A 144,179-nucleotide genomic window follows, 5' to 3' on the forward strand; every position below is an offset into this window, starting at 1 on the left:
GAAAACCAGGATTATTTAGGAGCAGTGGGAGTTATTAAAAGCTACTTTATATTTTTTTCATGTTAAGTTACTTTATAATGGTAAAAAATATATAACATGAAACTTACCATTGTAACCATTTTTAAGTGTCCAGTTTGGTGGCATGAAGTACATTCATACTGTTGTGCGTCCGCCACTACCACCCATACTTCTATCATCATTCCAAACCGAAACTCTGTCCCCATTAAATAGTAACTCCCTTCCCTTCTCCCCACAGCCTCTGATAACCAGTTTCTATTTTCTGTCTGTATGAACTTGACAGTCCTAGGTACCTCATAAGAATTGCTCCGTGTCTTTAAATTTCTGTTCTCACATGCTGTTTCTTTAAAGTACGTAGAAGCCTAATTCCTATTTTTGCTGTAGTATTGTATAAACTCAAGTTATTTGATGAATTTTCATCTCAATATTTAAAATTATTTTATCAAAAACTCATCTTAAGCTGTATGGTAACTAACTGGAATTTAAAAAAAAATTTAAAACCCCAAACCAAAAAAAATTGACAGTGGAACTAAATTTACAAGGTAATTAAAATTTTTCCAGGAGCAAACACTGCATCAATAGTAACTGTTCCCAGGACAGAAAGAATACCTGTAGGTGCACATGTAGGTGGGTACGTATAAAAAATAATTACTCTTATGCTAATTATCCAAAATGAAATAATACTAGTTGGCATTTTCATGTCATTGGATATAGTGTATTTGGACCTAGAAAAATTAGATCATAAAGTTAAAATTATAGAAAATAATTATATTGCTATTTTACTTTTTTTGTAAAAAGGTATTTGACTATGGATTTTTTGTTTTCATTTTACTATAAACAAGCATCTCTACATTCTTGCTTGTTTATTTAGTATGCATCAAAGTTTCTAGTGGCTCCTCAATCCCTTTTAAAATTACTCTTAAAATCAGTAGTAAGTACTAAATGGTGTTTTAAATGGCCGATAAATTCCATTTCAGAATTTCATCTATGTGCACTTCAGATTCACCTAATAAAGGCTTGACATTATCTCAATTATGCAACGTTGGGAAGAGAGATGATCACTTCCCTTTTACAGTTGAGGGCATGAAGATCCAGAGATCTTGATTAATTTGCCTGAGTCCTACATGGCTCCCTGATGGGTGTGGGGGTCAGACTCAGGTCTTCTATCTCTAAGTCTGGGCTTGCTCCTCTCAAGGCTGCCACACTGAGCAGCTGCAGCAGGCACTCTTCCATCTCTACAACTGTCCCTTTCTCTTTCCCGTGTTATCATTTGTTTACGGTACCCGGCATCTTCCTTACGTTTCTAGTAAGTACTGATTGTCTCAAGTTTAAAATGGTTCGACTTAGGATTTTTTTTTGACTCTAGGATGGTGAGAAGGTGATATTTATTCCATAGACACCGTATTTCCAACTGTGATCCTTTCCCGGCCTCTTGCGATATGTAGGAGGACCTGGCTCCCGTTGGTGGGCGGTGGCAGGGAGCTGCACCTGCCGGTCAGCCTCCTGAGCACAAGAGTAAACAACCGAGACACTGAGGGCCATTCTGGTTTTTACTTTCAGACAGTATCCAATAAATTTATAATCATGAGATATTCACATGATTATAAAATAGAATGTGAGAGGGTTTTGCCCGACTGCAGGTTAGTGTACATATTCTGAGCTATGCTAGGTTAGGCTAAGCTATTATGTTTGGTATTAGGTATATTAAATGCGTTTTCAACTTACAGTATTTTCAACTTATGATGGGCTTATTGGGAGTTCTCTATTCTAAACGGAGAAAGCTGTTTATTGCTTTACTACCTATACCAAACTTCCATCGACTTGAAGTCTGAAGTATTCTTAGTCACCTTGGTATCTTCCACGGGACCTCACATGTCATTAACTAAATGCTTTTTGAAATGGGGCAGTATTGGTGCAAGTTCAGAGTATGTCATGTGAGGCCATCTTCCTGGTGTCAAAATATTAGGACAAAAAAGTGAAAATTATAGTCAATTACCCAGATGCTTTTCTCATAAACCCCTATTTGGAAGCAAATAGGGCTGTAAAACATGAGACTGCCCCCTTTCATTTTTATTTTTATTTTAAATTTTTAGTGTTTGTTTATTTTCCAGAGAGAGACTCAGTGTGAGGGGGAGAGGGGCAGATAGAGAGGGAGCCACAGAATCTGAAGCAGGCTCCAGGCTCTGAACTGTCAGCACAGAGCCCTACACCTGGCTTGAACTCACAAACTGGGAGATCCTGAGAGGAGCCAAAGTCAGACACTTTTAACCAACTGAGCCATCGAGGTGCCTCGCCCCTTTCATTTTTAAACAGAAAGATGAATGATATGGAGCAACATCTTAACTGTTAGAGTCTTGTTATGATGTAGGTTATGTTGTGTTCATGATGTCCAATTAACCTTTAGACTCACTCTTTTATACTATTTCAGGTAGTCTACATAAACTTGGGAAAAATTGTTTTCTCATGATAGTGGAATTGATCCCCCTTTATAGATCCCGTTTTGATATAATGGTGCCAGATTTTTATTTCTATAACTTAGTAACAAGAGACAGCCATGAAACACGTTACCAGTAGGGTGCCCAAAGAGCAGGAATTTTCTGAACTTACATTACAGATTAAATCCTGGACATTTAAGGAACTTAGGTCTAAAAAATGTTTTATATTTAGGTCTCTCTTGATTATATAAATATATTGTTTATATAAATATATGCATATTCAGTTATATCTTACAACTGTTTCAGATTTTGTCTTTCCTATAGTATACAGAACAAATTGAGGGTATCAGCATAATGCGTTGCAAAGATAGCCCATCTGTCAAGAATTTCCCTTTCTCAAGAACAGAGAATCACTGGGGATCAATTGGAGTCCATATTTTGTATCTTCTATATATTATTTGAGGATATAAATTCATTTAATTAAAATCTCATAAAGCCTAAGATTATGCTCTTTCCCTAGACTATGAAAAACATGCCATCTCCTGAATTCACTGTCTCTATAATTGTATTACCTCTGCCAGCAACAATGCTTTCTATTCTTTGAATTTCAGACCAGCTTTAATGTAAAGTTTCTCTCCAGATATTTTATAGCACCATATAATGAAATTAATGAGCTAAATTTTATAAGCAGTCTTGGGAGAAAAAGAAGGTGAGGTGTTAGCCATGAGGGAAAGAGACGTTTCTAGATGAGATGGGAAGGAAGACCAGGAGTCAATGTGAGGCCTAGCTCTCCAATATCTACAGATGTCAGCACCAGCTCCAATTAGTATTTACCTGGTAGAGGTACAACCTCCTAAGTGCTTAAATGGCCTTTGGAGAGGAGAAGGTTGTTAGCAATTCTCCAATCAGCAGAAGTGGAATTGTAACAGCCTGAAACTAATTGAGGCTGAGGAACTAAGCATTTCTCTGGAGTACTTAGGCTGAAACAGGGCAGCTGGGAAGCTTCATACGTTTTGGTCATGTGTATGTAATCCCATAAGTCCAGTGCCTCCAATGACCATTGCTCCTTAAAGCCCTGGCCATATAATGCTGGCCACTTAAGGACTGTGGGTGAGGCAGTTTAATTTCCCTCTGGGCTCCTAGTGTTCTCTACTTCTCTTCTTTCCTTCCCCTCTTCCGCAAATTTTATTCTATATGGTGCCCTGAAGCCCAGAGTAACAGACAGGAGGGAAGTGTGCTTAGCATGGTGATGGTCAGGTTTAGTATGGGGAGAGGGGGAAAGACAACCATTTCATTTCTTTTGTACTTGAAGTCTAACCATGCAAATGTCCAACAGGGAATTCTGAACACAGCTTCACTTAGGCAGAAAACCTTCTCTGATAAGAGAGACGATGTATGAACATCTGACAATAATAAGCTGTAGGGAAGTAATGTTCACTTGACAATCTTGGGACTGTGTCAAGAAAGATAACACATATCAACCACTTACTAAGTATTGGGTACTATAGTGTGCACCTTGCTGTGGTATCTCATGTAATTCTCACACTTCACCTATAAAAGTAAGGTATTGTTACCATCCTCGTTTTACAATGAAGAAGAATAATTAGAAAGGTGATTATAATCCCATGTTTCCTTGAGTTTGGGCCCCAAGTGCTTACCTACCCTGTCATACTGACTGATTCTAGGTTCCCTTGACTTTGGTGTTTGTGACCATCCCCTTTGGTGTTTGGGGTGCTCATCCCCAGTTTCTCATATTGCTTAGCATTTAAAATAATTTTTTAAATGTTTTTTTATTTATTTTTGAGAGAGACAGCATGAGCAGGGGAGGGTCAGAGAGAGGGAGACACAGAATCCGAAGACAAGCTCCAGGCTCTGAGCTAACTGTCATCACAGAGCTCGAAGCGGGGCTTGAACCCACTAACCGTGAGACCATGACCTGAGCTGAAGCCAGACACTCAACCAACTGAGCCACCCAGGCGCCCCTCACTTAGCATTTTTAATAGTGACTTCACCCTACTTGATTTCATGCAGAACATAACATTAGGGATGCTGGGATTCTAGCACACTATGTTATCTACCATCCCTATACTATTCGGATCCAGCTCCATGGTAACCCTTTGGGCTAAGGGGTTATGTAGGGGTTTTCAGACTAAGAAGCTCATCTATTTTGCTTTGAGAACCACCTGTCCTCCAATGAATACGGGCTTGGTAGAATAATCAATCAAGAAGCTCTTTTTTCCTTAGCCATGTTGTGGGAAAAGACCCAGTGAGGCTCAACAGACCTCTCTCCATGGACTAGGCATGTAGAGCGGAAAACACAAACCCCACAAATAGTAGACTGCCTATGCAAATGACTCATCCCCACAATGTAGACCTCAAGAGGTCCTTTGTTCTTTTTAAAGACTGACTCTTCAGTTCCTCCAATTACACGACTTTCCCCATGTTATACAATTAGAATCTTTTAAAAAGATAGCCTGAAACAACTTTTGTTGTTTCAGGGAAATAACCTCCAATAAAATAGGCTCCGCAGTAGAAGCTCTGGAATCTGCAGTCCTACTATTTGAGTTTCAACAAGGTAAGCCAAGCCATTCATGTGCTCTTTTGTAGCATTCACACTGAGCCTGAACAAGGCAAGCTCAGTTCTCTCTGGGCAATGGGCAAACTAGAGGACGTCAGGTGTACAGGAAAGACATTCAAGAGACCCAGAGAAATGTGAAGAAAAAAAAAAACAGAGAAAATAAAGTTTGAGAAAAGTAATCAGAAATGAGAAACAGATATTTGGGTGCACAGGCCTTCAGAAAACAGCATCTCTGGTATATTCGTCACTGATATGTACGTCCTGTTCAGTTACACGACTAATGCTGTGCTGTGTGGCACTTATAATCTAATGCAATTTGACCGAGCTAATCTATCAGGAATGACACGTCACAAATGGGCCTGTCAGCTTGAGTAATTGAAAAGGAGCAGCTCTTTGAAATTTCATTTTTAAACGAACTTTGAGAATGTTAATAAACTTGATTATCAACATTAAAAGAAAATTTTTTTAAAAAAAATGCCTTTTCCTATATGCATTGAAACTCTGGTGCCCACCAAACCAATATGTGGAGTCTCTGATTAAGTCCCAGACAGACGAGATGCTTCTAGGCTCATCTCAGTGACTTAAGTATCTGGGAGTACACTCTCCCCCCAAATTCTCCTACTTTCATATTGAGAAATTTTCACATTCAACACATCAAGCCAGCTATTTTCTTCTCTTAGCCACTCTCCTTTTGAAGAAGAGAGTTACCAAGCAAAGGATAAGCATGAAGCAGTCTCCCCTAATAATTTTTCTTTCTTTTAAGTAGATTGTGCACTACCTGTGAGAGGCACAGTCCCTTCTTAGGGTCCTCCCCCACTTTTGATAAAATGAAACGCACGTTCTGTTTGAGCAGTAAAGTTATGCGAAATGCTTCTGTGTGGGCTTTGCCTGGCCAAGCCTGGCCCAGGGCACCTGCGGCCCTGCATGTGTAGCTCTGCACAGCATTTGAACCATTCCAGGGTAAGGCAGGTGGTGCTCTGGAAGCAGAGGGAAGCTGGCTTTAGTCCTGGCTGGCTGCCCTCTCTGAGATGAGTGTGGTGGGAGCCTCCGACACCTGCAAGCATAATGCGCCGTGGTCTTCCCTCAGCTCGGTCACGTGATTAGCTGAACTTCTGGCTCAGTTTCTTTCATTGGACCTCTAAGTTCCTGCCACAACCACAACCTTTCCTTGTAGTCTCAGCCCACTTGACTGAGACCTGGCCTTCTGCCTTGTTCTTGCTTGTTCTCCAGGGGTTAATTTTTAAATTCCTAACCACAGGATTAGGCAAAGGGGACTCTTTCTGCCCTAAATAGCCCTGTCTACTCCATGTTGTTGCACTCTCTGCTGCGTGATTTCATGGCTCTTACATTGTCTGCGTCTCTGGGGTTGTGCCCACCTACTGAATTGGACCTCTTGATGCTGACAGCAGAGGAACCACATTGGCCCAAACCTTCGGATGCTGATCCTCAGCTGCACCAGCACATCCATTTCTTTAGCTCCATTTCTTTAGCTACTAACTAACTGGCAGTTAGTTATTAACTAACAGGCCCCACATTTTCCAACAGGACAAACATTTTAATAATTCCAACATACCTTGTAGTCGGGTGCCCACCCCGAGTTGTGTCCGGGTCTGGTACATCAGATTATGAAGAGAGAATCTCACACTTCTGAAAGTAAGGATGCTCCAGCAAAGTTGTTCAGAGGTATCTGCAGGGAGCATTCCAGATGACAGTTAACAAGGAGCACATATTAAAAATAAAAAGTATGAATTATATCCTATGTGCAGGCATTTTATTTCTTAATCTACACAACAGTCCTATAGAATTACATTTTACTGGCAAGAAAAAGGCAGTTGTCATGGCTGTATTTTATGCACTGAGGATGTGAACACATGCCTTTTTCAGGCATGCCCCATGTTCTAGAATCTTCCTGCCACCAGTCTCAAACGTTTTAAAAAATCCATTACCTTTAAAAATGAGGAAGAAACCTTAGCACCCCTGTAGTTCAACCCTCTTGTTTTCCTGATGAAGATACTGAGTCTCTGAGACTTTGTCCAGAAAATGGGCTAAGTAGTGGCAGAATCTGAAGACAGTATCCTGATTCTAGTTCAGAGTTTTTCCTATTGATCCCCAACATTTCCCTGCCCATATATAAGGATTCCTTAAGAAAAGCTGTCAGATAGGGGTGCCTGGGTGGCTCAGTCCATTAAGTGTCTGACTTCTGCTCAGGTCATGATCTTATATTCCATGAGTTTGAACAGCATGTTAGGCTCTGTGCTGACAGCTCAGAGCCTGGAGCTCCTTTAGGTTCTGTGTCTCCCTCTCTCTCTCCACTCCTCCGCTGCTCATGCTCTCTCTCACTCTCAAAAATAAAGAAATATTTAAAAATTTTAAAGAAAAGCTGTCAGATTAGTGTAATAATTAGGTTAAAGAGAATTTCCAATAATTCCTGTTTGATAGAGACTCTGCATTTAAGACAAATCATGTGAAAAGCTTCAGGTTAGACAGGGAAGATCTGACTTAGAGCTTTCACTTTTTTCCCTACCTTGTTTTGCTAAAAAAAAAAAAAAAAAAAAAGTAAAAGGTTTTAGAAAGCATAAGTCCTGAGAGTAAAAAAGAATAGAAGAGGAACAGTGGGCATGAGACATTATTAAGTGTTTAGAAGGCAGAAAGGAGACAGCTGAGAGAATGGCAAAAACCTAAATACTTTCAGAGCAGGATGCCGATGATGAATTGGCATAGTAGTTTATCTGGAAAAATGTTGTAATGATTCAGGTATAGGAGCATTAGGGATCATGGAGGGTTAGACTGAGGTCTGAGCTGAATCCTAGCAATTTGATTGAAAGGTGCTTATAGGATAGTCAGACATCAGGTCCCCACCCCTGATCTATGAAGCCAGGTGAATACCCATGCCTGCTTCTTCAGGACCTAGTGGGGTTTATACTTTGGAGAAATCTGACCAGAGATCTCCTTAACTCAGAAAGGTCAGGTGGTGGTATGACCCCCAACCTGAAAACAGGGACTTAGGTGAAAGTCTGAAAAGTGAAATCTCAAGCACACTTCCCCTGATAGGCTTCCAGGAAATCTTTGAAAGTTCTTCACCTCACCAGTTCTTTAAGACAGAGACAGATTGTTTTCTGGGAAGACTGAACAGCTTCAGAGGAAAGGCCAGTTAAATAATGATATTTTGGGATTTTCCAAGGCAACATCAGTTTTCCATAGGATCTCACAGAAATCTACCATTTTGCAACTCCTATCTCTACACCCAGAACTTTGAGTTGGCTTTTAAATACTTACCTCTATTTATTTAAAAAATTTTTGATGTTTAGAGAAAAAGAAACGGAGTGTGTATAGGGAAGGGGCACAGAGAAAGGGAGACAGAATCTGAAGCCAGCCCCAGGCTCTGAGCTGTTAGCACAGAGCCCAATGCGGGATGCTAACCCATGAATCGTGTGACCATAACCTGAGCTGAAGTTGGACACTTAACCGACTGAACCACCCAGATGTTCCCTTAAAAATTTTTTTAATGTTCATTTGAGAGAGAGAGAGAGAGAGAGAGAAATTCTTCACTTTTTTTGAAATTTTATTTTTTTTACTTTATAAAGTTTCATATTTTTTAACATATGCAATTATTTTCCATCATTTACAATACAGTAGTTACAATGACACTCCAAACAGAAAAGCAAAGTAAAAAATCAAAACACCAACTTCTGTTTCATGTAATTAGATGTATACAGAAATTAGAAGGTTAAGTAACAACTAGTTAATCACCTAATTTCACAGCTATCTGAAGTGGCAATCGTTATATAGCAGCTTATCTATGATACATTCAAGATAAATGATACAATTTATTACTTGTTCATAAGCTACAATACAGCCTGCTTAATACCTTTCCTTAAATTCCACCTCTATACTACAATATGCTTGAGGTCCATGCAAAAAATAGCTACCTTTTATGTAGGAAATTCTTCACTTTTAAATAAAGATAGCCAAGGGTAAGTAGGCATTATTGAAAGTATCTGACATGGAAGACAGAAGAAAACAAATAAGAAAAAAACTTGCAAAAAACATATATGGAAGTCTAAGGGTAACTATCCCTACACAAAGGTCCTACAAATCAATATGAATAGATTTGTCTTTTGAAGCTCAGACTTATGGAAGAGCCAAGTAAATAATATGGATTGGCAATTTACAGGACAACTTAAAAAGAGCCCTACAAATGAAAGAATGATCAACCTCCAACAGTGATTAAAAAATGTTATTTAGCAATAGCCAAATCGTTGAAAGAGCCTAAATGTCCATCAACTGATGAATGGATAAAGAAGATGTGGTTTATCTATAAAATGGAGTACTACATGGCAATGAGAAATAATGAAATCTGGCCATTCATAGCAAAGTGGATGGACCTCGAGGGTATTATGCTAAGCGAAATAAGTCAGGAGAAGGACAGATACCATGTGTTTTCACTCATAGGTCTAACAGGAGAAACCTAACGGGACCATGAGAAGGGGAAGTAGGGGAAATTAGGGAGAGGGAGGGAGGCAAATCATGAGAGACTCTTGAATACTAAAAACAAACTGAAGGCTGAAGTGAGAGGGGGAAGGGGGAAGGGGAAGGGGGAGTGGTCAGGGAGGGGGACACTTGCGGGGAAGATCACTGGGCATTATATGGAAACCAACTTGACAATAAACTATAAATTAAAAAAAGAAAGTGTTATCTAGGACAACAAAATGCTTGTTAAGAAATAAATTTTTTAAAAGTTTTAGACTGCCAAATGTTTAAAAAAATGTCCAAATGGCTGTGACCAATTGGGCTGTCCCATATAATAGTGGTTAGAGTATAAATTGGTAAAGTATTTTAGGGGACTATTCAGTACTATTTGCATAACATTTAAAAATAACATAAAGTTATGCGTATATATGGTCTCAACAATTTCACTTCTAGAAGCCAGCCATTAGAGATACTTGCACAAATATACAGAATACAAATAAAAGGGTGTTCATGGATGGCTTATTGGTAACAGGCAAAAATTGGAACTAATCTAAATAGGTACTGATAGAGGAAATCATGGAATTTAATATGCTAAATGAGTTTAGTGTAACATATAGCTATTAATGATTTTAAAAAAAGAGATAAGTATATGTTAAAGACAAATGTCCATGATATATTACTAAATGAAAAAGCTATGTTAAAGAACTGTGTGTAAAGCATAACAATATTTTTTCCAAAGCAAAACATATTACTTAGCAATTGATATTTAAACACACACATAGGGTTTCTGGATGGATGAGTTGGTTAAATTTCTGACTCTCAAGTTGGTCTCAGGTCATGATCTCACGGTTCATGAGTTTGAGCCCTGCATTGGGCTCTGTGCTGTGAGTGTGTAGACTGCTTAGGATTCTCTCTCTCCTTTCTCTGCTCCTTCCCTGCTCACGCTCGCTCTCTCTTTCTCTCTCTCTCCCTGTCTCTCAAAACAAATAAACTTAAAAAAACAAATATGCACATTTCACACATAGAGAGAATTGACTAGAGAATTAAACAAGTTACTGACCGTGGGATGGGAGTGGTGGATGTATACTTTGCATTTTCTCAAGTATTTTGAACATATTTTTTACAAGCATGTACCAATTGTTTATTTTCAAAGCACTGTTAATTGATATAAATTTGATCCACATGCACAATGATCAAAGCTAGTTGGGTATATGTTAGAACAGTTTTTGGTTCAAAGTAGGACCCAATAGTTATTGTCTGAACAAATGATTTCTAATAATTATCACCAACTGTTTGTTAAACACACCTCTGCTTTAAAAAAAACCCATCTTTTAAAAAACCATTTCTTGAATAATTGTCTTATAAAACTCGCTAGCTTAATCTGAGTTCTTTGTGGCTTCTGGAGCATTTTTATTCTGAGTTTGGTCATTACACCTACCTTTGTTGGCAGTATCACTAAAACCAAGAGTAGGAGTAGGAGTAGGAATAGGACAATGGTGGAGAATGAAGCTTTTCTTACTACAGAACCAGTAGCAGGACAAGGGAATTGTGTTTCCACATCTCTATGAAGGCTTTCCAAAGGTCTTCAAGACTCAGGTCTATGTGGTCATATGACAAATGGGAGGCTGGGAGTACCAGGTAGGGTCTAAGCTCAGGGTGGGGTAAGAATTAAACAGTGCCTTCAGTGGTTCTCTGACACTCTTACTGGCAGTGAACAACTCCCAAAGGACCCATGCTCTGCCAGTGATTTTCCTTTTCTGTGCTGTCTATCCTACAGCACCTGGAGCAGCCGAACTAAGAGGCAGTAATTGATGGCTTTGATTTACTAAAGAAGAATAACGCGGGCAGTTATCTAGTTCAGGGACAAGCCCTTGTGGATATGAAAACAGTGCCCTCTCAGTAATAGGAGACTGTTGTAGATCTTTAAACTGTCGTTTCTGCTGTAAACCAAGCCTGACCAAGTATGGGCTTCTCTCCGTGTACTTCTGTACCTGTCCTACTCTGAGAACAGCTTGAAACTCACCTGCTCTACCTCAGCTGAACATTGCCCCACTGCACCCATTCACTTTTCATGGCTCTCTCATGGCATGTGATTCCATTTGGGCTATTATTTTGCAGTTTTGATGAGTTATATTATATTATTTTCAAGCAGTGTCAAATACGCACGTCTAGTCTCCCAAATTAGAAACAACTTGCCAGAGGAAGGGCAGAAAACTATACTGATGCTGTGTGCTCGGCAGAGTGTTTCCTGTCTAAATGGAAACAGAATGGCCATCACCACTTCTTAGGAGTGTGATTTTTGTTGTTGTTAGTAAAGAAAATATTTCTGAGGGCATGGACAAAAGAACTTATTATGACTTTCAAAATTTTGAAAATCTTCTAATTTATATTAAACATTCTTCTAAATTTTGCATCTGTACCCATTGTTTTTACATTTGTTTTAATATATAAATAATAAAATTACTTAATATAAACCACAAAAGATGCTTCAAAAAAAGGGAGCTTTCTCTCTTGTGGCTTCTAATTTTATGCCCAGGTGATAGAGCTCAGGATGAGCTCCATCTTGAAGATTTGGAGAGCCATCAAGCTACATTCCTATAGGGAAAGTGTGATTATACAAACTTCAGAAGAAAACAGCTGAACCTCGGGAGTATTAAATAATCCACCTAAATTCATGGGTTAATGTAAGGCAAATCTGGGATCCAAACACAAGCAGTCATTTCCACAAGACCATGCTATAGTGATTGTTCTCTATTAATTTTGTTTTTCCTTTTTTCTTCTCCTTTATCTTAGCACTAAATAGAAATTTCATTATATGAAGTATAATGCATTTAAAATGCACTTAAAAATTATTAAATAAGTTCTTTAATAACATTTTTTGTAGTATAGATGGAGCTGGGGAAAAGCAAAGCTTCATCGAAAGCCCTATGCAAGATTTTAGGAAGTGCCCAGTCACTGACCCTCTGCTGAGGCTGCATTCTTCTGAGCTTACATTTATGGCAGAGTGACTGAGTAGCAAATCACCAGATCTAAGTTCTAATTCCAGTGATGCCACTAAATAACTCCTATGTACAGGGGGTCATAAATCTCTCTTATGCCCTTCTATCATTTGTATTGAGAGAGTGGAGGCTCTTTGAAGTTCCTGTATTACTGTTTTCTCCTAATGGAAGAGTCAACAGACAATGGAGAGAATCCGCCCCCACCAGCCTTTTCATAATATTGTGTTAGCAGATTCAAGGCACAGTGTGTTTTTTCAACCAATGTTTTTCTCCATAGTAATGCTATGGTGCCTATTTCATATTGCAATTTCTTCTCTTGATTTGCCCTGGTGTCGAAGGTTTTACCAGAAGTGTGTGAATTGGACACCAAGGTTAGTTGTTTTGATGCAGCCCCCAAAGCCTGACAGACCCATGTTTGTTCTTTGGCTCCAGCTTGCCTTTGACTGTCAAGTGCTCTGGCCATTTTGCAAGCTTCATCCCAGCTGCAGCAAGAGGCCCAGTATAGTGTTGATTTGTCTTGGCTCGGATGCGATTCACAGGGTGATTTTCATAATGAGGCAGTTCCATGTAAAGAAAGAAATTCTTTCTTCATCAGCTACCAGCTCCTCCCTACTGTCCAAGAACCTTTGGTTCCTCAATGATTCAGGAGGCAAAAAAGTATAATCTTCTGACCTCCCTTTTCAGCATCCTTCACTGTAGGGAAGATAATTAGAAAGGATCAGCCTTTAATTAACTTCCAGGGCTTTCAGCTCTGTTTCACATTCCTCTTTCTCCTGATTTAGTGTTTGATTTAGTACTCTTTTGGAGGGCACAAAATGATTCACTGCCGCGATTTTCTGGGGATTGATATGGAATTGTTTTTTGAGATTGATTTCTCTTACAAGCAGGACGTAAAAAACCAATTGAGGTGTTTCTTGTTGTGTTTTTGTTTTTGTTTTGTTTTACAAATAAGACTTTGGGAGAGCACTATTAAACTATACTCTTCCATGTATCTTTCATGCATTTTAGATTTGGCTACCAACTATTGAAAGACAATTAACTGGAAGACATTGGAACAGCCACCTTTGATCAGACTTAGTAAATCATTCAGTTAAACCCTCTCAACCAGCATTCACCTAAGAGCTTTGGTATCATCCTCCATCCCCTTCCTTATGTCTCACTAGCAATGTCCAATTATACCAGGGAAAGGTACTTTTATTTTTCTAAATATTTCTAGTAACAGTTTATTTATAAATTCGTTAAATATTTGTTGAAAAGTAGTGGGCAAGTTATTTGAAGATCTTACTAGGAAATAGATATTAAAGGCAAATAAGAATATGAAAAGGTGTTGGACATCACTAGTCTATAGAGAAATACAAATTTAAACCACAGTGAGGTACCACTAGGTACATATTAGAATGGCTTAAAAAAATAAGAATGCCAAGTGTTCATGAACATATGAAGCCACTGGAACTCTCATACCCTGCTGGTGGGAATGTAGAATGGTACAAGACATTGGAAAATTGTTTTCTAGGTTCTTATTAAGCATACACTCCTAGATATTTACTCAAATGACATGAAAAATTATGTTCACACAAAAATATGGATGATTTATAATCTCCCCAACAGAAACAACCTCAGTGTTTTCACTTGAGGCATGGATAAGCTTTGGTACTGTGAAATGCCACTCAATAATAAAAAGAAATGAGCTACTCATACATACAACAACATGGCTGAATCTCCGACTGAAAAGGCTGTATACCATATGTATATGGTTGCCAGGGTTTGGAGTTTGAGCAATTGACTATAAATGGGCAGCATGAGGGCATCTGGAGAGTCATAAAACCATTCTATATCTTGATTGTGGTAGTGGTTACACTATAGTATCCATAGTCACAGTTTGGAAATGAGGCAAGTTTATTATATACAAATTTCTCCTTCATTTAAAGGAGAAAACAATTTATTGAGCATTTTCTATGTGGAAGGAATCATTATTGTTCCTGCAGTGGAAAAGACAGACCAAGTCCTTGCTCACCAAAATCTTATATCCTCATTCTGTGTTCACTCTGTTCTGTGTCCACAGTCCAGGCCCTTTTGTGTTTTGCCTGCTCTAACCTTCCCAATACTACTCCCTATCCCCCAATTTTTTTTCCTCTCCAATCCATTTCCTATAGTGTTGCCAAAGGAATATTTTCCTCATGTGAATTGATTACGTTTCTTCCCTGTGGTGGTAGAATTTCATGATTTGTGTGCCCTTGGTCCCTTTTCTTTGTTTGGGACGTCCTTACTGCCAAGGTAGAGGCTAAAAACTCGTATCTCCAGCCTCCCTTGCAGGTATGCTGCTGGCATGAGACTTTGGCTCTACCAATCAAAAGAACATATGTAAGACTTTGATTTGAAAGATAGTAATGTGAGGAAGGAATTCCTGTGTGGAAATCAGTTGTATCTGGAGTGACAGAAATGGCTTTCTTGGAAGGACTGGTGATGTTTTATCAACTAATGCCCAGGGTCGTCGGGGTGGCTCCTGGAGTCTATACTCTTGGAGGCTAGAGCCTACAAGCCTGGACTGTGTCCTTCCAGAGTATCTCTGAACTACTTAATATCCTATAATAAATTCTTTTTCCCCTTAAGCTAGAGTGTTTAGTTTTTCATTTCTTTAGTTGGCCTCTGAATTTCAATTGCTATACCTGCCGATGAACTTTTAATAACTTCTCATCATCTTAGGAAAAAATCCATACATTTAACTACAGCATGTAATGCCTTCAATATACATCTCCGATATCCCTTTCAGTCTCTGCTGTCCTCAATGTGCTCTACATTTCAGTCTCCCTGAGCCTTCAAACCCCGCATCCTCATTTATATCTTCCTGCCTTTGCAGATAATGTTCTCCTTGTTTGTACAAGTTTCCCTAATGCATTCTCTTCATTTTGCAGCCTTTTTCTCATGTTGTCCCTATTCACTCTTGACCTTTATTCATCCTTCAAAATTCATCTTAAATATCACCAACTCAGATGCCTTCTGTGAAGCTTCCTTTGACAGCCTTATCCTGGTCCCAGTGCCCCCAGAGATATTTGTTTCCACTTCTACTTGAGAACTTCTCATATGGTATTATAACGAATTCAGTAATACTTGTTGAGTGAATACCATGGGCCAGGCATAATGGTAAAATCTGAGTGATAAGTAGGAGTTAATTAGGTAAAGAATGGAGTAGAATAGGTCTGCAAAGACCAACTAGCATAGAATGGTAGGCACGCACATGGAGAGGATGAGCATCTAAATGTGGGCACCTGTGGCTAGGGCACGGAGAGCAGATGAGTGCCCTTCACGCCTCCATAAATTTCTTTCAGGCAGGAGCCAAGTCTTACTTGTCTGTGTGCTGCTAGTGCAACTGAATCAGACACAGAGTAAACAGTGAAGGTTTGCTAAATTAATAAATGAATTATTACGTGTCTCCCCAAGGCTTTTGTCTGATGCTTAAGTTGGAGGAAATAGCTTAGGCTTTATTTCCTGTTCATCAATTCAAAGCCATGATATAGGAACCATCTTTAATTATTAAGCAAAATTTCCTATATCCTCACACTAATAATCCCATGTTGCATTGATATGATTGTGGTGAATTAACTTCAAAAGTATTGTCTTGAATAATTATTCAGGAGCCATCAGTTTACACATCCTTAAAAGTCTATTAACACAGCAAATATTTGATCTTTTAAATCTGATCCTGTCATCATAGCAACCTCACAAATCAGCTCTTTGATGTGTTCTAACATTATAGCTTGGGCAAAAGGGGGCAAAATGTTTTTCTGTTTATGACACTGGAATCAGATGCATAATCAGGAATCATTCATTCCCCAAACCTCTCTTGTGCAGCCATGGGTCATCTTTTGGTAAGAGAGGTATCAAATGAAACAAGGGCTGCATATTTAAGTAAATCTGTGTAGGTAGTACAGACACATCAAGTAAACCCGTACTTCCAAGGTAAAGGAGAGAGGCTTTCTGGTGAGGGTATAACTGGAAGCAGAGAGCTTTACAGGGCTTGTAATTGAAATGCATACCGTTGCTGCTTTGGACAATTCTAAAAACCTCCTACCATCAGATAGCAATGACTTTCCTTTGATTTGGTACCAAAGTTATGCTGAATTTTAATCACCTCCTTAATGCTTAACTTCACAGAGAAACAGAGAGGATTAGGGATATCTTTCTTATGTTTTCAATGAACCAGAGTCACAGACTTGGCTGTCATCTTCATCCAAGGACAAATTGTAATTGGCTAGACTAGCAAATTGCTTTTTCTTATTGGAAACTGCCATTGGCGCATTAGATTGAAAATAAAATCCTTACTGTATGGATGTGATGTGGTTTTTCACCATGCAGCTGTAAGTGGAAAGTTGTTTTTCTAAACGAATGTTTATAGAGATAATTCAGTTTGTGATACTGAGAGATATAAATTTGGGAGATTACTGAGGATGATTCATCCTTCATTTTTTTTCTTGAACTCCTACAATTGCCTCTTTTCCCCCTCCCTAAGTGTAAAATGGTACATCCATCTTGTTATGAGCATCCTCAGAGGATATAAATGAGCAGTCTTCCTTAAGAAGAAAATGAGAATTGAAAGGAGGAATATGCCATCATCACAAACATTGTCCCCAGATGGCAGACGTGGGACTTCATATTGGCATCATTAATCATGGTGGGGCCCTGTGGCTGTCTGCCATGCAACTCTCAACTAGACACACTTCTGTGTGTCTCTGAGGCTCATTTGTGGATGTTAAGGATGGTGGGTTCTGTGCTATACTTTAGTGGAAACTCTGTCAGTGAGTGGGGGGCCCTCTACTAGCTTGAACATAAGGCACTGGAAACAATCTCCTTATTAATAAACAAGGTACCACAGGTTTCTGAAGCAGAATAAAAATGTTCCTCCAGTGCAACCAGCCATTCTACACCTAGCTGAGAACAATTGGCTTACTTTAATAAGCCAGTGATGGTGAAACTAGAACATCTATTTTTTAGAGTCGAATTTGATCCTCTCAGAACTCTTTCCTGTCTTCTATATCTATACTGCAGACAAGCTTTATAAACAAACATCATGGCACAGCAGACACAGCAGAATTTAGAAGCAGATTGTGCAAATCAGTCTTTACTAAGGTAGGGACAAAATTGTGTGGCTAATTGACATTTTGATATTTACCAAAATCTTGCCCTCCAGGAAAATAGAAATTGAGTTCAATATTCAGGTGTCACCCTAAGCTCTTGGGTTCCAGTTTATCTGTGTACTATTACACAGTGGGCTTTGGAGTTTTGATCCGGAGCCTCTCCATTTACTACTATGTGGTCTTGGGCAAGTTATTTGGCCTCATGTGGCTTCCCTCTAAAGTGAGGACAATAGCATTTCTGTGAGGATTAAATAATGCCTGCTAAATGCTTAACACAGTGTCTGCCACATGGTAATTACTCAAAAACATTTAATATTTTCTAGACCTTATAATATCTCTGCAAATAGAAGATTTATGCCTTTGAATCCCATTTGTATGGCTGGGGTTTGGTTTAACTACTGCCAGTCTTCCTGAATTCATCAGGCCTAGCTAATGTTTCTAAAGTGTATTAGGGTGATTGATTGGTAAATGGACTCATTGCCTGTTCTTGGCACGGTATCTGAAGGCTGAAGGAACCTAAAGTACTTGATATTTACTCATTAGGCAGGCTGTGAGACAAAGGCTGTGTGTGTGTGTGTGTGTGTGTGTGTGTGTGTGTGTGTGTTGTATATGCACATAGGGGCATTATATATTTCTATAAGATGTGAAATTGAATGGTTAATAACTTGGACTTGGGGTATGTTTATGGTAAGGAATTGATTATTTTAGTAAAAGGTTAGGAGCTACCAAAAGAATCATCTACAGTATGAGATCTTTGGGCTTTGAGAAAATATGCTGAGATGATAATGCCAATTCACTCAGTACAGAAAGGGTTAGAGGTTGATTTGGGCAGTCTGCTTATCAATTATGTAGGCATTTACTGTAGGCATAGATGTGAGGAGTATAATTATTTGTCCACTCATCTGATTGATGATTAGCTCCTTAAGAGAAGGGACATGGTTTGTCTTTGAATCTCCACTGTTGACCTCGTTAATACCTGGCATAGAGTAGGTGCTCACTAAAAGTTTGTTAAATGAATTAATGAAGCTTACTTGGGAAGCTGTCAACTTTGATTTTGTGGTCAGCAACAATCTTCTAATGTGGAGATAAGTCATAAAATAAATCTGTAAGTGGAATAAATCTGGAGATCATTATAAGTTACATGTTATCCAGGATGGGATTGTGTTTCATCTTGGTGGTAATTGATCCACAGAGTGAAAGTTTGGGATACTTGCTAGTTGGTGTTGCCAGACCTTTACGTTGTTCTTTACAGTCATCAACCCATTTTCATAGTAAATAGTTTTTCCTGGTAGGGGTGAGTTTAAGATTACGTGAGCACCTCAAAGTGTCTGAATTTCTGAATGAACAGAACTGTGTCAGGAGAAAAATAACAGGACACCAATACATTGTGAACAATAGTTTACAAAGTTTAAATCTACACTGTATATTGATAAGATAGTGCTGATCAATAAGTCAGTGGTTCTTCCATATACTACCTGGTCAAGGGGACAGTTAAGGAGCTATTGTGTACATAGCATCATTGATTCAACCTTAGGGAGATAGATTTGAGCAATTTCAGGTGTTTAATGGACCAATCTGAGATTGCACAGGACTTTTTGACTCTTGGAAAACTTTCATATCCTTTAGAAATAGGGGTGTTTTATAACTTTGTGTTAGGCGTTAGATGATAATGAGAGTCACTTCAAATGGAGTATACTGATATGGGTCACAGAAGTAAAATTAAGATTTATGAATGTATGATGGTAAAAAAAAGTCATGGATGATTAACTGGAAAATTTTCTGTTTTTATTCTTCTGAGATCATATAACTTTCTTTGTCTCTTCTGGGTTTAAGTTCAACTTATCAGCCACTTTGTTAATTGGAACTGGCCCAACAATTCAGTGATCAAGAGTAATGGATATTTCTTATTGATGACAATTACATTTAAAACCTATTATTTCCCACCTCTCTTTTTTTTCTGATAATGAAAATTCACATCCCTAAAACCCTGCTGGAGAGGTTAAGGCCTATCTGGATAAACCTGTGCTTTGTAGTTTGGACAGTTCTCTCATCTGTAAAATGAGAAAGCTGGAAAGATGATTACCCAGTGTCCTTAGCCCTGATATTCTAAGGGTCTAGGATTCTGTGTCCCGTGATGCTCCATTTTCAGGGATATCCAAAGAACACATGTTTTCAATAAGGAAGATCTGCATTGTCATGTTAGTGACACATTCACCTTTATAGGACCAGGAAATCTTTGGTTGGTTGACTTAAAATACAACTACAAGACTACATCCTTCCATTAATTAAGCGCCTCTGCTGCCTCTGGCACTCCTGACAGTATATTGACAATCTTGATGCTTGAGTAATGCTGACACAGTCATCTTGAAACATGTCATAGGAAAGTGCCTTGAAATTCTCCTTCTCTCTTGCCCCCACCCCCCCGCCCAAGCCCCTGCCATCATTATCTCCACTATGCAGATTCCTGACTGACTCTTCCAGAAACCAGAGGCTACTTGTCAAAAGATTGTAACATTTCAAGTCTATTCTTCATTACATGTACAGTGTGACTTTGGTAGTTTAGGTCTACTTAGTATAATATTTTTTTAACGTTTACTTATTTTTTGAGAGATAGAGAGTGGAGTGGAGAGGGGCAGAGAGATTAGGAGACAGAGGATCAGAAGCCAGATCCATGCTGACAGCAGAGAGCCCCATGCAGGGCTCGAACCTACAAACCAGGAAATCATGACCTTAGCCAAAGTCAGCCGCTTAACTGACTGAGCCATCCAGGTGCTTCTAGGTCCACTTAATTTAAATCACAGAGCCATAAAATCTGAAGGTTGGAAGTCAGTAGACAGACCTATTGTGATGCCTAATTCTCTGTTTCTGTTTAATCATGTGGTATATGGATTAGGGATGCAGATTCAGATGTCTCAACAGAAGCACATACTTAAGTTAAAGCCTCCTCACCTGAACTAACAAAAGCTCCCCCCCCTCAGATGCACCTTTGAACTGGGTACATGCAGCTAGCTAGGAGAACAGGCCTAGTAGTTGTTCAAGATAGGGGAGTCTTTCCCCAGGAGTCAGTAGGGACTGTGGATCTCAAAGGGACTTGTAACTCTCAGAGACTAGAGATTGGGCTGGAGTGCAGAGAATGAAGTCCACTGTGTGAGGATGTGAGGACATCAGTCAAATATTATCAACAATGTAGACTTGGGCCACACAGAAATCTGCATGGAAAATCATCTATGCTGGCTTTTCTGTGCAAATCAGGCATCCAGCTCATGACTAAGACATTTTGGATGAGGTGACAAAGGATGAAATATAGATATTACTTTTCCAAGGTATAGATTACACTTAAAATGACAAAGTCGAAAAATTTAGTAGAAGATGGTATCCTATGAAAAGGAAATATAACCTCAAGTATCTCTGTAGAAGATAGAAATAAAGCATACTATTTTTAGTTATAGACTCGTGGTTATTATTTCATGATTAGATAACATATAGCCAAAATGTCTTGGCAAGATTTCTTAAGTGAGACAATATGTACATATATTTCTAATGTGTTTGAACATAAATATGAGTGTACATAAGACAGAAAAAGAAAATAAATCAGGCATTCTTTTGGCCATGTTTTCCTTTTTCTTGTTGCAAAGATAAGTAATTATATTTTATAAGATGAAACAGAATATAATTATACATTGTGTTTCTATAAAGTAGTGAAAAGCAATATTTGCAATGATGATGAAGATATATGTGTCAAAGTGTAGTCAAACATGACAGCCATTAAATGCTTGGTTGGAGAAAGATCTTTAATTACACAGGACATTAGATACAGTTGGATTGAGAAGGATTATTGACCAAGTCAACAAAATTATTTTTGAGGCTAGGTTCATATTGTACCAGTGAATGAAATCAAGATGTACATTTTCAGCCACACTCAGATTTGAGGTACCATCTGGGTACACCTTCTTTACTGTTCCTCATGATCCTGGCTATGTCTCCTTGAAAGGGATGTTCTCAAACATAGTAACTGAGGCTTTTGGGAGTGTGAGCTCTCAGAATGCTTACTGATGGTTAAAAGCGAAGATATTCTCAAAGGTTTCTAAAGGAGCAAGGCTGATGCCATGGAAACAAGCAATATGGGAAAAGCGAGGGAACATAGAAGTCTAGAAGGACTCCATCTTGGGATTTGAGGTGGGATTTCTCTTTCAGGGAAGGGATTGGTAAAAACAAAGTTATCTTCCAGTCTTGGTTGCTCTAAAAGAATTATGGGCTGAGAGGGTCAAGAGTGATAATATTAGCTAAACTATCTTATATGTTTATCCTATGCTAAACACTGTGCACACACCTTGTAATGCCCAAGATTTCAATATCACCCCAAAACCAGAAACCGCCAGGGAGACCGAGGCACGCATGTAAAAGCAAAGGGCATTTATCATTACAGCTTAGGCTCGCCGGGCCTAAGTTTGGTCTCACAGCCTTCACCAATGCAGTGGATCCGTGCTGAGAGCCCCGAGCAAGGGCTGAGTAGGGTTTTTATGGGGTTTGGGAAGAGGGAGTTACAAGAAATTGTGACACAGGTACAGTGACCCAATCATAATGGTACAACAGTATTGGCAGCAGCTTTAACCATATACATTGTTTAGAGTGTTTGTTACTTTTGGCGGGATCCAATTACAACATTTAGGTTATCTTTCAAATTAATCAATTACAGAGTGAATTCAGGGTCTTGTTCGGTGACTATCGGGTTAACTTTAACATTAGGTAGCGGGGTCCTATCTAAAGTTCCTATCTGTAGACCTCACCTTTAGGAATGTGGGGAGAGGTAGCTGGTCTTCCCTGATTGGATACCGCAAAGTGGTCTCTTCTGCCCTGGGTAATGTATAACCGCCTAATGGTTTCGGAGAGACTGACCCTTAGACCTTCTAGTTTAGAGGGGAAACTTAAAGCCTGTCATGGCATCTTTTTGGTTCAGACTCGTGTTCTTACATCTCATTTACTCTTTAACATGATTTAATAGAGTAAATATTAAGATACTATGCATTTTATACATCAGGCATTGTTCATGGTTGCAGAGTTGGGAGGTGAATTTAGGGTGACTAACCATCTGAGTTTGCTCTCAACATGTGGATTTCCTGTGACTGTTGACTTTGAATGCTGAAACCAGAACAGTCCCAGGCAAACTAGGATGGATTGAGTACCCCAAAAGTGATGGTACCAGGAGTCAAGCTCAGAGCCTGATAGATTAATTCTCCTTCTTTTTCCTGCCTATCCAAGGTGGAAGTTCAAGTTCAGGGCAACAAGAGAATGAATCCAAGTGACAAGTGCCTGTGACAAAGAGAGGTTTTGTCTTGGGAATAAGGCTCAGCTACAATCCTGACCAGAACAGTCAGCAAGGTGAATGTAATGTTGAATCACCTAAATGGCTCTAAAGCTTAGACGGAAGGGAGCTGAGTTTGTAGGTCTGGTTAAGAAATTACAGGTACAGAGAGGTTCCTGACAACAGGAAGCCTTGCCAGTGATTTCCTAGTCAAGAACATCTGGTGTTAAGAAGGATCAATGGCCATTATTTATTCTGGACTTTACCTTTAACACTAATACTATATAACATAATCATAGATGGTGATCAAAACCAATAGAGTTTTATTGGGATGTCCCTCTGAGGACTTCAATATCCTTGGAGAGTCCTTAGTGGGTGTCCCTGTTGTTCTCACAATCTCAGGGCAGATGCTGAGTTGATGCTTATTGGACCTAGTGTGGCACTCTGGCCACCCTTAGCTGGCATAGAATAGAGCCTGGACAGGAGAGAACCTGGAATTTTTGTGTCTGTTTTTGAATTCTTTTGCCCATTTTTTTTTTGTTTGATGTGTTCAGAATGTATGGTGAAGTAGAAATTGCACAAAATTTGAGCTCAGATAGTTCTATCTTTGAATACTAACTCTGGCTCCTATTGGCTGCCTTGGGAAGTTGATGACTTAACTTCTTTGACTCTTGACTTTTTCGACTGTAAAATGGTAATTTAAATTTATAGAGGGTTATTCTAAGGATTACAAATAATGTATGTTAAATGTCTAGCACATATCAGGCATTCAACAAATGGGATCTGCTATATGACTATCCAGACCTATAGGTTTCAAATGGAGGCTTGGAATCTTTAATTTTTTTTTAATTAAAACTATCTCCCAGTGTTGGATTTATCATGTTAGCCCAAGGCTGACACCTTGTGGAATTCTCTGACAAGTAAGAACTTATTTGCTGGTTTGTATATATTATTAAATCTTTGCTGGAGGCTGAAGTAGTGGTACAGATTGAGGGATATATTACCAGTTATTTAAGTAATAAGAAGGGACAGAGCAAAATTAGAGCTATTTGGGAAGATTATTTCAGAATTTAATTTAAAATTTTTGGTATTTTTAGTTATTGTTTTTCAGAAAGTATATAAATGCAGAATTGTAAACCCCTACCTTTGCTTAAATTATCCAGCTCCTAAATATTATTCAAAGTCTGACATACATCTCTCTTTTTTATTTGCTTCCCCTGATTGTCCATCATTCAGTGACTACCCACCTGAGAAATTCTGTGCCACATACAGGCAAAAGCAGGCACATAATTTTCAGGGCCCAGTGTAAACAAATTGAACGTTTCATTAAAAAATCATTTAAGAATCTCAAAATGGCAAAATCAGGGCATTAACAAGAACAAGGCCCTTCTAAGCATGCGTTCTCTGTCTCTTATTAAGTACTTTAAAAAATAATTATCTATCTATGGTTAGAATATAATTATTGACTAATAGAAACAAAATATTTTTGTTCTTTTATCCTAATTTCTGAGACCATTTCCCCTTCCTCAAAGCTTTCCCATCAGAAATAAAGGATCCAGCAATTGCATTATTAGATATTTACCCAAATAAAGACTTAAAGGGGTACATGCACCCTTTAGCAGCATTATCATGATATAGCAGCATTATCAACATTAGCCAAGCTATGTCGACAGCACAAATGTCCATCAACTAATGAAGGGATGAAGAAGATTGGTCTATATATACAATGAATATTACTTAGCCATCAAAAAGAATGAAAGCTTGCCATTTGGAATAACATTGATGGAGCTAAAATGTATTATGCTAAGCTAAATAAGTCAATCAGAGGACAAATACCATATGATTTCACTCATATATGGAATTTAAGAGACAAAACAGATGAACATATGGGAATGATGGGGGAAAGAGAAGAGAGGGAAATAAACCACAAGAGACTCTTAACAATATAGAGCAAACAGAGGGTTGATGGAGGGAGGTGGGTGGGGAATGGGCTAGACGGGAGATGGGTATTAAGGAGAACACTGTGGTGAGCACTGGGTGTTGCATGTAAGTGATGAATCACTAGATTCTATTTCTGAAATCAGTATTGTACTGCATGTTAACTAGAATTTAAATTTAAAAAAATAGATGAAATAAAGAGAATAGATTATTTTATAATTCACTGCTCCTCAACCTCAAACTTACTTTGTTTTCCTTTTTTTTACTCCAACTTCCTCTTGCATGAGGTAGAGATATATGATAATACTAATAATGATATAAAAGATAATACTTTAAAAATTTCAAAAACAATAAAGGAAAATTTTAGGAAGAAATTCCTTTACATCATATTTCTACATAGATAAAGCTTAGAGAAGGCAATTTGGCTATGGGGGAAGTATTAAGTGGTAAGTGACCAGTCTTGAAGCTGCATTTGTATAACAATTTAATATTTGTATGATTGTTTGGGGAAGACCATCAAGGGGGATTACTGATGTAGATTATGGAGGGGATACATTATCTATAAACTGTGCTTTTTTTATATTTACATTCATCAGTGTAGTGACCAGGTTTTTCCTTAAACCACATTGAGCTAAATGCTAGGTGGATTCAGATATTCTGGAAGAGAATTGAAAACCAGTTCTTAGAACAAGCAGGTGGAGACTGTTCATTGATGCATTGATCATGGTTCATTATTTTGTTCAAGTTCAAATTACTTAGTTTTCTGACAGGATCACTTATCACTGTGCTTAGAGCATGACAAATGCCAAGTAACTGTTGACCCAATGGAGACAGGGATTCCCAGATGGTTGAGCATAATTGTTTGGTCAGGTGAGAGCCTGGATGTCATTGATAATGGCTGTTCTCCAGACCAAGCTAGCAGGCATGTGCAGTGAGAAGAGCTGGGCTGTGTGGGGAGAAGCAGATACTTTCAACCGGTGGGCGTTAGGGGCATTTACTTTTCTTCCCTCTGTTTTCCTTAATTTTCCTTGCCTTTTATGCCCCTATAATTCTAAACAGTCTAGAGGTCTCAGCATGCATTATTTTCTTTCTCACCTCTAGGCCTCTGCCTACATTGTCTCCTCTGCTTTAGTGCCCTTGCACTGTCCCATCCTTCTGAGTCCCCTCCTTCTGGCTAATGCCTGCCCATCCTTTAAGACAAAGCACAAACATCATCTTTTACTTCCCTCCTTGTCATCATCATTATTAAGAAAAAGAACATCTCACTTAAGTTTCTCCTTACACAGTACTGGGATAATATGCTTTTCCATTAGTTTGAAATTTTAGGACTATTCTTGTAACTTTTTTTTCTGGTGAGTTGTAGGAATAATATTAGAGAAAGGGAAAATGAAATTATTTTGATAGAGATGAAAATGAATTTATGTAATATTAATTTTTCTTGAATGAACTATAAGATGAAAGAGTTTTCTTAAAGGTCTTTAAGGACTGCTTCTAACTAGAAAGTATGATTCTAAGTTTCCCAAATGGTCTGATTTTATGTAGAATGGTTTTATGCTGTGGCCTTTATTTAATTTTCTTAATATTTATTTAAGCCAAGTCTTAGAGTTCTATATTTGCACACTGGGAATTATAACTAGTGCTAGAAGAGGTGCAGTGAGCTGCATACTGGCAGGGAAGTTACCTTTGTAGTGTTCACTCACATGCCCATCCACAGCACTTGTATAATCCAAACAATATAGTTAGAAGCAGAGCAAGACACATTTGTAACACGGTTCTACTGGAGCCATCCTGAGGGTACTGGAAATCAGGACAAAGATTTGACTTTATGGAGGCCTCTGTGCTAAGTCCAAGATGGCTGCAATGAGTTGGTAAGATGTGGAAGAGGTAATTTAATGTTTTTAGAGCTGTCTTCAATGTATATGTGTACAACGTGTGTTCCGTGTACATAGAAGAGAGCCTTGAATTATTTTTTGGAGCAAGGTGGCACATTCAAAAGAGTTTCACTGCAGTCTTCCTGAAGACTGTTTATAGAGATATGGAGAGGCTCAAAGAATCCAATAAGGGATGATGACATACTCAAGGTCCAGCAAGAGTGACATGCTCTTTTCCTCCCTGGGTCTGAGGGGCAGAGATGAGAGCCCAAGTGGCTGTGAAAGAAGGACTGTCAATAGAACCTGTTGCCACAAAGGCAGAGAAGGAGCAAGAGGAGTAAATACTCTGACTCTCTGTCTCCAACCTCCCCTAGCACTTCCCATTGTCCAATACTAGCCACAAAGTCAGACAAGAATGGCCAAAGGTGCAGTTGTTAGCAGTCTCATGCTGAGCCCCACTTCCAAGTGAGGGGAATGGACAGCGTGCAGGAGTGGGTGGTGCTGTCAAGCAGCCCCTAGGCAGCCATAAACAGCTGTAAGGTTGTCTCTTGATAATTGCATAGATTCATTTGGTAAGGATGCAACAAGCCCAGATAGATTTAGACAATTGATTGCTTGGTGCAACAGGCGGCATGATGTGCACGTCTACCTCAGCTCCCATGGCCCCCAGGGTCCGTGAGGGCCACGTGGAGGAGTCCAGGTAGATACTGTGCACACAGGGAGTTGTGCTACTACTGAGGGATATGGAGTTTCAGAAACCCCCTTAGAGTAGTGCTAGCAAACACACCCAACCTTTGTCCCTTGCGGACAAAGTCTACACTATCCTGGTCATGAAACAAATCTTTTCTCAACCCTGGAGGGGGAGACATTACCTCTATTTTCCAAAGCTGTTTGTTGTGCACACATCTTTGAAAAGATTGTTCTCAACAAGAGCTGTCACAAGACTCAGAAATGCCCTGGAGAATTCTCTTCCATCTGGTGCAAATGGAGATCACTGGTAAGATATGTTTAATATGTATATAATTTGTAGGTGAGCCTGGCTCTCTGAATTTGGCCCTGCTCCACATTCAGGCCTAAAGTTGTCCCTATGCCCCAGTCCTCTCTTTTGCCTTCCAAGTGTGCTTTTGTTATTTTTTTTTTCCATCACGTTTTACATGGAGTTGGGAAGTAGTGGATTTTAGTGAACCCCAAACTGGCTTCAGCTTAGACGAATCTGGGTTAGATATTCCTTACCATTCATTAGCTCATTTACCTTGGGTTATGTTTTCCTTTGAAAAATGGAGATCATCACACATATTTTATGTAATATTTGTAAGATAAAATAACAAAATGTTAAGTATCTAATCTGGAGCTCAGTGCAGAGTGGGATACTATTATGGTTAGTAACGTGGTAGAGGAAGGAGAGTCCGACGGTGTGACTGGCCCCTAGGTGCTCCCCTCCCCCTTCATGCTTCTTGGGATAGTGTTAAATTTTTCTACATCATGGTTGAGACACAGAGATTCTACTGATGTTAAAAGTCCAGGGGTACCTGGATGGCTCAGTCGGTTGAGCCTCTGACTCTTGATTTAGGCTCAGGTCATGGTCCCAAGATTGTGGGATCAAGCCCTGCATTGTGCTCCTCATTGAGCATGGAGCCTGCTTGGCATATTCTCATTCATTCATTCATATTCTCTCTCTCTCTCTCTGTCTCAGTAGAAGAAGAAGGAGAGAAGGAAAAGTCCAGGCAGAAATCCCCCATGACTCAGCATAAGCCATTGTCTGTTCATTCTAGTCACACCCACGTGCTGACTCACCCCACTCACAGGTGCCTCCCACTGCACAAAGAAAAGAGAGGTCCCTGAGGGGTTCTTATTCAAGTGCTTGAATTTAGATTAGTGTTTGGGGAATAAATACACATTTTAATAACTCTGTGTACTCAGTGAAATAATGTAACATGCATTTGTTCATTATCTAAAGTGTAGACTGTTCATAGAAATTTATGAAAAATAGCACCTGGAAATCTGAGACCAAATAAATCACTAAAACTCTTTTCATAATGTGAACCCTGTGGGCCAAATATGAAGAAAGGATGGTATATATTTGTTTAATATGATTAATGATTGAAAATCTCAGACTTCTTAAGTTAATATTTAATGAAGTACATTCTTCCAAGACAGGTATAAATTATCAATAAAATAACATTGTAGATAAATATTTATTACAGCATAAAGACTTTTGAGTAACATAAAACCAGACAGATGGAAATGTATTGTTTAATACATTTTGTTTAATTGTTAATGGACATGGATCAATGATGATAAGTTCTAGGCTACAGACTGCAGAGGTTTTTCTGATAGGATCTGATGGGATCTGCCTTTCTGGCCTCAAAGCAACCATTTCCATCCTTACGTGCACCCCCAGACTCTGTCTCTCCATTTCAAGGACCTGATCTAGACAGTTCTATCACTTATATTCTTTGGAGTCTTGCATATGGCTGGATTTCCCTGTCCTCTTTCCTAACGTATAAGCCCATCCCTCAAGCCTGGCACAAAGTAGGAAATAAAAACTTTGCTGAGTGAACCGATTCATATATTTATTTGAGCTATCATGATTTTTATGGGCACAGTAAGATGAGCAACTGGATGACATTCTTGTCTCAGCAAACTTGAGGCTGTCTCCCCCAAAAGGTCATCTGAAGTTTTACATAAAGGGATGTTATGACATCTCAAACAGATCATGAAGGAAGAAGGACTTATACTTCCCCCAGGTTAAACTGAATAAGTAAGTTCATGTGTCATGTGGAAAGTATTTTCTTCCCTCTGTGTCTCATATTTGGTGTTATGGCTAAAAAATGTATTCTTATTTGTAAATGCATAGTCTTGCTTCTGTTGTGAATATTCTGTCAGTGACTTGCATAAGGGATTTGAAATCCAATATTAAAGGTATTGTTGTGATACTTTACTAAAACTGCTCAATGTCATTCCTATCTTTAAAACCCTCAGAATTATTATTCTGTAAATTAAATATTTATTGATTTTTCAATATTTCTCTTTGGCTCATACAGACTTGTATCAGTATTTCAGGAGAGAGCAAAAAGCAAACAAAACCCCTGATAACCTGTCTCACATTATCTTCCCTCATAAAATCTTAGAGCCTCAGGCCTAGAAGGGGCTCTGAATGTGATCGCGACTTAAGACTGAAGTTCTTGTGGACACTAACTATTCTAGTCCATTGCTCTTCAGTAGTAGCGTTCATATAAACCTCCTGGGGATGGTGTTAAAATGAGCCTAAGTTCAGGTTTATTCTGAATGATGCTCAAGGAAGACCCCTTCACAGCCCCTTTTTCCTCAACTGATTAGAATGCACGTCGAAGGAAACTGGGATAGCATTGCCAGATGAAATACAGGACACACAGATGAATCAAATTTCCGATAAACAACAAGTTGTAGGTATAGGTATGTTTCAAATATTTCATGGTCGTACTTATACTAAAAAAAACCTAACACACCCTGTTGTTTAAGCAGACATTTGAATTTAACTAGACATCCTGTACTTTTATTAAATCTGACAACTCTAAATGGGAAATAAACCAGTTTATTCAGAACCTCTGTTTCTTTGTCTATCTTCAATAATAATAATAATAATGAGAGAGAGAGGGAGGGAGGGAGGGAAGAGCACTTGCAAGGAGAGGCTGTTGTGAAGTGTTTTTCACATTTTAGGATACACCACCATTACCTGGGTGACTTGTTAAAATACAGATTACTGGGCCCCACCCCCAGAGATTAAAATTCAGTTGCTCTTGGGTAGGTCCCCGGTATGCATTTCTGACACATTCCCAGGTGACCCTGATGCAGTTGTTCTAGAAACTGAGATTTGAGAGCCAATGATGCCTGTCACAAGCAACGTAGCCTTTTCAGGGTGCTCTTGCCTTGTATGCTTCAAGTGGTGCCACCTACTGGACATAATAGTATCTGCTTGGGTTAGCCTCAAAAAAGAGAACCCCACTAAAGAGAAAGCTCTGCTGTCTGACATCATCTAACCCTCCTGTTATATCAAAACTAACCTAAATGTTTTTGGGACTCCCAAGTACTTATGTGTTTTCTTTCCAGCCACAACTTCTACATTAGTAAGATGATGATGATCATGATCATGATGCCAAACTTCCCTTATAGAATGATTTTAAGGATTAAAAGAAGTGGAAATAGTGTTGTGTTAGTTTGCTACAGCCGCCATCAGTACCCCAGACCGGGTGGCTTAACAAGTGTTCTCAGGGTTGGTTCCTTCTAAGGCATCTCTTTTCAACAAATAGATGGCCACTTCTGTGTCTTCATATGATCTTTCCTCTCTGCGTCCAAGTTTCCTCTTCTTATAGGGACACCACTCATATAGGATTAGGGCTCAGCCTTATGGTTTCATTACAGCTTAAATACTTTTTAGAAGACCCTTGGTTCAAATGTAGTCATATTCTGAGATACTGGGAATTAGGGCTTGAATATATGAGTTTTGAGGAGAAACGATTTGGGCCATAACAGTTGTGCTTAAAGCACTGTACAAATACTGTTTTAAAACTATGTATTACCTTCTTGAGCTTCACATTCCACATTTGTAAAACAAACAAGATTTCCTCTGGGAGTTCTGAGAAGCTCCCAACTGTTGAGTTCTGTTGTGCTTGCCTTTCTCGACCCCCTCACAGTCTAGACTTAAGGAGAAGTTTCTCCAGCAGCCACTGTGTGCCAGGTGTAGAAGAGGAGATCATTCCCACTCAAGCAGCTTAGTGGAAATAACTCAGAGTTAGATGACTGGATTTGATTCCAACTCAGCAGTTTTCATACTGAGAAACCTAGGCTACAATCCCCAGTCCCTCTGGGTCTCTGTTTTGTCCTGTGTAAGATGGGGCTTTAGCATCTGCCTAGAGTTCTCTGAGTATAAGGGAGAGAACATGCATAGAGCACTGAGCACAAAGGTCACTGAACAGCAGGAGTGAACTAAACGGTAGTTTACACATTGTGCATTCAGCCTTGCTTTGCCTCTCCTGAGGGGGATGGATGACTCTTGCAGAAATGCCTTGATGGCATTGTGGAAACTGTGTCATATCCTTCTTTCAGTTGCAGTCGGTCTTCTCTTCTGAGTCACACTGCAGACATTGAGAGCCAAAAGCAACCCATCTCTGTCCCTATTACAGAGCCCAGCTCCTTTTATAGGGCCCATAAAGAGCAAAGTTTATCCCAGTTATTCTAGAAGCTGCCTATCATTACAGTGTCAGGTGATTTTGAGGCAAACCCCTCAATTCAAACACCAGCCAGCACCTTACTTTCGAGGTCCCACCAGGAAGGTAAGAAATGCTGTGTCAGCTCCCACAGCAACTCTGGAGGGAAATGCTAGGAAAATCAGGCTCTAAAGAATGGAGGAGGTAAATTTTTCTAAAGCCAGACCATCAACCAGAGCTTTGGGGAGTCTTAAGTCACTTTAACCCCCTTCCCCTATTTTAAAATTGCTCAAAACACAAGCTATGCAGTTGCTTTCCGGGTAAGGCTGTCGTACAAGGAGAAGTTATCATATCATACTTAGGCAATTACAGTACTTCTTAAAATGTGAAAAACAAGTAAAGGCATTAATAACTATAGTACCCCAAAACAAATATCTTCATTTTTTTGTGGAAAAACTTACAGTTTAATGTTCACATGTATATGCATTTATATATTTTACAGAGCAAAGCCTGTATTATGGAAATACGTTTTGTTAAACTATTTACACTAGATCTTAGCTAAGAAGCATTTTCCCACATCTATCACTTTGACAGTTGAATTATATCTGTAGATTGGACAGACAAAAATGTTTTTATTCTATCTATGAACATCAGGTTGCTTCTAATTTTATAAATCATGCTGCAATGTGCATCTTTATATATTTTACCTCCTCTTTCTCTTGAGCTCTTTCCTTAGGATAAATTTCTAGAACTGGACATGAACATTTTAATGTACATTGGACTTTAGAATTAAGTATTCCTGACTTTCCTGTAAAGTGCTGTATTCTTTAAAATCTTTGAGTCTCTGTAAAAGACAGTCTCTCCTATAATAGTCTCTCTCTTTTGTTGTGATGCATAGAAGAGAGTGCCATCTGCTGCCTTGAAAACATTACTTCCTGCAATTTCCTGCTTCTTTCCAGAGAACATGAACAGATAACAGCCCAAGTAGGACCTGCTCCCAGGTTGAGCATTAAATGATAAAAAAAAAGTGCTCATTAAGTGAAGTCACAGTGCCAAATTGCCAGGCCCAGCGTAGCCTGTATTTACAATGTTGAGTGCAGTCAAGCAGTATTTCCTGCCTCCTTTGGGAAACACTAAGTTCTAATAATTGGTTGATGGGAGCTTGTGATGCAAACTAGTGTAAACTGTGCCCTGTGCTCTGGGCTGCTGGTACCTCTGTCTAGCCTATCTTCCGCCTCTTGCCAACCCAGATATGACCATCTGCATCATTACATTGCTCTTTGGTCCAGCTCTGTGCTTTGGCCATATTGCTCTACTTGTGAAATGGCTTTTTCTCAGTAGCTATAGATTCCAGGTAGCTTTGAAGTCTCATCTTCGTGTTCCCTTTCTCCTCCCCAGGAGACTTCCTATTCCTTTTCTTATCCCTGCTTCTTCCTATCCCTGTGATGACCCTTAAAGTCACTACCACATCACCTTTCATGACTGCTCTTTGATTATTACATGGAGATTTTCTCAAGAGCAAGTTGAGAATATTTTCTGGGTCACAAAAGATTCTTTATGATTTGGCTCCTGATGGCTTATCCAGCCTCTCACAATTAAGTCTTTGTTTTCAATACTCTACAATGGCATTATCCAATAGAAGTATGTATTTTTAAATTTTCTGGTTGCCACAGTGAAATGGGAAAAACACATCAACCAACGAAACTAAATATCCTCAAACAACAAGAGGTGACTCAGTATATTATCATTTTAACATTTGGCACTATTTCAGGTGTTCAACAAACACCTGTATCTCTAGCTCTAGGAGTCCTAAGCTACATATAAGTTGCTCAAATACATGGATTTGGTTTCAACTTTCACGCCTTTGTACATGCTCATCTTTATTTTTGCCTGCAATGAACATTCTCCAATGTGGCAAACTTTTGCTCATGTTTAAACATCCAGCATAAATATCACTGAAGAGCCAAACTAACGCCATGACAGGCTTCAAATAAGCCTCAGAAACTAGAAGGCCCAAGTTACTGTTTTCCCAGAAGTGACTCAGCCACAGAGGAAAGAAAAAATGACCCACACCCACCTAGTGCCCGAGTGAGCACCACCCCTAGCCCGGGCCAATCATAAGAGCCTGATGTTCCCGCTGTATGGTGAGCCCGCTCAGTTTTAAATTAGCCAACCCGCACTGCACCAACTCCTGCCGATGTGCTGCCCAGTCATTTTGTAACCCCATCCCTTCACCCTGCCTTTCACACCATCCCTTGCCCCCAACTGTAATAAAAACCGTGCCCGACTGATGATCGAGGCTCTCAGCACAGATCCACTGCATTGGTGAGGTCTGAGAGAGCTTAAGCCCGAATAAACGCCCTTTGCTTTTGCATATGTGACTCGGACTCCTTGGTGGTCTTGGTCTTTGGGGACCCCGTAATCCGGGCATAACAATTCTCCCTTGACTCTGCAAATGTGACTAATCTCTCTCTTCTTTGTTCTACCACTCCGCTTTGCACATGCTTCTGCTTTATATTTAACACTCTCTATTGTAATATATTGATTTGCATTTATAAATGATTTCTTCATAGCTTTATACTAGAGTTAGGGATTCTAAAGGGCAGAGGTGTTCATTTATCATCTCTGTATCCTGAGAGTCAAAGTCAGAGCATGTTCTTACCATCCATGTATAATAAGTGGATGAATATCTATTAATTGAATTACTATCATTTGTCTATGTTGAATAGTCTTTTTTTTATGTTTATTAGTGTGGGGGGGGGTAGAAGGGGCAGAGGGAAAGGGGGACACTGAATCTGAAGCAGGCTGAGGTTCTGAACTGTCAGCACAGAGCCTGATGTGGGGCTGGAACTCATGAACTGTGAGATCATGACCTGAGCTGAAGTCAGATACTTAACTGACTGAGCCACCCAAGCGCCCTGAATACTTAGTCTTTATCCTTATGTCACCTTACAGGGCTTCTAGTATAAACCTGATGGAAATATTAACCCAGACAAGCCATCATTTTTTTTATTGTTCCATTTTTGCTCAGAGTTAGAAGCAAAATGAAATAACTGATAAGAGAAAAAAGGTTGATGGCTTGATTTTGATGCCTGTCTCCACACCGATTTCCTGGGAGTTTTATGAGAATTGGCTTTTCAGGTTAAACTGAAAACACTATTTTAAAGTATTCAAACTTGAATGTCTTCATACTTTAAATAAGGTGTTTCCTTGAGAAGGGCTCCTCCTTTACAAAAAACTGCTCAGATGTGTAACAAGGTGTGACCCAGCCTCATTTATAGTTAGATCAGATTCCCTTCTCATTAAAGTCTTCTTCCTATGCTTCTGAAAGAAAGCTATTAGAGAAGGCTGGAGGAAAGATTACTGGCATTGTATTTTGTGGAAAATATAAAACAGTTGCCATTCTTATTTTATTCTACTTCATTTCATCTTATTTAGTATTTTTTTTTAAAAGAGCACTTTAAAACCATTTAATTCCTGACAGTTTGTGTAGGAAAGAAGCAATGGGACAAGTCTCATAGTATGTTTCCTATTATCCCCATGTAGAGTTGTGTAGATGACAAAAGATCAAGTCTGTGTTTGAAAATGTTGCATACAAGAGGGAAAGACACTGCAGTGATATGGCTGGATCACATTTTTTCTTTCTTTTTAAAAAAAATTTTTTTAAATGTTTTATTTATTTTTGATACAGAGAGGGAGCATGAGAGGGGGAGAGGCAGAGAGAGGAGGAGACACAGAACCAGAAACAGGCTCCAGGCTCTGAGCTAGCTGTCAGCACAGAGCCCGATGTGGGGCTCGAACCCATGAACGTGAGATCTGACCTGAGCCGAAGTCGGAGACTTAACCGACTGAGCCACCCAGGTCCCCTGGATCACATTTTTTCTAAGATTAGAGATTTGTTACTGAGACCAGGTAAAGCATTAAAATGAAATATGAAAACTATAAATACAAAATATAATATAAACATAAATGTGTGTACCAGCCCCTGTAGCTTAGTCTTATTGTTTTAAATCTATATGCCATATATACATAGGTACCTACAGATAATATACCTTTTAAGTGGGTCCATTTTATACAGAAGTATGGATATATAGATAAAATGCCAGGCATCAATGGCTTTTTAGGATGTGCAAAAATGGTTGGGAGTTGAAAGATAAAATATGCTGGCCCCCAAATATGACAAATCATGATAAAATTAAACTTAAAAAATCTATGTGTCTCAAAACATAACATTATATCAACTTAATCCATAGTTAATTAATATTCATAAACATTTATTATGTTTGAATAATTTGTGGGTTAAATTTCTTCACAAGAATTCTTGAGGATGTGCCATGATTGTCAGATAATTAATGGTCATAATTAGGAGTTAGTCATGCTCAAGTAATTTAAAAAGCAAAATTATAGAAATATATAAATTACAAAATATTTTATAAAAATACCTTATAGTGAAAATAATATTTACTGTGGGATGTGGGGACATTTTAATAGATTTGATATAATGTGACATATAGCCTTGGGGCTTACAGCAACCTTTACATGTCCCTAATTTAAAATTTTTAATTAATAGACTCTATTTCTGAGAGCAGTTTTACATTAATAGAAAAATGAATGGAAATTACAGAGTTCTGTGCCCCTCCCCAACATTGGTTTCTCGAATTATTAACACCTTGAATTCACGTGGTACATTCACTACCATTGGTGACCCAATATTATTACGTTATTATTAACTAAAGTCTATAGTTTACATTGGGGTTCACTCCTGGTCTACATTCTGTGAGTTTTGACAAATGTATAATAACATGCATTGAACATTACAGTATCTTACAGAATAGTTTCACTGCCAAGTGGCTCTAATTTTAAGACCCAGACGTCTGTAACAAAAGCTCTCCTGGCAACTTGCACATGTGAGTTCCATTTTTCATGGTCAATTAGGACTATCCAGCTCACCTGCAGTTTTATGAAGCTATAGTCAATAACTAGTATGAATCTGTCCAAAATTACATTTCTTATTATTTTTGAAGAGGGAGTTCTAAAGTACCATTTTCCTCATTAGTCTTATTCTGCTTCCTGTGATTTTTGTTTTTAATCACTTAAGGGGAAGAGCACTGGGTGTTGTATGGAAAACAATTTGACAATAAAATATTATGGAAAAAAATAGTCATTTATCTGGCTTGGCTCTTTTTTGCCTTTAAAATTTTTTTCCCCTCTTAGTGCCATCATAATTGGTCTGTTTTCATGGTGACTAATTTAATCTTCTGGGGTGTGTTCCAACATTGGAGATTTAAAGTGCTTTTATTGCTGTCAGGGTCATTACTATGTTTATTCAGGACATTTAGGTGCTCGGTTTCCTTTCTTTTTCAGTTGGTCACCTTAGAGGCTTGGTCTTTATTTCTTGTTGTGTCTCAGAGGCATTTTCACAGATTATTACTTACATTTGGATTTCCTTCTTTATAGTGTAAGACTCCTTACATATTCCCTCTGAGATAAACAGAAAGGTATTATATTCCTTTTCTAGAAGAAAAGAGATCTGGTGACTGACTTTGGAATTCCTGGTCCAGAGCTCTCTTCTGCCTTTAAATCCTACTCACACCCATAGGATCCACTCTGTCTGCTTTTAGGTTGCCATTTATTCTTAGACAATTCCTCTCCTCTATTTCTATGACATTCCCACTCTCTCTGTATTGTGTCATCAGTCCCATCATGTCTTTTTTTAAAAATACAATTTGTTATAATGGCTTCCATACAACACTCAGTGCTCATCCCAACAAGTGCCCTCCTCAATGCCTATCACCCATTTTCCCCTCTCCCCACCCCCCATCAAACCTTAGATTGTTCCCTGTATTCGAGAGTCTCTTATGATTTTCCTACCCCCTCCAACCATTTGTTACTTTTGTCCCCCCATCCCTTACACCATGGTTTTCTCTTAAGTTTCTCAAGATCCACATATAAGTGAAAACATGGTATCTGTCTTTTTCTGACTGACTTATTTCACTTAGCGTAATACCCTCCAGTTCCATCCAGGTTGCTGCAAGTAGCAGGATTTCATTCTTTCTCATTGTCAAGTAGTATCCTACTGTATATATAAACGACATCTTCTGTATCCATTCATCAGTGGATGGACATTTGGGCTCTTTCCATAATTTGGCGATTGTTGAAAGCGATGCTATAAACTTTGGGGTATGTGTGCCCCCATGTATCAGCTTTCCTATCTCCCCTGGATAAATTCCTAGCAGTGTTATTGCTGGGTCATAGGGTAGTCTTATTTTCAATTTTTTGAGGAGCCTCCACAGTGTTGTCCAGAGCGGCTGCACCAGTTTGCACTCCCACCGACAGCGTAGGAGGGGGTGCCCGTCTCTCCACACCCTCGCCAGCATGTATGCTCTTCTGAGTTGTTCATTTTAGCCACTCTGACTGGCGTGAGGTCGTATTTCAGTGTAGCTTTGATATGTGTTTCCCTGATGATGAGTGATGCTGAGCATCATTTTGTTTGTCTGTTGGCCATCTGGATGTCTTTTTTTTTAATGTTTTATTTTTGAGACAGAGAGAGACAGAGCATGAGAGAGGGAGGGACAGAGAGAGAGGGAGACATAGAATCCAAAGCAGGCTCCAGGCTCTGAACTGTCAGCACAGAGCCCGATGCAGGGCTCAAACCCATGAACATGAGATCATGTCTTGAGCCATAGTTGGTGGCTTAACCGACTGAGCCCCCAGGTACCCCTGGGTGTCTTCTTTGGAAAAGTGTCTATTCGTGTGTTCTGCCAATTTCTTCACTGGATTTTTTGTTTTATGGGTGTGGACTTTTGTGAGTTCTTTTTTGCTTTTGTTTTTAATTCCCTTGACTTTGGAGATGTATTGAATAAGAAATTGCTGTGGCTGAGGTCAAAGAGGTTGTTGCCTGCTTTCTTCTCTAGGATTTTGTTGGTTTCCTGTCTAACAGGTCTTTCATCCATTTTGAATTTATGTTTGTGTATGGTGTAAGAAAGTGGTTTAGTTTCATTCTTCTGCATGTGCCTGTCAAGTCTCCCAGCACCATTTATTAAAGAAACTGTCTTTTTTTTCCATCTTTCCATTGGATATTCTTTCCTGCTTTCTCAAAGATTGGTTAGCCATATATTTGTGGGTCCAGTTATGGGTTCTCTATTCTATTCCATTGGTCTAGGTGCCTTTTTTTTTTTGTGCCAATACCATACTGTCTTGATGCTTTGTAGTAGAGGCTAAAGTCTGGGATTGTGATGCCTTCCATTTTGGTTTTCTTCTTCAGTATTACTTTAGCTATTTGGTGTCTTTTGTGGTTCCATGGAAATTTTAGGATAGTTTGTTCTAGTTTTGAGAAGAATGCTGGTGCAATTTTGATGGGGATTGCATTGAATGTGTAGATTGCTTTGGGTAGTAATGACATTTTCACAATATTTATTCTTCTAGTCCATGAGCAAGTCCCATCATGTCTTTTATGAAACAATTGTGTTTTCCTTATAACAAACCCATCAGTTTACTTCTTTCACCTGTGCAATTATACTTTCACAGAAATGTAGAGTCCCATTTAACCCTTCCCCTTCTGCCAATGTTTCCCTTCATAGCTTAAACACCAACTTCTTTTCATCATTTCTCCTCATGTCCTTTCCTTTTAACCTCCACTGCCACCTTTTTTCCAGAGTGGACTTTTGCAATAGTCTCTTAGTTTTTCAATTCACCTTGCACTGAGCTGGATCAACCTTTATAACATTCATTTTGCGTGTAGCACAGTGGCTCAGTATTGGGTAAAATGAAAACTATGTTGTGTAACACTGAAAGATCTCAAGTCTGAGGAGTGGTATCTCTTGATCACGGTAGGCCTGGCAATTATGGGCCTCACTGACCAAGAGAAACCAGGATTGTGAGTCTAGCCAAGAGAAGATAATGCCAGTCTAGACATATAAAGTCCTGTAGGTCTTCTCCCTAATCATTTAAACTGATCTTTTATTTGCCTCAACATAAATTCTTTTTTCTACACAGCTAGGTCTTTGAGTAAAACTTGGACACACTGTGCTTATCTCATTCTGCACCTTTGCTTATGTTGCTTTTTGATCACTTAAAAATGCATTCAATAAACATTTATTGAGAACTTGCAAGAAGAATATAAAAATGAAGAAGATCCTGCTTTGCCCTTAGTTGCTCAGAGGGAAGTAAGGAGGGGGGACAAATACGCGATTAATTACAGTGAATTGCACCAAGTGCCACTGCTTGTAAAGTGTTTAATGGGGACACATAAAATGTGTTCAAGGCAGGAAAGGCTAGAAACTGGAGGTGACATTTGAACTGATCTTCTGCTTCCCCTCGATCTTTCCAGATCATGTTCAGGCATCCATTCAATGGTGCCAGGCCTCTCAAATGCCCAAGGCCTCCATTGAGGTGTCAGTCTGTATTTATCATCTCCCATAACTCTCTTAGAAATTACTGTTGTTATCTCTTGTTTTGGCATTGATCATTGCCGGTTATTTCACTATTCTCTGTGTACTTCCCTCAGTTCCTCCAACTAAGTCACAAACTCTTAAACACCACAGATCATGTTTTATACTTTCTAGTATCCATCTCCAGACACAGAAACTAAATCCATGTATATTAGAGGATTTCTTCTGATCCTTTATGTACATATTAATTTCTGTGATTAATGTGCAGTCACACAATGGTGACTACAAGCTATAATGATAAAAATAATTTTTTCAGAGAGAAGCGTGCACTCTGAAAGCACAGTTGTAATCTCTAATGGAATGTATCATCAATTAATTCAGGTTATGCATAGAAAATCTTAAGCTGATGATTATGATAGTGATGACTCTGTTACTTAGTGCTCAGGGAGAAATGTACACATATTTAAAACAAGCACTGCAGGAAAGATAACATGATAGCATGTGGTCAAAAATATATGCAGGGTTATTGCAACAAACACACTGGGTAGAATGTATATTGATTTTTCCAGTCCTTAAGTAGGATTTCAGATCTATAAAGTATTTCACATTGCTTACCAGTATCAGGTTTCCTTAAGCAAATACAGCTGATGGCTCTTTTCTGATGATTTTTCATCAGTGATTGCCAGACTGCACCTTGATGTACCCTCTCTCATTCTTCCCTAAGTACTTGACAAAAACCTGAACAATGACTATTTTTGTTTCATTTATTTAAAACAAAAGATATAGATGAGGGGCGCCTGGGTGCCTTAGTCGATTAAGCACCCGACTTTGGCTCAGGTCATGATTTCATGGTCAGTGAGTTCAAGCCCTACATCCGGCTCTGCGCTGACAGCTCAGAGCCTGGACCCTGCTTCAAATTCTGTGTTTCCCTCTCTCTTTGCTCCTCCCCTGCTCATACTCTGTCTTTCTCTGTCTCTCAAAAAATGAATAAACGTAAAGAAAAAAAACTAAAGCAAAAGATATAGATGAAACTGGACAAAATTGGGGAACTTTATAGCAGAGGAAGTGTGCATGCCTGAAAATTAACTCTTCAAAATTGACTCAATTTGCAATTTAGGGAAAATTCAAGCTAAACAAAATTCAGTTTGTCTGGATGTGGATTTTCTGGATTAAATTCTCAGTTTAATAACCATCCTTTGATTAAAAAATGTGAATCTAGTATTATTTTTAAGTATTAGTATTGGGCAATTACTTGCTTTTTCAGGAAGAAACTCATAAGATAAGGCAAAGTTTGTGCAGTAGTTTAAAGGCATTTGATGCTGTATGAATTCGTCTCTACAAGCAGTTGTATCTCAAGATCCATGATGGATGAAACACTAGCAAAATTTAAACTAATAAAACTAGAATGGATTTATATTGGTTGCCCATTTGGGAATTTAAATTTATAAATAATGATTTCTTTAACAGACTTCTTAGTCAAGTTAAGAAACAGATTGAAAAGCTCATCTAGCACTTTTAAATTATTATAGAAAAACTATCAGTTTATATAAAACGTTTCTAGGTTATTAAAAAAAACAGCTCCAAGTTGCAGAAAAGTAAAGTGTTTGTAAAATTTCAGTAGATGATTACCTAGTTTTATTGCATATCATATTATAACATAATCCACATGTTAGGAAATTGCCTTATTATAACATTTGCTCCATTTTATGCACTAAACAACAGAAGACCCAAATTATACCATTATGCATAGTGAGGTCTAGAAGTGTGACCCATCACGTCACCTCATTTCACAAGAAAACTTCTGCAAATATTGTCAGCAGTGTATTGGCTATGAATAATCAGGAGACTACAGGCAACTCCTAAATATAACTTTTCATGTTCAATCTGCAGATACATTTCATCAATACCCACTTTAATGTAGCATTTGCTCTTCCACTATGGGCCATTCTGTCTGTTTACCTGCTGCCTGTTATGGTGAAGTTTATAACAAAGGTGTTCTCTCTGTTGCCCTGGGCCACTTGAAGAAAAGTGTTTTCATATGTTCTGAGCCAGGCTCTTACTTTTTAAAAAATTTTTAATGTTTTATTTTAAGAGGGAGAGAGAGTGACAGAGTGTGAGCAGAGGAGGGACAGAGAGCGAGACACAGAATCTGAAGCAGGCTCCAGGCTCTGAGCTGTCAGCACAGAGCCCGATGCAATTCAAACTCATAGGCTATGAGATCATGCCCTGAGTTGAAGTTGGAGGCTTAACTGACTGAGCCACCCAGGTCCCCTGCCAGGCTCTTTAAGTTCATTTTTTTTTTTTTTTTTTTTTGTGAGGCTTGAAAGTAAGACAGAATTTACCTAAATTTTCATGGTAAGTTCTAACCAGAATCATTTGTTTTATTAATGCCTCAATACTGTTTCAAATATTATTCAAGATAAATCAGAGGGCAATAATTTTAAAGCAAGATTGCTCAAGTAAACCTATTCTGAAATTTATTTGTCATATTTTAACATTTTTCACTAAAATACATAGCACTTCCTTAATAGCATGGGTTCGTTTTTTTTCTTTTTTGTTCTAGGACCTGATTATTCCTGATATTAATGGAATACCTTCTAATCAAGACCTTGGAATGAAAAGTCAACTTTTTTTCTTATTAAAAGCAATTTCTCCAGAGAGAACAGTAAGTAAAAGTTTAAATGGCTAACTTGTAAGTTTGGATGTACATAATTAACAGATTTGATTGCCTTTAAGTTGTCTTACACTTTTCACTTTTCTACATAAATCAAGGGGGAAAAACACTTTACTAAATGCTCATATACCATTATTTGTTTTGATACTACAGTGAAGTCATATTTTCCTTTTGGAAGTGGGAAGTTAAGCTGATATTCAATAGGTGTACTTGATAATACACTAACACTACTCCTTTTAAAAATTATTCTACTAATCATTTAAAAAAATTACTTACCTAACTGTATCTGTGTGAGGTTCAAAGTTAAAGTTCATTTTTTTTCAGTAGTAGGGAGGCTTCTGTGCTGAGCATTTTCTGACTGGTTCATAAAACTGTGTTAGGCAGAAGAACAAGAAAGCAGTGAGTAAAACAAACATACAAACCCAGGAGAAAAGATTTGCCCTGAAGACCTGTGCCAGTAGCAACGGAGAGAGAGAGCAGCGACCGAGCTCCTCCTGTGGCACTTTCTCCTGCTTTACAACTTGTGGTAGCATAAAGGGCTCACAGACAGACACACTTGTTGGATGTTGAACTGCTTGCTTACCTCCAAGACATCCTGAAGTCAGGTTTCTGCCCCTCCCTAATTAAGGCACATTGTACACTTGTGCTCCAACATGGCATGCAGTGTGCCAAGTTAAGAGCTGTTGACATCTCTGAATTACACAGAGTGATACAAGTAGCATGCCAATGTCCCCTGCCGCTTGTCTTAGTAACTGTTGGAAATGATTTCATTTGGTTTTCAACTCAAGTCGCAAAACAGATCTACTGTTTTAAAAGCCTGCTTTTATGGCAATTTCTGCCTGAAGACCTGGAAAAAAGATCATATAGACAAAGTGGTTGGTTCTGAAAATACGTTACCCAATGAGGAAAACATGAACTAGTTTTCCTGCTTTGAAAATATAGACATCTTTGATATCTACATCCATGTTTAATAAGATGAAAAGGCAATGTTTTAACTTCTAAAGAAGTAAAGGAGTTTTTTGTGGATTTATTCCTATTGCTAAAAAACAAAATTCAACTGAGTAAATCTGTAGCTCTAATGGGATTTAGTAAGCAATTCATGAATTGGGCAGCATCCCATCTAGCAAATGAGGGGTGCTCCAAAGAATCGTACAAAATGGAAGATTTTTATAGGAAGGTGATGAGGGCAAGCAGTTGTTAGTAAACAAAAAGAAAAGATGGTTTCAACAAGGTTGCCTCCTCAGGGGTTGGGGCAGAGGGTCTTGTTGGTAAATTACCTCATCTCCCTTCCGGTGTTGGGAGAGCCTGTGTGACAGATAACTTCGTTGGTGCAGATTAGGAAATTCCTCACTGACCAGTTGAGGCCCCATTTCTGCCACAGGTTAAAAGCTAATTAGATTAGGTATTAAGCCTTTGTTTGGTGACTTGGCTGAGGTGCTATCATTTTGAGCCTGAGCTTTTGTGGCGATTTTTTTTTTTTAACACTGTGCATGTCATTTTAAACAGAAAGACTCAAAATGTTTTGTTACACTGGAAATAAATGAAAAAATCAAAATATGTATTCATTCAAATGGTACCATGTGGATGTCTTGTTCTTCAAAACATTTTCTGATGATTTTGCAACCATAGAGGACTTTTGGCTGAAATACTTATTACAGTGGAGCTATCAATGGTGATCTTCTAATTCAATCACTCGCTTACTATGTTCTTGATCCAATAAATTATTATGTTAATTTACCCGTATATTTATGGTCTCTTTTGATCTCCATTCTTCATTCATTCAGATCTATATTTCTGAACTGATATCTGAATTCATTTCCTTCTGCCTGAAGAATGCTCATCTGATTTTCAGTGCTTTCATTAGCAATTCCATTTTGTTTATCTGATAGTGTTTCATTTTGCCTTCATTTTTTTCTGGGAATATTAGCAGTTACTTTCTTTCAGTACTTGTATGTTCTAGATTCCATAGTTCCTGGTGAGTAATAAGCTGCTAATATTGCTGTTGCGCCTTTGAGAGTAGCACATTACAGTTTTCTGTGTGCATTTCAACTTTTGTCTTTGTCTCTGGTTTTGTTCAATATTTTGTTTTTAATCCTTCTTGGAGGTTATAAGATACGTCAATTGATTTTTTATTTTTCATTGGTTTTGGGAAATTCTTGGCTGGTATTCTTGGCTTCCTTTTAATACTATCTGTCTCATTTGCTCTTTTTTCTGGGATTCCCATCACAATTATGCCAAACATTTTTTATTGTGACATGTATCTCTTAAACTCTTCTCTATAATTTTCATTTATAATGTTCTTTCTCCTGGGAGGATTTGTTTTGCTGTGGTAGGTAGCTTGGCAGGGGCATGCCACCTTATTCCACTCAGGAAATGAGGATCATTAGAAGCGGGGTTTTAGTTCTTGTGAGGACTATTTTAAGTTTCCATGTACTCCGAGAGTGCATTCTTTTGGTGTTTCCAGGAAAGCTGCAATGTATAATAGATCTCCTCACTTGGTAAGGCCTGATCCCTGTTTCCTCTCTAGCTCAGTGATTTTGCTGAAAGCTCTGCTCAATTTCTCAGACTTTCAGCCTTGGCTTTAGGAATCAGTAATCACCCCAAGGAGGAAACCATTGCTATTTTGTGGGCCTACCTCTTTTGCTTATTTCATCTTCCTGACCTTGGCTCTCAACTTCTTACTCTATTAATAATTATCCAATGTTTTCAAATTGATTATTATATTTTGTCCCATTTTTTCATTTATACTAGCCATATGGTTTGACCAAAACAGCCTAATCTCTCCCATTGTGAGTAGAACATCTATGTCTTATGAGCCTTTTCTCCCACTTCAACACAATACCCCAGGTTCACCTTGTACTTTGTGAACTCTGGATGTGGACTCAGTCATTTCTTTAAAGACATAGTTCCTTTTAGAAAGGATTAACGTTTTGAAATCAACCTCTGAGTATAGGTATGTTTGACTCTGCTAGTGTGCCATCGTTTCTCGGGCACTTCATTGGACAGAGTTAGAAAATGTATTATAAAAAATCTTAAGTTCACCTTGATATTTCTAATTCATGTTTAATATAGTTATTTTTATAACTTCTTCTATCTTATTTTTTATGTGGAAAACCTTGTTTCCTAGTAGCAGCATATTTATTTAAAGGCTTAATTCCTCCACATCCACAAATAGTTGCAAAGTATAGTCTCAGTATATTATTACTGAAAATAAAATATAATTATGGTTTTTTAAAATTTCTTTGCAGTTTCTATTTTGGCCTGAAGATAATTTCTTGTTAAAAATGAACATGTAGAGCACTGCACTCAAAAGCTATTTGGCATAATAGTTTTTTTCCTGTGTAGTTATGTTATCAATTTGATAGGTAGAGAGATTTATTTGTTTCTCTTTGTGATTAATTTTGGGGTGTGCTATTCTTTATTTCTCATTACGTAAAATATTTTCTTGATTTTAAATCAAAACTAAGTTAAGGGATATTTAAAGAAATATTGATTCCATCCCTCTTTGCCCTACCCCATTTCCATACTCCTACATTGATAACAAATTTCATTAGTTTCTGGTTTATCTTTCCTGTGTTTTTATAGATAAACTGGGAAAATATGCATATAGATAGATTTTTTTTCTTTAAGTTTATTTATTTTGAGAAAGAGAGAGTTGAGTGAACAAGTACACGAGCAGAGGAGAGGCAGAGAGACAGGGAGAGAGAGATTAATTCTGCTAGCAGTGCAGACATGGGGGCTCAAACTCACGAACCATGAGATCATGAACCTGAACCCAAACCAAGAGTCAGACATTTAGCCAACTAAGCCACCCAGGTGCACCATAGACAGATTAACTCTTATTTCACCTTTATTCTAATCAAAACTCAGTGTGCTACATAAAACTTAAGAGTATACTGAATCTTGTATAAGAATAAACCAATGTGTCTTGCCTTTTCCCCCACTCAATATGTCCTATAAATCACTCCATCTTAGGGCATAGAAGTTTTCCATGTTCTTTTTCATGACTCTATAGGTCTATTATTGTACCACTGTTTATTCAACGTATCTATTTTTAATATTCCTTATTAATAAGAATTAAATAAAAATTTCTTATTACAAATGGGACTTTATGCATATGTTAGTCTTTGTGGACTTAAATTTGCCATTGATGTATAAGAAGTCCTATTTCTCTATAGCCTCGCCAACAAAGTGTGCTTCTCACTCTTGGATTTCTGCCTATCTGTTCGTTAACTAATCATAGTTCTGTGTAATTTTGAGTTTCTGATAGTATGAGTGATGTTAATCATTTAAGGACCATTTGCCTCTTTCGTTTATTTTCTGTGCACAGATTATTAATCTTTCAACTCTAAGTACTTAAAATTATTTTTTATTTTTGTAAAACTATAGATATACAGAAGAGTTGTGAGGATAGTGTAGACAGCTTCCGTTCACCCTTCCCTTCCCTTCCCTTCCCACACATTAGCATTTTAAGTTACCATGTGCATTGACTGAAACTAAGAATTTAACCTTGCTATAATATATTCACTGAATTATAGACTTCACTTGGAGTTTGCCAGTTTTCCCACTAAAAGTATTATTTTCTGTTTCAAGATCTAAACAGGATACCACATTGCATCTAGTTGTCATGTCTTCTTAATCTCTTTTGATCTATAATTGTTTCTGAATTTTTTCTTTCATGATCTTGATGCTTTTGAAGAGTACTGGTTTGGTGTTTTGTAGGATGTCTCTTGATCTGGGTTTTTCTGATATTTTCTCATGATTAGAGTGGGTTGTAAACTTTTGGAAAAAATACTACAGAGCTGAAGTGCCTTCTCATTGCATCATATCTGAGGTATATGATATCAGTATACCTTATAACTGATGATGTTAACCTTGATCCCTTGGCTAAGGTAGTTTCTCCCAGATCTGCTTACAATAAAATCATTTCCCTCCCCTGCCATTTAAAAGTGAGTAACTGAGGGGCTCCTGGGTGGCTCAGTCGGTTAAGTGGCCAACTTTGGCTCAGGTCTGCATTGGGCTTTGGGCTGATAGCTTGGAGCCTGGAGCCTGCTTTGGATTCTGTGTTTCTTTCTCTCTTGCTCTCTCTGCCCTCCTCTGCTCATTCTCTGTTTCTCAAAATTAAATAAATGTTTAAAAAAAAAAAAGTGAGTGAGTTCAATCCACACCCAAGGGAAGGAGTGTTATGTTTCACATTTTGGAGGAAAAGCATAAAAAAGTTAGTGGATATATGTTAAGCACCACCACAGTAATGTAAAAAATATTTGTATGGGATTGCTGGGGTGGCTCCGTTGGTTAAGGATCAACTCTTGATTTCAGGTCAGGTCATGATCTCACTTCCTGGGATCAAGCCCATGTCAGGCTCCATGATGACAACACAGCCTGCTTGGTATTCTCTCTTCCTTTCTCTCTGCCCCTCCCCCATTTGCATACATCTATCTCTAACAAATAAATAAAAAAAGAAAAAACTTATAGAAATACTTTTGCCAATATGAAAATATTCTGTTTCTTCCTAAAATTTTGCCCACGAATTTTAGCCCTTGCCTGCAACATTTATCCCATGGTATTCCAATGGTGATTTTCTATTTCCCTGATTGCATCTACATTTATTATGTGGAATTTTTCTGTAAGGAAGATTTGTTTCTTAAACCCCATTTAGCTATTTATTCAGTCACTTCTTTATATTAGTTTGGACTCATAGATATTTACTTTAATATTCACCTTTAATTAATCATTATTGTTATTTATTGTATTGCTCAAATTGTTTCAGGCTGTTGGGAGTTCTTTCAGATAGTCTCCTGTATTTGTGTGTGTGTGTTTACTACCTTACTTTCTCATACTACAAAATAGTTCAGGTTCATCTTGTATTTTACCTGCCATGTTCTATAGACACATATAAGTTTTAAAAGCTTTTTTACTTTGAATTGTTTTTATGCTTAAAAAAGATTTGCAAAAATAATAGCATTCCTATAAAGCCTGCCTCCAGGTTTTCCTAATGTTTACATGTTATATAACCATAATGCAACATCAAAGAAAAATAGATATTTCTTCAAATTTTTCTTATCTTTCACGAATATGACACTTTTGAAAAGTACTAGTCAGGTACTATCCTCAGTGTGGTTTTATCTGATATATTCTGTGCTGAGACTGTCCATTTTGGGAAAAAAACTGCAAGGGTGATGAGATACATTTTTTAAACTTCTTTGAGCTCCAACCTCCTTGTCTGAAAAATGTAATGATACAAGGACTTTCCTCATAGGTCTGATGTGATAATTAGGGAGGCAATAAAATAGAGTGTTCAGCATAAGACTTGATGTTTATAAAGTTTTTGATGTGACATATATCATCATCATCATCATCATCATCATCAAAATTATGCTGGTAATTTTTTTAATTAAAATTTTTTCCTTCAACTGCTTCTTTTTAGCTTCTGAAGAAGCAAGCGAGAATCCATAACCTGAAACACACATACTTTAGAAAAAAAGGGTTTTTTAATACCTCAATAATGATGACATTGTAGAATGATATATTCAATCAATTTCTAAGTTTGTTGTTAGAAAAAGCAATCTTTTGAGGAATATAGAAAATAAGTTATGAACCCATTCCTCATGGCTTTTGTATTTTTTAATTCTGCAAAATTTGTTTTAAACTTGATACCTTGTAGTATACTTACACTAAATTGTAATCTTTATTTTAATATGAATATCCTAATTTGTTAGGGATTTCTTTTAATTTTGGGGTGAACACTTTTTAAAATATTTTCAGTACAGTTAACATACAGTGTTGTATTAGTTTCAGGTGTGCAGTATGGTGATTCGGCATTTCTATACATGAGTCAGTACTCACCAGGATATGCATACTCTTAACCCTCTTTATCTATTTCACTTACCCACCCCACCTCTCCTCTGATAAACACCAGTTTGTTCTCTGTATTTAAGTCTTTTTGCTTGTCTTTTTTTCTTTGTTCCTTTGTTTTGTTTTGCAAATTCCAAATACAAGTGATTTTTATGGTATTTGTCTTTTTCTGACTGACTTATTTATTATATACTCTAGATCCATCTATCTTGTTGTAAATGATAAGATTTCATTTAAAAAATTTTTTTTAAATGTTTTATTTTTGAGAGAGAGACAGCATGAGCAGGGGAGGGTCAGAGAGAGAAGGAGACACAGAATCAGAAGACAGGCTCCAGGCTCTGAGCTAGCTGTCAGTACAGAGCCCAACACAGGGCTTAAATCCACAAATGAGAGATTGTGACCTGATCCAAAGCTGGACACTCAACAGACTGAGCCACCCAGGCGCCCCAAGATTTCATTTTTTGATGGCTGAATAATATGCCATTGTATATGTACCACCTCTTCTCTATCCGTTCATCTAACAGTGGACACTTGAGCTGCTTCCATACTTTGGTTATTATAAATAATGATACAGAAAACATAGGTGCCCATATATCTTTTTGAATTAGTGTTTCTGTATTCTTTGGGTTAATGTCCAGTGATGGAATTACTGGATCATATGATAATTCTGGTTTAAGTTCTTTGAAGAACATTCATACTGTTTTCCACAGTGGCTGCACCTACCCATAGTGCATGAGAATTCCTTTTTCTTCATATTCTCACAGCACCTGTCATTTCCTATGTTTTTGATTTTAGGCATTCTGACATGTGTGAGGTGATATCTCATTATGGTTTTGATTTGCATTTACCTGATGATGAGTGATGTTGATCATGTTTTCATGTGCCTGTGACACATCTGGGTGTCCTCTTTGGAGAAATGTCTGCTCACATGTTCTGCCCATTTTTTAAATTGGATTATTGATTGATTGATTGATGTTGACTTGTTTTAAGTTCTTTATATCAGACTGGTAATTGTTAATATCACTATTGTCTCATTTCACTATCATTATTTCAACAAATCTTTATTGAGCATCTTTCCATACTCGTCTCATTCCCTCTTCTCAAATCCATCTAAGATATATCTACCAGAGTGATCCATAAAAAAACAAGCATTTATTTGATCAAGTTATTTCATTCCTTAAAATATTTCTACTGTAGGGGCTCCTGGGTGGGCTCCTGGGTGGCTCAGTTTGTTAAGCATCTGACTTCACCTCACATGATCTCATGGTTCCAGAGTTCGGGTCCCATATTGGGCTCTCTGCTGAGAGCTTAGAGCCTGGAGCCTGCTTCACATTCTCTGTTTCCCTCTCTCTCTGCACTCTGTCTCTCATTTGCACTCTGTCTCTGTTTCTCTGTCTCTCTCTCTCTCAAAAATAAACATTATTTTTAAAAAATATTTCTACTATGTTAAGTGACTAATCATTACCTAGAGGGTGAAGTTTAAACTTCTTAATCATGGTCTGGGTCCTGCATTCTTCTTCAGGTTTATCTCCAACTCATGCTTTGAAAAATTGCTTGTGGTTCTTCACAATAAAGATGCTCTTTTTTCTCTTTCTTTTTTAATGCATAGCATATTTAATGCTTTTTAATGTTCTCTCTCCTTGGCTATTTTCTCATAGTGTTCTACATGTCCCCAATAAACTTTCATTCATCCTTAAGACTCTTATTTACTTTCCAAAGCTCTTCTTTACCTTTACAGCTTGTATTAAATACCTGTTGCTTGGGTTCCATAACACCCAATTACTGATTTATAGAGTCAATAGACACTTATCAAAAACTGTGTTCTGGTTGGGTGTTAACCAGAATCCCTGATAGGAGCAACTGAACAAGAAATAGGATTGCAGGTGACCAGCAATAAAGCTATGGCAAGAATTATGACCAAGCAAATACATTTTGGTTTGTCCTACATTTAGGTTGCTGGCGGAGGTAGACAAACAAACAAAAGCCTGTTTTGAGTAAGTTGAAGTTTTTAAAAGCAAGCCCATTTTAGAAGTTTCTGAACTCTGGAACTCACTCTTAATATTTATTTGAGAAGAGTCAGAAACTTAGGCGGTAAGTTTCCTTTTGAAACATTTATCCCCCCTAGGATTAAAAGAATAGAAGTTCCAAATTTAGGGTGCACAGTATTAACTGCATTCTTTCCCACAAAAAGGGATATTTTGGGAACTCAAAGGTCATATTCAGAGGGAATAAGATTAAAGTTAGACTGCAAAATTGTTATCTGTTAATTCAATCCTCAACTTTTCTTATGCTTTTTATAAGTTAAAGTAAATTATTTCTCTGCTAAAGTTTCTATTTTTGTCCTATGTAAGCACTAATATTCTCATATTTCCCAACAATATATCATTGTTTTCAAGGGACCAAGTTCACTTAGATGGAGCCAATGTTTTTGAGAATGATGACAAGATCTTGAAGTCTCTATGGATACCCGTGGTGCCTTAAAGTTCAATTGTAATTTAATAAATTATTAGAAAAATGGAGTTTAACATGTATAAAGTTGAGTGGTGATAAGAAATTGACAATAATTGCTGCTTTTTATTGAACTTCTCTGTGCCAAGGACTATGCTGGGTGCTTTACATACATGATCTAATTTGACTCTTACAATAGTTCTTCAGATTAACTACTAATATATCCCTGTTCAGAAGAGTTTCAAAGATATTGTCACTTGCTTATAGTCACCTAGTTAACCATGGATGTGGGATTTAAATCCAGGTATTCAGGATTTGAAATTATTTGCTTTTTCCCTGCAAGAATCTGTTGTCATAAAAGTGGTGGGATGAAGGCCAAAACGTGGTTGGAATAGGATGACGGAGCAGAGTCCCTCTCTCCATCAAGGATCAGAGTGATTAGAAAGAGCTTTTTCAAAATAGAGATTTTCCCAGGATCTACTAAGATCGAGTGAATCCTCAGTGGTTTTTTTTTAAAGGCTCCAGGGTGATTTAGATACATCCTCTCTATGGAACAGGGTTAAGCAATTCCTGAAATGAAATATTAACAAAGTATTTCAACTATATTATATAGAAAGCAAGGGTGTTTGTCCTTGGAGAGGGCTAAAATACAGTCATACAAGAAGGAATAAAATTTAAGGATGGAAAATAGGTAACAATTTATTATTCTGTTATCATAATCTTATTTCTCAGAAGTTAACTTTAAATGACTTTTGGCTACTTCAAAACATGTATCTCTGAGGGTTCTAATTTACTACCAGTGAAGTTATTCAATAAAATGGGCTAGAGGCTGTTGAAGGTAATTTCTAAGTAGGAATATTAGAAATTGAGTAATGGTGACTTTGGGTAGTTTTTTAAAGAAAGAGGCTAGGGTTTACTTCTATAGATCTGACAAAAGAGTTTTTTTTTTTTTTTTAAGATTTTAATAGTTGTTAATTTCAATAAATTTTCACAAATAATATATATCTTAGGTATCTCTTTCTCAAAAAGCTTATTAAAATAATAAGCTTTTCCCCCACTGTATTTTAATTGGGGAGGTAATCTCATAAAAAGGAAATGTAAACCATCTTACAGTAATTCTGAGAACCTCTGGTTCCATGTTGTAATTTCCCAGCTGAAAGTTACTAATTTATGCAGTTCCTATACTGAAACTTTAAAAATCAAGATATGCAGATTAGTGTGCTGTACATGCACTGGGTGTGACTCATTGTGTCAAAGTCTGAGAAATGGATGCACAATATATTCTAGAGACATCCAGGAATCCCCATCCTGTGTGGGAGCAGCATCTAGAGACATTTGGGGAAGCTGGCATCTGAGGAAGCCCAGCAAAGCTGCAAACAGTACAATGAATATGACAAAAGCCAGAGTGCCTTAGGAGTCTTTTTTTGTTTGTTTGTTTGTTTATTTTTGAGAGAGAGAGAGGGAGTGCAAGCAGGGGAGGGGCAGAGAGAGATAGGGAGGGAGAGAGAGAATCCCAAGCAGGCTCCTCACTGTCAGCAAGGAACCCTACATGGGGTTCAAACTCACAAACCATGAGATCATGACCTGAGCCTAAATCAAGAGTAGGTCGCTTAACTGATGGAGCTACCCAGGTGCCCCTTAGTAGACTTTCTGAAGGAAGTCTTGAGATTTGTTGTTCAGGGAGCTATCATATCATAAAATCATAAGATAGATCATTTGATGAATTATTTCTCTTTTCAGAAAGACTTAACTTGGCATTCTTGTCCTTTCTACTATTTCTTCTTCAGATGGTTCCATGTCACCTTTAGTTTTTAATTCGAATTTCCTCTTCATCATTTGCCCAGGAATAGGTGCTTATAATCTGTGTACTGAGGGATGGTGTTCACTTTGCTGTGACCCCCAAAATGCCAACTGTTTGACCATCCCAGCCACCATTCCTGAATTTCCAATATTTCTGGGGAAAGAGATGATGATCACTCTTTGAAGGGAAGATGGCTTGATGTTTAAAAAAGTTGAACTTTTTTTAAACTTGGCAGTCATCTTCATTGAAAGAAAGTTAAAAGACCTTTCATTCTGTAAAAGAACCCGTTTTGGTTCTTCTAGTTCAGCATGCTTGTTGGCATGCATTCTTTTCAGATTTTCTACCTGCTGAGTCATCATTTCAACTGCTTTACTAACCTGGCTTGCCAGATTAATAGCTCCTAATATCTAAGCCCTCCTGGCTGCTCATGTTGTACACTGGCTAAGGAACATTATATCTTCTCCAGCTTCTTAATGATTTCCTGGGCATGGGGTCATCTTCACAGACCAATGTTAAAGACTCTAATAGCTTTACACATTTAGATATGTCTTTCTTCAAATTTTCTTCCATCTAGTCAAACTCCTTCCTTCAAACTCCCCTATTTTCTCCAAGGTAAGCCAGTTGCATTATTGCTGGAAAACAATAATCTCAGAAACTCAGCCTTCACCTCCTTCTCATTAGCAGAAATGTTGTCACTAAGCTTTTTTCCTATATTTAAAATATGTTTAAAAATAATCACATAGTCACATAACTTCATGTTAAAGTGAATTATTAGGGCTTAATTTATCATTTAAAATGTATCCACATGGTATACGATAACAACCTAAGGTTGAATAGTCAAAAGAAAATAACAGAAATTTGGCATTATAATTAAGGAATAGTTAACATGTTTAAGATGTCAGGGTTTTATGCTGTATATAGCAACTAGTTTAAAATATATCAAGTACGACTTGTAGGACCCCAGAGCTGGGAAGGTTTTTAACCCTCTAATCCAACTGCCCATTCTTTAGATATAAATCTTTTGAAATATCCTTGTAAGAGAGGAGACAATGTGCGATAAAATAATCCACCAATGGAAATCTCATTATTTCTTGAGAAGCCCACTCAGTCTTGATACCATCCTAACATAAACACATTTCTTCTTTTGAAATGGAATCTGGCTCCTACTAATTGTTCTCTGTTCAACTCCTTAAGACCCTATTGACCAGATCATCTCCCTTTGCCATGCTCCAACCATCAGAGGTCCGGTGACTAAAATATTCATTCCTCTTTAGACTTATCATCTCCATTCTTTTAGTTGCTTTCATATACAGCATTATTTCAAGTCATCTCAGCATCCAAGGTGTGCTCTCTTGGAGCAAGTCTAGTTTCTCTATATTACTCTCAAAGGTGTGTATTTAGAGGCATTTTGAAATTCAACAATGTATATACTTCTCATTACATGGTGTCATAGTGATGGAGTCTAATATAGAAGAACTCCTCATTTGTCTAGATAGGATAATTTTTTTAAAATTTTTAATGTTTGTTTTTGAGAGAGAAACAGAATGTGATAGGGGGAGGGGCAGATTAGAGTGGGAGATAGAATCTGAAGCAGGCTCCAGGCTCTGAGCTGTTGGCACAGAGCCCCAAACAGGGCTCGAACTCAAGAACCATGAGATAGTGACCTGAGGTTGGATGCTTAACCAACTGAGCAACCCAGGTGCCCCTAGATAGGACAGTTTTTTATTATTTCTCCTTTTATGTCTCTTTTCCCCTGTTGGACGTTTAGCTCTTTGAGGTAAGGGAACAGATCCATCTTGGCTCTCATTCTGTTTTCCATGCTTAGCATAATGCCTGTCAGATGCACAGTGTTCTATAAGTATTCGCTAATTGAGTGGATGGATGAATGGATGTTAAGGTCTGTGGCATCACTTTTATTTTAATTTAGTAATAAATTACTTGCCTATGGTTTCAGTAGGGCTCTGATATAAACTAGTTTATGATAGTATCTCATAACTATTTCCTTCAAGAGCTATGAAATCTTTCTAGCGTGACTTTTTACAAAGGAGAAACATTATATATCAAGAGGCTGTGTCATAGAGGATAAGGTGATTCTGTGAGTCTGACCTGTGGAGTATCCAAGTTATTGATGGCTATTTTTCCTTGTGAATTCTTTATTGATTTCACCCTTTGGAAGGAGGTAAAGTGTTAGGCAATTATTGATCTGAATAGGCTTGATAATAACATGCCCTCAACATTTTAATCAAGATTATGGATCAAGAGATTTATGAGAGGCTGATCAATATGCAAATAGAATGGATTTGAAATATATGTGAACACTGGAATCTTGATCCAAATTGATCTCAGCAGATGGAATTGTGATGGCAGTTTCTTCCATTTTCATCAAAGGCACAGAGAAGATATAAGAATAAGCCATAAATTACATAGCCTGACTTGGAAACAAGGTCTGATGGCAGACCAGAAGCTATGAGGCAAGTAAAAGAAGGGGGGTAGCTAGGATGCTGCATTAGGCATCTTAGTTTTCAGCAACGTATTTTAAGGCTATTGAAGAAAGTTTTGCAGCACGTCTCTAAAAGAACCTCATCCCATACAGCAGCATAGGATCAAACAAGTGAAAGAGATAATGTAAAAGCCCAGAAGTTTTTGTTCATGTTGACAGGAGAAGAAATGCTATCTTAGGTTGCATTAATAGAATAGGGAGGTGATAGTTCAGTTTGGAGTTTTATGTTCCTTACTAGGTATCATTATTTTAAAAGCAAGATTGAGAACGAGTATATCTCAAAGAGTAGCTGAGATGGAGAGGATGTTTTGGATTTTATCTGTTGAAGAAAGAACAAGGAAATTTGAGCAGTGGTTCTTAACTTGGCATGTGCTTCAGAGTCATTTGAATTTTTTATTGTTCATACACATACAGGCATCCCTCCTCCTAAGGGTTCTTATTCCTTAGATCTGGAATACGAAGAGGATATGTATTTTTTTCTCCAAAGTTTTGCAGTTCAAATGCATGCATACCTCTGGCTGAGAATGATCAAATTAGAAAGAGCTTAGAGAAGAAAGTTAAGAGGCATAGGAGTGTCTACAGTTGTAGAGATGGCAGAGTTTTACTCCCTGAATCCCCTGGGAAACCAGTTGGCTAATTCCAGAACTGACTGCTACGCAGTTGTGACCGAAGGACATGCTCTTTAGGTAACTGTGTTTGCAGAGTGGGCTGGTTGCCAGGGGTATGGCTGGCATAGAATCACTGTGCTGTTTTCTCCCATGTTCTGCAACCAGATGCTGAGAATGGATTTTCTTCTTTCCTTTCTTTCCCTCCTTCAACATTTATCTTGCACCAGGGGAACCCAGGCCTTGGGGAGTAGGGGTGGGATGAATCAGAACTCATATTGGGGCTTAGATATGAGTTCTTAGATATCTAAGGCCTGACCTTAGATTGAATGTGGTTCATAATTCAGCAAAGATATGAAATTCGGTAACTCTTGTTAAAAGTCTTTAGTGACTCTCTTTTCCTCTCTTTCTCCCCCTGTCCCCCTTCTCCTCTTTCCTCATTGATGCCTCAATGTCAGTTTCCAAACAGTCTTTACTCATTCCAAAAATGTGCCACTCCTCTGTCCTGCCATCTTGCCCATGGGCTTGAAAAGTGAGATAATAATCTGCTTCTAAAACTCTGCAAGACTCCCAATTTATTATGAAGTAGGTAGAGTTACTCACCCGTGTCCATGACTTCACTCTTCTCCCTCTGTTCACTATGCTTTACTCCCCTAAGTTAGTAATTCCTGCCTGAATAGATTTTCCTAGTTGTGTTTGTGGTTATCTGACTTTGAAAAAGAAGAAAGGTAAAGCAGGCTCAACTGTATTGATAATTTCCTCTTAGATGTTCTCTCCTTGGAAAAAGAATAGCAGAGGTCGCATCAAGTTTAGTTTAGAACATTAATAGGTTTTGGCTCATAAAACATAGCATAGTCCAAACTTAATTATATTCTAGTATTTGAGATCTCGCTAGAAAGTTTTGTTTGCTTGAATATTGCCAAGGGTAGTCTTCCTGGGTTAGCTACATCAGTTGAGATAGTAATGTAACATCCCTGGGAGAAAGGGACCTCTTGGATCAGATCTGTTTATTACAGATGGTCAGAGGAAGTTGGGAGGACTCCTTACATTTTGTGTCTTTGGAGGAGGCTCTAAGACCCTACTATAACTTGTCACTTCCCCTGAAAGGACAAGACACACCTGAAAATAAAGGCTCAGTGAAGTCAAGTAGTTGGTCAAAGAATACTTCCTACCCCCTCTGTCATTTAGACCATCCATCCTGAGGAAGAAAAAATGCCTGGCCACCTACTCTGGGACCAGTGAGATGAAAATAGGGAAGCAGGTATCTGCTTACTTTATCTGTTCCATGTTTTTCTGCAGCAGAGAAATAAATAGGCCCTTCCTTACCACTCCCCTCCTTATTTTAGAATACAAAGGATTTTTTTTATAACCCAGTACGTAATTCCTCAAGCAGTAAACTAGCCTCCTGCACTTTCCTTTAAGAAAAGTGCTAATTACAGTTTTTCCCATTTCAGGATGAATTTAAGACACACTTGGCACTGTTTTCAGGCATGTTTATATATTAAACCTCTTATTAAAAGAAATACAAGCCCACTCTTTTATTAAAGAATTTCAGACAGAGTGGACTCAGGTGTGGCTAGTGGGGGTGTGGGATATGCTTTGGAAACTGTGGTTGTCTAAGGGCCTCTACATTTATATCAAGAGATGGAAGCAATACCAAGCCCTAAGGATGGCACACAGAGCAGACTCCTACTTTAAATATCTGTCACTCCTGAGTTTTCCCAGCTAAGAGCTCTGACACACATAGCAGTTTCCCTTAGAAGCATGTTAATGAACTTGATCATTCACCACTAGCTTCATTTCTCTATTGGAAATCTCACTGTGACAAATCTGTCTCATCATTTCTAAATGATTGATCAAGACCTTTCATATCAGTGAGATCAGAGTACATAGTGATTTGGGTTTGGGTCTTAAAGTCAGAGGAACCTAAGCTACCTGTATACTGATTAGAATGGCCTAGGACAAGTTATTCATTCTCCCTGATTCCCAGATTCCTTACCTATAAAAGGGAGGTAATGATGTTCAACCCACAAAGGAATAAACACGACCTGTCTTAGAGAAAGCAGCAAATAAATGATGGCTAACATTTTGATGGTTGCCTTACTTACTAACCTGATGGTCTGCTTGCTCTAGACTTTCTTGTCCTTAGTAGAGCCAAAGCATTAAAAGCCATAGTGATTATAACAATTATTGATAATAATTATAATTTCATTCACATTTACTAAGTGATAAATTTATGGGCACCATCAGGCATATAATAAATACTCTTACCCCTGTTTTATAGCAAAGCTGAAAATGAAGTTTGAGTATTCTAAATATAATTCACACTCACCTCCACCCCACCCCCACACCCCTGCCCCCCAGCCAACGCCCTACCCAAAGGAAATCTCTACTGGTTTTGAATTTCAATCCTTTATTTCTCTTTTCTTGTTTGAACTTGTTTTCTTCCCCCCACAATAAATGCCATAAAAAAAAAAAAAACCCTAACTCTGTGACATAGAAGTAAAAAAGGTAATTTTAGGGGATGATTTAAGCTGGAAACCTATTTGTTTACAGCGCTCACATTATCCCAGGGCATCCTGCACAAAATGAGTGCTGCCTCAGGCCACTGGCTTCTCAGGTATTCATTAATCCTGAGGAAAGCTTCAGGTTGAGGCCATTACCGCTTAATTACAGTTTGTGATTACGGGCACATTCTTTAGTGACCTTATTCTACGTGCTGGCCTGTTCATTCACTAGAGAATCCAGGCAGCTGGAAATTTTGGCTGACTAGAAAGTATAAATGGGGATTTTCTGGGGGCTTGAATTGAAACCATTCTTGCTGAAATGTCAACACATTTTTCTCCCATCTGGATATGGTTAATCACGGTGCTTGCTTTGATATACTTTTTCCATAAGCTGTGCTTTTGAGGTGTGCCTGAACTTATCAAAATGCTATTTTAAAGTCGAGCTTTGAGCAGAAGTGCTTGACTATCATTATTTACCCTTTGTGGGCATAACAAGAGAGGTTGCTTATGAACACTTCAGTATTTTAGAGCTTGTAGTCTAGGGACCATCCAAGACTATGTCAAAACTGGAAGGAATTTTAATTCCATGATTACTCTAAGAATAATCTTGTTCTTAAATCATAGGGAAAGAGGCCTAATCTAGGAGCAAAGAGTGCTCGGCTAGGAATTGGAAAATCTGACTGGATTCTTCTATGCTTAACGGCAACTGATCTGGGGACAAAATAGTTTCACTTATAAATAATATTGTTTTTATGGGCCACACACTAGGAAGGTGTTGTGGATACTGAAGTCTGTGGGGCATGGGATAGTATTTTCCCTTTGTTCCTATAACACCTTCCCCAGTGGATCATAAGTATGTAAGCAAATGAATGTGGCCAGGCACATCTGTATCCTGATTTCCAGTTTATGCTGTTGAGCTTCCTCTGTGACACTCGTTATACTTACTTGAGTTATAAGATGTCCAGCTAACCAACTTAAAACCTAGCCTTAGTCTTCTAATTTCAGTGACTTCAAATTCAAGTAAAGAATAGCAAAGACTATCTTCTAGACTACTTAAATTTAAAGTAATAATCATTACTCATTTTGATACAAGAAAGAACAATTTGTCTAGTGGTGGGATCTCAAAGACAATCTAGAATACAATGATGTATAAGAAAAAAATGACAAAGAATGGTAGATTCAGTGAAAATGCTGATAAAGGTGAGTATGAACAAACTCTATAGAAGCAAAGACCTCCTTTTCAGCAAAGGATCCAACACAAATATCCAAGGTTGAAAGTTCGGGTATAAGAAGAAAAATTAGAAATTTGAAAAATCACGAATTCATTGACATGCCTGACATCCTGAAAAAATTGTATGATTATATTTATTTTAAAATAAGAGGTGGGTGGCACCTGGGTGGCTTAGTTGATGAGACGTCCAACTTTGGCTTAGGTCATGATCTCCCGGTCTGTGGTTGGTGAGTTTGAGCCCCTCATTGAGCTTTGTGCTGACAGCTAAGAGCCTGGAGCCTACTTCAGAATCTGTCTCTCTCTCTCTCTGTTCCTCCCTCACTGGTGCTCTGTCTCTCTTAAAAACAAACAAAATTAAAATAAATAAACATTAAAAATTTTTTAAATAAGAGCTGGGTTAAGCATCTAACTCTTGAGTTTGGCTTAGGTCATGATCTTACAGTTCATGAGTTCAAGCCCCATGTTGGACTCTGTGCTGACAGCATGGAGCCTGCTTGAGATTCTCAATCTCTCTCTCTCTCTCTCTCTCTCTCTCTCTCTCTCTTTCTCTCCTTTTCTCTCTGTCCCTCCCCTGCTCATATGTACTCACCCTTTTTCTCTCAAATAAGTAAACTTTAAAGAAATAAGAGAGAGGAGTGCCTGAGTAACTCAGTTAAGTGCCCAACTCTTGATTTCAGCTCAGGTCATGATCTCATGGTTTGTGAGATCAGCTTTGGGCTCTGTGCTGACAGTATGGATCCTCCTTGGGGCACTCCCACTAGTGCTCTCCTTCTCTCTCCAAGTAAATTAATAAACATTTAAAAAAGAAAACCCAAGGGACCTTTTAAAAGTAAATCAATATATGTAATGTGTAGTAGAAAGACTCCAATGGAAGGGGAGGGGAATCAGCACAACTATATTATAGTCCAATGTCTGAAGTTAACCAGTAGCTATTTGACTTTGAACAGGTGTTATGATGTCATATAAAATGAGAAAAAAGAGGGTATTGTTTTCTCCCTCCAGCGTTTGCTCCCTGCTTCTGCCACCTTATAACTGCAGAGGAAAACTAGACTTCAGGCAGATTTCTCCAACATCAGTCAATGTGTATACTTACAATATTATAACAACTATAAAAGCAATAATTATTCTTAAACTTATTACTCCAAAAATTGATAATAAATTATATGTACATTTAAAGACTCATATAGATGAAAATTCTTCCAAATTTGATCTTTAGATTTTATTTAGATTTTAATTCCAATCAAAATTCTAGCAGGTAAACTCTGCTTCTGAAAGCTGCAAAGGAATGTTGCTCCCATCCTGGCCATGAGAGGAAGCCAATGATTTACAGATTTGTCATTTATCTCAAAGCCATCAGAGTGCTGAGGTCACAAGATAACCAAGAAAACTGTCTTCTGAAAAGTGACAGATCCCTTGGCATGAGGAGGACAGACACAGATCTCTTAACCTTGACCAAGGCACAGGAAGATATGTGGCTGCCATGGAAGTATATAAGAAAAAAAGTCAGTTAATAGTGTAAATACTTTTTTTAAAAGATTATTTATTTGTTTTTTAGAGAGAGAGAGAGCAGGGGAGGGATATAGAAGGAGCAAGGGAGAGAATCCCAAGCAGTCTGCTCCCTGCCAGTGCAGAATCTGATGTGGGGCTTGAACTCACAAACCGTGAGATCATGACCTGAGCCGAAATCAAGAGTTGGATGCTTAACCGATGAGCCGCCCAGGCACCCCATGTTGTAAATATTAAAAGGCCAGGAGTGGGCAATGATTTCAGTTTAGAAAAACTGAGAGCCCGGGCACAGGGGAGTTTGGCCTCACTCACACACTCTTCTCCATGAATGTCATCAAGTGCTCACAAGGGAGTGGGTGCAAGGCAAGAAAGCCCCTCCCAACCTCCCCACCTGTGATAGGGTAGATGTGCAGGAGGTGATTGGATGCCACTGACTGACAGGCAAAAAACAGTACTCACTTCATGAGATCCTTCATCGGAAACAAAAGAACTCTGAAGATATAACCATTTTGAGTGTTTACGTACTCAATTACAGAGCTTCAAATATATTTTTAAAATTTGATAGAACTCTCAAAATATAGACAAATCTATAAAGATGTCAAAAATGTCAACACTTCTCTGTCAATAATTAACAGAAAAACAAAATCAGAAAAATTATAGTAAGTATCTGAAATCTATATTAAGACTATAGAGATCTGAGAAGTACCATCAACTGCCTAATTTAATGGACTCTTAAAGAGCAATCCATTTCATAACATCACAGCGCACATTCCTATCAAGTGCTTTCAAAACATTTACTGAGATTGAACATAATTTTGGCTATCAAACAAAGTATGATAAATCTCAATAATAGGCTTAAACTAGATATAAATAACAATAAATAAAAATTCTCACATATTTGAAAAGTAAACTATATATTTTGAAATAGAATTTGTAGCAAAGGGGGAATGCTCAGAGTCATCTGAAAATACTTTTAATTTAATAAAAAAGCACAACATATTAAACTTTAGGGTATACAGCTAATGCAGTGTCTATAGAGAAATCTATAGCAGCAAGTATTTAGAAAATAAATATTAGAAAAGAAGAGAGATTTGAACTGAAAAATATAATGTTTTATCTTAAGATAATACCAAAACAAAGCAAACTAAATCCAAAGCAAGCAAAAGAAAACATGTAATAAACGTAATAGTTGAAGTAAAAGCAATTCAAAACAAGAAAATAGAGAAAATCAATGAAACCAAATATTGGTTCTTTGAAAAGACCAAATTGATAAACTTCTAGATATAGATAACAAACATCAGGAGAAAAAAAGACAGCAGTATAGATCACAGACCTTGGAGTTATTAAAAAAGAAATATTAGGGGCGCCTAGGTGGCTCAGTCAGTTAAGCATCTGGCTTCAGCTCAGGTCATGATCTCACAGCTTGTGGGTTCGAGCCCCGCATCAGGCTCTGTGCTGACAGCTAGCTCAGAGCCTGGAACATGCTTCAGATTCTGTATCTCCCTCTTTCTCTGACCCTCCCCTGCTTGTGCTGTCTCTCTCTCTCAAAAATAAATAAAAACCATTAAAAAAAAAAGAAATATTAACACATTTATTTCAATAAATTTGATGGCATAGATGAAAAGGACAAATTTCTAAAAGGTCACAATCTACCAAAGTTAATTCAAGAATTAGATAACTTAAGGGGTGCCTGGGTGGCTCAGTCAGCCGAGTGTCTGACTCTTGGCTTAGGCTCAGGTCAGGATCTCAGGGTTGTGGGATGGGGCCTGGAATTGGCCTTTGCACTGGGTGTGAAGCCTGCTTGAGATTCTCACTCTTTTCCTCTGTTCCCCTCCCCTGCTCATGCTTTCTCTCTCTAAAATAAATAAAATGAAAAAAAATTAAAACAAGAATTAGATACCTTAGATGGTTCTCTATTTAAGATAACTTGTGTACAAAGAAAATTCTAAGTGAGATGGCTTCACTGATAGATTCTACCAAATGTTTATATGCTCCCCAAAATTCTCTAGATAACTAAAGGAGGAATACTTCCAAATTTATGAGGCCAGTGTTACCCAAAGACATTACAAGAAAAGAAAACTAAAATATTCAATATTCCTCATGAGCATAGATGCAAAAAAAACCTCGAAATGAATAGCATATTTTGTGAGCAGAAAATATTCTCAAAGGATATCTCAGTAACTAGAGCAATTTTCCAGCCTCAATCAGCTCGAAACTCCTAAGAGTCAAAGGAGGAGTTCAGACTTTGACTTCAAATTCTATTTGCTAATTTTGTCTCTAATCTTATTTCCCCAAACAGATTGTAAATACTTTGTAAATACCGTGAAATTGGAGATCATATCTTCTACTTAAGTTTTTTCCACTAGCATAACAATTAGGTATTTAATTAATGTTTGTTCAGTAGTTTGAGAGACACAAATGTAGAAATCAATTGTATCTGTCCAACAGATAAATTGACTGCACGCTGAGATTTTGATACTGATCTTCGTCTGACAGTTATCTTGGGCTAGCTAATGGCAGCCTGCCTCCCTCTCTCTCTCTCTCTCTCTCTCTCAATATGTAAACCTTTCAGTGCAAACTTTTAATACATCTTCAGAATACATGGAAATAAAATGTAGCAGGATAAATTTCACAAAGTAATACAAGCATAATACCACCCAAATCCCCCAAATCCTCTTCTGTTCCCTTAACAATTTAGCGCTAGGTCTCTGAGAGTAACCAGTTTACTGACTTTTAACAAGTTAGACTAATTTTGTCTGCTTTTGGAACTTTTATCGATAAAATTATAACCTATGCACTCTTTTGGGTCTAGTTTCTTTTTCTCTCCATCAGATTTATCCACGTTGCTATATATAATTATAGTTTGTTCATTCTCACTGCTGAATAGTACTTATTTATTACATAAATACTACTTATCTAGTCTACAATTGTTAGATAGTTGGGTAGCTTCCAATTTGGGGATATTATGAACAGTGTCATTACAAACAGTCTTGTACATGTCTTTTGGGGTATATATTTATATATTTCTATACAGTTTAATTTTTTTAAATTTTGTTTAATATAATGTCAAGTTAGCTAACATACAGGGTTATATAGTGTGCTCTTGGTTTGGGGGTAGATTCGTGTGATTCATCGCTTACATACAACACCCAGTGCTCATCCCAACAAGTGTCCTCCTCAATGCCCATCACCCATTTTCAAAAGTTTATCTATTTGGAGGCGGGGAAAGCAGAGAGAAAATCCAAAGCAGGCTCAGCACTGTCAGCACAGAGCCTGACGCAGGGCTTGATTTCACAATAGTGAGATCATGATCTAAACTGAGATCAGGAGTCAGACACCTAACAGACTGAGTCACCCACGCGCCCCAGAGTTTTTACTAAGGGGTAAAATAGCTGGATCGATATATGCACGTACTTAGCTTTAGTAGATAGAGCCAGGCGTTTTTCCAGTTCATAGTTCTACGAGCAGTGGGTCAGAATTCCTGTTGCTCTACGTTGTCCTCAGGGCTTGAAATTGTTACATTTTAAAATTTTAGCTTTTTTTGGTATGTGTAGTGGTAATTTCTTTGTGATTCAAATTCTCACCTTCCTGATGATTAATGAAGTTGAGCACCTTCCTTTATGATTATTAGCCAAATGGTATGTTCTTTTGTGAAACACTTGTTCATATCTTTTACTCATTTTTTTTCAATTGGATATATGATGTATTCTTGATTGTAGAAGTTCTTCATATATTCTAGTTATAAATCTTTGTTGGACACACTGCAAATATTTTCTCTCACTTTGTGTTGCATTTTCTTAATGGTATCTATTTATAAGACAAAGCTTTATGCAGTCTCTTAAACTTTCTGTTTGGGTTTTAGTTTCCTGCTTGCTTCTGTTCCAGAAATTGGTAACTGTTGTGAGATAAAACCAGCAGTATGCCCGAGGATCCCCGTATATCTCTCAGAAGCTTAGTTTTTTTTTCGTTCTCTGTCCTTCAGTAGCATCCCTTTCTGGTATCAAAATTTAGATTCTCATCCTTATGCCCATTCACAAAATTAGCAATTAATCTTGGGTAAAAGTTACTGCAGAAGTCTGTTTACTTCTGCTACATTCTTTCTCTCGGGAGTATGTCCCTTCCAATTCTCTTTACCACTGCCACAGTCTGCTGACTTCAAACAGATGATTCACATGCTGTGTCTTGGTTTTTCTTTTTGTTCTCAATGGCAGCATTGGTCTGCCAAAACCCATTCCTTCCCACTTATTTTTAAGCAGAAATCTACCACAGTATATTTTGGATTATTAGATAATTTATCTACAGTAGAATTTGGATTGATAGTTTATCAGCTACCAATCAATCAAGAAACGTCAGCTAAGAGGGGCACCTCAGTGGCTCAGTCAGTTAAATATCGGACTCTTGATTTGGGCTCAGGTTATGATATCATGGTTTGTGAGTTTCAGCTCCACATCGGGCTCTGTGCTGTCAGCCTGCTTCAGATTCTCTCTCTGTCCCTCCCCTGCTGGCTCATTCTCTCTCTCTCGATAGACAAAACTTAAAATTAAAAACAGAAATGTCAGCTAAGAAATGTTTTGTGTAAAAGGGACTTGCAAGTATTACTCTTCTTGATGCTGACACCTTGCGGGGTAAGTGGGCATCAGGAGACCTGAAGAGGAAGATCTCTTGATAATTAAAGACCTCATTTTTATTTCCTTTTGGGAACTAAACCCTTCTTAGAAGCACTGGGAAACTAGAGTGGAACTGATTGCCCTAATCACATGGGAGAAGTGAAATAGAAATAGATTTAAGGGTGTTTAAACACATTAGTAATGATTTTTCGCCTGCATGACTAGCTTTGTTGCCAATTCAAGTAATGGAACTAAATCATGGCTTCGGGACTTTTCTCAGAAAATCATGAAAAGAAACTGAAAAGTTACTTGGCAAATCACATGTAGAAAATTGTGATTTGTTCTGAAATGAATTTCTAATGTAGATTGCCAGCCCAATTTCTGTGTTTGTGCCAAGGGTGGAGCTTGAACCTATGATGTCATAGCTATCTATGGCTGAGGCAGAGCCGTGCTGGCAAACCCTGTGGCTGCTGCCTGCAGATAACAACACGAACAACCTCAGTCCTTCTAACTGCATTGTCGCTCTTACTGGTATTTTAACTTCTTTTTGAGGCTTTTTTTTTTTCATGTTTTATTTATTTTTGAGAGAGAGACAGCATGAGCAGCGGAGGGTCAGAGAGAGAGGGAGGCACAGAATCGGAAGACAGGCTCCAGGCTCTGAGCTGTCAGCACAGAGCCCGACGCGGGGCTCAAACCCATGAACTGTGAGATCATGACCTGAGCTGAAGCCGGATGCTTAACTGACTGAGCCACCCAGGCGCCACTAGACTTCAGTATTTAAAGTTACTTTTTTTAATCTAAATAACTGCTTCAACACAAAGATGAAGCATTAATCCTATTTTAACAATAGTTAATCCCTCCAAGGGGATAGTTCTGGATTTTATTCTAGAGCCAAGAGATTTCCTGAAGATGATCTGAAATAATGTTTTAAAAACATATACATGTTTTTAAGGAAAATTCATATCTAAATATCACTCACTAAGATCTGGTACAAATATTGTGGCACAAATAATAATAGTTAAAGATGTAAGTGTAAGATGTTGTCTCTGATTCTAACTTTAAAAATAAGACTTATTGACTTTTCTGATTATAAAGATGATACTTTTCTGTGCGAAACTTTAAAGAAACCATCCTTTATCATCTCACCAGAGAAGTGTTAGTTTGTGTAAAACCTTATATTTTAATGTCCTATAAATATATATACATACACATACATGTTTTTATATATGTATATATATGTTTAAACTTGGTTTATATTGTATATTTTTTATAAACTGACTTTTTCAAAACTATATATGTTGAGAAATTTCCTTTTCCATTGTGTTTTGTGATTTTAACTGGTGTGTAGTGTAGCAAATGTATATGCTAATATACCGTTGATGAACATATAAGTTGTTTGAAACTTGTCATCATGGTCTAAGAACATTCTTGTATATAAACCTTTCTGTGCACATATGTTCATTCTCTTAGAATAATTTCTTACAAGAAGAAATACAAGACAACAAATTCATAACTTTAAGGCTCTTGGATCATGATATCAAATTACTTTTCAGAATAGAAGTGAGTATATGAGAGCATCTATTTCACTGGGCATTTGCCAGTGCTGAAAATTGTGCATTTAATTATCTTTCCCAGCTTCACAGTTGGAAAAATAAAGGTATTTCTTTGTTCTTTTAGTATTACTTACCATCTGGCAATAGTGGCAATTTAGAGATCTGTTAGTATTCACTGGTCACTTGTGTAAGCTGTTCTTTACTGAATTGTCACCTTACATACTTTGCTTACAGTTGTATTTGGTAGTTTTATCTTTCTCAGAATTAGTGGAACCTCTTTTAATGTAAAGACTGTTAGTCATTTATCTGCCATGTATGCTCCAAAATAGTTCTGTTTGTAATGTCCCTATTAATTTTTCTGATGTAATTCTTTTTTTTACTATTCATATCATCAAACCTATCATTGAAACAGAAACCATAGGAAGCTATTACATTTCTTTATGGTTTCTTCTTTTGATTCTGCTATAGTTTCTTTGCTACAGTTGATTTTTCCCTCTTTTGATTAAAAAGGTCTTATAAAAGAAAACGGTCTTATTAACTCCAAGATCAAATAGATGTTTATCTACATCTTTTACTTCTTTTATTATTTTTAAAATATTTAGTTCTTCAATTCATTTAAAATGTGTATGGGGCATAATAATTATCTAATTTAACTTTTTCCAAATATACAGTTAATCACACAGCTTTTATTATCAAACTGTTATGTATAGTAGGTCACTAAAAGATTTCTGCACTGTTGTACTGTTTCACTTACTGTTTTAGAATGTATTCAGACAGATAGCTGGGTATGCCAATTTTCATTTCACTGTTACTCTTTTTTCAAAATGTCTTGGATGTTTTCACATGTTGGTTCCTCTACATTAATCTAAAGATAATGTTTTAGGGGTGCCTGGGTAGCTCGGTTGGGTGTCTAATTTCAGCTCAGGTCATGATCTCACTGTATGTGAGTTTGAGCCCTGCATCGGGCTCTGTGCTGACAGCTCGGAGCCTGGAGCCTGCTTCAGATTTTGTTTTCATCTCTCTGCCCCTCCTCTCTGTGCGCTCTCTCTCTTGCTCTCTCTCTTGCTCTCTCTCTTTCTCAAATATAAATTAAAAACAATAAAAATACAGATACTGTTTTAAGGTATAGAAATAATCCCATACAACTTTTCAAAAGTGTGAGTAAGCTTCTGGTGTGCTCTTTTATATGGAAAAGAAAAAGTTATAGCTAAAAAAACCCAAGATAAATAACCATATTTAGTAAACTGTTTTTGGTGTTAAAAATGAATAAAAATTGTGTTTGCTTAAAAATGTGAAGATTTTCTCCAGAAGGACACATGAACAGTTCTTAGTTTCAGTGTTGGAAGACAGGGAGGAGTGGGATATTTACTTTTCTCTAAACACTCTTCTGTATTTTTGAATTTCATAACATGTTGAATAAAACAAACTTAAAAATTTCAGTGATCAAATAAGAGCCTTATAGGTGGTTTTAAAATTATTTTGAGGTTTACACATTGAAAGAATTAAAGCTGCGAGAATAAGGCACTTGCCCCAAATCACGTGAGTAGTGAATGACGTAGCTAGGGCGCTCTCAGTGAATGCCAGAGTGTCCCATCATAGTTCACCTAAGGATGGAGGCAAACAGAGAACTCACAGCAATCCTAGTCCAGGAAACACACTTTTTTTTTTTTAATTTTTTTTTTTTTACTGCTTTGTAGTTTTTGCTTGAGTCGTATTAGACACAATTTTTAGCTTGAATATCATTCGGTTTCTGAATGCAGCCGGTATCTTTAAAAAGTGATTGAGGGTAGGAAGCTAGTTTGAAGAGGAGCAGGAGAGTTGTAAAGATCCAATGTAAAGAAGGCAAATGGCTGAGAACATAGAAGGATGTAGTCCATGAAAAGGTCTGTCGTGCCCTGAGCTGTTGCCGTGAAGTGGTATGTAACGGTGATATATAGGAAGTGTTGCCTTATGCATATAAGCAACTATTTTTCGGCTGGGCACCAAGTAGGAACAGCATCCTAACAAAGGGCTTTAGTGCTTCCTCTCTTGATAGCATAGGAAAAAAATGGGGTCCTCTATATAGAGCACCGAGAAATCAAGCATCCCACTCAGATAAGAGGGACAAGGCTGACAATTCACAGGTTGCATTTGGAAAAAAGCAATGCCTTTCATAGTGTTAGACTTGATTACTCTGTGTATAAGAGCCTCTTACTATTTGCCTCCCTCTCTCTTTTCATCCTATTTTTCCTTCCCTTCCCCCATGTTCATCTGTTTTCTTTTTTTTTTTTTTAAATATTTATTTATTTAGAGAGAGCATGTGTGAGGGACAGAGAGAGAGGGAGACAGAGAATCCCAAGCAGGCTACACACTGTCAGTGCAGAGTCCAGTGTAGGGATCAATCTCAGGAACCATAAGATCATGACCTGAACTGAAATCAAGAGTTGGACTCTTAACAGACTTGGCGACCCAGGCACCCCTCATCTACTGTGTTTCTTAAATCCCACATATGAATGAAACCATATGGTATTTGTCTTTCTATGACTTCTTTCACTTAGCATAATGCATTCTAGTTCCATCCAGTGTTGCAAATGGCAAGATTTCATTCTTTTTGATCACCAAGTAATATTAATATTACAGTATGTGTCTGTGTGTGTGTGACATCTTCTTTAACTATTCATCAGGGAACAAACTAAGGGTTGCTGGCAGAAAGGTGGGTGAGGGGATGCACTAAGTGGGTGAGGGGTACTAAGCAGGCACTTACTGGAATGAGCACTATGTGTTATATGTAAGTGATGAATCACTAAATTACATTCCTTAAACCACTAAAAAATAAAAGAAGAAAGGAAATTGAGGTTAAAGGATGAAACTGGGCTTGGCCAAAGTCATATAGCTAGAATGTAGTCAAAATCACAGGCGTCTGCATCCTGACTACACATTCTGTGCTCTTTTCATGAGACCACAGCTGTGGTATCGAATACAGCTGCACACGGCAGTGTGTTCAGTTCATGGCTCATCCTCAGGGAGGAAAGTAACTAGGGTCCATGATAGTTGGCATAACTCAAGATAGACCCAAGTGATTTTAAAATATGAGTTCTATAAAAATGGCAGCATTCAGTGCTCATAATATATATTCACATACATTATCTGAATAACAGCAATCACATGAGATACACAGGGCAATACTGAAGCCACTGGCCACAGGTGGCTACTGAGTACTTGACATGCGGCAAGCCCAAACTGAGTTGTGCTGTGAGTATAAAATACTGAGTTTCAAGGACATAGTATGAAAGAAAATGTAAAATATTACCTTAATAAAATTTTATATTAACTATAAAAAATTACTCTGAAATATATCCTTTGACTTTTGAAGTCAGATATAACTGGCTTTTACTTCAGCCCGAAATCTTAACTGTTTGACCTTGGACCAAGGACCTGTTCTTTAATAACTCTGGGGGCAAGACAGGATCACTAGGCCCTCATTTTTTCTTATTTCAAATATTTATTATAATACTTTGAGCATCACCCATCCATTTAACAGATTACATATCAGGCACTGGGGTAGTCACTGGGGATACTGCGGTAAAGGAGAAAAAAATATCCCCACCTCCATGGATTTTATGTTTCAGTAGGGGAAAACTAACTAAAATAAAAATGATGCCATGTTTGCTAGGACACTTAGCATAGCAAACCCTGGATGAATGATAGTGTTTATGTTACATTTATTATAAAATTTTATACATATATTATAGTATTAGAGATGACTTTGATTATGTTAGCAAGTAGCTAAGCAAGATTCAAGTCTGAACTTCAGAGCACTTGGCACAAGCCGTGGTGGAGCAGGAGCCCCGAGGCACCCACAGCGCTGGGATAAGACAGAAGCAGATGTCAGTCCTTCAGTCTCACTGGTCATGAATCTTCCTGGTCCTTAGCAAATAACTCTACAATCTCAGAACCAAACTAATATTCTTTATTGGTCAATTTTTATGTTATAATCTATGCCTAGTTCTCATATTGCAAGATTTAGTTCTTGGCAATGAATTCTACCATTTTTACAAAGTATTAAGTCACAGAATCCTTTCAATAAGGTTCTGTGTAGATATCTATATTGGGAGAGCACAGTTCTGCACTCGGTAGAAAAATAAAAACAGCCTTCCCCCTCGTCAGAGGGCTGCATGTTTCCTCTGTAGTTACAAAATCCTAGTTTGATGAGCATAAGAAAATGTACCTCTTTCAAAAGGAATTTTGACCTTTCTCTCCCTTTATTATTCATTTAACATTTATTGAGCAAGTCTTTCACATTGCTCAGAAGTGAATAAGGAAAAGGTGAGGCAGCATATGGAATTTATTCTGATTTGGTGAAGGGTTTTGATTTGATCCCTTAAGGTTTTTTGAGGTGAAGTTCATTACCACGGGGTGAAGTATGAAGCACAGACCTTCATCACTGAATATCACAAATCACTTAAAACTAATCTGGGAAACTATTCTGGGTTCTCTTCTTAAATGAGAAAATGATGTTTTTGAAGACAGGGTAGAGAAAGGTAAATTTTCCTAGATTAGTTATAGACTTACCACATCAACATCAAATAGTCCAACAGTACTTAAGATGATTGTAGAGATAATGGAAACGCAATGATGATATTTTAGAAGCACAGACTACCAAGCCACAAACACAAATAATTGTTTTCTTTTTTAGCAAAAAGCTTTTGGCTGTTCATTTCCATTTAAGAGGCTCAGACATATGGCATTACCCATTGCTCGGCAGGCATTTTCTTAATTGGAAAACATGTGTGCCTCTTTTAGAGTAACCAAGATACTCTGGAGAAAACATTTTAGCATCCATGGGTGTTCACGTCTGTTCCTCTTTACCTGCATCAGAAGCTGTATGATAACAAACTCAGTTGCATTTGGGTGACAGCAATCACTATTTCTAGCTTGCCTAAGTGTTTGGGCTGAGGGTGATGAAAGGAAAAATCCCTAGAAGAGGAGATAATGCTTTTAAAGTCTTCACTGCATCCATTTGGAGGGAAAGATGCATGGCAAGGTCAAAGAACTAAAATGCCCATATTATAGAGGATGCACTGGAAAATAGAAGACCTTTTCAAAGGTCTCCCACTCTCTTTTTCCAGCTAGAAATGGATTCCAAAAGATATTGTTGTCTCCCTGCTGTGACTTCGGGTTTTGGGAAAAGGCTCCTCTGGGAAAGGCTTACTGGTGCCCAACAGCCTCTCGCCCCTCATCTCCCTGAAACCTCTGGGAGGGATAGAGGGAGGAGAGTCCAGTGCTGGACTCAGGGACATCTGAGTGTTACCACCAGTTCATGCATCACGTTTCCTAATCTTATAACATTGTCCTCCAAGAAAATCTCATGCCAGGGAACAGGTATTATAGCTTTTCTCTCCTAACGTAACCATAGGAGAGTTAATCCAAATAGTTTGCTTTGCTTCATGAAGTATGAGGTATGCAGGTAAAAAACTAAAGGTGCTTTAGAACAGAGAAGATCTATGGCATCTCTTGCCCCACAGAACTGACATTTGCTCAAGTTCAGTGTTATTGTGCTAGTCTTTTGTACTCCCAATAGCTATCAACCCAATACTATAGGACATGAAGGTCCTGGTAATTCCGACTTGTATTAAAGCTCCCATTCAAAGACTCCAAAGCATGTTGCCTTAATTTTACACCTGTCTCCTTCTTTCCCAATTAGGTAGTGCCCATTTATCTGCTCTGATACAATTCTGGACTACTGAGGCAGAAGAGACTACTAGTCTGAAGAGATCGCTTAGGGAAATCGGCCACACTAAGAGTAAAGTGTAAGGGTTCAATCCACCAATCTAGCCGTCTGTGCAGTATTTCTGTGAGAGGCACCAGACAGTTATAACAGAGCGCGGATTTTCTGTTCAGCCTACATGGGTTTTGATCTCAATTCCACCTGCTAGTGCCCTTGTGAGTTTGGGCAAATATTTTCATCTCTGTGTTTCAGCGTCATTTCCTGTGAAATGGGTTAATAACATCTATATAGAAAGGTTGGAATAATACTTAAATGAGTTGCTACATGAACAGTGTTTGACCAGCATCTGGCACATAGTAAGTGTTGTGCGTTTCCTGTCATTACCAGTAGGCAGAAGTTTTTTTTATCATCTCAAGCTTCACTGGTTCTGTGAACTCCCTTGAAATTGTATACAGAATCTAGTGTGGCTGCTCATATATAAAATTTCTTGGCAGAGTGCTCACTCACACTGTTCATCAAAGTCATCTCTGAAATAAAAATGGTTGAGAACCACTGCACCAGACTGTATAAATCTCCCAACACAAAGACTTAGTTTCTGTCATTACTAAATGATTTGGAATCCTATAAATAACAAATCTTCAAGTAAAATAATCATTAAGAGTCTGTCTATAGGTTGTGTGAAAGCTTTTGGTAAGGTATGCTAAGTTTGTTTTCTACAACTTCCTTTTCCAAATGAAATATGATTATTTCTTATCCACAATTACAAGCAGAGGTTAGCTAGGAAGATCAATGGGCCACATTAACTAATCAAAGAGAACATACCATATTGAATAGTCCCCAAATTTGAGCATTTTATTTCCAGTCTTTGAGCTGCCCTGCATTAATGCAGTGACCCACTAGATGTCAATGTTTCCATGAGAATGAGGAAAAGCATTCTGTTGTCATCCTTAAAGCAAAGGATTAATTGATTGCTATAAAAAGTTAGATGAAATAAAATGTTCTTCTTGCTCTTCGCATGAAGATAAGCTAATAACTTTGGACACAATTTCACTCCTCTGCATTCACCAAATGTCCAATTACATATCCTCTCTGCCTGGACCTTCAAAACAATATAAAATTGAATGAAGGCAATGAAAGAAGTCATGGGAGGATTTCGGCAGAGCACCATCCAGTTTAGAAACAAAGCAATTCAATACGTGTCTCCAAGACTTCTAAATGAAATGACTTAGTAACTAATGTTCTTCCTGTATCTCCCCCTATGTTCTTTTTCTTTTAGCTTTGGGACATTAAAAAAAAAGTCTCTTTATGAAAACAATGTTTCAGCCATCTTTCTTCAAGTAGGTTTGCTTAATTGGACAAAGATGACCCCATTTGAATCATAAATCTGTATGGAATATTTCTGTGTTTTCAGATGTTCTGTTTTCACCATTTGAGCACATTTTAGATGCTGTGCCTCCACCATCAGACACAGCTAATTAGCAAAGCCACAAAGAGCTATCTAAAGAGGCAAGGAAACATAATAAATGGGATATAGGAAAATTATATAAGCAGAGGTATCTAAGTGACTAAGGAGGATGCCGAAAGCATTAATTCAAGGAAAAGACCAGCACAAGGGCTTCCTGGTATCCTGTGCTTGTGGTTTTATTCAGTACATGTTCTTTTCTCCAGGAGCAGGGAGCAAAGCCAATGTGACTTTATAGTGTTCTGTTGCGTGTGACGGAAATGTCTCCAATGTCAAATATCACCTGGGAACTTAAGATCTGCCATGTTTATTAAAAAAATCAAACCCAGGAAGTTTCTCAAATACATGCTTGAGTTAAACAGAAAGATTGATTAGGGTGGAAATGCTTTTCTAATCAAAACAGTAGGAAAACTATGTTCCAGGGATCCAGCATCCTGGGTTATTTTCAGAGCTGACAACCACAGAAAGCAGATGGCCTTGGAGGCTGTGCTGGACACTGGTTCGGAAACATAACACAAGGTTAACAGTGACATATGCTGTCATCTGTGAGGTACCAGAGTTCCAAGAAATATGCTAATTTCAGGGCCTTCGCTGAAATAGTGTTTTCTCTGTGCATTTTCTAAAAGTTAATGTAATCAAGGCTTAAAATGGCTCAGGGAAGGGAGCCATTTTATTTCCCTTGGAAGATCCCCAGGGAACTTCCTCAGAATCCAATCCCTTTACTCCATCTTTTACAGTTTCCTTTTCCAACATGTTGAAAGTAAAAGTGATTGTTTGTGAGAAACTGTTTATTATTTTCAATAAGACAATATTTCAGTATAATAGTCTAAACATACTAGAAATATAATTCTTTATTTTAAAAGTAGTATAGATGGATTATTTATGTAAACCAAGGGTTTTAGACTTGAAAATATCCAGATTAATGTATATGGTGAGGTTTAAGGCTAGCAGGGTCTAGAAAGACTGTTCCCAAAGAAATTCCCCTTTTCCTCTTGCAGCTTGCCACTAATGTCTGAAATGGCCCCATCTGAGATTCACAAGAGAAATGCCTTTGCCATCAGAGGAGAAATCACTTCATCAAATTACTATCATTAATGTCTACTGTGAATTCATTTCTTTGCCTCTTTCTAATTCATGGGATAGATGGCAGAAAAGAAGTGTGTAGGGTTCTTCCCAGAGAGGGTAGGTCAGGTGGATTTCCCTGGATAGTGGGAGCATCAGCCCTGGAAGTGTGGGGGTATGAGGTAAACAGAAATATCCAAAAATTAAGTTGGATACCTGAAGTGTTAATAACAAAATCTCAGGAGAACATTATTTAAGTTGATTCATTTATTTTGGGGGAAGAGGAGGGGAGAGGAGGGGAAGGGAGAGGCAGGGAGAGAGAGAGAGAGAGAGAGAATATGAATGTGGACAAGCAGAGGAGGGGCAGAGAGACAAGGAAAGAGAGAATCCCAAGCAGGGACCACACTCGGTGAGGAACTCAACATGGGGCTTGATCCTGTGACCATGAGACCATGACCCAATCTGAAATCAAGATGCTTAATGGACTGAGCCACCCAGGTGCCCTAGGAGAATATGTTTTATCTCCTCTTTAATTTTGTATCAGAAGACACTGGAGATAGGGCATTGGTTCCTGAAAATTATGTATCTGGTTTTACCTGAGAAGTGCCATTTTCTAATGAGAAAAAGTAGAATTACAAGGAAGAGGTAATTAGTGGAGTTCTCGGTATGATGGTATGCTGAGTTTAGTAAATCATTTGCCCTCCATTCCAGGGGTGTCAGGAAAGACTGCTGTGTCTCTCCCTTTTCCCAGCTGTGGATCCCTTATATAGGTACAGGGCTGTCATGGTTTTAGAGTCAGCCACATGGTTTTCAAGAATTGCTTTACCACTTATGTGCTGTTCCCCTCGAGAATTTCCCTTCACTGTTCTAAACTTCAATTTTCTCCTCCTTAAAATGAAAAAAAAAACCACCCACCATATTCTGTCCAAACAAGTCATAGGGTGGTTTTAAGTTTAAAATGATAACTAAATGTTAATGGGTTTTGTGAACTATGAGATGCTCTACATGACCTCTTAAGTGTAATTATTTGTATACATAGAGTAATTATGTCCCTTTAAAGTCTTTCTGGCACGAAAAGTAAAGTAATTGTATATAAAAATACGTCTCGTATGTACTGTTCAGAAAGCATTGAGATGTGTATAAGAAGATTAGAAGAAAGTTATACCTCTGAGAAAGGAAAACAAAAGGAAATACTGTGGGATTTTATTGGGCCCCTGACAGTGGCACACACTTTACAACGTGATGTTGGTGGATGAGGGGGTTGGAGTGAGATTGTCGTGCTTGTGACCATATCCTTCTGATGTTTTCTTTGGAGATGAAAGAGATAAGGTAATTTTTAAAAAGCATATCCTAAATGCTGACTTGGCTTGTGACCCTTTCCAAACATTTGTGATCACTCATTTGGATGGCCTTTCTGATGTGGCTAAACCTTATGAGTTATTTTTATTAAGATCTTGCAAGGTTGCCAGATAACTAATTGCAGTGGAAAACAGCCAAGGAGCAGGGCCCAGAGCAGTGCCCAGTGTGGCTTGTCTCCCTAGCCTGCTAGTTATCGGTTTCCCTAATCATTCTAACAACCTCCTTTTAAAACCGAACACACCTGTATTTCTATATTCTTCTTTTATTTTGTCTGTGTCATGAATGTGTTTGTAAATTGCTTGTGTTTTATCATCTCCTCCTCAACACAGCCCACAATTTTTATCATCTTTGAGACTATCTTTAGGGTCCAATGTACTTAGACACATGGGTCTTGCTCTGATGTATGTCTTTTTACCTTTATGGAAAGGAAAATGGAATCTAGATTCAACTGTGCTCCTTAGTCATGTACAAATTTTATAATTATATTGACAAAATTGGATCTTTATCTTCTCATGAAGACTCCAAAGAGGAAGCTTAGCTTATTCCTTCACCTCAATTCATTCATGAAATGCTTTGAGAGCATGTTGCATGCCAAGGCTCTGTATCGGGACTGGATTTACCTGACAGGTGACAAGGATTCTGTCTTTGAAGAGTAGAATAAAGATTTCAGAGAAACTCAGAGAAAGAGAATTTGAACTGGGTGAGCTCACAGAAAGGTAGACCCTGCATGCTATGCTTTAAGATTCCGATATATTTGTACCTCACTTGTTTCCTTTATCCTGACCCTCTTTGAAAGAGGACATCTCAAAGACATTCCATTTTGTCCTCACACTTTGTCTTCCCATTGGGAAACTCATTATCAGTAATAGGACAGTTCAGATTATTATGTATTTTAGGTGTCTCCTTACCCTTAAACTGGGCTTTACCAAAGTTTCTTCATAATGGTAGGATATAGAAGGAGTATTCTTGGGACAGCTAATAAGGCAGCACTAAGAAATAGGACTCCATCATCAAAGAATACACAGGATGATGAAGGGATTTGGAGATTTGACAGAGGTGATAAAAGAGAAGATTAATGAGAAGAGGAAAAGGCACTGAATGTATAAAAGCGCTCAATACCAATGTACAAGTAGACTCAGGTGAAGTAAAGCAGACGTTAGAAGTGAAGGAAGGGGGTCAGTCGTTAACCCAAATCCTATTCACCAAGATCTTTTATGGATACTGTGGGAAGGTGAATAAACTTTTTGTCACTGTTCTCCACTAAACCTTCCTCTAATCCTTTAAGTCCCTCCTCCAGTGACAGCTGAAAATAAATCTTGGCTAAGAATTATATCTGAATGTAAAGCACAAAGGGGCTGATATTATAAAATCTTAAGGGATGGTACCTTAAAATAAGGAACTGTAAAAGTCATCTGGATAGCTCTAATTGCTGATTATTTAGATCAGAGAATCGATCTGTGTTCTTAACGTGCCCTTTAAATGGTCCAGAGTGATGACAGACATAATGGTAGAGGTATTTCTCCTCTATTTGCAAATGTAGTTGAACTGGTTTGTTGGTCCTGACGCTCATACTATTCTGCTGGCTCTTCATCAGTGGTTGTAGCTCAGGGTGGACACTGATTAGCATACTAATTACACCATTAATTCCAGATTTAGATATATAGATGATAGATAGATAGATAGATAGATAGATAGATAGATAGATAGATAGATAGGAAAGACGAAAGGAAGAAAGGAATGAAAAGTTCTCAGCCACAGATCAAAGGGAAGAATATCTGGAATTTGTGAGGCAAATGAGGCATCTATATAGAGAGAAGGCCAGGGCATAAAAGGACTAATCTTATGTAAGGATGAAACTCAATCTTTGTGAATAAATATACCAATATATAGAGAAGCAGAAATATACCACTTTATATAGAAGCAGATTTATTACAGTATCTTTTAAAACAGAATATTGTTGGAAAGTACATAAATATCTTCCATGAAAATAATATACACCTACATTATAATCCTTAATGGATGCTGTTTCATTTTATGATTTTACACATGTCTATTTTTTTCCCTTAGGATAAACTTCTTGAAAGAGAATTACGGTGTCAAAGGATATACATGTACTAATTGATTCAGTATATTTTGTAATCTGCATGCCAGAAAGATTTTGAAACATTAAACTGATGGTTTGAGTGATGTTTGAATAATTTATACCTCCCAACAGCAAAGTATGAAAGTTCTTATTTCTTCATCTTTTAGATACTAGGTATTTTTCCCCTCCAACCTAATAGATAAATGTTGAATTTTCTTGGCTTTACTATTTTTATTTCTTTGATTATTAATGGCTCTGACCATGAATAATGGCTCACTGGCCATTTTTATTTCTTTTTACTGATTACTTCTTCATATCCCCAGGCCATTTTAGGGGATGCTTTTTTTTTTTTTTGTCTTTTTCATATTCTTTTAAAGAACTATTTATGTACTCACATCATATGTGTTGCAAACACATTTTTAACACCTTTTAATGCTTTTTATTAGTTTTTTAGAGATAGAGACAGAGAGACTGAGAGCAAGGAGAGGGAGGGGCAGAGAGACAAGGAGACACAGAGTCTGAAGCAGGCTTCAGGCTCTCAGTGTTCAGCACAGAGCCCAGTGTGGGGCTCAGACTCAAGAGCTATGAGATCATGACCTGAGCCGTAGCAGGACACTTACCCAGCTAGCCTCCCCGATGTGCCTGCATGTATTAGTCTTTGATTTTCATTTCTGCTATTGGTGTCATGCCTGGAAAGATTTTTCATTTAAAGTAAACCCATATTTTCTCCTACCATCAGTATGGCTTACTCTTTTTATATATGATTCTTTCAAGCTGATGAAATTTATACTGTTATAAAGTAAGAATCTAACTTTTTCTCTCCAAATGCTAGCCAGTTTTCCCAATACCACTCATTGGGGTATCTTCTTTATTACATTCTAAATTTTTCTGTGTTCTTCTGTTTCAGACTTGTCTATTCTTAGGCTTATTACTACACTGTTCAGATATTATAGTTCTGAACTGCACTAATATATGATAGATATTATCTCCACCATATCACTCATTTTTATGTGTCTTACAGTAATTTTTATCCAATTACAGGAAGAAGGTAAAATGTCAGAAAATAAAAATCTGTAGGTCCTAGTGTTAAAGAACTATCTCTTGTCAGTAGAAGAAGACAAAGTATCAGAGATTTTTTTTGATGATTTCAAAAAGGATAAAGCTTATCTAGCAGAGAAATCCAATTCTGATTCAACTTCAGATTCTCTAGGCTCTGTTGATCCAGTTAATCCTGTAACAACTGCCACTTCAACAGATTTGGAAGGCAATTTGATAGCCTCCATAAAACTGCCTTGTAATACCCAGGACCAAAATAACTCCTGGCTGGCAAGACATTCAATTAAAATAGGTAACATTCATACAAATGATGTAGAATCAGACATAAGGCACTCAAACCTTATATTTTATCATCAACCAGTGGTAATGAACTATTTCTGTCTAAAAAAGCAATGTACCTCTGGTGACCATATGGTACTTGATGTCAAAGGAGGCTCAGGCCTGTTCTTGGGTGTCCGCCATCATTGTCCTTGCTATTGGTTCAGAGCAAAATCTTTGGCACAGGTAGGAGAAATGGACTTTCAAAAAAATATCTGAGACCAAGACTCTACAAGCAGTTTAAGGAGCTAAAAAGAGACCTATCACGCTAGTCCCAAAGGTGGACATATTTTATTGCTTACTATGGATTCACCTTCTCATAACCTTATTATTAAAAACAATTCCCAGCCTAGGTGACATAGCCTAATTTTAAAGTTATAAAATGCTAACTTTATAAGTTTTCCATATAAAAGCAATCAATAAGATTGATTCTTATGAAACCACTGTCTTCACCACCTCAGATTAATAGATTTAATCTAACTTTATACAAGAGCTGAAGACCTCATTAGGAGATCTGTAACCAACTCTAATCAGTTATTCAGTCTCTATTTGAATATTTGAATATTTCCAGGAAACTCATACCTTTCTAAGGCAGCCCATTCTCTGCTCCTTATTTTTATTAGGTCAAAAAACTCTTATAACTTCTGTGATTCTATTTTCTGGAGGCCCCATAACACATATTTACCCTCTCTTTGACAAGTCAGTTCTTTAAATGTTTGAAAAGAGTGGATGTCTGCAGGATCTCCAGGCTGCCCCTGCTCTTCCCATAGTGCTAGTCTCAGAACTTGCATGTTTCCTCTCTGGGTTATCAGAATCTGGAGCTCCAAACCAAATGCAAATTCTGAGTCAGAGTCAATCAACATAGAGTACAGTACAATTAATCATTTCAGGGGCGCCTGAGTGGCTCAGTCAGTTAAGCATCCGGCTTTGGCTCAGGTCATGATCTCATGGTTCGTGGGTTCGAGCCCCGCATCGGCCTCTGTGCTGACAGCTAGCTCAGAGCCTGGAGCCTGCTTCGGATTCTGTGTCTCCCTCTCTCTCTGCCCCTCCCCTTGTCGTGCTGTCTCTCTCTGTCTCTCAAAAATAAATACATTAAAAAATTAAATCAGATATATTTCTCTTTGTATCCCCAGTGTGTGGCGCAGTGCTCAACAAGCGTGCTTATTAAATATTTGAAGGCCTAAATGAATCAATGAGACACTTTAGATCCTTTTTATGACCATTTTAACAAGAAACAGGTTGTGTTTTCTGAACAGAATGCAGTTATTGTGGACATAGGCCCATATTCCTTGCAATGTGTGGGAGAAATCATACAAGAACCGGTTAAATAAGTAGAACCTGCTTCAATTTTGCTTAGGTAGCTTCAAGTGTTGTACGGACTTGATGTTATTTTTATTCTGTTTATAGTTCCAGGACCCAGAGCAGAGGTTTGGTTCCTGGCAGCTCCACATATCTTACAAAGGAAATTTCATGTGGAAAGTTCCTGTAATGTCCAAGTGCACAGACATTGGTCTTTTTGAATGTGCTGGTGCTAGAGGGTGCGCACCTCTTTGTTTCACGACCTGGCAGTTAGTTTCTCAGCTGCAGGTTGCTTTTGTTAGTGTTTCTGCCATTGCCAGAGGCGTTTCTGTTGAACCTGGCATCTGTTTGTGCACTTTCTCCAAAACCGAAAGCTAATTTCGGCTTTGTAGTGTATGAAGGCCTGCTAGCTCTTACCATTTCTGATTTTATTTTGGCCCCAAATTGTCACTGTAATGAGGCCATTTAAATTTTTTTTCCTCAAATGATTTATTTTTCCTAGTGAGTTTTTTTCCTCCTGGAATCTGACCTTGTACATTTGTGCTTGAGTTTAATTAGGAGAGCTTTCTATTAATACTCTGTGACTTCTCCCATTCTCTTCTGCCCCTTTTCCCACCTCAACTTTTTGCTCTAATTTTTGTACAAGGTTTCCTTTGTCCACAACTGAGACTCAGACCTTGACCTTACAGTGTCTCATAACTACCCAAGTAGCATGTTGTGGACAGTTCCAGGGTAGGATGAGACTCTTCCCCAGGAAGTGAAGAAGAATAAGCTGCAGTATGAAAGAACAGTGACAGTCTCAAAATGTCTGTAGGGAGAAGTTTGGGGGTGATAAACTGGATGAAAGAATTAGAGGAAAAGTATATCTGGGGGGTTATGTTGAAGCTATGTTTGCCTCAAAGCAAACTTTCTAATTAGAACTGATTGTATCTTTACTGAGGAGAGGACATGATCAGGGTTATTGTGACAACTAAAGCCACCTTAGCTAGCCCTCTGCACCACTGCTGTGCCTTCACTTCAGGTATTATATGGTCTGAGAGAGGACCCTCTTGAATGCTTGCCCCCTTTCTTCCATTTATTCCTTCTTCAGGATCTGCTTTCCTCCAGTTTTATGACAAAGCTGGGAGGGACAAAATCAGCTACAGAGAATTCAGGAATCTAGTTTCCACCTCAGCTCCACAGTTTCAATATCCAAGCCTCCCTTCCCCAATTCCTTTAGCCTGGCTTCCTACCTTCCTGCTCCTTTGGACAGGTGCTCCCGGGCATGTGGCGTGGTAAGATAGAAGTCATGTCGGCCCAAGTTGATGCCCATGTTGGGATTCTGGCTGTGGCTTCTATGAATGTGAGGAAACTGGGCAAGTTATTTAGCATCCATGGGCTTCAGGTACCTTCATTTGAGAAATGGGGATTAAAAAAAAAACCCCTACCTTTTAATTTTATTGGTGAGTGGGAAGATTGAACCAAGGATTGTGTGCTCTTTATATTAGAAAGTGTTGAACAAACACTATCTCTCCTCTTTCCCCCAAAGAAACAATGGAAATTTTGTAGCAATCTGAGAAATATAAAGAGCATTCTCCCATTTCTGGTTGCATTTAATTCAGTTCCATTCAATACACTCTTTAACTGGGTAGATATAGCTGATGGGAAAGTGGTGTGTAGAGAAGGATCCAGACTTATGGATGGTGGTTCTTTAGCATTAACTTGACATAAAGGATTGTACTTATTCAAAATTCCATAAAAACATTTCATAATAAAACAATTAACAATTTTTAAGGAAATTGCTTGTTAGGAAGTAAATTCTGGGATGGGGTTTTGTGTAGTGTGTATGCTTGTGTGCATTACATCCATTCAGGGGCCATCATTTCTTTTCTTCTACCCAAATGTTCTGTGTGTGTGTGTGCGTGCGCGCACACTTCTATGTTTTTCCCTATATAAAGACCTGATGACCTACTACCTCACAGGTGTGCACATAGATAGCACTACACAAGTACACTCAGTGACACTACAGGCCGTATTCAGGCATATGCTACTCTAAAGAAGGGCCAGGACCTTAGCAAGATCAGCTTTCCTCTAGCTGAATGTCTGGTCTTAAATTCCATCTCTACCACTAATGTTCTGTCTGACCTGATAAATCATTGCCATGAGTTCACTTTCTTGACTATAAAGTAAGAGATTTTTTAATTTTTCAAGTATACCCTTTTTAGAGTTTGGGGCAGATTTGAAATAATATATCTGACAGAGATTTGTATAAGAATGCATATGCTGGTTTTAGTAATTAAGGTTGGGGTGGGGGGTGCTTCTTGTGTGATAAGCCAGCATTGGGTTCCCAGAGGCAGAGATCATGATGACCCTATTGGGGAATCAAAAGTTGATGCCCTGTGGATACTTGTTCTGGAAGCCAGAGGAAGAATAACTTCTCCCTTTTTAGGATTTCCCCTTCCATTTACTTCTATACTTCCATAGTGAATGCAATAGTGATCGCAGAAAAACTACCAGAAATAGGAAGCTTTTTTAAAAGGACCTCAAGGTCACTCATTAGACTCTTAGCACATGGAATAAGATTTGAAAAATGTGTTAATTTTAACACATCTTAATTGAAGCATGCTACACTTCCTTTGTGTGTGGGTCATCTGAAATCTTGCACTGACCTCTAGAAAGAGACAGTCACATACAAGGATATGAAAAGTGATGCTTCAAGTAAAAGGAAAAATGTCATTCTGATGTTTTCTTTTTCTTTATGTAACTATGGTTATTCCGTAAAAGAAGTACTTCCCACCTTGTCAGAATGGGGTTCTGTGAGTTTTCATGTAAAAGAGTAGATTAGTAAACTGGAACTCAAAATGACATTGATAATATTAATACAGATGGCATTTATTAGAGTATGTGTGGGGGAAAAAGTAGCTTTACATATGCATTAAGTGATTTAATGGTTTTTTTATGTTTAATGTTTATTTATTTTTGAAACAGAGACAGCAAGAGCAGGGGGAGGGACAGAGACAGAAGGTGACAGTAAATCCAAAGCATGTTCCAGGCTCTTAGCTCTTAGCCCAGAGCCTGACACAGGGCTCAAGCCCATGAACTATAGGATCATGACCTGAGCCACAGTCAGATGCTCACCTAACTGAGCCACCCAGGTGCCCCATGCATTAAATGATTTTAAAATACACTCGCACTTGGATGAATTTTACTTCTTTCAGATATAGGCATGTTAGATTGAGAAATATTTGCATTTATTAGGGTTGAAGATCTGCTATGTACAAATTGAGAGTTTTGCTCAAAAGGTGTGAAAGGAGAGTGCCCATGATGGCTGCGTGCAGGTGGCTGAGGAACTTGGATGTGATCAGGGATGCGAGATGGGCTCACTGATCTGTAGGGTCCAGGTCTGGGAAGCACTAAAAGAACAGATGGCAGTGAGGAACCTTCTCGTTTGAGGCAATGGACAAAACTGCAGTTGATTCAAGAAGGGATGTCACATGCCAGAGAGATCTGTCTATGGGTTCAGATGGAAGATACTAAGCATGTTACTGCGGTACCTCTAACAATTCTGTCAGATGGTCCCTAGTCAGCTGTTTTCATAGAACTGGGCACACATCAGTGATGTTTACTCAAAGGCTTCTTATATTTCAGCTAAATGAGGATGAGGTGTAGGAGAGAGGCTATAATGCTGCCAGGTGAAGTCCTCTGAGAAATGAGGGGACATTAGATAATTTTACCCTGACCCAGCAATTACCTCTTCCTTCTTTCTAGAAGACCAAATTATAATAATGAAGTTCATAGCCAAAGTTGCCATGGGGTTATAGAGTATAAAAACCATGGAAAGATAGGTCCTCTCTCCCCATAATGTGCACATCTAAGATGTGTACAACATCACATCATCCTCACTCTTATACAGTAAATGGATAGATGCATACATTAGGATTTTAATAGAACATGAATCTCCTCTGAGAGAGAGTCCTAGTCTCTTAAATGAGGCAGCTTTGGGGTGAGTGCTATTGGTGGTACACTAACTACAGAGTCAAAAAAGTTACACCAACCTTTTAAAAGTGACAATATTTAGAATACGTAAGATGATGGTAGGTAAATAACAGCCTCCTTAACCAACAGAATATTTTTTATGATAAAGTTAGCTATGTATAGAAATCTCTGCACATAGAAAATACAGTTGTGATACAGTATTATTTAGGTGAATTTGAATTGCCATGCCACCATGCCCCACTAAATTAGAATCTGAAAGTACATTTTCCCTAAGCTTCTAATTAATTTCCATAAGGCAGTCTATCTAAAACAGACTCTAAAACAGTTAGGTTGGATCTGTCTCATCCAATTTCTTCAAAGCCTTAATTATTCTCTGTAAAAATAAAAAATACTATTCTAGGTTCCGCTGGGCTTACCTTTCAATCTTTATGCTATTTGTGTATTCAGCCAGTTTGATTAAGTTGCCTTTGAGATTGACACAGTTTCTCTGCTACGCACCAACTGGGAGATGTAGCAGCGCTAACCACGTGTGTAGGAGTTTCAGGTGGTGTTCTCTCCTTAAGCAGTCAGGGCTCACTAGCATGCTTCTTTGTGTATGCTGGGATTAGAAACATGCATCGATGTCTTTATCTAAATTAGATCAGCATGCCTGGTAGAATGCGCCGTGATGCTGGGTGCTGCAACCCTGAGTGTCTGACATGTGACCTTCTAGCAGAACACATAGAGCCAGTGGACATGGAACAAAGTCTAGGGGAATAGTAACTTGGCCAGCTTGGGTTGAATATTTACTGTGTATAAGGCTCTGTCCTTCCCATAGCAGGACTTATAACCACCCACAAGAAGCTCAGGTGGTAGGTATTGCTATTATTTCTGTTCTATAAGTAAGAAATAGGAGGCTAGTTGATTTAAATTATTTTCCCATGGCCAAGTTGAGAGGTGGGTACAGAACACCAATCATCTGGCTATAGATCCAAGTACTTAACCATCGCCTGTTTGAACTTTTTGTCCCTGACCTTTAGATATTTGAATGTTTGATCCATTTTTCTAATAATATTTTTTCTTAATATGCCTGTGTTATCTAATCCCTTAGAGATAAAAAATCCAGCCATTAAGACACTGGCTATCTGCTATTTCCTGGTGTAAATAGCCCACTAGAGCATTAACCAAAAGCAGAGCTAAACAAAACAAAAAATCAGGCCAGACATTTTTAGCCTTGAACTACTGATCAAAGCAGATATATTCTGTGCTTTTATATATATATATATATATATATATATATATATATATATATATATATATATATATATTTTTTTTAAATCCTGAAGTTTCTTTTTCCAAAAGAATCTTCATAAAGAGAGGTAAAGATACGCAATTTTAAACAAACAGAACAGTTAAGGCATAAAGTTTTCTAGGAAGAAAGCATACTTTTAGGAAAATCCTTTCTGTTTAATATACTAAGTTCAGTTTGGATCTTGGTGAATTATATCCAACATAATTTGCAATTAAGATGCTTGAAAGTAATTAGTTCTAATAATCCTTGACTATGAAGCAGTATAACATAATATTGAATATCATAGACTCTGGAGTCAGGAAACGTGGATTCAAATCCCAGATTTGCCACTGTTTTGTGGCCTTGGACAATTCACTTAACCTGTCAAAGCTCTTGTTTATTCCTCAGTATAATGAAAATAATTGTATATCTACTTCAAAATTTGTAAAATTCTCAGCTCGGTTCCTATATTATATAGTAAGCAACCAGTAAGTAACCCATTATTATATAAGTCTGTGATGCTTCGGGGATATTTAGAGTAATGATCAGACATGAGTATCATTAACATGCAGATACTAGTTGTTGCCATGAGTTTAGGTTTATTTCTTCAGGAGTTATCAAAAAAAAAAAAAAAAGAACAAAGGGGTGAGGATGAACCATTTAGGGTGGAAGAATGAAATGAACATTAGTCCATGAGGAAGATTAAGGGATGGCTGGAGAAATAGAAAATTAGGCAAGAGGGAGTGTATTAGGGTATTGAAAGAACCAAGTGATATATGAGGGCATTTATTATAGGAATTGGCTCATCTGATTCTGGAGGCCAAAAAGTCTCACAGTCTGCCCTCTGCAAGGGGCAGAACCAGGAACACTGGTGGTGTCATTCAGTCTGAGCTCAAAAACCTGAGAACCAGGGAAGCCAATATCATACTTCGGATTCCAGTGGCCCGAGAATCTCGGGGCTGATGGTATAAACACGGTTTTGAGGCTGAAGGCTTGAGAGTTAGGAATGCTGATGTCCAAGACCAGGATGAGACAATCAAAAAGAACAAATTAGCCCTTTCTCCACCTTTTTGTTCAGGCCCTCAGTCCTCAGTGGACTGGATGATGCCTGCCCAGATGGATGAGGATGATCCTCTTTACTTATCTGATTCAGAAGCTAATCTCTTCTGGAAACACCCTGATAGACACACCCAGAAGCCATGTTTTACCCCCTATCCCTTAGCCCAGTCAAGTTGACATACAAAATTAACCGTCGTGAGTCCACCCCTTTTCAACTTGGCACCCACATACATCACCTTAAGCCTTTAATCTCCAAATAAAGATAATTAACAAGGTCATAATTCTGCCTAACATGAAACAACTATTCTATATACAACTGAAAGTGCACTAATCCTTTCCTCAGAAAGGAGGTAAAGTCCACTAGTAGTGCTTATTCTTCTCCTGATATCCTGTAACTTAAATACTTTGATGTAAAATCAATAATACTTAAATACTGATGTAACAGGAGTACATTTTATGTTACATCATAAAGAAAACAAAGACTGCTTTAATAAGGAAGAAATGGCAATTATGGTCCTCAATTCTGTAACTGGTCTTGTGATCTTAGCTGGTCTTTTAACTACCTTTTTCTACTACCCATTCTGTCTGTATTCTCTTTGTTTTTAGCAAGCACCTTAACTAGTCACAGTTTTTCACCTGACAGGATGATTCAGATCTTAGTTCATGAAGGGTCTGAACCATTAGTAGTCTTGCCTGGATTGAATTATTATAGTTTTTATTGACCTTAATCACAGGGCATGGTGATACCAAGAGATGGCCTATATTCCAGACATACTCTTCTCTATTTCCATTGTGGAATAGTAGTCTAATTTCTCCTTGGTAGTCAGGAACAGTCTCCCTAGCCAACACCACAGTTGCCCTCCTTGTCATTGATTTAAATGCATTAGAAGCCCAGAGTGGCAAGGTGGCAGTTCAGTAGAATCCTTGGTAGAACTATTACTTTCTCTGGAACTAAGATTTCTAGATCAGCAGAACATAAAGTGACAAACATGGAAAACAAAAATTTCACTGATTGGATACAAGAGGTAATAGTAAATGGTGACATTTCCATTTCCCCTTCTTGATTCCTGGACCCCTGAGTGCTGGTTATTGCAGAATGCACACCACATATTGGATGCCGAGTCAAAGCAGAAAGAGCCTTCTGGAGAACCTTTCTCCAGCTCTGTAAGGAATATCATCTAGCTGGCCCCATAACTGAGTCTTCAAAAGGTCATTTCACCATTCTATCAAGACAATTGCTTCAGGATGGTGGAGAGCACAGTAAGACCAGTGAATCCCATTTGCCTCACTTCTTTTACTGTGAAGTGAGATCCTTGATCAGAAGCAGTGCTATGTGAAATACTTAAAGGAAAATGAGATTCACAGCATAAAGAAATTCCAGTCACCCAGTTAGGTGAGGAAAAATAATGCCCATTGACTTTGACAATTATATATGTTGTGGGCAATTTACAAATTTAGTTTATAGTAGGTAGAAGTGACCTTCCGAGTGTGAATGACAAGTGTGCCACGTAAGAGGGAAAAAGGTTGGTAGCTAAAGGAATCAATGAAAGGGTTTTCTGCTGTTGTCACAAGTTGTTTTGTTCTTCAGGGAGGAAGAGGCATGTGCTGAATTCCAAAGGACCAGTGTGGGTAACAGAATGGTTTAAAATATAAAGGAGAAAGCAAGTCATAATCCCTTGAAGGGAATGAAAGACTAGGATACAGAACCCAGGTTCTTTCATGCATTGTTTTTCCATGAATACAGCATTTACTTCTTGTCAGGCACCAAAACAAGTACAGGAGACATTGTGGCAAATCAGACGTATAAACCAAATCGTGATTCTCTTCTTCGTGAAGCTTTCACTTTATAGTTTGGATTTTATTCCAAGTCCAAGGAGATGAAGTCATCAAAGGAATTTAAGCAGATAAATTGTCTGATTTGTTACATAGCACTGTTGTGGTAATGGCTCATCAATATGTAAGGAAAAGAGTAACGTGTTACAATCATCCACAGGAAAGAGATGGGAAACACTTTAAAATGGTTCTGGGTAGCTCACTGTCTAGTAAGGTGAGAGCGTGGATTCTTTGCCCTAGCTCTTCCATCGGCCTGGAACCTCCTCTCCCACAGTGTTTCCAGGGCTGGCTCCTTCTTGTGATTCATTTAGCAGCTTAAACTTCATTCTGTCAGAGAAGCCTTTCTTAATTCCTCAATCTAAAATAGCTGCCAAGTTGCTCTCTATCAACCAATCTTAGCTCTTTGTATAGATTTATCTAGCATTATATAACAATATAAAGCTATTTATATATAGATACTTATTTTATTATTTATATTTGATTGGCTCTCTTTCTCTATTGGAATCTATATTTCATGAGAGCAAGGGGTATTGTGTGAATTTCACAACTGTGTCCCTGCATCTGGAATAGAGCCTGGTACATTAAGCAGATGCCTAATGAGTGGATATTATGAATAAATACAGAAAAGCATAATATTAATATAATGTAACTGCTGAAACAGAAACATGCACTGAACACTATGTGATACGAAATAAGAAAATCTGCAGGCTAAGTATCATTTGTATATCAATAGACAAGGATCCCAGGGGGCTTTCTATTTTAAAGTAGGGATGTAAGCAATTAATAACTCACCACACTTCTGGTAAATAATAGAGGTGGGATTTGAGTTCAAGTTGAAGTGTGTTCAAAGTTGACACACTTTACACCCGTCCATACTGCCTTTCCTTTCTCCCATGGGTGAAAACAGGGTGTTTTTTTTAAATTAATTTCTTATAGATAAGAGGACTGTATTTCTCTAGTTATTAATACAGAAGACAATTTAACATAATCAGCAGAGGAATGAGACAGACCTGTGTTTGAAGCCTGTCTCAGCTGCCTACTAGCTGTGTGACTTAATCTCTCTGGTCTTTCATTAAATGAGATGATACATATCAAATGCTTAACACAGACCCTGGCCATGGTAAACAGTTCATAAATGTTGGCTGTTCATAGTAATAGTTAAATGTTAATAGTCTCATTAACATGGGCACTATTGTTATGACTCACTTGAAAGAAAAGCTGCCACTCAAAAAAATAAATGAGGCTGTTTCTAGATTCTTCTGTCATTGCTACAGAAAGCTTGGAACTTGGAAGCAGCAGCATCTGAAAATTGCTTGGTCTTAAAGACCTAGGTTTGCATTGTATCACAGCCCTTGTCACTTTTGTCACTGACACCAAGGATTCAATGATGAAGTCTGAGTGAGATGCTCTGACTAAACATGACAGGTATCAGGAAGAGGGAAAGAACTCCATGGACCAGAGCTGAGTTTTAGACTGCGCACAGCAGAAACAGAGGACTGGGAAAGGTAGAAATACATATGTTCTGTTCACAGCACGCTAAGTAGGGAGGCTTGGCTAAAGGGGTGGGATCCTGCTGGGGGACTAACGTTAGAGAGGACATTATCTTGTCAGAAACTAAACCTATCTGTTAGACTTTACCTGCTTTGAAGAGTTTTCTTTCAAGGAAAGTAGTGTCATTCTGCAATCAGGAATTAAATCTGGTATTTTCCTTAGCTCTATTTAAATGTATTTTGGAAAAATGCCACTTAAAACAAATTAGCTTTCTCCTCCTCAACAAAGTGTTCTGTTAACACCCCAAAGTGATCCTGTTGTGCCTTTCCTATGCTTGTTTTAATGAGCTCTTTTTATCTTTTAAACCCTAGAGACCTTCTCTAACACTATCTGAAAGCCTTCAATTTGCTGCATTCTTACCCGAGAATCTTGGCTATGATACCTGTGTGTCAGTCCACTATAATTTGTAATCATACAAAATAGCAAATAACCTTAATGTCCATAAGTAAGGACACTAAGATGAATAAATTGTACACTACTTGGCAATGAGAAATCCTTGGCAATGAGAAAGAATGAAATCCTGACATTTGCAGCAACATGGATGGAACTGGAGGGTATTATGCTAAATGGAGTAAGTCAGTCAGAGAAAGACAGATACCATATGTTTTCACTCATATGTGGATCTTGAGAAACTTAACAGAAGACCATGGGGGAAAGGAAGGGGAAAAAAGTTACAAACAGAGACAGAGGGAGGCAAAGCATAAGATACTCTCAAATACAGAGAACAAACCGAAGGTTAATGGAAATGGGGGAGAGGGGAAAGTGGGAAATGGGCATTGAGGAGGGCGCTGTTGGGATGAGCACTGGGTATTATATGGACGCCAATTTAACAATAAATTATATTTAAAAAAAGAAAAAAGACTTAATTCTAAAAAAATGAATAAATTGTGGTATAGTTACAAAATAGAATACTCAATAGTAAAATAAAGCTAAATCTAAATGATTTAAAAAGCAGTGTTAAAATTGAGAAGCAAGGTACCAAGTCATATTTAGAGTATGACAGAATGTGTATAAATTTGAAAATTCCCACAAAACAATAATCTAGGCTATTTATGGAGATGTAAATAAATGCGTTAAGACATGGATTAGGAAGATATAGATCAAATTCCTGGGAATGATGTGTCTGGGAAGGGATGTGGGAAATGGGATTGAGGAAGACCTCCAGGAGGACTCAGTGTTAACTAAAACACTTTGTTTCTCTCGTAAAAATAAATTAATAATAAAAAAAGACAAAATATGTGCATTTACAGGGTGCCTGGGTGACTCAGTTAAGCGTCCGGCTTCAGCTCAGGTCATATCTTACAGTTTGTGAGTTTGAGCCCCGCAGTGCTCACTTCTGTTGTGCCGAGCCCTCTTCGGGTCCTCTGTTCCCCTTTCTCTCTGCCCCTCCCCTCTCCCAAAAGATGTAAATGCCAATAAGAGCATATCCTCAGTCTGGAATAAACATTCATAGAGCCACATGACATGGTGATGGTCATTTTGCCCATATTTGTACTTGCATGAATGTTGTGGGGTTGTTGATGGGGTTGATGGGGGAGCTGGGGGACTGTCCGGCTCCTGCTCTCCAGGCTGCATTGCTGCTCCCTGCTCTTCAGTTGAGAGATCTTATAAAGGGCTTACACACTTCATTTTGTTATAAAACCATCTGTATGTAAGGTTAATATTGTAATCTTGACTATGCTCTACAATGAAGTCTAGAATTTATTGGGGGATGTGTGGGAATTTATGCTGATAGCTATAATCAGGTGTTCAAAAATTAAGTATATCTAAGGCTGTCTTTAGTTATAATATACATCATAGGAGATATTACATAATGTAATACATGCACAGATTGGAAGAATCATCTTGGGAGTGCCAATGCAAAGAAACCTGACATTTTAATTAGCCTATATAACATCATTTGGGGTGAATACCTGATTACTATTTTAATTTTTGAAATATTTAAGGCAACTTGAAGATTTTCATTCATATCTTTGTGTGCCCCTGAATAGGGAGCGATTTGACACTGGGGACAATTATTCTCATAGGGGCCAATAAATCTTATTTGAATCAATGAAACTATTTCCTTTTATCTCTAAATAAACTCAATTGCTTCACAAGTGTGGCTACATATTTATTTAGTCTGAATTTAGGAGTTTTATGGAAAAGCATTAAATCACAAAAAGACAGATTTTGGCATGAGAAAATGGAGTAGAGGGCACATGAAGATGTGCCTTTTATGGGAAAGAAAGGCTGAGTCTGGGGTTGAAAATCTATTATTATTAGTTTGAATTTGGGGTAAGTATTGAAATCACCATAGTAAAACTAAAAAGGTAGACCAAAAAGGCTGAGGCCATAGTTTTCCACCAAAATTCCAAACTGAATAAAGGAAACCATTGCTATGTGCAAGTCACCCTAACCAATCCATTATCCCTCTCTCTGGTGAATACTTGGCAACGCATGCGATGCCTACCAGTAATGCTGGCTAAGAGGGGAGGACATTCATGCTAGGGTTGAGATACTGTGCCAGATTTCAGAGGTAATTTTAGGTCACCAGATCCAAGCCAAATATCCCCACTTGAGAAAGACTGTTTAATGTACTAGGAGAGAGAAGGGGGGAAGCGGACCCCTAAGCCTCCAAACTCTATCAGGGCTCCTTCAACAGTTATTACTTCTTTCAGATTTCTTTGTGTGGCTCCAGAAGGCTGGAGTGAAAATCGGCTTGCTAATGACAACTCATTTAGTTGAATGACGGCTGTTTGATGCTCACAGGGAATGGGGCGAGCATTGCCTGATGCACACTGTACTCTCTTTCAACAGCTTTGCTGCCAGAGGATCTTTACTACTATGGCACTAGAGTTAAATGTGAGCTATTAATGCAGGGAAACCTCACACTACCAAACAATAGCCTAAAAAAGTATGAAAGAGAAGAAGGACACTCTGAGAAATAATACAATGTTTTACTCTGGGCTACCAGGTGAATCGATTGCTATGATACTCAAATTTATGAGGTACCTATGCAGTAGGGTTTGGGATCACAGATATATCAACATAAATCCTTGTTTGCATTCACTTAAGAATTCATAGTACTACTTATCATAGAAAATATGGGTCTTTTAGGCTGCCCATCTGTATGCAGGCATGCTCTTACATACAATAGCATTTGTACAACTTAGAATTTAGATAGCAGTGAGTCTGGATTCCAAACAGCTTTATGTAAACTTTAAGAAAATTGCAAAAATGGATTCTATAATACCATCTTGGCTATCATATTCAATTGATTTTCTTTGATGAGATTTTGTAGCGTACTTTGATATACTGTTTCTTGAACCCATCAAAACAGTACTGGAGATGAAGTACAGCAACTACCGACACTGCGGCTGCTCTGCTCAGCTCATCAAAGTGATTCGATCTGTACACAGAACTCTGTTTTGTTTGGCTGCTTGCGAGATAACTATTACAAGACTTTTACAAAACGTTAAAAATTGTTATTCAAATTTTTATATTTCAGGGAAGAGTGATTGCTTCAGGAATTTACATTTTGCTGAAGAAAATGTTGCTTCTCTTTTAGACCTCAGATTCCTTTTTGTGGCAGTGCACAGTTGGCTACATGAGCATAAACAAATGTGAAACCACATGCTGAGAGGTGCTACATTAAGAAAGTGAAATAAATTCAGTAGAACGTCAGGAAGTATCATTCTCTGTCACTCTCTGAAGGAAAGGGTAATATGTTTCTTTGTGCCAGAGTCCTCTTGGCATAAAAAGACCTAGAATACATCTTTGTGCTATTCATTATTTCTCTTCCTCTGAGCCCTCATTCAAAACCTGAGAAAGTGAGGTGTGTTTACTGTCTTACATTGCCTCATGCTTACTTATGGAATTTTTTTAAATGCTTAAAACCAGTGATTTGATATGGTCCCTTACTAACAATCTAGCAGTTTCCTTTTTGAGAAACATCAAAGAAGCCTTCCTGTTTTCCATGTTCTGGTTGGAAAACTTTATTATATTAATTCCTTTATTAAGAATAAAGACCTCAGGGGCACCTGACTGGCTTGTTCTTGCATGCAACTCTTGTTCTCAGGGTCATGAGTTTGAGTCCCATGTTGGATGTAAAGATTATTTAAATACATAAAACATAAAAAAAAAAAATGAAGACCTCGAGGGAACCAAGTAGGTATTATATCCGTCACTATGGTATTCCTTAAAAAAAAGATAACTCAACCTTGGTCTCCTGTGAGGAAGGGATCTGACCCTCTGCTCAAGGTGAAAACTATTTATCTTGTTACCTCTGTTTTACAACACTTCTTAGAAGACCATGAGGGTGGGGGCCTCTAGCACATCCTTCCGCAGGCCAATTGCCTGGGCATATAATGAGGATAAGTATGGAAATTTCACTCTGCAGGCTCCCAGTTGCCACAGGGGGTCCCCACTTCTTTTTTTCCTCCTGCAGAAATTGTGTGTGTGTATATTTATATATATATCGGTTTGAACTGTGTGGGTCCACTTATGCCCTGCCTTTTTACAGTTACAATACTGTAAATGTATTTTCTCTTCCTTAGATTTTCTTAACATCTTCTTTTCTCTAGCTTACTTTATTGTCAGGATATAACACACTTAGCATACTAAATATGTATTAATTGACTATGTTATCAGTAAGGCTTCTGGTCAACAGTAAGGTATGAGCAGCTACATGCTGGGGGACATTAAAGTTATGCATGGATTTTCAACTATGCAGGGGTCAGTGCCCTAATCCCTGTAATATTCAAGAGTCAACTGTATATATAAAGCACACAACATGATGTTTGATGTACATATACATAGTGAAATGATTACCACCATCATGCTAATTAATATGTTATTTTCTCAAATAGTTACCATTATTTAAATTGAAGTATAATTGACATTGCAAAATATATTAGTTTCAGGTGTACAACCTAATAGTTTGATATTTGTCTACTGTGCAAAATGATCACTACAGAAAGTCTAGTTAACATCTGTCACTACACACAACTGCAAAAAAAATGTTTTCTTTTGATGAGAACTTTTAAGATTTACTCTACAAAATACAATATTAATAAGTACCATCTGCGTGCTGTACACTATATCTTCGTGACTTCCTTGTTTTGTAACTAGAAGTGCGTACTTGACCCACGGTATCCATTTTGCACCCCCTGCTCCTGCAGCCCCCACTCTGTTTTCTGTATCTGTGAGCTTGTTTGTTTTGCTTCTTTTTTTAGATTCCACATATAAGTGAGACAACATTGTATTTGTCTTTCTCTGACTTATTTCACTTAGTGTAATGCCCTCAAGTTCCACCCATTTCATCACAGATTGCAATATTTCACTTTATTATGGCTGAATAATATTTCTTTTAGTACTATTTTCTTTAAATGTTTATCTATGAAAGAACACCAAAATTGTTTTCATATCTTGGCTATTATTAATAACACTGCAATGAACATGGGGGTGATTATATATTTTCAAATTAGTGGTTTTGTTTTCTTCCTATAAATACCCAGAAGTAGAACTGCTGGCTCATATGATAATTCTATTTTTATTTTTTCAGGAACCTCCATCCTGTTTTCCATACTGGCTGTACCAATTTACATTCCCAACAGTGTACAAGGGTTCCCTTTTCCCTTCATATTCCCTAAGCTTTTTATTTCTTACCTTTTTGATAATAGCCATTCTATCAGGTGTGAGGTGATGTTTCATACGGGTTATGATTTCTATTTCTCTGATGAATTGTGATGGTGAACAACTTTTCATCTATCATGAGCCATCTATATGTCTTATTTAGGAAAAAAAGATTACTCAGATCTTGTGCCCATTTTTAAATCAGATCAGTTATTTTTTAAAAATTTATTTGTATTTCTTTAATGTTTTATTTTTAAGAGAAAGAGTAAGTGTGGGGAAGGAGGGGCAGATAGCAAAGGAGACACAGAATTTGAAGCAGGCTCCAGGCTCTGAGCTGTCAGCACAGAGCCTGATGCAGGGCTAGAACCCACAAACTGCAAGATCATGACTGGAGCTGAAGTCAGACACTTTATTGACTGAGCCACCCCAGGTGCCCCAAGATTGGTTATTTTTTGTTTTTGTTGTGGTTTTGCTAAGCTGTATGAATTTTTAAATATATTTGGATGTTAACCTCTATCAGATATATGATTTGTAAATATTTTCTCCCATTTGATAGGTTACCTTTTCATTTTGTTGATGGTTTCCTTTGCTATGCAGAAGTTTTTCAGTTTGATTTAGTCCCAATTATTTATTTTTGCTTTTGTTTTTTTCTTTTGGTGTCAGATTGAAAAATCATCACCAGGACTGATGTCAAGAGGCTTACTGCCTATATTTTCTTCTAGGAGTTTTATGGCTTCAGGTTTTCCATTCAAGTCTTTAACTTTTGTGCATGGCATAAGATAGCGGTTCAGTTTTATTCTTTTGCATGTGACTGTCCAGTTTTCCCAACACTATGTATTGAAGAGACTATCCTTTTCTCTGTTGTATATTCTTGGTTCCTTTCTTATAAATTAGCTGTCTGTATATGCATGGGCTTATCTCTGGGCTGTCTATTCTGGTCTATTGATCTTTGTGTCTGCTTTTGTCCCAATCCCCTACTGTTTTGATTACTATAGCTTTGTAATATAGTTTGAAATCAGCAAGTTAAAGTTACCATATTTGTGTGTCTGGTGAGAGCACCTGAAATCTACTCTTTTAGCATATTCCCTGTATTCCTTGATTAAAGAGTCATCTTTTTTATTTTTCTGTTAAATGCCTACTCAATGTTTAGATTTTAATTTGTGTAACTTTTCCAGAAAAGCCTTCACCAGTCTCCAATTCAGGTTAATTTTTTGAGTATTATACTTTTATAGAATCATAATAGTTTTCTTTCCTATGTAACACTTACTTAAGCTTTTAGCAATTTTATTTGTGTTAATTGACTGTAAACTCAATGAGACTAGGAATTTTGTCTGTTATCACTGTATCTCAGGTACATATCATGTTTCCTGGTACTTAAAATAGTACATAGTAAAATGTACATAATAAAATATTGTTGAATAAATATATACCTGAATCTACAAAGGACTTGGTGAAATAAAAATTTCCACCAACTATCAGTAATTTCAAATATTCACAGAAAATAAAATGACCTTTCCTTTAATATCTTATAACTAGAAGCAGTAATTTTGCCTGCAAAATTATTTGGTGGTTTATATTTAAAAGAAAGGTGTAAGGGTGTAATATAGCCATCTCAGTTTTTTAAAAAAAAACATTTTAAAAAAATGACTTAGAATTGTATGGGTTGACTTTTCCTTCTTACCACATAAGTGCTTAACCAACATTGGATAGGCAAACACTGGCATAATGGAAGAAGTTTGCGTAATGGAAAAGTGCTTGGATACCCAACCAGCTGTGCCAAGATTCGATTTTACTTAATTACTGTGAGCACACACATCCAGCGCATGCAGTAGACAGCAGGGGTTTGCCTCGTGAGGAATGTGGGGCTATGTCTTCGGGCACATGAGGTGACTTAGCTCTCGAGAACCTGTTCATTAGGATGAGTGACAAAAGTGACTCCCATCATTCCCTGGAATCTTTTTTTTTATGTGCATTTTTTTTGAGAGAGAGAGAGAGAGATAGGGAGAGAGGGAGGGGCAGAAACAGAGGGAGACAGAAAATCCCAAGTAGGCTCTGCGCTGACTGAGCAGAACCTGACGAGGGGCTTGAACTCACAAATTGTGGCATCATGAAATGAGCTGATATCAAGAGTTGGATGCTTGACCGAGACTGAGCCACCCAGGTGCCCCCAGCCTAGAATCTTTTTTTAAAGATGATGTCTTTTGCTTCTTCCCTACATACATCATTTTCTGACACACACCTTATGCTCCAGCCACACTGAATTTATTTCACCCTAGACACAGGCCCTGTGACACTTTATGCCTTTGTACATACTTGTCTCTATCCTACTTTTTCTTTTTAGGTGAGACAAGGTATAGAGTCAATTAGGGGCACCTGAGTGGCTCAGTTGGTTAAGTGTTTGACTCTTGATTTTGGCTCAGGTCATGATCTCACAGTTTGTAAGTTCAAGCCACACATCAGGCTCTGCACCGACAGCAAGGAACCTGCTTAGGATTCTCTCCCTCTGTCTTTCTCCCTGCCCCTCTCCTGCTTGCGCACACACACACACTCTCTCTCAAAATAAATAAATCATGTCGGAGAAGTGCTCCTGACTTAAAATAGTCCTTTCCCAAGCTCCCTTATATGTCCTCATGTCAGTGTTCTATACCCTTGCCCCTCTGAAGCTAACTATTTTGTTCATACTCTTTCTCCTGTCCCCATCTGTTTCTCTCTCTCTCTCAAGGACATTCTTATCTTCTTCTTTTTATAACCATCAGTCTGTCTTTGTTGTTTCCTGCCCTCACTATTTATATATTAAAAATTCAACTCCCCCACCTATATACAAAGAGTACATACTCCCCCTGTTTTATTGTCCTCCTGTCATTACTGTATTAAACAATTGGGTCATCCTATTATAAGTAGGTAGTTGTCTGAAAGACTGTATTTAGAACTCCATTCATGAAATCATAAGTCTTAATAATTTTCTGCTTCCTCCAATTTATAAGATTTTTACTGCCTTAAAAAGAAGCAGCTTACTATATAGAAGAAACTTAATAATGTTCATAACATGTTGTCCAAAATGAGCCCAAAGCCAGCAAGCATGTGGGCCATTAGGAAAATGAATAGGGAGATGACAACAATCAGGCACCAAGGCTTAGGAATCTGTCAGTGATGGACACAGTGGCCCTGGCGCTCACATCTCTGCTATCTGTGAAGTTTATAGGCAGGAAGTCTGAGAAAGAAGCATTGCTACCATCTTCTCCTCTATTGGTACTGCAAGAATTAGCATACTGCTTACTGTTATTGGATGAATGGTATGCTCCCTAATATCTCCATATGGACAGAAATCACGTTTACCAGTTTATGTAGCATATCTAGCTTCATAAAGAAAAACCAAAATCAAAACAAAGCAGCTATAACTCTGTTGACTAAATTGTATTACAGATAACATGAACCAAAGTTAGAAATTAAAGATTCCATTATTAAATAATTGGAAACATGTACATGCTATCTTTAAATGTGAAGCCTTTTAGGAGAATTCAAACTACACATTGGTGTGTGTGTGTGTGTGTGTGTGTGTGTGTGTGTGTGTGTGTGTATTTAATGAGCCATAGTCTCCTTCAGGTTAAATGATCATAGATCTAAGACATCTTTTACAGGTAACATAAAAAATTAATAATTGTATTATACCATCAAAAAAGTTGGATAAGTCCTGAAAAGAAAAGAATTAACATGATCTTACTAATCATACCCATCTGTTAACAATTGTCTGTATTTCCTTCTAGTCTTTACGTGCTCTGCGCTTCTGTAATCATAGTGTACATGCTATTTTCTTCCTATGAGAATTTATAAACAGCATTGTATCATGAATATTCTCCCTGCATATGCTACATGGCTTCTATGCTTCTGTGATGTTTTTTTAAATTTTTTAAATTTATTTTTATTTTTATTTTTTTGTAACTTTATTTATTTTTTAGAATATAACACTATTTTTTTAACATATGCAATTCTTTTCCATCATTTACAATACAGTAGTTACAATGACACTCCAAGTGGATAAGCAAAGTAAAAAATCAGAACCCCAACTTCTATTTCATGTAATTAGACTTATACAGAAATTAGAAGGTTAAGTATAAACAGGATCTCAGGAGGGAGCTAGAGGAAGTCTAAGAACTTGGAGCCACAAGCTTTCCTCTTTCATCGGTAACGTGCTAGAGGCCCTTCCACTCTTCTCAGCTTCTAACTCACTGTGCCACATACTACTACATGATACTTTAAAAAAATAGTTAATTTACAGGAAATAATTAAGACTCATTGCCTGGAGATTTAAAAAAAAAAAACAGAATTGGTTCTACATGAAAGATTCTCTCTAGTGTAATGCTGACTGAGAAAACAGGGTAATGTTTCTATCTGTGAAATAAATTATCAGACAGTCTAAACACGTTCACGCTGAGAAGGAAACATACGGCCATTTCACTGTTTAGAGATGCGAAAAATTCGATCTCTTCCTCCTGACATCTCTGTCATATTTGGCCACCATGTTGGCTGTTGGCCCCGCCCTATTACTCACATATCTTGTTTGATCTGTGTTTATCAGTTATTGCATTAGAAGTCTTAACTCTCCATTAGTTCAAATAAATTTAAATCAAGGTGAAATAGACCTGGGTTAACTACAGACTGGCTCTCTTTATTTTGTATAATATCTGTAACTTTCCCCTTATATTGAGATCAGTTCTTTCCTTTGCCCTAATTATTTGCTTGCTTTCTCGGTGCCCTGCATCACCTGTCTGTTTAAAATTATATTTTGGTTCTTATCTGGGGATTATTTTAGAGAAGCAGTTTTGTTTTTATTATTCATTATTATTTCCCATTTTATTTTAAAGAATTTCATTATTTTTAGTGACTGCATCTATATTTCTAATTGAACCTGAAGATATATCAGCCCCCCCCCTCCATCCATCCATCCATTCCTGCATTCTTTCATTTATTTATTCATTTATTGAGAGTTCTCTTTTTCAGTAGGTAAAACCTAGCTGGACTACTTTTATGAGTAAAATCACTTAGTGCAATTAAGAAAGGGGTAATTTAGTTAAGTAACCATTTGTGACCTATCAATTTTTCCAAAGCATCCGTGCGTGAAATCAGAATCTGTTTCCTAGAAATGGAGTTTTTATATAGCATCTCCTGTCAGAAATATCAAATAGATTTTTACAACAATTGCTTAAGATTTTCTTTTTCATATCTTTATCTTAAAAGCTCACAAGTTTTGTTTCCTAAACCTATATATTGGGGTTATACACTGACATAGTTTCTATTTACAAAATGTTTCTTTTTTCACAGCCTAGTTAGTTGTCATTATGGTTTATTGTCCTTATTAACACTGGTCTATGAATGTACTTTGAAAAATGACTTTTGCTTATACTAATGTACTAAAACTTATTTTCTTTTTCTTCTGGAGTTTTCATTAAAGCTTTTTCTGCTCTGCATATAGAAGAAAACAATTATTTCATTTCTTGCATTCTTCAAAGAAAAATATCTTTGATGTTTTCTTCAAGATTATTCTCTAGATAGTCCTCAAACACAGATATAAGCAATTATAAATAGTTATTTTGGTATAATAATACAAATTACCTAGCTCTTTACTGCTGGTTTGTATTTTAAATTAGTCAATACTGAATTGAAGCCAAGTAATTATTGTAAATGATATTATAAAATTTCTCTTTTCTGGATCATTCTTTGTAGCAGGACTTTTGAAGATTGTTTTCATGTTGCATATTACAGGAAAAAGTGTGTTTCTTTACAAGGATATTTTGAATCTAATACCAACCGTCTTATGCCACTTGTAGGAGAAACATTTCTCTTTGGCCTAGTAAATTCATTGAAGATTCTAACGTTAATAGTTTTTTTCTTATATTAACTGTTCAAACTCTTTCAAAATTATTTATGTGCATTTAGTCAACTGAGAGTAAACCCTGTATTTTTAGAATTAAATTGAGTATCTTCAGAGCAATGAGTAATTCCTGCTAAAGATGATTTATTGGGAAGAAAAGCAGAATCAGTCCAAATTTCAGCATATTTATTTATTATGATATCTGAGGCATTCTATTTCTCAGGAGGACCCTTCCCTACTCTACACCCTCAAAACGCACTTATGTTATAACGCATATATGCTTAACAATTAATCGTACAAATTCTCTTTGTGTTACTAACATCAATTTTGGTCTTTTATAAATTGATGTTTGCTTTTGTGTGCATAACAGATGAGTTTGATTTAATACAGTTTGACATGCAACATTGACATTTAGATCATAAGTCAGTCATCATCAGTACTATCACATTTTTTTCTATTACATCGTTACACTTCCACAGTTGATGAAAACCCCGTTCTCCACACTTTCACCAATATAGAGCTTCCTGTTTCCTGTTGTCTTGTTTCTGCAGTAGCAGCCTGCTGCTACATCGGGGTTGGTCTATGTTCTCCCTCTTTCTGTATCTCTATTATTGAAGTAATTCTTAAATACATTCTTAAAAAATTTTCAAACAGTATACATGCATGTAAGTAAAATGTAAATATTTTTCTTTTTTTTCTCAAGGTAACTACTTCCAATGTTTAGTTAGAACATCCTTTATAAATCAATATTTTAAACACATTTAATTAATATGTATGTATATTAATTTTTTGCATATACATATTAGGCCATATGCATTGTTCTATGTTTATTTTTTCTTAAAAATATTGTAACAATATAAATCTATTTTTAATAGTTGCATGTATGCTTTTTTGTTGTTTAGGTTGTTTCTATTTTTTCTTTTTTTTTTTAGTGAATGAGAGAGAGAGAGGGTGAAAGTGAGCGGGGGTCAGGGGGAGAGAAAGAGAGAAGCAGGAATCACCTGAAACAGGGCTCGTGTTCACTCTAAGTGGGGCTCGAGTGCACCCAATGCAGAACTTGAACTCACAAACCATGAGATCATGACCTGAGCGAAGTCAGATACTTAACTGAGCCATACAGGCACCCCTATATTTTCTTGATTATATTTAAAAGAATACCTGTAGTTGAGAATGCTGAGTAGAAAAATATGAATATGTCTAATTTTATTAGACATTACCAAATTTATTAACACTTGCTTTTAATAGAAGTGATCACTTTCCCCATGTCCTTAATTATTTTTAGCTTGTTTTATATATCAGTTTCAAAGAAGGTATGGAAAAAATTTCTCACTTTGTGGATTTGTCAGTTTTTCCATAGTATTAATTTTGTTTCATACATTTCGGGATTAAATTTTCAATGATACACAGTTACAATTATTATAGCTCCTTGGTGGATTGCTCTTTTATCACGGTTTTATTTTCCTCTTTATTTCTACTAATTTCTTTAAATTCTGTCTTACTAATATTAGCATTGCAATACCAGCCTTTTGGGGTTTCTTAAGTTTTTAAATAAAAACTTGAAAGGGTTTGGAGTATCCTTTTTTTATTCTTTATGGACCTCATGTGTATAGACTTGGGTTAATAATAATTCATAGTTCTTAATGCACTGTCATCATTGACAGTCCTTTATTTTCATTTACATAATTTAATTTTTAATAAATAATAATATTCACTAATGCATGTATATACAGGTGTTACCATCTTTGAAATGTCAAATATAATATACATTTTTAGGGTTAGATTCATTATTCATTATCAAGTTGCCTTTTTGATACCTTTGAACATTTTTGAATGATTTCTTGTCACATCTGATTAGTTCATCACTGATTTTAATCTAATAGCATGACTGGTGACCAGCCACTGTGGGAGTAGAAGGGCCAGCTGTGTCGTTTAAGGCTTGCTTGTGTTTTCTGTGTTATTTTTAGCCTCTTGTTTCTTGGCAGAAATATTTAAAAGTCATCTGACTCTTTTTGTGGGGATTAGCCTCATTAAAATGCATAATATAATTGGCCAATCCACTTGATATCATAAATCAAAATATAAATGAACCAAGGAGGAAGGTCACCACAGTCAACTCCTTTGGGCTGAGGAACTCTTTTGCCTCCCTTACATGCCAAAATGAGGGCTCTGGTGTTCATTTGAATAATAAATATTTAGTAACGCTTTATTTCTTTATTTGTTTTAAATACAAAATGCATTTCAGAGAACATATACTATTTTCCTCATCACGATGAGTCAGATAGTGGAGTGATTCTCAAAGTGCAGGAAGTGAACACCTGGAGGTCCAGAGACGCTTTCTAGGGATCCACATGTTCAAACTTATTTTTCTAACAATACTAAAAAATTATTTACCATTTTTTAAAAACTGTGTCTGCCTTTGCACAGAGGATACATATGCCACAGTAGACAAACCATTGGAGTCTTAGCATGAAGCAAAGTAGTGACATTAAACTGTGCTGGCAGACATTGTATGGTTCGTTGCTTCATTGCAGTGCACGTACAGGAAAGGGGGAAGTTTCACTTACAAATGCCTTGGATGCAGCAGTAACAACTTTTTAAAATTTTATTTATTTGTCTTGAAAGAGAGAGGGTGTGTGCGCATGTAAGTGAGAGAGGGGCAGAGAGAGAGGGAGAGAGAGAATCCCAAGCAGGCTCCATGCTGTTAGCAGGGACTCCAACGTGGACTTGACCTCACCATCCTGAGATCATGACCTGAGGTGAAATCAAGAGTCAGATGCTTAACCATCTGAGTCACCCAGGTGCCACAACAATTTTAATTTTGTTTAATCTCAATTCTTGAGTACCTGTTTTTTTTTTTTAACACTGTATGTGACAAACTATGCATGAAGCATTTCTGCTACATACCAAAGGGCCATGGCTGTCTCATTGTACAATTGCTGAGAACATTTTTTAAAAAATGAAACACTATTTTTTGCTTGAAAGAAATCATGGTTTTTCAGAGTTGAGTATTTGGCAGACATTTTCTCAAGAAAGAATGAAGTGAGCCTGTCACTGCAAGGAAAACAATCGATACTATTTGTGGTCAATGATAAAATTTCAGCTTTCAAGTTACAAATCAGAGTTTTGAAAACCTGTATCTGCCACCACAAACTTGCCAGCTTTTCAATATAGGCCCCAGTGCAAAATGAAAGTGTGGGCCTCCTTGTTCAAAAAGTTAAAAAAAAAAGAAAAACAAAAGTGCTATTAAGATACTAAAATAGAAAGCTTTTTTTCTTCTTCCATAGTTTCTCTTTTTTTGGCTTGTTATATTTTTTTATCTGCTACTTAATGTTGTTCTATGTAAAGGAAGTGAGGTTTTAAGTTATTAACATGAATTTTACCATTTCTATTTTGCAAAGGCAGTTTTATATACAAATATGAGAACATTTGATTCATATGCAAAATCACAAAAATCGCACAATTTGTATTTCAGAGTTGATATGGGCATATTTTTGTCCTTACCAGAAGAGTAGAATGATGTACAACTCTAAGGCTTTTGTGTGTTCTGTGAACACCATCTTCAGCTTATTTATGACCAAGAAAGGACTGAAAAGAAAAGGGACTATGCGCTGTGTGATCTTTCATTTTCTTACTGTCATCATTTTCAGGGAAAATGGTTGGCTGTTACAACAAGGGAACACCAATAACAAAGGATATGATAGAGTTCCTAGATGCTTCGTCTTTCTTAGCAAGCGCTGCCTTCTTTCTGCTTTCAAAGCCAATTCCGGTATGATTGTAGAGTGTGGTTTTTCAGGGCCGTGAGCCCCCCAACTTCATCATGAGCTTAAGAAGCTTACTTTGCACTTTGAATCCTGCTGAAATCCCATATTGTGGGCACCCCAGAACTTTGTGAATTTGGAGCATTGTAAACAATGTATGTATATGAGGCACCAAGGAATGACTGACATATATATTGGATGTACCTCTTTTGCTTTTGTTATCCAATTGGGCTTCACTTCCAAAACACAAGTTCAAAGATAAAATTATTAAAAATTTCAAGATGGCAAGAGCAGGGCATCATTAAACCAAACGCAGGAACGTTCTGAGTGTGGGGTCCTCCACCACCGTGTAGCCTCCACTCCCACAGGGCTGATTCTGCTTAAAGACTTTTATGAGATTAGTGATGATACTAATGTGAATTGTTTATATTGTATAATGAAATGTGTCAGCATTTGGGAGATTTGTATAAAGCTGTGAACTGATATTTTCCAAATGATCAATGCATACTTACTAATGGGTAAAATATCCATTCCAAGTCCAAAGTAGACCAGTGTATTTTAATGTCAATGGAAAACAAGGAGTTCATTGCTATGGTTTCAGATTCCACATAGCAACTAATTTTTAATAAACTATCACTCATTGATTTGGGTACAGGGCCAAAGAAAAATGTTAACAGTTACCTGAAAAGACTGTGATAATATTTTTCACTTTTTCAACGACATACCTGTGTGAAACCAGGCTTTCTTCATCTACTTTAACAAAAAGATTATATCACAGTACATTGATGGCAGAAGCAGATCTGAGAATCCAGGTATTTTCTATTATGCCAGACTTCATTAAAAAGAGTTGTAAAATTATGGAATAATTTCACTGTGTTAATTTTTTGCAAAATATTTATATTTTTAAATTATCCTATGTTTACTAACATTAACTGGGCTTGGATTATTATTTTTAAATTATTTTTAATGTTTTTTTTTAATTTTTGAGAGACATAGACAGTGGGAGCAGGGGGAGGGTCAGAGAGAGAAGGAGGCACAGAATCCAAAGCAGGCTCTAGGCTCTGAGATGTCAGCACAGAGCCTGATGCGGTGCTCGATCCCACGAACCGTGAAATCATGACCTGAGCCGAAGCCGGCGCTTAACTGACTGAGCCACCTGGGTGTCCCGGATTATTATTTTTAAACCAACTTCCAATTAAAAATTTGATAATTTCTGTTGTGATTTGGACTAGAAAATATCCAGTAGAAATAACTCATATAAGAAATTACTCTCTGGAACTTTCAATTTTTAAGAATATCAGGAGGTTCTGAAACCAGAAGGTTTGAGAGCCTCTTATTTAATAGATCAAAGCCTGTGACATGGAATTCTCAAAACAAAATTGAAACTCATTTTATAAAACAGACAGTTGGCACTTTTTTTAGAGAACTATTTTTTAAAGTTTATTTATTTTAAAAGAGATATAGACAGTGTGAGAGGGGAAGGGGAAGAGAGAGAGGGAGACCAAGAATACCAAGCAGTCTCTGTGCTGTCAAGAAGCTGTGAGATCATGACCTGAGCCAAAACCAAGAGTCAGACATTTAACTCATTGACTCACCCAGGCGTCCCAGACAGTTGGTACTTTTAAAAAGTAGTAAATATACTACCTCTTAAAACAAAAATCTTAATAAAAGGGTGTTATAATACAGTTTTAAAACTTGGGATTTGGGTAGAAAAACATGATCACCAAACATAAATATAAAACTAATGCTTTTATTGACTATGACAATATATTTTGTACTAGTCCTCCAAATACATGCTAGTTTTCATTCATCTCTTCTTCTAAATTTGCATGTTTTTATTTCCTAATCATAAAATAATACATGTTGACTAAAAATTTCAAATACACAGATGTAGAATACTATAAATCCTCTGAGCACTCACTTTTTTAAAAAATTTACATCCTAGCTAGTTAACATATAATGCTATGATGATTTCAGAAGTAGATTCCAGTGATTCATCCCCTGTGTATAACACCCAATGTTCACTGCAACACGTGTCCTCCCTAACGCCCCTTCCCCATTTGGCCCATCCCTCCACCCACAACCCTTCCAGCCACCCTCAGTTTGTTCTTTGTATTTAAGAGTCTTTTATGTTTTGTCCCCCTCCTTGTTTTCATATTACTTTTTCTTCACTTCCCTTATGTTGATCTGTTTTGTGTCTTAAATTCATCATATGAGTGAAGTCATATGATATTTATCTTTCTGTGACTGGCTAATTTCACTTAGTATAATACCCTCTAGTTCTATACACATAGTTGCAAATTGCAAGATTTCATTCTTTTTGATTGCTGAGAAATACTCCATTGTGTGTGTGTGTGTGTACATATATGTGTGTATACACACACACATACACACACACACACCACATTTTCTTTATTCATTCATCCATTGATGGACATTTGGGCTCTTTCCATACTTTGGCTATTGTTGATAGTGCTGCTATAAACACTGGGATGCATGTGCCCCTTCAAAACAACATACGTGTATCCCTTGGATAAATACCTAGTAGTGCAATTGATACTAAGGTTGTAGGGTAGTTCTACTTTTAATTTTTTGAGAAATCTCCATACACTGCACCAGTTTGCATACCAACTAGCAGGGCAAAAGAGATCTGCTTTTTCTGTATCCTCGCCAACACCTATTATTGCCTGAGTTGTTTATTTTAACCATTCTGACTGGCATGAGGTGATATTTCCATGTGGTTTTGATTTGTGTTTCCCTGATGATGAATGATGCAGAGCATTTTTTCATATGCCTGTTAGACATGTGGATGTCTTCTCTGGAGAAGTGTTGCCCATTTCTTCACTGAATTATTTGGCTTTTGGGTGTTAATCTTCTTTATAGATTTAGGGTACTAACCATTTATCTGTTATGTTGTTTGCAAATATCTTCTCCCATTCCATCAGTTGTCCTTTAGTTTTGCTGATTGTTTCCTTTGCCGTGGAGAAGCTTTTTATTTTAATGAGGTCCCAATAGTTCATTTTTTGCTTTTGTTTCCCTTGCCTCTTTTTGAGCAAAAAGTTGCTGCGGCCAAGATCAAAGTTGTTTTCTCCTGCTTTCTCCTCTAGTGTTTTGATGGCTTCCTGTCTTACATTTAGGTCTTTCATCCATTTTGAGTTTATTTTTTGTGTATGGTGTAAGAAAGTGGGCCAATGCTGGAATACATTTTCTGAACTCACGAAGTTGAGAAAATCTCCTTGTGAGGTAAGGCAGGTTTTGCAAGGCTCCTGCTTTCAATATTGACTGATATCTACCCCGACTCAATTATTTTTGCTTGAGCACTGACCCCAACCCCCATGGTGCATTGCTGACTGGCATCAAGAGTGACTTGTCTTCTGATGCTAAAAATATGCTAAATTGTACCTTGTGAAGGAAATTATAGTAATGTCTTTTTTTGTGTTTATGGGAGCAAATATTACATTTCCTGAGAAACCTGTTTTACTTCTCCTCAAGAAAACAAGCTATTGGGCCCTGCTCATAAAGAACTAACTTTTGCTTTTGCTATGCTAAAAACATTGCTTTGTATTTGAATGCGGAGGATACCTTCCTTCCCCATATGATAAGCATCTAAATCACCTATAATCAATCACTATTGATAAAGATTATGCATGAATCTTCTACCAATCTAGGTTCTGGGAAATTTTTACATACCAATGAATTTGTCATCAGAAATCATTGTCTAAGGCAATTGCCACTCCTGTTTTATACCCCATACATTTTTTTAATAAAAAAAAAAGCTGACTCTCTGGTCAGAGCAGAGATGCCTGCCTGCTGATCAGAAAGAAACTCGTGGCTCTCTCATTCCCTCCCCTTTTCTCTGACTCTTATCTCTCTAGTGCTGACACAGTCCATACTTCAGGGAACCCTGGACCTTGGACTCCAGCAGTCCAGGTTCATTTTTTTCATGCCATTGTCCCATTTTCCCAGCACCATTTGCTGAAGAGACTGTCTTTATTCCATTAGATATTCTTACTGCTTTGTCAAAGATTAGGTGGCCATAAGTTTGCGGGTCTATTTCTGGGTTCTCTATTCTGTTCCATTGATTTGAGTGTCTGTTTTTGTGCCAGTACCATACTGTCTGGATGATTACAGCTTTGTAATAGAGCTTGAATCTGGGATTGTGATGTTTCTAGCTTTGGTTTTCTTTTTCAGGATTGCTTGGGCCATTCGGAGTCTTTTCTGGTTCCATACAAATTTTAGGATTGTTTTGAACTTGAAAGGCATTATCACTTTGCTGAATTTCCTTCAATGTCTTTTTATCCTCTAATGCAAATAGGATTATAATATTATAATTGTTACAATGTATGTCAAAATCTGGTAGTGACATAGTTTTTCAACATAATAGTGTCTCAAACTATGTTTTATGAAAACTTTTTTCTACTTCATTATACAAGTTCTACCTTTTAGTATTATATTTTCAAAAGATACATGTGAAGTTTGGATCGTTTCTAGTTTATAAACAAAAATTGACCTGAAATGAATAATTTGTGATAGACTCTTATTCAACTGATAGGATTTGTGGTTATTAAGCACACTCATAAATAGACTTTTCCAATGCAAAATTGGTCACGACCAGTAAATAATAATTTTTAAAATAAATTTGCCATTATGATTTGTGAAAAATTCAACTTCAATAATGGTTAAAAATGAGCATTACAGAGTGTCTGGCCTAACAAATGCTAGAATCGTATAGAGGAACTTCCATGCACATAAATCACTATAATACTAGTAGCGTATCACAAGACTATTAAAAAACAAGGAAAGTGCCTTGTGCCCTGTGACCTACATGAGTTAATATTTGGTAAATAAAATTAATGCCTAAACAAAAGCAGTTGGTAAAGTACTTTTCAGTTTACCAGACATTTTCCAGATTAAGTTTGTCTTTCACCACTTATGTCATAGTTTACCCATGCTAATATTAATAAGTGAAATACTCTGAGTACAGTTCATCTCTTGCTTAAGTCATAGTTATGGCAGGTCTGTTTCCCTATTTAATTGTAAAAATGAAGAATGTCAAAATTTGCTCACCAATGTCTTCTATACTCAGTTTGGGTACCATTCTGCCTATCTCTGTAGTTGTTTAGTCTGTTGTGACTAAGGCTAGAGTAGATGAAGACATCTACCCAAGGACCAGATATAAATTTATCATAAATCAAATAATTCAAATTAAAATATAATGCTATTCTTATATTTTTTAAAAGTATTCTTCCAGTGGTGTAAGTATTAGAGCAATATCAGTCAGTCACATAGTGCAAATTTATATAGTCCTTTTTGAAAGCAATATGTCAATACATATAAAGAGACAAAAAATGCATTCTTAACTCAGGAGTCTAATTATTGGAAATGTATTATGAAAAATGTTTAAATAAAACTAGAAAAGCTACTAAAATTATTTATCACTGTATTACATTTCCAATATTAATGGAATATGGAATAAACATTGTCTAACAAACTGATTAAATATTATGCAGCCATAAAAAAGTAAAAAGAATTTGCAAAAACATGGTAACATGTTCAATAAATCAAAATGGTAATAAGAATTAGCAGATACTGGGATCAGACCTGCATAAAATTATGAATGCTTTTAGATAAATATTATTGGGGAACACACACAAAAATAGAAAAGTTATGCCAAAGCGATAGCATTATATTTGATTTATATCCATTTTGCTGAACATTTTTCAATATCACTTTTTCTTGGTGAAAAACAAATGCATTAACAAAGAGCCCAAGAGGCTTTCTGAGGCGTTCGCAGTATAATGCATTGCACTTGGATTTGAGACTCTGGCTATCTTTCATTCATATATATATGTGTGTGTGTGTGTGTGTGTGTGTGTGTGTGTGTGTGTGTATAGATATATGTAATCTGATCTATATATATATGTTTGTATATCTCATATATATAATACGTAGCATATATACTTGTATATATATGCTATATATATGCTTGTGTGTATTATATACATATATATGCTTGTCAATATATATATATGTGTGTGTGTGTGTATATATATATATATATATATATATGCTTGTATATAAGTAACCTAATTTTATGAACCTTAATTTCACTACCAGTTAAATATAAATTCCACTAGCCCTTCAGAGTTATGAAATTAATTAAGATTATATATATGAAAGAGCCCCTTACAATCCCTGAAACATAGTTGATATTTAGTATATTTTAGTAGAATCTGAAATATGGGAGATTTCATTTTTTCTTCTAATATTTTAAGAATGTTAATAAACTTTGTCAAAAAGCTTAACATACCTGCCTACAGAAGGTTATATACCTTGGGAATTTTACTTGATAAGTGTACTTATTACTTTCAACACATGTTGATTGTGTGTACTTGAATGACTTTAAATAGGAAATCCATTTTTACCTCCAAATGCCATTTATTGCCTCACTCACAATTATAAAAAAGGAGTTAAATGCAGGTGTGTACATAGTACAGGCAAAATGCTATACTTTATCAAAAAAGCAAGGACTCTGCAATGATCTTCTGTAAGAAAACTTTCTAATTTAAATTCTTTCAATGTTCTGTATTGTATGAATAGTTGCAAAGGATGGTAAATTCTTTAGTGGTATTCAACTACAGGAATCTATGGAAATACTTACAAGAGTACCTAGTAGTATAGTGGAAATAGCAGAAGAGTGAAATCTGGGAGAACTGTGTTCTGGTAAATTCAGCTTTATCTCTCCCCTCTTCACCTATTAAGTCAGGGGTTGCATTAGAAATTATTTAAGGTCCTTTTTTCAGTTTTCAAATTCTGTGATCTTCTGATTCTGTTTGCCTATCTTTCTACCTACCTATCTGCTGACCAATCATCTACCTGTGTACCTACTTATATGCTTATGGATCTGCCTATCTATCTAATGGCCATTATACCTTTTTTGATATAGAGTACATATTTAATTATAAATGACTATTACATGATTTATCAGCTAACTACATGTCCACAAATATCTGAAGTAAACCCTGTTTAAAAGGCAGCATAATTCCCTAAATATGGCTGTCTTGTAGGCTAAATTCCCTCATATATTTAATGATGGAGAAATATCTACCTCATTATTAGAGGAAAGTCTGAAATATTATAGCATGGTCTATAAATCAATTTTTTTACGAAGGTGGCACTAATACTTAGCATTTATTATCTTAGGTAAATACTACTAAATATGCAAGGATTCTGATACCCAAAAAGCATATAAAACTTTCTTTAAAGCCACATACTTAAATAGCCAAATTGGTGTGAAAACCGAGGTCCACTTATGCCAAAGCCTGAGCACTCAGCAGTATTCTACACTGCGTTATAAGAGCAACTTGGCTAATGGACACGTCCCCAAATGCCTCTCTTGTTTATTGTGACACATCTATATATATTCATAGGCAGCCTTTTTCCAAATGGAAATGAAAGTGTCTGTTCTAGGTTTCAGGATCCTTGGTTTGCCAAGTGAAGAGAATGAAACCATAGAGGGAAGGAAGCTTTATATCAATTTTTCAAAAGGCAGCAGAATCGGGAGCAGCGATACTAAAATGAAAAATCGGAGCAAAGCAGAATAAGCAGAGAAAAGACAACAAAGATATGATTGAGAAAGTATGCTTATTGAATTATTACACTGGATGAGGCAGGAAGGAGAAAAGATGTTTCCACTAATGATGACTGATTGTTGGAAAAGATATTTTTGAAACAAGATAGCCCATTCTACACAAGTCAAGTGACAGGATCAAATCCAAATTTTAACAGAAAAATGTGGCTGTGATAGAGTGAGCTTGTATGAACATCACAGGCATAGCTCTGTCAATTGATGTTTCCCATGACTAAAGCAAGATATTACTGAAGTTGCACGTTCATCACTTTCTAAACTAGATGTCAGAGATCTTAAAACACTCCAGAAGGAAAAGTCCCATTTTTTATATGGTGAAAGAGATAAAGCACACAGCAGGAAATGTAATTCTCTTGAGAATTCTTCCCAAAGGATTTGATAGAGCATAGCATTTCTTATGTGGTTTTAAATAAATATCCTACACAGAAATTTTAGCTTTTGGGTCCAATTAAAACCATAATTTTTTTTGGCTAATTACATGTGAGGACAAACCAGATTTGAATATACAGGATTATCATGAACCTGAAGCTTAATTGCAGAGCAGATATGAATCAGCAGTGTATATGTAAGCCAAAGGCACCTCTATGATACAGCTCACTGAGGTGTAGGACTGTGAAGATGAGGCCATGGACATGAATTTGATTTATGCGTGGAAGAGCATTTGGGGGGTCATAGACTATACACTTAACACCATTAATCTCCTCTGGTTCCCAGCATCAGATCTTCTATTCCTGATCACAGGGACAGGTAGCCAGATTTCTCATCATTTCCTGTGGGGAAACAAGTATCTTCCATTTCTCTACTTACAGACAATTGAGTCTTAACCATAGTTTTGTTTTAAGTTGGTTTAATCAGACTCTCTTTTTCAGGTACACTGCTTTATCCTTTGGGGTTTTGCTTTATTTATTTATTTATTTATTTTGAGGTTGGTTAAAAAGAAAAGGGAGGCATACCCATTATTTGTTTCTGTATAACAGATTACATTAAAACTTAATGGCTTAAAGCAACAGGCATTTATTATCTCATGGATTGTGTGGGCCAGTAATCCTGGGGTGGCTTAGGGAGGTGGTTCTGGCTCAGGATCTTGGACAAGGTTGTGGTCAAGGTGCTGGCCAGGCCTGCAGCCATCTCAAAGTTCAACTGTAGGAGGGTCTACTTCTGAGCTCACTCATGTAGCTGCTGGCAGATCTCTGATCTATTTCTAAGTTTATTCACTAACATTGTAATGGGCTTCCCCAAGAGCAAGCAATATAAAAGAGCAAATTAAAAATAGCCCTTAAGGGTGAAAGGTTGAGAGAAACATTTTACCTTCTAACCAAAGTGATATATTTTACTTCTAGGAAATAATTCCAAATCTCATGCCTATTTCATGTAGTCATAGGTCAGGAGTGTTAGAATATGAAGAACATTATTTTTAATAACTCATCAAAAATTACAACTGATTTATATATTTTACTTGAGTCTGAAAAATGAGAACATATATTCTAAATTTAATCTTACCTGAGGTTAAAGGGTAAACTAAACAAAGTTTTAATTGTAGAATATTTGGAAATTAACATATAAAAATAAGATATACAATGTGATTAATTATATTAAGTAACAATAAGGGTATAATGTGACCATGACAAATCTGTGGCCTTAACCTTTTTTATAAAATGAAAAGTAGCAAAAAAACCAAAAACAAAAACAAAAAAAACAAACCAAAAAACTGTGAGCCAGGCATTTAAGACAGAAAGAAAAAGTAAGCCAAAGTTAGGGAAAAACAGAAGGATGATAATAATAATGATAAAAGTAGAAATTAATGAAATAGAACAAAGCAATGAAGATTTGCTGTCCTTCTGAAATAATTACGAGCCATTTTTTCTAATAGAAAAATCTACAAAGCCAACTGTTAGTGTATATAACAAACAATTTATGAGGATATTTGTTGTAAAAGTAGGATATGTGGGTCAATCATGGTATGTCTGTATCAAAAAGTGTTTTCTAGTGTTTAGATATAGTACTTTGGAAAAATATACTTTCTTATGAATATAATAAATAGTATATGTTAAATTAATAAAAATTATGCTGGAGTTCATAGATTTGATTAATTTGACTATCATGGGTAAAATTTGATTATTTCTCTGAGTTCCTAGAATTAACCATTGAATGATAATACTAGAATGAAATATTAAATTGTTCTCTTCTAGTATAAATTTAAAAAAAATTATGTATCTTTAGACTTCTTTCTGTATGGCAGGTAAGGTAAGTCTTTCAAAGCCTCATTTTGAAGTAAAATAAAAAGTTGGACAAAACATAAACACTTGCTTGAAAGCAATGGAGAGACAGCATGATAGTGAAAAATTATCAGGCTGGGATACATGGGAAGATGGGAGATTGAGGCCCGAGAAATAAGACTGGCATTTGGGCTATATTTCACCTGGGAGTGGGTGCAAAATCTTCAGGGGCAGCTGAAAGGATGGATGCTCTATTTGACATTCTAATAGGGCTAGGTTTCCCTGCATTGAGCTGATACCGTTAAGGGTTGTGCTGAGGACTAGGAGTGAGCCAGAAGGTGGGCTCTTGCAGGGACTGAAGTTCAGCTTTATGTACATCTTGGCCTTGAGTAATCCCACATTGCCAGTGTACTCCCAGGCACCTTGAAGACAAAATCTAAATATCATGGGAGAAAATAGAATGATCCTAGTACTCAAAGTATTTCTTCAAATCATCTTGAAAATACAATAATCAAAACAAAATCAAAATACTAATCCAATGAGTGACCACCAGTATCAATAATGATGATATTAGAAATAAATCTATTGGAGTTCCAGATAGTAAAGTTACTAAATGCTAATTTTTAAATAAGTATTCTTATTATGTTCAAGGAGTTCAATATAGGAATAAAAGTATTTGAGCTTGGAATTGGGGGAGAATCACATAGAAATTCTATCACTGAAAAACATAAATAACCCAAATTAGGAACTCAATAGATGGAATTAATAACAAAGAATTGGTGAACTGGTTACCAAATCAGAAAATGAATTTCCCAGAATAAGGTAAGATTAGATAAAAAAAAAAACAGGAAATACAAAAGAGAGAGAAAAATATATATAATACATAGCTATATGTATATAAAATTTACTCCCAGAATAAAAAGGGAAAGAATGGGACAGAAACAATATTTAAGAAGATAATGATTGAGAATTTTCTAAAATTGAAGAAAGATCAAGCTATAGAGTCTGGAAATCCTAAAAATCCCAAGTAGGAAACTTTAAAAGAAGACCTCATGGAGGCTCATAACAGTAATAACTTTGAAAATCAAATTCAGGGGTACCTGGATGGCTCAGTTGGTTAAGCATCCGGCTTCAGCTCAGGTCATGATCTCACGGTTCGTGGGTTCGAGCCCTGCATCGGGCTCTGTGCTGACAGCTCAGAGCCTAGAGTTTGCTTCAGATTCTGTATCTCCCTCTCACTCTGACCCTCCCTTGCTTGAGCTGCCTCTCTCTGTCTCTCGAAAATAAATTAAAAACATTAAAAAATTTTTAAAAAATCAAATTCAAAGAGATAATCTTAATATAAATCAGAAGAATAAATATATATCATTTTCAGAAAGCAATAATCAGAATGATAGCTGAATTTTCAACAGAAATAATGAGTACAGGAGGTAAGGGAATGGTATCACCAAAGTGTTGAAATCATTGCTAACCTAGAGTTATAATTTATTGATAATACTCTTCAAGAGTGTGAGTAAAATGAAGCTACTTTCTGAAAAACAAAATATGAGAATATCCAGAATACTGAATAAATTACTAAAGAATGTTCTTTAGAAAACTAAGCGATTTTCTTTAGGTAGAAGGAAAATAATCCCAGAAAGAAATTCAGAAATATAGGAAGATATGTAATGCATCAAAAGGAATAAATAAGAAGATAAGTGTAAATTAATATTAAACACATAAGACAATAAGAATGCACTGTGAAGTTTAAAACATATAATTAGAATGAATAATTTAGTGATATTTGGAAGTAATTCAGGGAGTTAAATTGTTCTGTAGCTGTTCCTCCAGGAAGAGGAAAAACATAGCAATTAATGAGACTTTGGATTTCTAGTTTGGAAGACTAAGTGCCTAACAAGTTGATTCTCTTACAAATACTGCTATAAAATGGGAATACAATAAAACTAATTAACTGAGGGCTCTGGAGCCTTGAACAATGGCAGGTAGATTTTAGGTTGGAGTGGAATCTTGTAGCAAGTGACTGGCATAGAATTAGTTGCCTGGATTTTGTTGATTTGCCCTGAGGATGGCCACAGTTAGTGTCTTGGCAGTGCAAAAACAGCAAAGCTGTGGTGGGGAACCCACCATTCTTTTGTCCAGAGGTACTTGCAAATAAAGACAAGACAACCAGTGGGGAGACTAGAGAATGAGGAGAGGTGCCAGAAAGGAAAGATCTAGAGAAGGGAAATCCTAATACTTGTATTTAATCTACCTCTAGTTGATTTCGGAGCCAGTGATGCATAGGGCAAACTGAAGGCAGCTTGCAACTAAAGCTGGGGAACTGAGCTGAGATCTAAGCTACTACCTACCAGACACATCAGAGCTTACAATATGATTCTAATCAAGTTAACTAAATGCCTTCTTAAACGAAAAACAATGCTCTTTAGTGCAACATAATAGAATCCAGAGTATACAACGTAAGACTCACAATCTCCAGAATACCATCTAAAATTACTTCACATATACACATGAAGCAAAATGTGACCACATCTCAAAAAAACCAAACAAAACAAAAAAACAGCTGATGACATATTAGAGATGATTCAGATGTTAAAATTGCGTAAAAGATGGTAGAGAGTGGATGAATAAATGGATATATATTTTTGCAAACTTTCTATAATATTAACTCTAAGTAAACTGAAAAAATTGAGTGTACCTTATAATCCCCAAAGTGACCATTAGAATTAATGCAAGAGGGTATAGATGAAAAGCTGAATTCCAAAACACAAATAAACAAAAGGGAAGCAAGAATGAGGAATTAGAGAAAGAAAAAGGACACACAGCAAACAATAAAATGGTAGGCTTAAATCTAATCTAGCTAATTCCAATACGGATAGAATAAATGCTCCAATTAAAAGGCAGATTATTAGAAAGAAAAAAATCAACATCTTGTTATTTCTATCAGAGAATCACTTTAATATAAAGAAAGGGGTTAACACTACATGAATGGAAAAAGAGACACTATGTAAAAAAAAAAATAGAAGACTGGTATAGCTATATTAATATCAGATGAAATAAAATTGAATACAGAACATTACTAAATATTTAAGTATTACTGATATAAAGAATATTATTTCATAATGAGAATGGGTCAATTTATTAACAATTCATAAGAATCATAAATGTGTATAAACCTAATAACAAAGCCTTACTTAAAACCTATAAAGCAGAAAAAAAAAGAGAGAGAGAAATTGACAATTTGACAAATATTTTATTAGCTCTGTCTCAGAAACTGGTAGAAAAACTAGACAAAAATATTAGTAAAACTTTATAGGATTTGAACACTATCAACCATCTTGACTTAATTGATATTTATAGACCACAGTACTCAAGAACTCTAGAATAGATTTTTTCCCCAAGTATCCTTGGTACATTCAACCAAGATAAACTATATGTTGGGACATAAAATAAGTCTCAATAAATTGAAATGGATTGGGATCATAAAGCATATATTCTCTAACTACAAGGAAATTACATTGGATATCAATAAAAATATTTAGGAAATAGCAAATATTTGGAAATAAAACAATATAATCTATGAGTCAAGGAATAAATTACAAGGGGATATAGAAAATATTTCAAATAGATTTGATAATAAATCTAGCTATTGCAAAGATAATATGGGAATATTTTGAGCAGCTTTTATGCCATCAAATTTGAGACCTTAGATGAAATGGGAAATTCCTTGAAAAACACAAATTGCCTAAGCTCACTCAGGAAGAAATAAACTGAATAGTAGATAGTACAGTTCTGTATCTATTAAATAAATTGAATTAATAGTTATAAACTTGCTGACAAAACTCTAGCCTAGGTGACTGCACTACTGAATTCAAATAAAAATTTAATGAATAATTCCAGTTCTATACAAACTCTTTCAAAATATAGAACACTTTCTCATTCACTATATGAGGCCAGTAGGATAATATTAACCCAAACCAGGCAAAGACATTAGAAGAAATGAAAACTAAAGAACAGCATTTCTCCTGAACTTAGCTACAAAAATTCTTAACAAAATATTAGTGAGCAGCAGTAGGTACTAATTTTAATATATTATGTGGCATTTATCACATGAGTGCAAAAAGGGTTTGTATGGTGAAAATTGACCAATGTAATTCATGATATTAACAGAATAAAGGAGAAAATCCATAGGAGTATTCCAGTTGATATAAAAAAAACATTTACCAAAATTAAAAATTTGCCTCTGGTAAAAACAATTATAAATTAAGCATGGAAGTAAAATTCCTCATTCTGGTAAAGGATAGCAGCAAAAACCAGAGCTTATATTAAACTTACCTAAAAATGATAAATGCTTTCTTCCTAAGGTTGAAAACAAGGCAGGGATGTCTGTTTTCACTCCTTTCATGTAGATAGAGCTAGAGATGCTTGACATTTGAATAAGGCAACCGAACAGTAAGGTCATAAAGATGAGGAGGGGACAAGTAAAACTGTCTCCTTGGAGATGACAGGAAATTTAGGTAGAAAGTTCTCAGGAATCTGTGAAACAACTACTAGAACTAATAAGTGAACTTAACAAGGTAATAGAATAGAAGGGAAATATGCAAAAATAAATTATTATAATACATTTAACAGTAACCAATTAGGAAATAAAAATTGTATTTAAAAGTATACTTAAAATACTCTCAAAACACCCATGAAATTCTTAGGAATAATTTTAACAAAAATCATGAATGATCTTTTTACTGATAATTATAGGATACCCTGAGAGAAATTATAGAAGGCCAAATATAAATATATGTATATGTATATATAAAAATATATAACATATATATGTGTATATATATATATAACTTAAAAAAAATATATATATATATAACTTAAAAGAGATTAGGGAGATGTGGTAACTAAATACATTGGATACCAGATCAGAAAACTGGAACTATTCATGCATTAATACATTTTTCCATAAAATATATTAATGGAGCAATTGTTAATATTTGAACAATGTATGAAATTGAGACAATTGTATTAATGTCAATTTTTAATTTTGATAATTATCCTGTGGCCACATAATAGAATGTATTGTTATTTTTAGAAAGAAATGCTGAAATATTTACATATAAATATACACTTATGTTTCAAACAGTTGACAAACTAGTGTGTATTTGTGGAGATTATATATATATTCATGAAGAGGGAAGAGAGATAATATGGTAAATGTTAACATATTGAGAATATGGGTGAATTTATGGGAATTCTTTATCCTAATTTTGCAACTTTTTTATAAATATAAAAATACTTCAAAATTAAACGTTTAGAAATTAATATCCAAGATAAACAATATCACTTTAGGCAAATTTCATCTCTAATAAAATTTTCAAGGAAACCTTCTATTCTAAAGATCAGTGAAGTCAGTGTGATTTTAAAGATTTAGGTAAGGACATTGGAAAGCCACAGCAATTGACTATGTCATTTTTAAATAGTCATAGAAAATTTTTAAAATCAGAAGAGAGAACCTAGAAATGCTATCTGACAAAGATATGATAGTAGTTCAGTCGTGAATGGAGTCAAATGAATAGAGCTTGTGACAACTGTATGCTGTCATGTATATGGAAAAAAATACAATTAGTTTTCTAACTTCCAACATAAAAAATACCTAGCTGATTTAAACAATAAAATGGGGGGGGGGGGAAGAGCTCAAACTTTTATAAGAAAATATTTTTTTAGAGCTTTAATGGTTTGTTTATTTAATTTTATGTAACTATATAATTTTATAGTATATAATTAATCTTGCCATTAATAATTATATAATTTAATTTTATATAATTATATAATTTTGTATAATTTTTTGTCAAGTTAGCTAACATACAGTGTATGGGGTGTGCTCTTGGCTTCAGGAGTAAGTTCTCATGATTTATCACTTACTAGAAGAAATTTTTTTGACTTGGTATAGAAAAAATAGTTCTTAAATATTATAAACATTAAAAAATTATTATATTGGGGTGATTGGGTGGCTCAGTAGGTTCAGCAGCCGACTTCATCTCAAGTCATGATCTTGCAGTTTGTGAGTTCGAACCCCACATTGGGCTCTGTGCTGACAGCTCAGAGCCTGGAGCCTGCTTCAGAGTCTGTGTCTCCTCTCTCTGCCCTTTCCCTTCTCATGCTCTGTTTTTTATAGAAAAATCTATAAACCACAAGGGAAAAGACTGATAAAGTCAATTATGTTTTCAACGGCATCAAAATATACTTTACAAACATGAAAAACAAAATCATAGCCTACAAGAAGATATTTAAAGATTTTAGTACTTAGAATACCTAATGAATTTCTTGTAGTCAACTTAAAAAAAATAACCACATTATAGAACACTGAGCAGAAGATATGAAGAGGCAGATATGAGAAGAATTAAGATTCAACAAGAGGAAAACAAGCAACCCAATTTAAAAATGGATAAAACATTTAAACAGACACTTCAACAATGAAGACGCAAGTATGGCAAATAAGCACATTAAAGATGCCCAATGGTATCATTCATTATAAAAGTGCAAATTAAAACCACAATGAGAAATCAGTCCATGCCTACCAGAATGGCTAACACCAGCAAAACAACTTGACTTTACCAAGTGCTGTGAGGACAGAGAGTGACTGCAGATCCAATGCTGCTGGTGGTAATGTGAAATGTTTCTCACTAGAGTACTTAGAATGACCTGGTGAGAACTCTTTTTAAAGATGAAGAAACTGAGTATTAGAGAAGTTCCATGCTATGCCCACAGTCACCCAATTCATTATTCTGATTAATATTAACTTTTAATTAGGGATATATATGCTTATTGGTTTGAAATTCTTTTAACCCACATGTTCACAAAAATAAGGCTTTTAAAATACTTCTGCATCAAAACTACTTTCTCTGTCTGGCCTCTGACCATATAAAGATCACTGTGAATTTTACACTGTTATAATTAAAGGAAAGAGAATTTATCTCATCCTTCTTCTCTTTAAAAACTGTAAACATGTAGGAAAAAGGCCTTGACTTTTGACCAAACAGGAACAGAATTAAAAATGAAAAAAAAAAAAAGCGATACTTCAGAAAGTACATTCTCCTCCCTTCCCTGTATTTAGTCCTCTTCTTCAGAGATTCACACTACTTAATTTCCAGAGACTTCAGTCAGGAATGAGTATCATGTTATGACTTGAGATTTAAGAAGAGTCTATCCCCACTGAAGAATCACCTCACAAATTGATATCACCTGTATTTGTGTATTTTGAAATATTTTCTCCTATTTTAAATTTTATTTGTAGGGGACAAGGTAGGCAGAAACAACAATGTTTTCTTTATTCTTAAAAACTGAATAATATATAAATAAAAAGTAAACAAAAACCTTTAGACATTAATTCTAAGTATAGATCAATTTCTAATATTACCAACGGAATAAAAGATATGACGCTATAGAATCCTAACTCCTTTGGATTGAGACAATTGCTATTTAGAAAAGTAAGTTAAATATAGATAATATGTCACAGCAAGACCCAGAATCATACTTATTTTTTCTTTTCATATACAGCCTCAATGGTTAACAAAAATAAGAAATTCTGAAGTTTGGAAATAAATGGTATAGAATCCATTTTACAGACATTTTGAAATTGTACCATCTCTGTGATCAGATGGAAGTTTATGTATCTTGACATGCAGGAAACACATAATTCTATTTTAAACTTTCTCTCATTCTCAGCACTTTAGCCTTGAATGCTATGCTCTTGGCATAAAATTTTTATGATCACAAACTCGTTGCTTTAACTCATATTTCAAAGTATGCTTTGGGGGAAAAATAGCCCTACTCAAACAGTACCCCTCTTTCCACAGTGACTGTGCCACTCTCACTCTGACATTTCCTAAAGGTCATTGTTCAGGTTTCAAGATCATGTTGCTGATTTTTCTGTCTCTTTTTGCACTATCAGGGAAAGAGAATATTCTGCAAAAGTTCCCGGGGCTCCTCTGTTCCCAGTGGAGATTAAACAGAAGAAAACTGATTCCTTAAGCTTCAGAATCTCTAGGCTAGCTTCAGATTCTTATTTAGATATAAACACTCATAGCTTTCAGAAACCTAAAGAATCTTAGACATAAAGCACTGAGGGATTATAGAATCTTTTCAGAGGCCACAGTCTCTCCTCCAAAAATGAGAAGGAAAAAGTATCATCACCACCACCCCCACCCGGAATGTGCAGTGTTTTAGTTCATTCAGCTTCTGTTGGAAGCAAAACTCATCATCCTGTCAAGGCATTTAACTGTAATTCAGTGATGATATCTCAAATGTTGAGCCCAAGTGTGGAGAAACATGAAATAAAGGGGGTCCTAACATTTACTGGGTACTACCTATATTCTCATTTAATCTTCACAGCTCCATAAGGTAAATAATTATTAGAATCCTTAAAGAGAGGGAGACTAGGGGCACCTGGGTGGCTCAGTCGGTTAAGCGGCTGACTTCAGGTCGTGATTTCACAGTTCGTGGGTTTGAGCCCCACGTCAGGCTCTGTGCTGACAGCTCAGCCCGAAGCCTGCTTCTGATTCTATGCTTCCCTCTCTCTCTGACACTTCCCCGTTCATGCGCGCTCTCTCTCTCTCTCTCTCTCTCTCTCTCTCTCAAAAATAAATAAAACGTTAAAAAATTAAAAAAAAAAAAGAGGGGAAGACTGGGTCTAGGGCTGAGAAACAGCTTGACCAGATACACAGATGAATCTGATTGGTTTTTGTTGCAGATGTGGTCATCAGGCGCAGAATCCTCAAATGTTGATGGACCAATTCTGTTTGGGTTCTATTTTCCTAAGGATCTATCTTGCTGATCTTTAAAGGATTACAACTGTTGTTCTTATTAAGATAATTTAAAATCTAGTTGACTGATCTCTTTCTCCTCCCAGAGATCCTTGACAACAGAGGCAGGATCTTACTCCATTAATTACACCAGGTCAGGGCTGTGTCCCTTCAGTAGGAAAATGTCAATATCAGCACCAGGCAGCAGTTTGTCCACTGCTTGTTTCAGCCATTCAGGGGATTTCAGCTTAATCTATATGCGGTAGACAAAAGGACCATTCAGTTTAGTTGGTTCTGTAGATTGTGCATTCTTGAAGGGACAGCAAAAATGTTTGGAGTCTAATGTGACGAGAAACAGAAGGACAGCTACTGCAAAATGGAAATACAATAATCTTGCCTCCCTTCTGCAATGTTCAGATTAATGAGACTATACCTATAACATTATTGGACTCCTTACAAGAAAGCTGCTATACATGCACTAAACCTTTTTCTGCTTCGTTACTGTCTTCACTGTTGGAAATAGTACAGGATGTAAACCTAAATCTCTAGACCTGGGTCCTGGCTCTGCCTGTAATTACTTGTGAGACTTTGGGCAGGTTATTTACCCTATCTCAGTTTTTGTTTCTCCATCTTTGAAATGAATATTTTAATATTGAATAAGGTAATTTTGAGAATTAAATGAATAATAAAAGCACAGGAAAATGAATAGTAAGCCACAAGTATACAAATAGTAGTTATACTCACCTATCACTAGAAATTTAATACCATATTCATATCGCAAGATACAAGTGGTTCCCCAAGTGTGTGCCGCTGAAACCTAATGCTAGAGATGTTCTCTAAAAAGTGGGCTTTAGGTACTTTGGGCACATTTATTTATTCCAAAACAGTTGCTAAGTCTTACGAGATGGTCTATTCAGTCGGTAATGAAATGCGGCTCATAATTTTGTGTTTTATGAGGCTCCTGGTCACACAATATGCCTTCCTTTGATCTCTTTGTAGTCAGCTCTGGTTTCAAAAGTATATGTATTGTCTTTACTGGATGGATCACTTCCATCCCTATTGATTCTTTCACATTCTGCTCTCTTGACCCTCAACCTACCCCTGTGACCCTTTCTCCTCCCAGTGTATGCACACAGTACAAGGGACAACATGGATGGCCAACAATTTGGCTTTTCCTAGTCTTGGAAAAAGAAGTAAAACAAGAAACTACAGCTGTAGTGTATTGATTTGTTTTTTATCCAAACAGTCCAGTTTATTGCTGGATTCCCTTTTTGATATAGCATTTTCAACCATTTTCTCTAAAGTTGCTCATAAGAGACTTGTCTAACTTCCTTTATTTTCCCAAGTCCCTTCAATCTAAGGTCTTTACATCATGAATCTTGAAGTGATATATCTTCTGGGTAAAGATCTTTTGTCTTTTTTGAGAAATATATGCCTGCTTCCAAAACCAATGTAGCAACTTTTCCGAGCTGGAGAACAAAGCTTGAAGGCTAGAAAAGAGGTCTTTCATTTTTGTACCAAAAACTCAATACTCTGGCTTACACTTACGGCAGACAGGCCGTGTGTTTGATGTTCTAAGGGCGAACTACATAGTTTTGCTTCTATGCACGGTGCCACATCCAAAGTTCCACCAACAGGTTCTACCTGCGGCAGCTGATTGAAGTAGAACATGTTCCAATCTTAGAGTCACAGGAGTTTTAGAACTGTGAGTCCACGTGGCCTATTATACTACATACCAAGAAAGGTATCACATATTTTTAACAGCTTTCTTCTGATATCCACTGAAGTTTTAGAGAAAGTGTCTGTTGTGAGCTATGATTAGGAAGCTGAGAAAGAGGAATCAGAAAATTTGAGACTTGGTTCAGCTAATTATGGATCCATACTAGGTAGGCTTTATATCGACTCCTTAATTCATTTATCTATTTATTTCAATCATTCATTTTTTAAGTATCGTTTTGTGCAAAACACTAGGGGGAGGTGGGCATCACCCTAGGTTCAGAATGGCCTATATGCTGCACACTTGGTGACTTAGGCCTAATTGTGCTCCTAGGGCAGAATCAGGCACAGTATTCTCTCTCTAGGACATCCTCTGAATTCTTAGCCCAGTGTTCCTGCAGCTACTCAACTCCATCAGAGATGGCATGTGAGAAAAAAGATTTAAATTACTGAGCCATAGGGTGCCTGGGTGTCTCAATCTGTTGAGAGTCTGACTCTTGATTTCAGTTCAGGTCATGTTCTCACAGTTCATGGGATAGAGCCCCACGTTGGGCTTTGTGCTGATAGCATGGAGCCTACTTGGGAATCTCTCTCTCTCCCTCCCTCTCTCCCTCCCCACCTCCCTCTCTCCCTCCTCTGCTCATGCTCGCTCTTTTAAAATAAATAGCTTGTGACTAGGGGCACCTGGGTGGCTCAGTTGGTTGACTGTCTGACTTTGGCTCAGGTAATGATCTCATGATACCTAGGTTTGAACCCCACATCAGGCTCTGTGCTGACAGCTCAGAGCCTGGAGCCTGCCTTGGATTCTGCGTCTCCTTCTCTCTCTGCCCCCACCCCCGCCCTCAGCTCACATCCTGTCTCTCAAAAATAAATAAATGTTTTAAAAAATGTAAAAAAAAAATAAATAACTGAGCCACTGTGCTAAGCATTTCACATGGTTTATCTCAATCCTTACAAACCCTATAAGGGAAGTATGATTATCATTCCTTTCTTACAAATATGAAGCCTGGGGCTCAAAGTACCTTGACCATAGTCATGCTAGCATAGATGTAAATAGAACCCAGGCAGTTTGAATGGGGAACCAGTTCCCTGGAAATAGTGCCTAGAAAGTTTTTCATGATGCAAGAATATTAACAGAGAACTTAGAGTTCACTTATAAGTGGCATTAGTGAAAACAAAGTTGACTTTAAAATTTTGAGTTCCGTTTCCAACTCTGACATTCAAAACCTGCTTGATTCTAAAAAATTATAATGGGGATAAAGTACCTCTATCACAGGATTTTAGGGAAGATTAAAATGAGATAAATCAGCATGCATGAGAAAGTTTTTATTGTGAATGACCTACAAATGGGCACTCAGTAAATACTGGGCTCTTTCTTTCCTGAAGTATGCATGGGAAAGTAGTGGATTCTCATCTTTTCTCTGTCTTCTTTCAGCTTAGGAACTAAGATCTTTTTTCCTTCTGAACATTGGAAAAGCGACCTTGTGCCCCACTGAGAAGATGGGAGACAGTCTTCCTATAACAATGTCAGCAAATCTTATCATCTCCTTAGAAAAGCCACAATCACCATGATATATATTTTTTTGGTCTAAAAGACTTAATGTCTATTGAACATAGATTCTTCTGAGTTGAGCAGTAGTTGTTGTCAACCATTTACACTTTAGCATTAATTGAAACTTCTGTGAGATGGCTTTGTAGGGGTCAGGATCAGAACACACTGGTTTATGAGAACTTGGAAAATATCCATGTGGTAGGAAAGGAAAGAAAATGGAGTTGGTAAAGTGTTGAGACAAACATGTCACCCACTTCTGGTCATGCCCAGGGTTGGCTCTACATTCCTAATTGCCCACACTGCCTATGTAAGGAATGATTTCAAGGTACACATGTGTGTGGGGAGAAACAGCCGTCTGAGTGCAATGATATGAACTGTGTGATATTTTGTGGCTGTAGAGAAAGAAAGAGGAGGATTAGTCTGTGACTTTACTTAAATATTGCCTCACTTTGAGTCTGAAATCATTTTGAAAGACTGGCTTCCTATTGCCAAACCGTTGGAACAGCCTTGGTGTATACCCTTTGAAAATGGCTTCATATTAATAGTCATCCCTATATTTCATCAAGACCAGTAAATGATCCAGTGGCTTAAGTTCTTCTAGTGGCTAATTTCAAATGTAGTAAGTGAAAGATAGTTAAGAAACAAAACTGACCTCTAAACAAATCACCATCAGTCATAAGCCTTGCCTGAGGAGATAATCTCAATGAGAGGTATTCACTGGTAAAGGAAGAGTGTGTTTATCAGTCTTAACATGAGACAACTTGGGTTCATTTATTTTTATTTTTTATTTTTTACTTTTTTAAATGTTTTATTTATTTTTGAGAGAGAGAGAGAGAGAGACAGCATGAGCAGAGGAGGGGAAGAGAGAGAGGGAGACACAGAATCTGAAGCAGGCTCCAGCACAGAGCCCATCGCGGGGCTCGAACCCACCAACTGTGAGATCATGACCTGAGCCAAAGCTGGACACTTAACTGACTGAGTCACCCAGGTGCCCCGAGACAACCTGGGTTCAAATGACAGCTTTGCCATTTCAAATTGGTGTGAAATCTGTTTTAACTCCTTTATTTTTTTTTTTTTTTAATTTGTTTTAATGTTTTATTTATTTCTGAGAGAGAGAAAGCCAGTGAGCAAGTGGGGGAGGGGCAGAGAGAGAGGGAGACACAAACTCTGAAGCAGGCTCCAGGCTCGAAGCTGTCCACACAGAGTCCGATGTGCGGCCCAAACCCATGGACCAAGAGATCATGACTTGAGCTGAAGTTGGATGCTAAACCACCTGAGCCACCCAGGCACCCCTTGTTTATTTAAATCTGTATTTGTTAAATAGAAATATTAATATGTAGCTTATTGCTGAAAAGACAACTTAGAAGAGTAAGTAAATATATTTGATATATTAAGATGATACGTTTTGGCCCTTTAGCTAAAGGGCACTTGAAGGGTTCTGATCTATCCCAGGCACATCTGGTGAAGAAGTATATATGACAGTTCTATGATCTCCTCATAACCTGAGGGCTCCTTGGAAAAAGGGCTTTGCCAGTAAAGTGAGTTTAGAAAGCATAAGATTGGCCTACTTCTGTCTTTAAGTGGCATTTTCATGGAGCACCATGAAGCTAATGCTAGACATCTTGTCCACCATCTCACCGTCTTAGGACCACCTCTCGCTGTCAGTAGAAAGTTCAGTAGCTTTTCCACCAATTCTCCTTTTAGCAACAGAGGTTGCATTAGCAATGAAGACACTGAACTAGGGGCCAGGAGATCTGAGTTTGCAAACCACAGACAGCTTCATGGGGCCTCTAATTTCTTACTTAGAAAATGCTTGATAGAAAGAAATGGAGGCAGAGAATGTTCTCCAATCAACTCTTCAGCTCTCTATTTTATTCAGTCTTGATTCTCCTTGACTGTCCTAACTTCTCATTTTTCTTTATCACTATAAAAATGGACAGTTTTTCCTCCCTGTTTTGTTACTTAAGATTTTGACTTCTTTTAGAGAAAAAACTGTAAATGTGAAATAGAATGCTAGTATTATTTAATTCTAAGATAGTCTTATTCCAAAAATATTTTATTGTGATGGAGATTATTATGGTGACTAAGTATGAAGATTCAATTATTTAATTCTGTATTTATGTAAAAAAGTGTTTCTCTAAATGCATACTCCTTTAATGAGGATTACTGGAGTTTTAAAAATAAGCCTTTATGACAGTGATCTCACTATTTTCTTATGTTGGTGATATTCAAGTTTTCTACTCTAGAGGTCACTATAATGTTAAAAATGGAAGACTTTTTTCATGATCAAATCTTAAAAACAAGGTCCTTAAATCTGAATCTCACATAAAACTGAAAAAAGAACTCTAACCACAAAAGACACTTGTAAAATGATGATAATCCCAAACAGAATGCCCAAAGGGAATTAAACAATGATTGAGGTTGATGACTGAATTACATGCACAAAACAGTTCCTCAAAGTTATATAATCTTGGGACCAACATTTGATGAGCAGAAGGTTGAAAATAATGTAAGAGAAGACTAAACAAAAGAAAGTCATGAAGAAGCATCAGATAGAGTGGGAACAGATAGATATCGAAGATCATATTTAGAAAGTCACTTTGCAGATTCTAGGGTTTCTATATGATATTCAAATAACAGATTCTAGGGTTTCTGTATGATATTCAAATAACAGTTCTAAGAGAATAGAGGAAAGAAATGCCTACATGCACATTAGGAGTATCTAAGTTTTACAGAAATCACTGGTCTTCACAAAGCCACACTCAACTCTTACCTGTCATTCTCGCCCATGATCCTACTTCCTCCTCCATCTAGAAATCCAAGGCAATGGCTGTGATAGACTCTCTCCTACAGCCTTGAAGAGTAGTTTATATCTGTCATCAGTCTCACTTCTTGCTAGTATCAGAAGGAAGGATACCCCATTTTTTGTTTAAATCTAAATTCTGTCAGTGTTTATGGCCCCATCTCCTCCCTGCTCTGCCAAGACTTGCTCCCTTAGACATTCAGCTTCTTCAGTGGATCTCTTTAACCATATTTTAAATGTTTTTTAAATTTCCTGACTCATTTTCCTCAGTCAATAAACATGTTTGAGCATTTCTTTTTTAAAAAATTTTATTTAAATCCCAGGTAGGTAACATATAATGTAGTAATGGTTTCGGCAGTACAACTTAGTGATTCATAATTTACATATAACACCCAGGGCTCATCCCAACAAGTGCCCTCCTTAAGACACATCACCCACTTACCTTAACCTCCCCCATCCTTCTCCCCTCCAGGAACCTTCAGTTCTCTGTATTTAAGAGCCTCTTATGGTTTGCCCTCACTCTTTGTTTTTAGCATTTCATATCCAAAATAAACTATCCAAAATGAATTTAAAGAAAACCTTTGTCTTTTGATCTTGCTTTCTGACTACCCAATCTCTCTTCTCTGGTCCTCCAAACCCCTGGTCAAAATAATTTATAATCTCTTCTAAATTCACTATTTCATTAACTACAGTGTAATGTTCGGCTTCACCATTCCTCAAACTGGCCTTACTGAGTGACCTTCTAATTGACCAACTCAATGGATATTTTAAAATCCTGCTTTATATACTTTCCTTTGCATTTGACATTACAAATTATATCCTTCCTCTTGAACTTTCTAGTCCATTATCTTTGGTGACATTTTATTCTTCTCTTTTACATATATACCTCTTGTTTTTGTAGACTGCTCTTCATCCACTGACCCCTTTATTATTAGAATCTCCATGTCACTCCCAGTATTTAAAAATCTTCAATGGCTCTTCATCACCATTAGATAAAATCAAGCCTCTTGGTATGGCACAGCAGCCATTCCATAATTTGATGCCTTGCTTAACAGCATAACTTGAGCCTAAAATTATAAATATTTGCAAAATGAAAATATGTAACAATAAATGAATATAGATCTTAAATTTTTAGAGTTTGTACTAATTTAATGTTTTCATGTGTTTATTCAAACTTGGAACATGAATCACAATTTTTGTTTGTCCAAAGTCTCTAAATGTTTGGCTGATATAAGGTAATAAAATATAGCTATTGTGAATCATGCCAATCTATCCACTTAAAATAGGAAATGCTTTATTTTGGCATATGGGCCTTCTTTGGGGGAACTTACCTCCTATAATAACATATGGCCAAGTTTTGTGCATGGAATTCATATTTGTCATTATCACACGCCAAGAATTCTAGATCTCATTTACTCTTCCTTCCTTAGAAGACTTAATAATGTTGCATTTATTGAACTTTGTATTTATTTCAGCCATGAAGATGGTTATTTACTTTGCTTTCTTCATGTATTCAGTATCTATCACACCTGGTCACGTCTTCCTGGTGCAAAAGTAATCATTGACAATATATATAAAAAAGTGAGTGGTTGTGTTTCAATAAAACTATTAATGAATACTGAAATTTCAATTTCCTGTGTCACAAAATATTATTATGTTATGATTTTTTTTCAACTATGTAAAAAAGTAAAGAAGAAGAAGAAGAAAAGAAATTTAGCCTAATAGATTATACAAAAGTAGGGCAGTGGCCAGGTGGACATTGGAATAAGGTAGCCTGGAATAAAAACTGAACTCTATAATAAATATTAGGACTTTGAATAAGCCATTTAACCATTCTGAGTTTTTTTGCCTTGACTTTAAAATGGAGCTGATAGGGGCGCCCGGGTGGCTCAGTCGGTTAAGCCTCCGACTTCGGCTCAGGTCAGATCTCACATTCGTGGGTTCGAGCCCCGCATCAGGCTCTGTGCTAACAGCTAGCTCAGAACCTGGAGCCTGTTTCCGGTTCTGTGTCTCCTTCTCTCTCTGCGCCTCCCCCTCTCATGCTCTGTCTCTCTCTGTATCAAAAATAAATAAAACATTAAAAAAAATTTTTTTAAATAAAATGGAGCTGATAATACACACAATGTTTTGGTGAGAACTAAAAAATACCACATGAGGATATATGGACACAACACATATTCCTACTAACTGAAAAATCGACATCTTAGTTATTTTTGTCTTACCTAAATTATGGTGATTACTGATAGTATAAATGTTTACTGGGTGCTTGGGTGGCTCAGGCATTTAAGTGTCTGACTTCGGCTCAGGTCATTATCTCTCAGTTGGCCAGTTCAGGCCCCTCATGGGGCTCAGTGCTGACAGCTCAGAGTCTGGGTCCTGCTTTGGATTCTGTGTCTCTCTCTCTGTGCCTCCCCCACTCAGGCTCTGTCTCTCAAAAATAAATAGACGTCAAACATTTTTATTTGTATTTATTTTTTTTAATTTATAATAGCTTATTATCAAATTGGTTTCCATATAACACCCAGTGCTTCTCCCCACAAAAACTAAAAGAATAACTGTTTATTTTTCTTTAGTGTCAACAGCAACAGACCTTTTTAATGTAATTAAGCCCATTGTGCTTTTATTAAAATTCACTGGGTTTTGCTCTTCTGAGTGCCTCTCATATTCACTTATAAATGACATTTACCTCGGTTCATGTTCTTCATTGTGTAGTGTGTCCTTGTTTCTCTGAGAAACAACTTACCAGGTGATTTATGAGATGTGAGGAAAAGTTACTGGGAAACTTTTTGACTTAGAGTAGTAAAATGGTCAACAGTCACTTTTTGTCTACTTTGAAGAGTTTTCTTTCATGTTTTAAAAGTAATTGTAACCTTCATAACTTTTTGAAATGTTTTCTGATATTGTGAGGTTTTAAAAATATATTTATAAAAGTATTTTGGGCAACCAATTAATTCATTTGGAAATAGTAGGATGACACCACCTGATTTATCTATACCTGCCAACCAATTTCCAGGGCTAGAATCCTGGGAACTAGGGGAGAAAGGTTTGTGGGGGAATCTTAAAACTGGGAGCCTCCTAACATGTAGGCATCATTACCATTCAGATTATTTTCACAGAGGGTAGGCTGTGTTTGGTCTGTCATGGGAGAAGGAAGCAGCAGCAAAATGCCAATTTCTCCTATTCCCTGTTATTCTTCATGTCATGTATGCAGCGTGGGGGGTGAATGGGATGGGACTTCTCTCTCAATGCCACCTCCCTTCATGGAGCCCCCCCACCAGGACCCCCTGGTAAGTCCTATAAGATGAAGATTTTATCCTGGACTCCTGGCCAGCATCCATCTGGCCAAAGGCATTTTATCAAAATATTTCTAAGGCGCCTATCTCTGCAGCATTTAAGTGCTCAATTAGATATGGCCTAAGTCTTTGTAGCATATCAGTCTGCACTGCTGAACAGCTGCTGCATTCCGACGGAGGGTGAAGTCATCTCTATATATAGAGCAGGGCAAGCTGTTTGGAACAGTGGCAGATTTAAGCAGGCAAATGCACACCTGAGCTGTAAGGCATTCAACTGCCCAGAGTGATGGAAGGGTCTGGAAAACCTTTACTTTCTGAAGGGGCAAGTGGCATGGAGGCCACAGGGTCTTTTATTCACTTTTTTTTTTCCCTATAGCTTATAGCCTCTCCTAAGTATTTTTTTTTTTCCTGTCAATTCCACAAATACATTGTCTGCAAAAGTGGCTTTATTTTCTTCTGTGATTTTTCTTTTACAACTTGTGGTTGTCTTATGGATAAAAAGTTCATCACATATTAGCCAGTATCCAGGACATTGCCATTTAGTAAATACGACTGTTGCAGCAAAGCCATTGTGCACTTCCTCATTTCATGCCTGTTTTCCCTGTTGAATTGTAAGCTCCTCAGTCCAGACACATAATACTTGAATAAATGCATAAGTATTTAGCATTGTGACAATTCACAATCCCTCATGGAGTATTATGTTCTGGTCCCCATCAAAAGGCGTTAATTATTGCTCCTTCCAAAATGGTCAGCAAAAGATGTGAAAACCATTTCTGAGGGCCATACCTGGCACTGGAAAGATCCTAGGAAGTCATCTAGAGCTCTCTCTCTTTCATGGGCTGAATATAGGTTGCTTTGATTTGAAGAGAAGGACAGGATGAATAGCGAATTGTGCAAAGATGCCTGGGCACAGAAACAAGATGGAGTTGCATTGGAAGTTTCTGAAGTTCCATCTTGGCTCAACCACTTCCTAACTGTACTGCTATGGGAAAGTCCTAGAACGCTAATGGGCCTCAGTTTCTTCATCTAACAAATGGAGGTAGTAAGCCCTGCCCTGCTCCCCTGACAGGGCTGTGGGTGGATCTCCGGCAGGACCGTGTCTGAAAATGCTATGCAAATGATACCACTTTTAGACATGAAAGGCATAATCCTGTTTTGGTCATCCCTATTTTATCTGTCACTGAGGGTCAGATAGCCACCTGAGCATCCTACTCTAGCCACCCGGAGGCAACAGCTCCCTCTCTGCCTTTTTTCCCTGCAGTGACTGTAATGGTGTATCAAGGGGGCAGGCAGGTGAAAGAGAGATTCTGAGGAGAGCTGGCTTCCTGGGTTCTGATATTGCAAATCATCTGAATAGAGAGCCACTGTGACTCACTCTAAGACTTTCCACTTTGCCCTTCAGCAGGCAGTGATTCTGCCTCATTTCATGGAACCGGAAACCACTGAAGGTCAAATAGTGCCCAAATGAGGAGCACCAAAAGAGAACATTTCATTTATGGCCAGTGCTCTCCTTATCCCACAACTCTGTCCTCAGCTATTAAAGCCCGAGTGTGTCTGTGGGAAGGTAAATTACTTTCCGGGGATATGGACTGTCCTTTCTGTCAGCACTCAGACCCCTCAATGATGAATTTATAAAATGAACTTTGCCTTCTGTGAGGCAAGCATGACGCAAACCCTTGTCTAGTGATTTGTGGGACACACCTACTTTTTCATTGATTAGTCATTGAACAGAGTCAGAGTGATATAAACACATGCTACTAGGAATGTGAATCAAGGAGCCCAGGGCAAAAAAGACCTCCCTGGATGAACAGCTTCTTTAAATCTGTTATAAAATCCTGCCATGGGTCATAAAACTCTATTCTCAGTATACAGAATAACCCCATGTAGGTTGCTGTTGCTAATACTTCTTTTTTCTAAGTTCTGTGAGACCAGGGATGACAGCATATAAGTCCTCTCTGTCCCTTAGTTTTTCTCTTGCCCACCTTTGTCACAATTCAGCCTGTATTGGTCCTTCCAAGTCACCTAAATTGCTGGTCTGACAGCCAACCACTTATGGGCAGGAGGGGGAGGAATTGAGCTGATTACCTATTAACTTCAGCCTAAATTAAATAGATTACCATATTGCTTTAAAATTCATAGTTCTTTCTTATGCATCCCCCCTGGGTTTCCATGCTCTTTCTATAAAAAGGCAATGTGACAAATTCCTTTGCCAAGGCTTAGATGTTGGGAACTCAGAGTTTTTATTTAATCATGGTGCTGAGTTCCTGTCTGGCCTTGGATATGCTATTTTACATTTCAAATATTCCATCTGTAAAGGCAGAATGATATTTCTTCCCCATCTTGCAAGAAGTTAGGAGATGATCCATTACTTAGTGTTTTAAAGAGATTTGGAGACACAAAGTGCTTAATGGACGCTCTCTGAACTGATTAAGTATACTGGAAAAAGTTGACGCTGAAACATCAACCAGATGACCTGTTTTGGCATCAGATCTGCTAAGATTTCTCTTTCCACAGTACTCACTGAGTGGTGCTGCTCTGCATGTCTAGTAATCAAAAAAAAATCGGGGTCATTAACTTGGATTGTCGAAATAGTGCAGTTCTTTATTTCTTGTCCTATTTTATTTTATAACAACCCAATTCTAAACCATCATACCAGTAGAGATCCCGTTATATAATAAACATGCCTAAAGGGAGCTATTTTATCATGAAATGTGCTATATTTTATCCTAAGGTCATAGTTGGTGGTTGGGGTAAGATAATCCCTGGCCAATGTAAACTTGAAAGCAAACTATAATTATCTTTGAGGTTTACCATTTCTTTGATGATGACTGAATCTCAGGTTTGGGGGAATTCTTCTTCAATTTGGATACATTTTATATAGATATTTCACTTGTTGGCCAATATACACTGAGTTCTATAATTAGTCCAGCCCACAGTATAAATATCTCTATTACATACAGTGCCTCTATCATAGATGGCTTTATAATGTTGAAGAAGTGTAGACATTGAGTATCAACTAAAATGCAAGGTGAGATATAAACAAGATAGTGCATGAATACAAATGAGGGTAACTATTGTCTTAGAAGTCCAAAAAAAGATTTTATAGACATTGGAGACATTTACATGGGGATTCTGAAAGAAGAGTATTTTACCAGGTAAAGAAAATGGGATAGGAAATAAAAGAGTATTCTGTGCAGACCAATGTAGTGAATGTATTGAATGTTTTAGGTTCACCATTTTGTAACAGGAAATGAGAAAGTGGCATGTAGCTTTGCCTACTGAGTTCCACTTAGATATTCTAGAAGAGGCCCTTCTACCTTTATTGATCACAAATTAATATCTCTTACAAGGAAGAGCTTCTTTTTTGCAAATACCCTTCAACACAAAGTTCACTTGACTTCTCACAGCTCATATGGGTGGAGGGAAAAAAAAAGTCCCTTGAAGGTCATATTCTTCACCATGAACCAGAATTGCTCTTCCTTGACCCTTGCATTACATTTAAAGTGAGGACTAAAATCACAAGAGACCCTTTTCACAGTGAATGGCTGCTCCTCAGCAAGCCCATACTCCTCCAGCTTAAAGACCATTTTAGTCAGGAGCCACAGAGGTCTTCGATAATACCAGTTACCAACCCTTTGCTGTGAAGACATGGGAGAACTACAAGGGACCATAACATTATGTGACTCCAGACTTCAATAGGCTCCAAGGGCCAGATATTACAGAGGTTGTTTGGGCAGCCTTCTACTACTTACAGAGAGCTGTAATATTGTAAATATAAATTAATATTTCATCTCATTTGGTTCATTTTTATTATACTCACAATGCCAGGTACCATACTAGATATTTTCATATTATCTGATTTCTGTGTATTATTTATACAAACCCGATAGTTTTAAGTATTATGTTGATCTTATAACTTTATGCATTCTTTTTTAAAATGTTTTTTTTTATTTTTGAGAGAGAGAGAGGGGTACAGAGGATCCAAAGAAGGCTCTGAACTGTTAGCATAGAGCCCGAAGTGGGGCTCAAACTTATGAAACCTGAGATCATGACCTGATCTGAAGTCAGATGCTCAACTAACTGAGCTACCTAGGCACCCCTAATTTTATGCATTCTTAAAAACTATATATGTTTAATATAATAGGATCCGGTTGTTGTTATTGGATGCTTCTTGACTCTACAGAAGGGCTGTAAGCTACCTGAGGTCAGCCACCTCATCTATTGCTCATAACGCCTAATTAGGCACATAGAAAGTATGCCAACTTTAAAGTTCTCAGCATGAGACTTTTTTTAATTGAATTATTGACATACAATGTTGTATTAGTTTCAGATATAAACAGTGATTTGATGTTTATATACATTATGAAATGGTCACCACAATAAGTCTAGTTACAATCTGTCACCATACAAAGTTACTACAATATTATTGTCTATCTTCCCTATACTGTATATTGTATCTCCATATCTTATTACTGGAATAATGTACCTTTTAATCCCCTTCACCTGGTTTGCCCATGCCCACATCCTTTCCCTTCTGGTAACCATTAGTTATCTATATCTATGAGTTTGTTTCTGTTTTGTTTTGTTTTTAGATCCTATATGTAACTGAAACCATCTTTCCCTTTCTGAATTATTTCACATAGCACAATTACCTTCTAGGCCTATTCATGTTGTTGCACATGGCAAGATCTCTTTCTTTTTTATGATTTAGTTCAGTGTGTGTGTGTGTGTGTGTGTGTGTTTGTATAAAATATATGTTCTTTATCCATTCATCTATTGATGGACATCACTTTCTTCCATATCTTAGCTGTTGTAAATAAAATCACAATGAACATGGAGTACATATATGCTTTTAAAATTCATGTTTTCATTTTCTTCAGATAAATACCTAAAAGTAGAATTGCTGGATCACATAGTAGTTTTATTTTTAATTTTTTGTGGGACATTTACACCATTTTCCACAGTGGTTACAATAATTTATATTCTTACCAACAGTGTAAAAGGGTTCCTTTTTCTTTACATCCTTGCCAATAATTGTTATTTCTTGTCTTTTTGTTAATAGACATTCTGACAGGTGTCAGGTGATATCACATCAGGGTTTTGACTTGTATGTCCCTGATGATTAGTGAGATTGAACATTTTTCTTTGCAAATGGTAAGTCTCTATTGTGTTATGTTTGGATTTCTCTCTCTCTCTTTTTGTAACAAATATTATATGTTTTTGATTTTGTGGTTACCATGAAGTTCATATATAACAACCCATGTGTATAGTAATCTATTTTAAGTTTCATAGTCACAAAAGTTTGAATGTACTCTAAAAGAACCACGTTTTTACTTCTCTCCATCCCCAAATATTATGTTTTAATGTCATATTTTATATCTTTTTATTTTGTGTATTTTTGGCTGATTATTGTATATATAGTTGATTTTACTATTCTCTTTCAAACTTCATACTAGCTTTACAAGTGGTCAATCCACTACTTACTATGTTTGCCTTTATGAGTGAGATTTTTGAACTTCTTACAACTTTTCTTTTCCATTTAAAGAAGTCCCTTTAATAAGTACCCTTTATAAGGACATCTTAGTGGTAATGAATTCCTTTCACTTTTGCTTATCTGGGAAACTATCACCCCTTCATTTCTGAATGAGAACTTTGCCAGGTGGAGGAGTATTCTTGGTTGTAAAATTTTCCCTTTTAGCATTTTTAGTATAACATTTCACTCCCTTCTTGTCTGCAAAGTTTCTCTTGAATAGTTAATCCCTTACTGGTATTCCCTTACTCACAACCAGTTCTTTTCTCTTGCTGCTCTTATGAGTCTCCCTTTATTTTTTGACATTCTAATTGTAGTGTGTCTTGGTGTGGATCTCTTTGGATTCATTTTCTTTGGAACCCTCTGTGTTCCTAGACTGAGACACTGTTTCCTTCTTTATGTTAGGGAAGTTTTTAGCTATTATTTTTTCAAGTAAGCTTTCTGTCCCTTTCTCTCTTCTCTTTCTGAGACCACTATAGGTGGTATAATGTGAGTACTGATATTATCCACTGGTCTCTTAAATTATCCTCATTATTTTAAATCTTTTTCTCTTTTTGCTATTCAGTTTGGGAGATTTCCACTATTTTTTCATATTGCTGATCCATTTTTCTGCATTCTCTACAATGCTATTGATTCCCCCAGCAGTTTCCATTTTTGTTATGTATTCTTCAGCTCTTGTTGGTATTTTCTTATATTGTCTCTGTTGGGAGTTCTGACTGTGTTCATCCATTCTTCCTGAGTTGGGTAAGCATCTTTATAATCATTACTTTGAACTCTCCCTCACGTAGATTACTTATCTCCCTTTCATTTAACTCTTTCTCTGGGGTTTTCTCTTGTTCTTTCATTTGTGATATATTCCTCTGTCTCCTCATTTGCTTAACTCTGTGTGTTTATTTATTTGTATTAAGTAGCTCAGCTACATCCCCCAGTCTTGAAGGAATGTTCTTATGTAGGAGATGTCATGTGGGGCCCAGAAACATAATCCTCCCTTGCCACCAGAGCCAGGTGCTCCGTAGGTGTCCCCTGTGTGGCCTGTCTATGCCCTCCTGTTGTAGTGGGGCTATGACTACTGCAGGTGCACTGGTAGGTGGGACTGGCTTCTGAGCCAGCTGGCCAGCCACACGGCCCTGGCTGCAACTGCTACAGGTGTGCTAGTGCAGAGGGCTGGTCCCTGGTAGGGCTGCCTGTGAGGCCTGGCCATGACTGTTTAGGGCATGATGGTAGGTGGGGTTATTGTCTTGTCTGTTGGGAGGTCCAGATGAGACACAGAGTTGTGTGGAGCTCTCTGCAGGACATGCCTCCTGGCCAAAATACCTGCCAGCATCTGGATCAGCATGCAGAAAAAGATAGCAAAAATAGCTGCCATCAGTCCCCAGGGGGAGGACCAGTTACTTCCTGCCTCTCTGGTGGGTGCCCCAAGATTAGTAAGTGGGACTCCTTCACCGATGGTCTATGCGGTTTTTGATATGGTGTTTTTACACTGGCATCCAGGTGAAGACAGTCTGCATGTGAGCCCTTTCAGAGTAAATTTTCCTTTCCCTACAGTTATATAGATTTCCTGGTCATATTCCCTTTTGGTTTTCAAAGCCAGGAGTTCTGGGGACTCATCTCCCCTGTGTAGGATCGAAGAGTTGGGGTGCCTAATAAAGCTCAAATCTTTCACTCCTCAGGGAAAAGTCCCATACCTTTGGGATCACTCCCAACTGTAGAATACCACATATGGAGTGTGGTTTGTTCCTGGAGGATACTGCATCTGTACCTCTTCTACCAGTCTTGGTGCTCTCTTTTGTTGTGGAGTCTTTGTTCTTCTAGTCTTCATCCCCCACAGAAGGAATTATTACACAGATAGTTATAGATTTGTTGAATCCATAGCAGAAGGTAGGCTAAGAATCTTCCTATACTATTGTCTTAGACCTATCTTTTACAAATTGTTTTAAGTGTTTAATTATACTTACTTTTGAGAGAGAGAGAGACTTTTTTTTTAAAACAATATTCCATTGGCTAGATGGAAACCCCAGGTTTTTCTTGCATTCAAGGGGAGGAAATTATACAAGAGTGTATACAATGGGGGTCGTCTTAGGGTATGTTTGCCACACTGAGGGTGAGATCCACAGGGATGTTTATATCCAGATATCAAGAAGATATCCCTAACTCCCAATCACATGGGCTTGGTTAATGGTTAATAAGACAACAGTTGTGCTAATACTTAGGTAGATGTAGGTACCAGAAGAATTAAAAAGGATACCAATGGTTAGGTAGATTATTCAAAATGAGTGTGTATGGAGTTTGGACCCAGGTTTCAGAGTGATTAAATTGGGGTAAGAGTGAAGTCCTTATTAATGAACATATAGAACCATCACTCTCAAATCCAAAACTAACATTTATTGTGCATGGTAGCTATTATATTACAGGTTAGAATTATTGGAACTTAAAAGATATAAAGATCTTGTTGCCTGAGCATTAACCAGAAATAATAAAATACAAATTAATAGGGGCACCTGGGTGGCTCAGTTGGTTTGGCGTCAGACTTTGGCTCAGGTTATGATCTCATGGTTTGTGGGTTCAAGCCCCACGTCAGACTCTGTGCTGACAGCTCAGAGGCTGGAGCCTCCTTCAGATTCTGCATCTCCCTCTTTCTCTGCCCCACCCCTACTCATGTTCTGTTTCTCTCTGTATCAATAACAAATAAACATTAACTTTTAAAAAAAAGATGCAAATCAATAGTACATGAAAACCA

The 144,179-nt window shown here is 37.2% G+C and overlaps 1 pseudogene; it reads right to left on the reverse strand.

The window, feature by feature from the left end:
- Positions 1–1,380: 1,380 nt before the first annotated feature.
- LOC115291197 lies at positions 1,381–84,242 on the reverse strand (annotated as a pseudogene).
- Positions 84,243–144,179: the final 59,937 nt, after the last annotated feature.

This window comes from Suricata suricatta, chromosome 5 (genome assembly GCF_006229205.1).
Source record: "Suricata suricatta isolate VVHF042 chromosome 5, meerkat_22Aug2017_6uvM2_HiC, whole genome shotgun sequence".
Classification (NCBI taxonomy): Eukaryota; Metazoa; Chordata; class Mammalia; order Carnivora; family Herpestidae; genus Suricata; species Suricata suricatta.